The 101,568-nt window shown below is 44.4% G+C and overlaps 2 protein-coding genes and 1 long non-coding RNA gene across 5 annotated transcripts; 2 read left to right on the top strand and 1 right to left on the bottom strand.

Moving 5' to 3' along the window:
• Window positions 1–22,058: 22,058 nt before the first annotated feature.
• FZD9 (frizzled class receptor 9) lies at window positions 22,059–25,942 on the top strand (the record flags this gene model as incomplete). The annotated part of the gene is made up of 1 exon (XM_082359411.1): window positions 22,059–25,942. The coding sequence occupies one exon, from the start codon at window positions 22,059–22,061 to the stop codon at window positions 23,829–23,831; it is 1,773 nt and encodes a 590-aa protein (XP_082215537.1). The 3' UTR covers window positions 23,832–25,942.
• A 140-nt stretch (window positions 25,943–26,082) lies between these two features.
• Window positions 26,083–96,115, bottom strand: BAZ1B (bromodomain adjacent to zinc finger domain 1B). Of its 3 annotated transcripts, none has more exons than XM_082359409.1 (20): window positions 95,653–96,081; window positions 86,546–86,662; window positions 83,070–83,214; window positions 75,796–75,994; window positions 72,905–73,026; window positions 70,558–70,755; window positions 57,375–59,076; window positions 53,422–53,560; window positions 52,787–52,920; window positions 50,592–50,697; window positions 49,555–49,653; window positions 47,204–47,381; window positions 44,982–45,164; window positions 37,513–37,660; window positions 36,289–36,436; window positions 34,345–34,457; window positions 31,894–32,039; window positions 30,629–30,732; window positions 30,000–30,373; window positions 26,083–26,104 (listed from the first exon to the last, which is right to left on the bottom strand). In XM_082359409.1, the coding sequence occupies exons 1-19, from the start codon at window positions 95,757–95,759 to the stop codon at window positions 30,016–30,018; spliced, it is 4,446 nt and encodes a 1,481-aa protein (XP_082215535.1). In that variant the 5' UTR covers window positions 95,760–96,081; the 3' UTR covers window positions 26,083–26,104; window positions 30,000–30,015. The 3 variants fall into 3 exon arrangements, with proteins under 3 accessions (XP_082215535.1, XP_082215534.1, XP_082215536.1); XM_082359408.1 differs by lacking the exon at window positions 26,083–26,104 and adding an exon at window positions 28,204–29,493; XM_082359410.1 differs by lacking the exons at window positions 26,083–26,104; window positions 86,546–86,662 and adding an exon at window positions 28,204–29,493 and having other exon boundaries at window positions 96,003–96,115.
• A 92-nt stretch (window positions 96,116–96,207) lies between these two features.
• LOC309613025 lies at window positions 96,208–99,223 on the top strand. The gene is made up of 2 exons (XR_014235466.1): window positions 96,208–96,388; window positions 97,130–99,223. It is a non-coding gene; the product is annotated as an uncharacterized lncRNA (long non-coding RNA).
• The last annotated feature ends 2,345 nt before the right edge of the window (window positions 99,224–101,568 follow it).

Genomic DNA, 101,568 nt, shown 5'->3' with positions numbered 1-101,568 from the left:
TGGTTAGGACACGGCGCTTTCACGGCCGTGGCCCGGGTTCAGTCCCTGGTCAGGGAACTAACATCCCGCAAGCCACACAGCACGGCCAAAAAAAAAAAAAAAGAACTCTAAAAACTCAGCAATAACTAAACCAACAACCCAATTAAAAATAGGCAAAGGATGGGGACTTCCCTGGTGGTCCAGTAGGTAAGACTCCATGCTCCCAATGCAGGGGTACCGGGTTTGATCCCTGGTCGGGGAGCTAGATCCCACATGACGCAACTAAGAGTTCGCATGCTGCAACAAGCCCACATGCTGCAACTAAGAAGCCTGCATGCTGCAACTAAAAAGATCCCTCATGCCTTGATCCCGCAAGTAAAGATCCCGCATGCCGCAACAAAGATCCCACGTGCTGCAACTAAGACCCGGCACAGCCAAAATAATTACATAAATAAATAAATAAATAAATATTTTTTTAAAATTCAAAAAAAAATAGGCAAAGGATCTAAATGGATATTTCTCCAAAGAAGACATACAAATGGCCAATAATCACGTGACAATATGCTCAACATCATTAGTCACGAGGGAAATGCAAACCAAAACCACAAAACCGCTTCATGCCAGTTAGGATGGCTATGATTTTTTTTTTTAAAGAAAGAAAGAAAATAATAATAAAAGGCTGTGGAGAAATTGGACCCTCATACATGGCTGTATGGGAATGTAAAATGGGGCAGCTTCTGTGGTAACAGTTAAATGTAGAGTTACCCTGTGATCTGGAAATTCCACTCTTAGGTGTATTACCAAGAGAATTGAAAACATGTTCACACAAAAATGTGTACAGAAATATTTATAGCAACATTATTCATAATAGCCAAAAATTAGAGGCAAACTGATGCCTGAAGAAATAGAAAGGCTCAATAGACCTATAATAATGAAATAAATTGAACTGGTAGTTTCGCAGCTTCAAAAATAGAACACTAGGTTTAGGTGACTCTTTAGGTGAGTTCTTACAGATATTCAAGGAACGTAAAATACAAATCATGAACAAAATATTCTGGAGAAGAGAAAAAGATGGGATGCTTACTGACTCTTTTTATAAGGCTGTTATATTATTGAACTTAAGTGAAAGCCTTTCTCTGTTCATTTTTCTTCATTCTTTTTTTATCTCTGTTCTTCAGACTGCGTAATCTCTAATCTATCTTCAACTTCACTAATTCTCCTTACAGAGCAAATCTACTGTTGTGCTTCTCTACTGAATTTTTCATTTTAGGTATGGTACTTTTCAACTTCGGAATTTCCATTTAGTTCTTTTTATAATTTCTATCTCTTTATTGATATTCTCTATTTGATGCAGCTTTCCCATCATAGCTTCCTTTACTTCTTTTATCATGGTTTCCTTTAGTTCTTTGAACATATTTATAATGGCTACTTTGAAGTTTTGTCTCTTAAATCCAACGTCTGGTCATTCTCATAGGCAGTTTCCATTACTTGCCTTTTTCCTGTGTATGAGTCATACTTTCCCATTTCTTGGATGTCTCATATTTTTTGTTGGAAACTGGACATTTTAGATAATATATTGTAGCAACTCAGTATGGTGCCCCTCCCCTGGGGCATTGTTGTTATCTGCTTATTTATTGGTTTAGTGACTTGGTGGATTATTGAGTAAAGTCTATTCTACCCTCTCCCCTTAATGTGTAGCCTCTTGACGTCGCCTCTCGGAGAGCGCAGGCTTGGTGGTTGTGGCCACAGTCACCCTGGAATGACAGTGGTTTTGGCAGGGCTGTCTTTGACTCTCTCTTTCCCTGACCAAACACATCTGTTAAGCGCCACTAATTGCTAGTTAGTTGCACCACTGTTTTCATCACCGCCCTGTGGCATATATTGTTCCCAGACTAATCCAATCAAATCTGGACTCCTTTGAAGGGATAGTTCCTGAGGTCAGTGTTTGAGATTTGTTTTGACCCCAGAAGGGCTCGTTACAGTTGTCTCTTTCCCTGGTTCTCGCTGACTAACTAGCCTACATCTCCAGTGAATCTAGCAATCTCCTCCCAACTGCCTTCCACCACAGCCTCCAGTGTTTCTGAGGGCACCTCTGGGCTTGAACTTCTCCACACTTTGTTGCAAATGAAGTGGATTCCTTTGAGAAGAGATTGGGAGCTCTCTGTTCTACAACCTGCCTCTCCCTCTGGGCAGAATCCCTGTGCCATGACTCTGGAGCTGGGACTAGGGACAAGGGTGTGCTTCTCTCTGAATGGCACCCCTGCTTTAGGAGCTGAGTGCTCAGTGGAGGAGAAAGGCTATAGCCTCAGGCCTTGTTGGCTTGCCTCTCGCAGGATGGAACCTCTTCCTAGAAAGCCAGGGCAAAGGGATTGGGGCCCAATGTTCTGAGTGGTGCCACGCCCCTGGTAGAGTGGGTGCTGGGCAGAAGAGGGAGCCCCCATTTCTCGGCAACACTTGCCCAGAACAATGCCTCAGCAGCAAGCAGCTGGGGGCAGGCTGACAAATGCTGATTTCCTGCCTGTTCTGGGAAGATGACCCCTGCCTTGGAGCTGAAGGGAAGGGACCTCTGTGTGCTGGGCTGCAGCAGCCTAGAGGGGAATTTCCATCCTGCTGAGCTGGGGGTGGGGATGGGGCAGGATCTTGTTCAAATACCACGGACTCTGTTCTTAGCAAGTTTTAGTAGAGTTTCTTGTATGTTTCTTCATTTGTTCTAAGCCTTCAGGACCATTTCCAAAGGGTGCCTGAGTGCTGTGACGAGCAAAGGCCTCCTCCCACCCACAGTGGTCCGGTAGCACAAGGGAGACGTATTCCTTTACTGTGTTAAGCCACTGAGCGCAGGGAGTTTTTGTTACCACAGCAGATCTAGCTTAGTGGTTCTCAAGTTTGGGCATGCGTTAGAATCCCCCAGAGGGCTTGTTAAAATACCGAGTGCTGGGCCTCATGCCCTGAGTTTCTGATTCAGCAAATCTGGGTTGGTGCCAGAGAATTCACACGTCTAATAAGTTCCCAGGTAAAGGTGAAGCTGCTGATACGGGGACCATACTTTGAGAACTACTGCTCCAGCCATCCTTTCTGATCTCTGGGGATAAATAATAGCACAGCAGTGTTTACCTCGCTACAGAGTTGGTAAGGATCATTGCATTAACATCCGTAAAGCATTTAGAATAGTGTCTGGCATCCAAACAGCCTTAGCATTATTATTAATATGTCCCAAGGTTTTTTTCCGATATAAGGATATTCTCAGGTGTTAAAAATTTTAATACTATTTGGCCTTTTACTGGAATAACCCAGATGACTAGACTTTCCAGCATTTTCAGCTGTCTCCTTTTATTACTTCTTGATCCGCTTGTAGCTCAGACCAATTGCTGAGGAAAGATAGTCATCCAGGCTGGATTGTTAACTAGGCCCCATAATCTTGCCTGCTTTTCTAAATCGGTGTGCCGGCCCCTGCAGATCTGAAGGCAGCTCTGTTCCTCTCCCGGCACAAAGGTGCTGGGCTTTGTGGCTGCAGTTACCCTCTGTTCCCATCAGGGCTAGACTAGGGGTGGGCCAGTAGCACCCACTACAAGACCCCAAACTAAACCAAGTCAGGAAGGAGGGGAGGTCAGTGTTTCTGCTGCTTCTTCCATGCCCCTTTCCAGTTGCATAAGGAATCAGGAGGCTATCTGTTGTCTAGGAGGCTGTGGCCCAAGAGGAAAGGGCACGGGCAGGTACCTTTGAACTCATAAGAGGGAAAGAACGCTGGGGCTGCCATAGGACAAATTATGATACTTCATACTTTGATGCATAATGTCTTGCCATAATCCTCTCAATGTTCCCTGTGAGGACCTCGGGTCAGGCGCTGACAGTGACAGCAGCCAACAGCCTGTGCCATGTGCCATTAGCTCATTTAATCCTCCCAAGAGCAAAGCAGGTATCATTATTACCCTCACTTTACAGATGGGGAAGCTACAGCACAGAGCGGCTAAGTATTTTGTCCAGGGTCATACAGCTAGTTGAGAGTCAGAGCCAGAATTTGAACCCGGGTGCTTCTAGAGTTTCCGCTCTTAACCCTGTTGCTGCGGCACTGTGATATTCCCTGGGATGTAAGTGCCATGTGGACAGGATCTTGGCCTGTCATGCCCCCTGCTGTACCCTAGCCCTGGAAGTGTGCCTTCCCCGTAAGAGGTGCTCCATCAACACTGGTAGAGTGAATGAGAGAATTCCCGATTTGGAGCTGGTCAGTGGAGACTGTCTGATGGATATGGGCTCATCAAGCATTTGTTGCACGGCGAGGCTCAGAGAAGAGGAACTCCTCCGAGGTCTCCTGGGGCGCCGTGTGGCCGGAACCACTGCCCTGGTCTAATTAGACGAATTAAGTGCCTGCAGTCTCTGCCAGAGTGAGAGCCTTTCCCCTCAGCCCCCAGGGCATGGCTAGGTCCTGCTGGGCAGAGGCTGCTGCCCAGGAAGAAGGGCGGGGCTCCAGGGAGGCAGGGCCCAGTGAGGGTGGGGGGAGGGTACCCGGCCACCACCCTGGTCTGGTCGAGGCCAGTCGCCCACATCTTGGACATCCCAGAAGAGAGACGCTGAAGGTAGCTCTGTGGCAATACTCAGCTTGGACACAGGAAAGAATTTGGGGTTTTCCCCTGTGACCTAGACCATGGGCTGTGGTGAGAGAGACCCCAGTTCAAATCTCAGCTTCTGCTTCCTCCTGTGTGAAAACAGTGGTAATAACCTGCAGGGAAGCTTCTTTGTGCAAATTGATGGACATGATCACAAACAGCACTCGGCAGGTCCTTCCCCCATCTGGCTCCTCCCAGACCTGGGCCCAGGCCTCAGCCCTGAGAAGGCAGCCTTTCCCGACCCCCAGCCCAGCGGGAGTGGATTTCCCAGAGAGAGGCTGGGAGGCTGGGAGGGTGTGATCGTGCCTCAGATAGGTCACTTTTGCGGGAAAACTGGCTTGCCGACGACGCAGGAGCGGTGGTGGGGGGCAGCGGGGAGAGGGCCCCACCCCGTGTCGTGCCTCCCAACCCCCAGGGCTCCAGTCTAGTGGTGGGGGGCGCATCGGAGCGGGGCGGCCTGGGCTTAAGGCAGGGGCAGTGGGCCTCAGAACTGCGGGGTCTTGTTTAAAAATGCAGTGTCCCCGCCCCCCCCAACACACACACAGAGTCCATGCCCGGGAGTCTCCACCGTAAGGAGCTCCACCAATTGCTCTGATGCAGACCTCAGACTGCCCTTTGCGGTGCACTGGCTGAGGGGTCTCCCCCGACGTCCAGCCCTGCTTCAGGGTTGCCCTGAGTCCCTCCTTCCCCTTCTGCCTGTTTCATCTGGTGTCAGGTAGTGGAAGGCCTCATGGTGATCTCGGATGCTTATTTGGGGTCTTCAGCCTAAGTCCCCCGCCCCCTGGCCCCAAGCCTTATTCCTCACCCACTGCTGGGCTGTGACCCTTTCCCCACCTTGACCTGGCCAAGGATGTGTGCTGTCCCCTCTGTGGCTAGCCTGAGTCAGCAGTCTTGGCCTGGTGGACAGAGCTTCGGGGGGCCTACCGGGCAGACCCTCCATCTGGGGCATCCCCTCTGTGGAGATGAGGGGCCAGCGGCAAGCCTGGTGCCCGGTGGGGAGGAGGAGGTGGAAACTTTGTCCCAATGACCAGAGGGCGGAGGGCTTGGCCGGGCCAGCTCTGTTCCATGCACAAGCATGTGCCGGATGCCGTGGGGCTATTTTTACTCCTGTCAAGGAGACGGTGTGATTTATGGGAAGCCTGGTCCCCTTCAGGGCTGTGTTATAAATACACCTGGCCCCACGCTCTCGTTCACTTGGAGGGGAAACTCAGGCCCCGTCCTCTCTCCTGCCTCCCTCCCTGCCTCACTGGGCCGTGTCCATACGTGGCCTTCTTGGGGGCGTCCTTCCCCTACGCAGCTGTCCCCCTGTGGTGGCCCAGCTCTCCTCAGTCACCAGGGCCTCAGCGTGAGTGAGTTTTTCAGATGCTTTTAGGAGTGATGGTTATCTGTGAACTGCCTTTGATGAAGGGAAGAGGAGAGAGGCTTCAAATCTGGGGTTCACACTTCCTTCAAGGGCCGGAAATAGGTAGTAGGAAGGGGAAAGGGGCACAGGTAGGAGGCTTAAGAAAAACTCTGCCTCTCTCCCAAGATGTACCCATCTGCCCAGAGTCCCCTCCTGGAAGGTGGCAGGCCAGCTGGAGAGGGGCCCCTCTGGGCCCAGGACTGGTCCCTGCCCACCCCCTTCCTTCAGCTGCAGAAGGGCAGACAGCCCTGGCGTGGGAAACGGGGGCTGGGCTGGTCTACTTACCAGCTGTGTGGTCTTCCGCAAGTCCTTTAACTTCTCTGACCCTCAAGTTTTTCTTCTGGAAATGGACGCAAAGATGCCTGCCTTCTGGATTGATGTGTGTGAAATGCAGGCCAGGCTGGGCTGACAAGGGAGATATTCAGGCAGGCAGCCCAGCCCGTGTCCAACATCATCCCCTTCCTCTGAGGAATCCTGGTCCCTCATCTGCAGGGGCACAAGGGCAACACTGATCAGAGAACCCCCCTCCTCTGTCCTGCCTGGAGGAGGGGGAAGAGGTAGGGCTGCTTCTCCATGAGCCCCTGGGGCTCAGTTCCTTCACTCTTGGGAGGCAGGGATCATTCAGTGCAACATCCAGTCCAGACAAGTGGATGTTCAAACCTGGCCAGGATTGGTCCTCTTGTAGAGGCTAAGAGCTATAAGGGGCCTCGGAGTTCATCTAACAGTACCAGTCAGATGTCAGATATTGCCCCAATAATGCTGCGGAACAAACCACTCAAGTGTTTACTTGCTTATGCTTCTGCCGGGCAGCTGGGCTTGGCTGTAAGCCCAGTTGGGTCCCGCATTCTCCATGGATCTCTCACCCTCCTAGGACCGGTGGGCTGCCCAGGGCATGTGCTTCCTAGGGCTAAGACAGGAAGCCCAGGGGGGCAAGCACTTCTCAAACCTCCTGTTCACCTCGTGTCTGCCTACCTCGCATTGGCCAAATCAAGTCACGTGGCCAAGCCCAACCTAAATGGGGTGGGGACACACTGCTCCCCTGGAGGGGCGTCAGAGGGGAGGGAGTGCCTACTGCTGACTGATACTCTAATGAGCTGACTTTCCAGCTCTGCACTGCATGACGATCAGGGGTTTCTGGACGTACTTTGGGGCAGGGAGAGGGAGAAGGAGCAGCTTGGGTGCAACATCTCCCACCCGGCTCCATCCGGAGCTGTGAAGAGCCTTGCAGGTGGGAAGTGGGGGGAGACGCTTAGTTATTCATGTGCTTCATTCACTCTTGTGCATTTCTGAGTCACGTCCTTTGGTCAGCCTTGGGGAGGCCGGGATTTGTTACGGAGACAAAGAGAAAGAGGGAACACAGGGGCCCCTCTGACGTTCAAACATACAATCTTGCCGTCTTGAAAATGAGTGAACTTAACGCCAGTGTCTCCCACTGTAACTTACCAAGGTCCAGGCTTGGTGAACCATTCGTTTTCTGTAGAGATTATCATGAGGATAATGGTCCCATCGAGAAGAAGGGGAGGGGTCTTCCACTTCCTGGACCCTGGGAGTCATGGGAGAGGAAGTGACGGGATTAGGCGTCCCGGTTTGGGGGTCCCCACCTGGGCTTCTGCCTGGAGGGGCAGTTGCGAGGGATAAACGGAGAGGGGCGCCACGGGCAGGGCTGTCTTGCGCTGCCACCCGTGGGGACTCAGCCACGTCAAAGCAGACACGGTGGCCGGCGTGGTCGGGCCAGGGAAGCCCAGGACGCAGAGCTCTCCGAGGCCTTCACGTGGGTCCTACAGGAGAAGCCCCTGGGTTAAAAGCCAGCGGGTCAGCCGCAGGGGCAGCTCACAGGCACCAGCAGGCGCCAGCCCAGGTCGTGGGCAAGCAGGAAGCTGGACCCTTCGCCCTTTCCCCGTATCCAGGCCACCCTCTTTGTTACCCTCTTTGTTACCCTCTTTGTTACAGAGAAGAGGCGTGTGGAAAGTGTGGCTCTCGGAGAGACAGGGTTTGTTCTAATCTATGAGAGACTAAGAGCCACTTAAATGGGCTTCACAGAGCAGACATACAGGATTCCTGCCCAGCCTCCAGCCCCCTGCCCATCACCGTAATGCAGCCCCACAGAGTAATCCTGCTGGCATCAGCCTCCCCCGACATGAGTCTGAGCAGCCTTCACTCTCTTGCTTAACACGTGTGCCCATCCCCTTGCCCACAGGGCTGAGACCCACTCCGGGCAGCCCTCCAGGCTGGCAGCCCCTCCTGAGCCCTTGCTGCAGTTGGTGGCGTACTTCCTTCCCCAGGTCAGCCCTTCGAGGTGGCACAGCTGGAACGGGAGCCCAGGGAACTGCCATCCACCCCAGAGCCCTTTCCGCCGTCAGCTGCTGTCTCCCCTGCCCGGGAATCCCTGCCGGGGGTCCCTGGCTCCTGGGCTTCTTCTCTGGGGGCAGCCCCTGGCTGAGGGCGGGCACTGGAGGCACGGAGCAGCCCAAACCCTCTGGGGTCCTGCGCCCCCGGGGGTCAGCAAAGCTCAGCGGGTGAGGCCTCGGCCTCCCCGTCCCACGCTCGCGGCTCCACGCCACCTGTGGCCATGGGGCTGGGGTGCGGGGAGCAGTACCCCGGTACCCTGCTTTCTGCCCCCGGCCCCAGCTTCTCCGTATCTGTTTATTTACCTTGGAAAAGGCCCTGTGGCCCAGGCAGGAAACGGGCCAATTCCAGGAGGCTCGGCCGCGCTGGGGAACAAGGAGCCACATTGTGCTCCGTGCCTGGCCACTCCCCACCCTGCGCCTGCGAAGAGCCCGGAGAGGGGGACCAGCTGGGGGCCTGGCAGGAAGGAGGCGTGGGGGCTGAGGGCTGCCAGCGCGCCAAGCCCGCCCGCCCGTGAAAGGGCTTCTGTGCAGGGGTAGGACGGGGGGCTGCCGAGTCCCCACCCTGCCAGTGAGCGGATGAGGCAGGGATGCTGGGCGGCGGCCCCTCGTCACGGCCTAGGGCCCACCCGGCACCGACCTGCCGGCCACCGACCTGCCAGCCCAGGGCAGAGGGAAGAGACCTGGAGCCGGCTGGCCCTGGTCCCCCTGGCTTCTCTTGGGCAGACGCCACCCCTCAGTGGAGGGACGTCCTGCCCTCAGCCTCCCCTCCCCTGTCCCAACTCCTGCCAGGCAGCTGGTCCGACCTCAGGCCTCCCTGCCCGGCAGAAGCTGGAGGCGGGAGAGTCCTGCGGTCAGAGCCTGGCCCTGGCTGACGAGGCCAAGGCTGGTGTGCAGCTTGATGTCGTCATGGGGGCACTTGGGAGGGCTGACCCCTCCCCAACCCTGCATTCTTCCTCACTGACCGGCTGGTGTCCGTACAGGGTGATCTTCCATTCATCCATCCATCCGTTCATTCATTCAACACGGGGCTCCCTTCCTCTCTCTTCCTATCGCCCTAACTTGCAGTGACAGCGTCCTCCAAGCCCCCTTCCCCGGTTCCCAGCGCGCTGTTTGAGAAATGTAGATCTGATTACGTCACTCCTGTCTCTCAAGGTCTTCAGGACTTCCTACTTGTTTCTGGGCAAAGAGGTTCACATAGGCCCTTTGAGCTCAGCCCCACCTGTCCCTCAGGCCCAGGGCGGGCGGGGGGGGGGGGGGCGCGGACGGGACGGGACTTGAGGGGGTCAGAGGTGAGATGGATTTCTCCCACCCAGCATTGGGCGTGCGGGGAGGGGCTCTGGGTGGGCATGTCCTTCCAGTTGGAAGGGAGTCCGAGGGACCTCAGAATGGGGATGAAGACCTGGGACAAGAAATGTGCACGGCTGTCACCAGGCCAATGCCTCCGCGTCCTTCTAGGACAGCCCCTCCCAGCTGAATTGCCACCTCCCACCCCCACTCAAGGCACCACTCTCTGCCCCCAGCCCTGCTGTCCTCGCAGCCGACATCACTCCAGGTATGTGTTCATCTCCAGATGGGCAGGCTCGATGTTGTAAAGATGCCAGTTCCCCCCAAAGTAATCTATAAACTTCCATAAATCAATCTCTAAATCCAGTAAGATTATTTCTGGGACTAGATGACAGAGTTCATCTAGAAGAGAAAATGAGGAGAAAGAGCCAAGACAATCATCAAAATAAAGAACAAAGGCAGGGAGCCTGCCCTTCCCCGGAGAAAAGTAAACTGCACGTTTACAATAATGAGAAAGAGTGTTTCCTGCACATTTACTGCTGTTACAGCCAACGCTGTCGCGCTCTCCTTACCTGTGTCAGGCGCTGTCAGCAACAGCTTTCCCTGTATTGACCCCTGTGATCCTCGCATTCATCCCGTGGTGCAGCTAAGGAAAGTAGCTCTAGGCCAGCCTGCTCTGCCCCAGGCCCTGTTCTAAGCACTTTGCATCCAGGATGTCATTCAATTCTCACAGCACCCCCTGAGGTAGGTATCATACCTCCAGCTATGATATATTAATGCTATAGAGAAGATGGCCCATTGAGCTTCAGATGGGCCCAAGACCCATCAGGTGAAAAAAAGTTACAGAATGACACATGTATCATTTAAGGGAAACACAAGAAAACTCCTAACCTGTATACACTTGTGTATAGGGATGTAAGTGCATAGAGAAGTGTCTGGAAGGAAATGAAATGAAACACACGTCATTACCTCTGCAGAGGGGAGAAGGGTGGGGACATTCCCTCTTTGCCTCATGTATTTCATGGGCCTTTTCCTTCCTAAATAGTAAAATACAGGGCTTCCCTGGTGGCACAGTGGTTGAGAGTCCGCCTGCCAATGCAGGGGACACGGGTTCGAGCCCTGGTCTGGGAAGATCCCACATGCCGCGGAGCAACTAGGCCCATGCGCCACAACTGCTGAGCCTGTGCTCTAGAGCCTGCGAGCCACAACTACTGAAGCCCGCGCACCTAGAGCCCGTGCTCCACAGCAAAGAGAAGCCACTGCAACGAGAAACCCGCGCACCGCAGCAAAGAGTAGCCCCCGCTCTCCGCAACTGGAGAAAGCCCGCGCGCAGCAACGAAGACCCAACGCAGCCAAAAGTTAATTTAAAAAAATTTTTATAATAAAACAAGAACAGGATGATGTAAAAAAGGAGAAAATAGAGAACAAGAAAGGGCTCTTGCAAATTAAAAACATGATGGTTAAAAGTAAAAAGGAGCAGGAAAAGGAGAAATAATAATAATACAAGGTTGGAAGATAAAAATGAGGAAATTTCCCAGGAAGCCACTGAAAAGATAAAACAGTAGATAGACAGCAAAGAGTATCAGAGATCAATCCAGGAGGTCCAACATCCACCTAATAGGCCTTATGCATCAGGCTCAGAGGGCACCACGCCAGGCCCACAGCACTTCTAGGGGCCCACCGAAAGGCTTTCTCTTAAAAGCAGGAAAAAATAAATCAATTTTAGGTCAAAAAGTGTTTTCATAGATAATATATTCATCTTTATACTAGTGTAGCCATAAAATACAGTTTTTAAAATTTTATTTTAATGGTGGAAGGGACCCAGGAAAGCAAAAGTGCCTAAAGACCATGAAAATCAAAATATGGCCCCAGGCTTCAAGCGACAGCTTGAGACAACAGTTCACCCCAGAGTCCCCGAGAATTGAGTGGAGGATGTGTGTCTGAGGGAGGGAGTGAGAGCAGGCCGGGGTGGGGACCGGCAGTGACTGTGACACCCATTTGAGTGCAGAGCCCCAGCCCACGCTGTGCAGATCACCCAACCCTCCCAGCAGCCCTGGGACGCGGGCACCGCTGGAGTGTTCCCTTAACTGCCGGGAAAAGCGCAGCCCAGAGAGGTTGGGCAGATTAGCTAAGATGACAGCTACGGGGTATGATTTGAATCCAGGCCGCTGGATCCAGAAACCACCTCATGGCCTCCCACGGCCTGAATACCTCAAAAATATACTTGAGGTAGTCCCTGTGTGGGCGCCTGCAGAAATGTTAACACAAGCAGCAGAAAAAGACCTGCGGGCAGGGGGCTGGGGAAGGGGGGGCGCTTCTGTCCTTCACGTGGAATAACTCCCCCTGGCCTCTCCCCACCTCACACCTAGGAAAAGCCAGGAGCGGGGCAAGGACCAGGAGAAGCCAAGATGGATAGGGACACGCCCCCTGCTCATGGGAGTTTCTGGAGCAGCCCCCTGCAGAGAGACCAGCGGGTCTCTCAGACCCGCTGGCCAGGCCAGGGGAGCAAGTGGACCCGTCCGGTGGGATGACCTCAGAGCGAAGTGAGGAGGCAGGCCGCAGGCCTAGTGTCCGGAGGCCTGGGGTCCAGCTCTACCTTGCAGCCTCCCAAGGTTCAGTTTCTTCATCTGTAAAATGGGGGCAAGCAAGGTCATGGGTGTGAAAGGGCCTCGCCAGGCACAGGGACTGTTGGACGAAAGGAAGGGGAGGCAGGCTGTGTGGTGGAGAGCTAGAAGGCCCTCCCTGGGCTGGGGGCAATGTCCACACCTTTTCCTCCACACCTCCACCCCTGCCTGAGGGACCACAGGGTCTGGAGTGGTTAAAGGTCACTGGCCTCGCTGGGCTCCGCCCTCGCACCTTGAGAGGCAATGTGGCCTGAAGCCAGGGCCTGCGCTGGCTGCAGAGAGGGTTTGTGGGGGCAGAAGAAGCGTTCCAGAACACGCTAGGGACAGCCATCCCGGAGCCTCCCCCGACAGAGGTGGGGCACAGTGATGAACTGTGGCCCACTTGTCCTGGAGGCAGGTGACTTTCCTTGGGAGGAGCCACAGGGGGACCCCCAGCCAGCCAGCAGCCTCAGACAGGGTGGGGGTCCCAGACCTACCAGGCCCCCCTCTCCAGGGGCAGAATGAGGCCCACAGCTGCTGGGAGAGCCTGGGCTCCATCCGAGGCCCCTGGCTGGGCCGGGCAGGGTGGTGAGGGCCAGGCTAGGGCCTCTTTCCTCCTAGCTCGGCCGCTGAGGTTATTTTTTTCCCCTCGTTTGCTGCTGAATTTCCCTTCGAGTTGGATAAATAAGCAGCAGGTTCCAACGTCAATGGAACAGGAGCCCAAGCGGCCGCACAAAAGCAGCTTTCAGCAGCGTCAGGCACCTCTGGCCCATCCTGGCCGCAGGGTGGCCACAGCGCCCCGGCAGGGCTGTGGGGGGGCACGCGGACGCCACACCCCTTCCCAGCAGCTCCCCCCGACCCCCACCCCGCAGCCTCCGCCTCAAATGCCCTCCTCCCTCTCCAGGACTCACACGCTTGTCACCTCTTCCGGTCCCCGCCCACCCCCAGCAGAGCCCGCGCTTGTCCTTCGACTCTGACAACTCTCCGCACAGACCGTGTAAAACCCTCCCTCCCTTAAAACCTTCCGACGCAGGCTCCCCATGGCCGGAGGGTCCAGCCCGGCTTTCCAGCATCCGCTGCTGTGGGCTCCAGGAGGCTGCTTCTGTTTTCTCTCCAAAGCTTCTGCGAAGGCTGTTCCCTCTGTCTAGAACATCCCCTGTCTCCTGCCTGGCTCCCACTGGGCTAAGCAACCCTGTTCAAGTATCACTCCCTCTGATGCCCGCCCCAGCTTCTCTCTCGTCACAGACATCAGCTGCCCCCAGAGTGGTCCCGATTCATCACCTGACCATGAGCAAACAGAGGGCAGGTTCGTCTCGTGTGCACAGCGCCTGCCCGGCCGCGCTGTGTGCTCTGGGGACACAGAGGAGGCACCCGGTTAGCGTTTGCAGCTCCACATCCCCGTAACGCCACACTCACCTTGCACGTACCTGAACTAGATGCATACTAACCTGTAGCGACAGCAGTTCAGGGGCGGCCTGGGGAAGGGAAGGAGGGAACAAAAAAGCTTCGGGTGGTGAAGAATATGATGTTTTAAATTATATTTTAATTTAATTTTTTTACTGAAGTAGAGTTGATTTATACAGCGTTTTGCCAATCTCTGCTGTACAGCAAAGTGACTCAGTTATACACATAAAGACATTCTTGTTTATAATATTCTTTTCCATTATGGTTTATCACAGGATACTGAATACAGTTCCCTGTGCTATAGAGTGGGGCCTTGTTGTTTATCCATCCTACGTATAATACTTCAGATCTGCTAATCCCCCCTCCGCCCTGCCCGCACTCTCAGTCCTCCCCTCCCCCACCCCCCTCCCCCTTGGCAACCACAAGTCTGTTCTCTATGTCTGTGAGTCTGTTTCTGTTTCGTAGATAGGTTCATTTGTGCCATATTTTAGATTCCACATACAAGTGATAAAGAATATGATGGGTTTTTTAAATCTTGATGCTATCACTTGCCTGAAGCGAGTTTCTTCCATTCTTTCTAAGCCTGTTTCCTCATCTAGCATTTAGGGTAATAACCACCTCATGAGGGTGTTATGAGGATTAAATGAGATGTGAATTAATACTTAATAAATGGTAGTTTTATTAAGCTCATTTCACACTGTATTGACGATATATTAATACATATACCATTTATTAACATTTTAATGTACTACTTTTCAGTAAGAGAGTTGCATTTTAACTAGAGGATATTCATTATCTGGATCAATTGTGGTGATGATTTCCCAAGTATATCCTTATGTCAAAATGCCTCGAATTGTACACTTTAAATATGTGCAAGCTAATTGCACATCAATAGTGTACCTCAGTAATGCTGTAAAAAATTTCAAAGACCAATTGACCCAGCAAGTTCTCAGATTCTGTGCTATGGAAATAAAAGCACAAGTACACTCAGGGGTCAGCAAACGTCTCCTGCAAAGGGCCGGAGAGTAAATGTTTTCGGCTTTGCGGGCCATTTGGTCTCTATCATAACTACTCAATTCTGCCAATGTGTTATAGCTGGAAAGCAACCATAGATTCTACATAAACCAATGAGCATAGCTGTGTTCCAGTAAAACTTTATTTATAAGAACAGGCAGAGGGCCAGATTTGGACTACGGGCCACAGTTTGCAGATCCTGAATCTAGGTACATCTACCTATGTCAGGATCATAACAGAAACAACCTAAATGTCTATCCATAGGGGACTGGTTGAATCGTTTATAATAAACCCACACTGTGGAAATTAGAATGACTATTAAAAAGGATGGGTTGGATCCTGTGTGTTGACCTGTAAAGACCATTCATGGTAGATTATTTTTCAAATATTTTATTGCGAAAATGTAAAAATACACAGACTATTTAAAGTTTATAGCGAACACCTGAATGCCCACCATGAGATTCTACCATTAATATTTTACTACACTTATTTTTTATCATATGTCCATCCATCTGTGCATGATAGATTCTTAGGTGAGAAAATGAGGTGTAAAATGTACAATATGACTTCCATTTTAGTAAAAGAAAGAAAAGATCAGAAAAGACTGCACTATGTGTATTTGTGTTTGTAAAGTCTAGAAAAAAGTATCAGAAGAGATGCCTGAACTCTTTTTTTTTAAATTGTAGTTGATTTACAACGTAGTGTTAGTTTCAGGTGTACAACATAGTGATTTAGTTATATAGATATAGATATTCTTTTTCAGATTCTTTTCTACAATATCATAGGTTTTTACAAGATATTGAATATAGTTCCCTGTGCTATACAGTAGGTCTTTATTGTTTATCTGTTTCATACATAGTAGTATGTATATGTTAATTCCAAACTCCTAATTTATCCCACCGCGCCCCCCTCCCCCAGCCACCCTTTCCCCTTGGGTAACCATAAATTTGTTTTCTCTGTGAGTCTGTTTCTGTTTTGTAAATAAGTTTATTTGTATCATTTTTTTTTAGATTCCACATGTAAGTGATATCATGTATTTGTCTCTCTCTGACTTACTTCACTTAGTATGATAATCTCTAGGTCCATCCATGTTGCTGCAAATGGCATTATTTCATTCTTTTTAATGGCTGAGTAGTATTCCATTGTGTATACATCTTTTTTATCCATTCCTCTGTGGGTGGACGCTTAGGTTGCCTCCATGTCTTGGCTGTTGTAAATAGTGCCACTGTGAACAACTGGGGTGCATGTGTCTTTTCAACTCAGAGTTTTCATCTTTTCCAGATATATGCCCAGAAGTGGGATTGCTGGATCATATGGTAATTCCATTGTTTAGTTTTTTTTGTTTTTTTGTTTTTTTGTTTTAAACTTTTGGGTTTATTTAATTTATTTATTCATTTATTTATGGCTGTGTTGGATCTTCGTTTCTGTGCGAGGGCTTTCTCTAGTTGTGGCAAGTGGCGGCCACCCTTCATCGCGGTGCGCGGGCCTCTCATTATCGTGGCCTCTCTTGTTGCGGAGCACAGGCTCCAGACGCGCAGGCTCAGTAACTGTGGCTCACGGGCCTAGTTGCTCCGCGGCATGTGGGATCTTCCCAGACCAGGGCTCGAACCCGTGTCCCCTGCATTGGCAGGCAGATTCTCAACCACTGTGCCACCAGGGAAGCCCCTATTGTTTAGTTTTTTAAGGAACCTCCATACTGTTTCCCATAGTGGCTGCCCCAGTTTACATTCCCACCAACAGAGTAGTAGGGTTTTCTTTTCTCCACACCCTCTCCAGCATTTACTATTTGTAGACTTTTTGATGATGGCCATTCTGACCAGTGTGAGGCAATACCTCATTGTAGTTTTGATTTGCGTTTCTCTAATAATTCAGGATGTTGAGCGTCTTTTCATGTGCCTGTTGGCCATCTGTATGTCTTCTTTGGAGAAATGTCTGTTTAGGTCCTCCACCCATTTTTTGGTTGGGTCCTTTGGTTTTTTTTTTGATATTGAACTGTATGAGTTGTTTGTTTATTTTGGAAATTAAGCCCTTGTTGGTTGCAGGAGACGCCTGAACTCCTGATGCTGATTACCTGAGGGCAAGGGTTGCAAGGGAATTAGTTTTGAAAATTTGAAAGCCCTAATAAGAAATTTTAAAAACGCTTCTTTAGTAAGAATGAACAGTCTAGTCCAGCCCTTGACATCCCAATAAAGAGACCCTGAGGGCTTCCCTGGGGGCGCCAGGTGGTAAGAATCCGCCTGCCAATGCAGGGGACACGGGTTGGACCCCTGGGCTGGGAAGATCCCACATGCTGCGGAGCACCTAAGCCCGTGCGCCACAACTACTGAGCCTGCGCTCTAGAACCCATGAGCCACAACTACTGAGCCCGTGAGCCACCGCGTGCCACAACTACCAAGGTCCGTGCTCCTAGAGCTCGTGCTCCGCAACAAGAGAAGCCACTGCAATGAGAAGCCCGTGCACTGCAACGAAGAGTAGCCCCCGCTCGCCGCAACCAGAGAAAGCCCGCGCGCAGCAACGAAGACCCAGCGCAGCCAAAAATAAATGAATAAATTTATTTAAAAAAAAAAAAAAAAGAGACCCTGAGTCAGAACCAGAGCTCGAGCTGCGGGGAGGTGGGCCCATTCCCTGAGCCTGCCCGGTGCGTGGGCAAGTGTGTGCACACTCGGGAATAACCAGGCCCCTGCGTGTCCTTGTGTGTGTATACACACTTAACACGCCCCCAGACCCACATACACAGCATGCATATGTGCTGGCGCCCACTGCTGTCTGCCCAGGCTGCTGTGTCACTCCACAGCCACCCCTGCCCAGGAGCAGGCGTGTCAGTGTGATACCCCTTGAGTCCTTCATCACCCCCGGCAGCCCCTCCTGAGGGTTGTCCCAGGCACCTGGAGGAGGTGCAGCACGACCCTCCTCCTGGTTCCTGCTTACTCACGCGGACACCTCTGTCCCCCAGGGTCTAATCAGTACCCCTCCCCCAACCTCAGGCCCCACTTGCATGCAGCCTCTTCCAGAAGGATCTACGGCCACCTCCTCATTATGACGTTCTTTCATTCAACAAACATTTATGGGAGCCTACTCCAGGCTAGGCACCAAGACACCCAGGAGCACGGCCCGGCCCCTGACCTCCAGAAACTCCCAGGCTTATGGGGAGACAGGCGCAGTCGTGGTGGCTGCAGGGCACAGAGGCAGGCACCAGGGCCATCGGGCAGGGGGTCATCCTGGAGGAGGCAATACCAGGGTCAAGCTGCAGAAAGGTCAGCATGTGTCCTGTGGGGTGAGTGGTGGCTGCGGTCAGGGAGGACGTGGTAAGAAGGGAAGACCGGAGCGCTGGGGTTGGGGGACACGGGTCAGGAGGGTGTTCCTTCCCACTTGTGTAGGGCAGCTCATTGGCCCACAGCCAAGGGCCCCCAGGAAGGGAGTCTTCTCCCACCCCCCGCCCCGGGAGGAGGAGTTGGGAGGGGTTCCATTCCCACCTCGCCCAACTCTGGCCCTTCTGCCCAGTGAGCAGGAGTGGGGGTGGGCATTGATGGTAATCTCCCTCCTCCCGGTCCCCTCCGGTCCTCCTCCTAGTCTCCTTTTCAGTGAGTGCCTGGCGTATTGTTCCGCCTTTGTATAGAGGCAGATCGAGTGACAAAGCAGGGTGGGTGGGCAGGCAGCCCAAGAGGCCTCTTCTCTCCCAGGCAGCATCTGCATGGGGGAGGGGCTGTTCTACACCCCCCACCTCTGGCTTCCAGGAGCAGCTGTTGTCATGGTGACAAGCCTGGCATCCCATGGCTCCTGGGGCATCCTTCCCACTGTGGCTGCCGGAGGAAGGACCCCCGGACTCCTCTCCACCCTGGTTGGGGGCGGGGGCACAAAAAAACCTGGCTCCCTGGACAGTCCTAGCAGGGGGAAGCCTCCAGCCTTCTGTGCCTCCCAATCCGGCTGCCTGCACAGGGGCAGCTCCAGAGCCCCCGCCTCCTACAGACACTGTGATGTGGTGGGCTCAGGCCATGCACCTCTGTCATCCGTGCGTCTCTGCCTCCTTGGGGCAAGATACAGAGAGAAATAAAATGTCCCCTGGGTCCTTGAGCAGCTGCTGGCATTGGGGCAGAGGGAGGAGATGGATGGAAGGCTAACAGTACATGAGTGTACAAGTGGGGGACAGTGGGTGGGCAAGGACTCTGGGCCCACAGAGCAGAGCCTCCAGCCCCATCCAGGAGAGCTGGGGGGCTACCCCTAGGAGGCTGGTGTGCCCAACAGAGCAGAAGAGAAGGGCCTTCTGGGCTGGGGAGATTGGAGGCATGGCGTGGCATGGGTTTCCAAGGAGTTGGTCGTGGCAGGAAAGGAAGAGGCGGATGGGGGCTACGCCTGGAAGGGCTTCTGCTGCCGTCCCCAGGAGCATGACCTTCACCCTGGGCAATGGGAAGCTGCCACTGGCATTTCGGGAACCTCCTTGACCAGGTGGTCGAAGCCAGGTCCTTTTTTCAAAGTTACCCTATTTCTGTGCTACCTCTTTGGGAAGTTCGGGAGCTTGCCGCCGCGCCTCTCCCGGCTCAGGTGGGCCGAGTTTGTATTTCTTGCAGGGCACAGGGCTGGCTGCATCTCCATGGAGTCCCAATCTCTTGGGTCGTCTTGGAGAGCGAGAGGCTGGGTGCTTCTCCCTTCCCTGCTCCAGCACAGCTCTAAGAGGAGGTGAGCACTAATTACAGCTGCTGCCCCGACTCCTTGCTGTGCCTCCACCACATGCCAGGCTCTACAGCAGGGCAGTGTTGGCCGAGCAGGGCCAGCTGGGCAGGTGCCCTTGCTCTGGTGGTGACAGGCAGCCTCATGCAGTAGAAGAGCCTGAATGCCATCCCTGACCCTTGTGAGGTGTGTAATCCCAGGCAAGTATCTTGAGTTTTCTTTTTTTTTTTTTTTAATTTTATTTATTTTATTTATTTATTTTTGGCTGCACTGGGTCTTTGTTGCTGCGCGTGGGCTTTCTCTAGTTGTGGCGAGCGAGGGCTACTCTTCGTTGTGGTGCGCGGGCTTCTCATTGCGGTGGCTTCTCTTGTTGCAGAGCACGGGCTCTAGGCATGCGGGCTTCAGTAGTTATGGCACGTGGGCTCAGAAGTTGTGGCGCACAGGCTTAGTTGCTCTGCAGCATGTGGGATCTTCCCGGACCAGGGCTCGAACTCGTGTCCCCTGCATTGGCAGGCGGATTCTTAACCACTGTGCCACCAAGGAAGCCCCTCTTGAGTTTTCTGAGCCTCAATTTCTCATCTGTAAAATGGGCATAGAATTCCTTGCAGGGCTGTTATGAGAGTTTAAAAAGTCACTGTGTAGGGCTTCTCTGGTGGCGCCATGGTTAAGAATCTGCCTGCCAGTGCAGGGGACAAGGGTTCGAGCCCTGGTCCGGGAAGATCCCACATGCTGCGGAGCAACTAAGCCCATGCGCCACAACTACTGAGCCTGCGCTCCAGAGCCCACGAGCCACAACTCCTGAAGCCCGCGCGCCTAGAGCCCGTGCTCTGCAACAAGAGAAGCCACCGCAATGAGAAGCCTGTGCACCGCAACGAAGAGTAGCCCCCGCTCACCGCAGCTAGAGAAAGCCCGCGTGCAGCAACAAAGACCCAACTCAGCCAAAAATAAAAAAAAATAAAAAAAATAAAAAGTCACCGTGTAAAATGCCTGGCCCAGGGCCCACTTGGCTCACCGTGGGTCCTTGACCAGTTTCCGAGGCCCCCTGCAGTGCAGGTCACTCCCTCAGTCCTTCATCTGCTTGGCACCCCTGAGCAGCTGCTAGGGCTGGACCTATGCCGAGCGCTCACGCGGAAGCTGAGTCTGAGTCTTCCAGGTACCTCTAGGCCAAGGGGGTGAGGGCAGACGGGGGTGGGCCATGGAGGAGGGAGGCAGTGTCTCAGGGAGCTTCAGACCAGAGCAAGGCCCTTTGGGTGGCGTGCTGGATGGCACTCGGGTTTCACCCACAAAGCTACCCGGGAACCATGGTGGGAACCTGGCTGGGCAGAGGCGGGAGGGCGGAGGGCCTTTGGGACTCCAGGCGGCCCCGGGCAACCTCAGCCTCTCAGAAACACCTTCCCAACCTGAGGGTGGATGAGTGGGGTGGTGTCGGCAGCTCAGGGGTCGCAGTCTCAGACCTCACTCACTTATTGTCACCGGTCACCACGAGGCCAAGTCATATTCCTAGGACTGCCTTGATTCGTTCCATCTGTACAAAGGGAAAGGCAGTCCTCTCCGCTCCCCGCGGTTTCGCTGCTGCCGGTGGAAGCAGAGTGAGTAAGCTGGTTATCTTCCTGACAGCTATCTGGCTTAGGTGAGGAGGGTATGAAGTGAATTAAAATATTCCACAGGTGTCACTGTACGCGGTCCCCTGCTCTGCTGTCTGGGGGGCCTGGCGGGGGCGGGAAGGGGGTGGTGGACGTGGTTCAGGCAGAGAGCGGCAGGCTCTCTGGGCCGAGAGGAATTCACAGGGGAAAACCTGTACCAAGGGAGCGCAGAGGACAGGAGGGGAGGGGGCAGAGGGAGACGGGGTCCTCCAGCTCTGTGCGAAGCAGTTTTCAAGCGGTCCCGAGGCGTCAAGGGGCACCCTAGACAGCAGAACCTCCCGCGGATAGGGTGACACCTCCCCCGAGGCCCACCTGGGAAGGGGAGAAGGTACCATTCCTGGACTGCGGAGAGAGACAATGAGGTCAAGTGCGCAGTGTGACGGGTAAGTAGCACGTGAGCAACAAATGAATTGTTCATTTCTACAGGATTATCTGCCGGTTTTACAGAAAAGGAAACAGAGCGAAGAGCCCAAAGCCACATACAACTAGTGAAGAAGCAGAGGCTGCACTTGAACTGTCCCAGAGTACACGGTCGAGGCGTCCCACGCGTAAAAGCCTTAGAAATCGTCCCGCCTGGGGTAAAAAGAGGTGATGCGGTACGGTGGCAGGGAAATCCTCCGGCTGACTGTCTTGTCGCGGGGAGAGGTTGGGCAGCAACCCACTCAGAAGGGGAAGAACCGAGTGTGAGCGGGCAGACGAGGTCGCTTGTACACCTCGCCCCGCCAGACTGCGCCCGGGTTGGTGCCTCCCCGCGCAGCTGCGAGACGCGGCGCCTTTAAAGCCCGGCTGGGGGCGTGCCCTGCGCGCTGATGGCACGCCCATGGGCGTGTCCGCCCCGGCGCCCCGCCCCGAGGCTTGTAGCCGCGGCCCCGGGAGGCGGGGCACGCTCTGGCTCGGCGGCCGTTCGAGTGGCGGCGGTTCGGCAGCTCGGCGCCTCCTTTCCCTCCGGCGGCTTCCCCGCTCGCTGCCCAGGGCGCCCGGCCGCGCCCTGACACACGCGGCCAGCTCGGCTATGGCCCGCGCCCCGCGACGTGGCGGGCGGGCACGGGGGCGCCGGACGGCGCGGCCAGAGTGAGGCGAGGCCGCCCTCCCGCCCTCGGCCGGGGCCGCCCGGGATGGCCGTGCCGCCGCTCCGCCGGGCGCTGCTGCTGTGGCAGCTGCTGGCGGCGGGCGGCGCGGCTCTGGAGATCGGCCGCTTCGACCCGGAGCGCGGGCGCGGGCCGGCGCCGTGCCAGGCGGTGGAGATCCCCATGTGCCGCGGCATCGGCTACAACCTGACCCGCATGCCCAACCTGCTGGGCCACACGTCGCAGGGCGAGGCGGCCGCCGAGCTGGCCGAGTTCGCGCCTCTCGTGCAGTACGGCTGCCACAGCCACCTGCGCTTCTTCCTGTGCTCGCTCTACGCGCCCATGTGCACCGACCAGGTCTCGACGCCCATCCCCGCCTGCCGGCCCATGTGCGAGCAGGCGCGCCTGCGCTGCGCGCCCATCATGGAGCAGTTCAACTTCGGCTGGCCGGACTCGCTGGACTGCGCGCGGCTGCCCACGCGCAACGACCCGCACGCGCTCTGCATGGAGGCGCCCGAGAACGCCACGGCCGGCCCCGCCGAGCCCCACAAGGGGCTGGGCATGCTGCCCGTGGCGCCGCGGCCCGCGCGGCCCCCCGGCGACGCCGCCCTAGGCGCCGCCGGCGGCACCTGCGAGAACCCCGAGAAGTTCCAGTACGTGGAGAAGAGCCGCTCGTGCGCGCCGCGCTGCGGGCCGGGCGTCGAGGTGTTCTGGTCGCGGCGCGACAAGGACTTCGCGCTCGTCTGGATGGCCGTGTGGTCGGCGCTGTGCTTCTTCTCCACCGCCTTTACCGTGCTCACCTTCTTGCTGGAACCTCACCGCTTCCAGTACCCGGAGCGCCCCATCATCTTCCTTTCCATGTGCTACAACGTCTACTCGCTAGCCTTCCTCATCCGGGCTGTGGCTGGGGCCCAGAGCGTGGCTTGCGACCAGGAGGCGGGTGCGCTCTACGTGATCCAGGAGGGCCTGGAGAACACGGGCTGCACCCTCGTCTTCCTGCTGCTCTACTACTTCGGCATGGCCAGCTCGCTGTGGTGGGTGGTGCTGACCCTCACCTGGTTCCTGGCGGCTGGCAAGAAGTGGGGCCACGAGGCCATCGAGGCCCACGGCAGCTACTTCCACATGGCGGCCTGGGGGCTGCCGGCTCTCAAGACCATCGTTATCCTGACTCTGCGCAAGGTGGCAGGGGATGAGCTGACTGGGCTCTGTTACGTGGCCAGCATGGATGCCGGGGCGCTCACGGGCTTCGTGCTGGTACCCCTCTCCTGCTACCTGGTGCTGGGCACGAGCTTCCTCCTGACCGGCTTTGTGGCCCTCTTCCACATCCGCAAGATCATGAAGACAGGGGGCACCAACACAGAGAAGCTGGAGAAGCTCATGGTCAAGATTGGAGTCTTCTCCATCCTCTACACTGTGCCCGCCACCTGCGTCATTGTGTGCTACGTCTATGAACGCCTCAACATGGACTTCTGGCGCTTGCGGGCCGCAGAGCAGCCCTGCTCGGCAGCCACCACACCCGGCGGCTGGAGGGACTGCTCGCTGCAAGGGGGCTCAGTGCCCACCGTGGCTGTCTTTATGCTCAAAATCTTCATGTCGCTGGTGGTGGGCATCACCAGCGGCGTCTGGGTATGGAGCTCCAAGACTTTCCAGACCTGGCAGAGCCTGTGCCACCGCAAGATGGCAGCTGGCCGGGCGCGGGCAAAGACCTGCCGGGCCCCCGGGGGCTATGGCCGTGGCACCCACTGCCACTACAAGGCCCCTACCGTGGTCTTGCACATGACTAAGACGGATCCTTCTCTGGAGAACCCCACACACCTCTAGGGACACAGGCCTGCGTGGGGCGGCTGTTGCCCCCTCCTAGCCCCCCTCCGGAGGAGACAGCTGACTAGCAGCTGCCCAGCTGTCAAGGTCAGGCAAGTGAGTGCGAGGGGCCGAGGATCAGGGCGGGGAGACTCTCCTTCAACCCTCACGTGTCAGGACCCAGTGAGGCTCACTCCCCTGTCACCTAGTGCAAGGGGGTGGGCCTGGCTGAGTCCCCCGCAGGGCCCTGGGGGTGGGGGCATGTGGAGAGGGGGAGGGCTAGAAGGGGGTGTGGTCCAGCAGAGTTTATTTAATGATGTAATTTATTGTTGAGTTTCTCTGGAAGCTGTGACTAGAATAAACCCCCGTGTGGCACCGCTGAGTCTTCTCTGGACTGGGAAGGGGGAAGGTAGGAGGGTGAGGGCCCTGCAGGAGTCTCCCTTGTGAGCAGAGCTGGTGGCGAGTTCTGGGCTCATCCCCTGACCCCGTTTTCTGGCTCTCCATCAATGGGGAGGACATCCTGCTGTGAAACAGCTGTGTTTTGCAGGAGTCCCAGATTCTTCTCCTCTTTGCTCCTTTTGGCAACCTGCTTGCCTCTCTGAGCCCTGGGTTCCTGCTTCCCAAAGTGAGACTGGGATGCCTGCTGGGATACTCAGGGAATCCCCTGGGATGACACTGTCCCCGCCCTCTGGCCGGGGGGAGTCTAGCCTGTTTGGGGGCTGTGGGTAAGACTCTGCTTTCCTCATTTTGTATAATAAATGAGGGCATCAGCCTATCTCAAAGTTTTCCTTGGAGGCTCAGGATCTGTTCCCACTGTCTTTCTGGCCCATCCTGCTGTCCCCTCTCTGGGGCCTGAGGGCCAAGGCCCAGCTGACTGTCCTCATTGCCTCTGAAGATTGCTGATGTGATGTGGCCACTTCACTCCTTGGGGCCCTCGTCAGGGCACACCACCCTCTCGTCCCTCTGGGTGGAGATGGGGCTGGACTGTTATATGGGCATCTTGGTAGCAGACACAGGCATAGAGACAGCCCTTGAAGATAGTGGAGATTGGGTCCCCAGCTCCTAAAGGGCTGCGGAAAGGTTTGAGGTGTGAGCACAGCAGTGAGAAACGGGGCAGGTGCTGGGGCATGCACATGGCTCCCGAGGCAGCTCCCACATTCGTGTGCCGGGATAGGAAAAGGTACTGTGCCTGTCTGTGTGCCGGGGAGGCCCTGGGGCTGCCAGGACCTGCGCCACCTCCGTGTGTGGCCGTCCCGGAGACCCTGTCAGCGTGGAGTCAGACCTCAGCGCCCTATCTTAGCCTCTGCTTTGGCCACTGTGACTCCAACCAGGTGAGGGTCTTGGTTCCTGTCCCTGGGTGCATGACACGTTCAGTGTCACTGTCAGGAGGCCCCAGGGTCCAGCCCCACTGCCAGCCAAGGGGAGGCCCAAGGTCAACTGCTTCATATCACAGTAGGGCTGAGCCCCCAAACCCAGCACCTCTCCAGCCAGAGCCCTTTACCCTGCACCAACCACCAATCTCACAGCAACAAGAAAGAAACCAAATGGAGATCAAACAGGTGGCATCAGCTCCCTCAGGAGGTGAGGGGGGAGAGGGCTGTCCCTCACAAGGGACAGTACTGACCCCTAAGGGAATTTCGCAGCCCTCACACCTTTGCTGCTGGCAGGTGGAATGTGCCCCCGCCCCCCCAATCTAAATCCTTCTCTTCTCATAGACACAGGCTAAGTCCTCATGCCTTCTCTGACCAGTGAAACCAAGTGACCCTAACATGTGGCAACTCGCGGGGGAGGGTCCCTGACTGAGAAACAGAATGAGCTTAATGAAGGTGACAGGGGCCCAAGGTGGGAGTGGGAGGGGGAGTGGCTGCACCGAGCCGGGCTTAACAGGCCAGGTTTGCGGGGAGCCGACCTGAAACTGCTGAGGGCCTGCACTAGGGCAGGGGCAGCCGGAGGCAAAGGAGAGGATTCTGGAAGCGGGAGGAGAAAGGCAAGTGATGTGTATGGGCCAAGGGTGGAGGGGAGGGCGAGCATCAGGAGTGGCACCAATTCACCCAAGTCCTTGCCAGTCAGTGGGCACTTGGCTGTGTCCCACTCAGCGGAAACAAGACTGGCTTCCAGGACAACTGGGATGGCGGGGGGTGGGGGGGCGTGCAATCAGGACAGGCCCCAAGGGGGCTCTGCTTTGAGGCTGAGATGGTTCACATAGGCCAGGACCTGGGAGGGAGGGCGGGCGGGCGGGCCTTGCCAGCTAAGGCTTCTCAGCGCTGGACGACATTATGGAAAAGTCCCAGACCCTAGAGGAAAAGGAAGAAGGAAACATTATTAAAGACCTTTTACAGAAGTCCTCCATCTGATCCTCCTCTCCCCGTTTTGCAGACAAGGGAAGTGTTTGAAGGGCTCGGTTGGCTCAAGTTCACACAGCCAGGGAGACTGTGGCCTCCAGAGCCTGTGACTTCACACCATGGAGTCCACCGGGGCATGGGGTGAGAGGAACAGGGTGGGCGTTACAAAACCTAGGGCGGTTTTGTCCAGAGAAACCGGTCCCACAGTGGGACTTCCCCCCACCCCCAAAAAGGAGATTCCAGAACCCAATGGAAACACCTCAGAAGCCAACACCTGCTGGCCTGTGCGCTGTGTGCCCCCGACCCCGCCCCTTCCCTCAGGGGCCTAGAAGCCCAGCACAGGGCCCCTTAGAGCAGCACGTCTGTGCATGTGTCCACGCCAGCTGAGCCTGTCTGGGGGCTGAGCCTGTGCTTGTTCTTTAAGGAACTTCTGAGCACTGACCTCAGTCAGTATCAGTTCCAGGGAAACAATTCAAAGTTCACTGGAGTCAGCAGGGGTGATCTTGACTGAGGTCAGAGCGAGGAGAGGCCGCGCCCCCGGGGTGGGGGTCAGTAGCTGCCCTCACTCTCTGCTCAGTCCCACCCTGAAGGAGGAAGCTCCAGGACGGTCCCCGTGTGGAAAGGCCTGGGGGTCCTGGGCGGGGGTAACAGAGGAGCAGCCTTCTCCCCTTACCTGGTCTAAGTGTCTCGCTCGGTACCCTGCGGAGGGGACCCTGGCTCTCAGGCAAGTGGGAGACCTGGTTCCCTAGTGGAAGCAGCACCGCCCGAGTAGCCGCTTTGGAATCCAGTCACCAGCTCACTGCCACCCTTGATTGTGCCCCCTCCCCAGGGACAGGGTGTGAGGAGAAAGAAGAGTAGGCAGGAAGAGGGGTTGGTCTCTGTTGATTGCCAGCGTAATCCAGACCCGTCCTCAGGAAAAATTTTTCTTGTCTCCATTTGCAGTAGTCAACCCAAGTTAGGTTTCTCCTGATAGGGAGGAATGGGCTGGGATGGCTGAATAGGACCAGGATACAGAGCCTAGATGAGGTGACAAGGCCCCACAGGCGCTGGCCTGGTGTAGCCTAAGAAACCCACTCCAGGAATAGGACTTCACAGGTGTGGGTGGGCTGGGAGCCCCAAGTCCAACCGTGCCTGTGTGGAAAATGCCTGGAGGTTACACAGCTCCCTCCTCCAGAGCTTGAGGGCTGGTCAAATTCAGTTCGACCTTGGGGCAAACCACTTCCTCCCCTGCGGGACTGAAAATCCCTGAGTGCTTGGCGCAGGCCTGGCTCAAAGCCCACGCTCACCAAGGCCACGAAGGGAGTCGGTGGCAGAACCCGCACCCAGGACTTAGGTTTCTCCTCAGATTTCTTCCTATTTTACCTTATGCCATCCCTGGTGCAGCTGGTCAGGAACTGGCAGTTTCGCTTCTCAGTGAATGGGATCGTGCAGTGGCCCTACAAAATCCTGGAACTCCACAGGCAGGTTGCCAGCCAGCAGTGATCTACTCAAATTAGCCACTCTGACTTTATAAAAACTCCCAGCATAAAATATAAATGAAGGCATGAATAAAACAAGATTGGCTATGTAGTAGAACTGTTGAAGCTGAGTAGGTGGGAATTTGTTCTATTTCCACTCTTTTTGTGTATGTTTTATATTTTCCTTGAAAAGTGTTTTAAAATGTCAAGAGTTTCCCCCAAGATTAAGTCGTGAAGGACTACACAAGTTCCCATAACGAAGCCTTAAAAAATACTTTCTCCTAGTTCTTAGAAGTTTCAAATGGAATTGGGGGGAGGGGGGTGGGTGTTGAGACAAAGACAAGGCCAGGAGAGGCTTGAAGGTCACGGCTTCGATTACCCAGGGCACCAGAACTGTCTCCTGGAAGCTAAGAAATGCAGTAGATGGATCTGACCTGTGGTTAAAAAGACTAAGTCAGAGGAAGTCCTCTGCAGAAGAACAGGCTCCAAGAGTCCATGAGAAACCAGCGCTCGCTCGGGACTGCACCACCCTCCAAGAGCACAAAGAAAAATTCACCAGAATTGTTTCTTCTTTATAAACACAAGTACATAATGTTTATTTGAAATTCCGATTTATTACAAGTTTACCCTTTAATGGGGCCCTTCCTCCTTAAAGACAACTTAAAAAACAACAAAACTCAGGGGTCACTGAAGTGGGAACACGGAATTCTCACTGTTAACAAGAACAGACTGGCTCTAGGGTAAGAGGCAGGGCAGGTGTCGGCGGCTGGGATTGTGAAATTGTAACTTCAGTGCTAACTCCAAGCCTGGGGGAGCCAAGATGGTAAACCTATCCAGCAGCCCCTGGAGCAAACCCCAAGGAGGCAAGGAGGCCAGGGGATAGGACCACACCTTGAAGTTTCACTTTAAGAGGCTTTATTCTCAGGTTCTGTGAGCTGCAATCCCCTTGGTGGACTTCTTTTCCCTTACTTTAAATAGGTACAGAAGAGCTTAGGTGCTCCCATTTTTCCAAATTCAAAGCAGACAGAAAAGAAAATTAAACCCTGTTTTGCGTTTTTATCAAAATCTGCCATAAAAGGGAAAGAAGACTACAAAGTTCTGCCTAAACATAACTACTAGTGCTAGACTCACTGTAGGAAGGGGCCGCTGAGCCCCTCCTCCTGCCCTCCGCCCCCCACCCCGGCACTGAGCACTGAGAGATTCAGGTTCTTGGGGAGCCTGAGTCTGAGGCCAGAACAGCACAGCAGGGGCACTGCACACAGAGGCGGCGGAAGCAGCCACCAGGGCAGGCAGAGGGACCGCGTCCATGACCAGGTCCCCACTGCTGGCCCTGATAAGCCCCAACCCAACTTCTCTAAAGGAGAGACGATGGGCCAAGGGAGGAGACTGGGCAAAGTAAAGCAAACACGTTATCATATAAACTGTACTGTACATGTGCTAAAGCAAGATGACAGAAATATTTTTACAAGATGTTCTTTATACAATATCACTGCTGAAACAAGCAACTTTTAATAACTAGAAAAGTCAATTTAAAAAAAATTAAACATTTAAATTCTTCCTGCTTTTCTTCTGCTCCCCTAAGAGCTTGTCTGGTATGTGGGTGGGCTGGGCTCCAACACCCCTCTGGCCAGACCCATCAAAGTAAAGGTTATATGCATGGTTACAAGCAGGGCTCCAGTCTCTGAGTGAAGTGCCTTAGGGTTTTTTTCAGGGGGTGAGGTGGGGCGGGAGCGGGGAGAGAGCTGTCACAAGGAAGGGGAGGGGTACTCAGGAATGGCTACAGGACATATCCCTTTACTCTGCCAAGATCAACTCAACAGACCACAACTGTTTCATGATGCTGGTGAACACAGAATTCTGTATGGCACTCACTGATACCGTCACCTGAGAGGGAGGGAGGGAGAGACAGAGCACAGGCTTAAAGAAACAAGACTGTGTATAAATATAGATTAAAAAACCCAGTTGGCCTGATTACCCTTCATCCTTCTACGTAATACAGTAATCCCTCCCCTGGAGACCAGAGGGCTTGGCACTGTTGTGGTGGCCAAAGTGGGAGGGACCTTAGGCAAGAAGAAAGAAAAGGAATTGGGTTCACAAGAAAAGCCATACCCTGGGACTCGTCCTGGAAACTCTCGGAAAGGGGGGTTAAGGCCATCTATCCCCCACAGTATTTCTGGGCAAAGACCACCAACCCAGTATTAGGCTCTCCAAAGTGCTCTGCTTGATTAAGGCCCATGGAGAGTTTGGGAGACACGGCACAAGCTCGGATAACAGGCATTCCTGGGCTCCCCGTGACCTCCTCCCTTCCACGTCTTCTCCAGCTTCCTCTCTCGCCTCCCTCCCCCCTCCCTCGCTCTCTCCCTCGATTCCCCCAACCTCAGCTCCCTTACCAGGGCCCCTGCCTCTCTACTTCTTCTGTCTTCGTCCCCTGGACTGTCCAACGGGCTCTGGCTCACTGTCCCCTTCATCTTCAGCAAGCCGGTCGGGAAACTTCTTACGTTTCCTACGGACATATGGGTGGCCAGGAAGATGTTTATGCAACAGAGCCATCAGACACTGTTCTGTCTTCACCATGCAGTTTAGAACATGGCTGCCTCGGCAGTTGTAAAGCTCAGCGTTGGTAAACACTTGCTTCATGTCAGTAAGAAACTCCTGCACAGAGCGGTAGCTCCCACAGGAACATTTGTTCTGCACTGTCTGGAAGTCCATAGGGTGGGTGATCACGTCATAGTAGTCCTCAGCCTCGTCTCTGGTCACGGGCTCCCTGTGGAGAAGAACCGAATGGGGAAATCAGCGCAGCACTGAATCCAATGGACAGAAACCTTGTTATCAAACCACCAGCCCCAGAACGCCCCCCCTGCTGAGACCAGCCCACTGGCAGGCAGAGCAAGTGTGTTCGCTTGCACTCAGAGCGGGCTCTGCTAGTCTGGAGGCTCATTTCCCTGCCACTGAGATGTGTCCTCGGGGTTCAGCTGCAAGGTTGGCCCTACTCCCCTGCTCCTGAGGCCACGGAGCTCACCTGAAGGGCCAACTGAAGCGGTACTTCACGATCTTGTGGAGGATCTCTTCACACTTCTGCAATTCCAGGCTTTGCCTCCGGGAGCTCCGCTTGGTCTGAAGTACCTGGCGCCAAAGAAAGACGACATGTTATTACAGGTCTGAGAAAAGAAGAGTGGACAGGGCAGGAAACGCATATATCTGCTTAACACAGAAAAAAAAAAGGTCAATCATCTTCTCGGAGCAGAGACGGTCAAAATCATCTGACTTGCAGGCGGGCAGCGCTCTCAGCAGGGGGCACGAGCCCACCTGCCTCCGCCCCGGCGGACGGTGAGCGAAGCCGTGGAGGACACGCAGCAGTTGCTGTATTACAGCAGTCCTGCCAGGGGCCAGCTAGAGGGCCACTGTTGCCAGGACGCTAGCCCTCTGAGAGCAGATGGACCTGGGATTACGGTCACACTGTGGATGAGTTTAAACAAGCAACTGCAGAAAGCCAGGTGGGTTATGGGGACCACCCACAGCCGATTTTGTGGGGGTGGGGTGTCAGAGGGAAGAAAAGCAAGAGGTACAATTCCTTTCCTGGGCTCTCCCCTGCAGGCCTGCAGCAGCTCAGTGGCGAAAGAGAAAGGGGCGCGCCTCCCTTCCAGGTGGCAGGAACAGGCCGTGACTCACAGCAGTAGGGGCACAGAGTTGAAGGGGTTAGGGCCAGGCACACAGGAGGTGCCTGCAATGCCCTTTGAGCACCCTAACGGCTTGCTTTATGCCTCCAGCCCACCTCCAACTCCAATTTAATCTGTCAAAAGAAGCAAGTTTTCAAGAGCCTCTTTCTGTTCTTTAAACTTCAAGTGAAACCTAAAGTAAAACCACTAAAGTTACATTGGTTGAGGAGCAGAGGGGAGGGTAATGTCCCTCCCATGACAATTGTCAGCAGAAGACCCAAGAGTAAGTGAGGCTCCAACATTGCTGACATTCCCACAACGGAGACCCAGCCCCTCTGAGCCATGGGAGACACATGGATACTATTTTAAAATCCTTAACAAGTCACAGGCTGCCTGTTAACTAGAGGAGATGTTTGCAGGCTGCAGCAGGGGAATGCCGGACATAGCTGTTCCCGGAGGGCCTGCTGCCTCGTTTGCCTACAGGCCCATCCATCTGCCTCATCAGTCTCCAAAGTTAGGGAGGAGGGAGCGGAGGGGAGGCTCCCACCTGTTGCCTGCTGAATTCCTAATGCTGGAGTGGGGGATACGAACCAGAAACGCTAGAGAGCAGATGATAAATAATTCTTACCAGCTCATCAACCTCAGCCTCGTCTACAGGTGGTGCCTTCGGCCGAGACCTCCTGGTAGGATGCGGCTTCTTACCTGGTCGTCGGCCTGGCCTTGCTGCAGGGGGGATGACACCCTGCTTGCCCCGGACAGTCTTTCGAGGTCTCACTGAAATAAAAAATATGCATTCACAGCAGACCTGAGGATGAAGGGAGCATGCCCATGGAAGGGGTGATACTCTGGACAAGCAAAGCAATGGCTTCCTTTGGTTAGGAGGTGCTCTTGCTATCCGTCTCCTGCCGACCTCACAGGACACTTTAAGGGCAGCAGTAGCAGACGGAAGAATGGATACTTTTCATCAACTGCCAAAGACCTTTTAAGAGTCTCTTCAGAAGGCCAGTTCCTTTAGTACGTCCACTCTCTGTCCCCACCCTGTTCAGTTACTCTCAGGAATGAGGGCCTGGAAGAGATCAATTGTAAACTGACTCACTTAGGAGAAAAAGCCACTTGCTGATGGGTCTGCCTGGGGATTCCTTCAGCCCAAGCTCAGCCTGAGAATGCATGTATTTACATGTAAGATGGAATCTGAGTGTGGAACGGATCCTGTTTCATAATTCCCAGAGTTATCCTATACTCACCACCACAATCTTTTCAGAGAAAAGCTGATACTTATGTAAAGTACTTATGTGAAGTCTGCCTCATTGAATCCAGTTTAAGGCTAGCCCGGTCCTGCTTTCTGCAATTTCTAAAAACCATAGACAGTAGGCCTGGCCACTTCCACAAGAGCCCTGCCCGGGATCCCCCAAGAGAGAATAAAAACTACAAAGGCACCCGAGGCTGCCTGTTTCTCAGGTTTACAACAGGCGCTCAATGTCAGACAAACCAACATTTCTCAATAATCTTCAGGAAACAATGCTCCATCAGGATTAGCTCAAGGCTGCTCCACTAAGCAAATTTTCCCCTGGAAAATGGGGAGGGGCAATTTGGACACAGATAGGGGTATACAGAGGCACTGATACAGAGAATCAGTAAACAATGTTTTATATTCTACTTCCAGACCATGATGACCCCTCACTGACTATTTTAGGTTCTCTAAGTTGAAAGACTAGGTGAGGAAGAGAGGGTAAGGAGCTGATGCCAAGGATGAAATGCTGGATGCAGGGAACAGCCACCGGCCCAGGGCCTCGAGTTGCACTAGGGAACCACGTGCTTGGTGGCCTACAAGGCAGAGTAGACAAGAGGCTCTGAAGTACCAAACACTTCCTGGATCCTTTTGGTAGACAAGGCCCTAGAAACCTGGAGAGGGAACAAGTCCCTGGAAAGAGAGGAATAACTTGAAAGTGGAAAGCAACCATTACTTGGAAAATAAACAAAATCAGTCCATTGCTATATTTAGAATCTGTTCCCAGACAACCATGCATCCAAATCACGGCTCTGGCAGTACTCTGTGGTCTCTCTGTAATGCAGGGTTAATGGACTACTTGTCTCCTTACCCAGAGACTTGAAAAATCATGCCTTGGGAAAAACAAAAGGAGCCCTAGAGGAATGAGAGAAGTGTAGGTGTCCCAAATTAAAACCCTGCAGGATCGGAGAAGACAGTAGCAGGGGTGCAAGCCCAAAGCCCTCAGGTTTTGACAGCGCCAGTACACTAAGGACCAGGTGTGCCAAACATCCTCTCTCTCCTTCCACCAAGTACGACTGTCCAGGGAGTTATGATCTTGGGAACCGTACCTCTCTTGAAAAGCTCATCAAAATCTTATATTTGTATTAACCTACAAAGAAGGGTATATTTTGCAAAAAGGGAGCCTGTTAAAAGGCTCGACTGCAGGACTTAAGGTTTAACAAAAATGACACGACTCTCAAAGCCTCATGAAAAACGAACATGAGAGACTGAGTCAACAAGGTGAGCTTAAGTGATGAGGCCTTTTCCCCCTACTGACATCTAGAGAGAAACAGATCTGAACCTTTCTAACAACTACGCCTAAACCATGGAAAAAAGTCTTCTCTTTTCAACTAGCAAATCTACAGCCCTGCACACTACAGGGAAGAGAAGAACCACTGTAACCACAGGAAAAAACAACTTCTTTAAAAGCAACACTGCACCAGAGGCCAAAAGAACTGCAAGAGACAGCATGGGCCTAGACCCTCGTTACCCCATCCTCACACTGAGGGGCTCAGAACCAGCAGACCCGTCATAAACAGACCTGGGGCCTTGAATTCCATGAAATCTTGGACCAAGTGGATCTGCCATAGTTTGATGTTCTGAGACCAAGCCACCCAACCTCCTACTAGGAAGGTAGTTAACTGGCATCTTGAAAACCCATTTAAAACATGGCAGCAGTCGCCCCTCCACCACAACTTGTGAAAAAAAGATGGCACGATGGCCTTGTTGGGTTATCTACCGCCAACCCAGTCTTTCCAAGTCAGCTTAGAAGACTGTGAGGTTAACTATGAAAGCAAACTGAATACCTACGTCGCAAACCAGCCACCTCATAATCTTCCTCCCCCTCCTCCTCCTCCTCTTCTTCCTCTTCATTGCTCTCATCATCTTCGCTGTCCTCAGAGGCAGACTCCTCCGTATAATTCCTGTGGGGGGAAAGACACTTGTAGAGAACACGGATCTAGGCCAAAGGGGTCCTAAGAAAGGTAAAGTCCCACATAAATTGCGGCAACTTTTCCCTCTTCACAGACTAGACAGATTTCATGCTAAGGGGAGGGAACCTGAATCTAGGCCAGGACACAGGAAGCAGAATGAAAACCTAAGCTTTAACAGAGTGTCTCCTCTATCAGGCCCCAAACCCTCTGGCTACGATACTAATGGCAGCAAAAACCAAGACCAAAATGCAACCCCACCCCTCAACACACAAAACAAAACTCTGTTCCTTCTGTCTCACAAAAACAGCCAGATAATGTAACATTTCAGGTATTAAAAGTTGTCCCCAGTGCCGGGGTGGACTGAAAGGATAAACAGCCCAGACAGGTGTTACCCCACCTTGATGGCCCCCTTCCAGGAGCTGAAACAGCTTGCAGATGACCATAACATCAAAGCACTGGTAATCCCAGCTCAGAACAGCTGGTCCAAAGCCTCACCATTTCAGAGCAGCAGCCTCATCTCTCTAAGTGTAGCTGGAATGGAGTGAGAAATAACCGAGTAATGCTGTTAGGCAGGGTCAGGATCAAACAGCTCTGACCTTTCAAAGAGACACCAAGCCAGACTGCTTACAAGCTGCTCTTCTACAACCTCAAATTTCAACGTGGAAAACGTTATTAACTTTGGCAAACATTAGGCGTCTCCTCTTTACAAGGCCCTATGTTTGGCCTTACTGGGATGAGGACGAAGAACAAAGCACCATCTCTTCTCTCAGGGCAGAAACAATCTCATAGGAAGACAGCCGTGGATAAAACTGACCAAAAAGGCAAGATGCATCAAAAAACAACTTTGGACATGGAAAGCTGAATTGGAACACAGAGGAGGAACAATTAATCCTAAGGATGTTTCCAAAAAGCAGTGAAATTTTAGGTAGGCCATGGTCAGTTTAGCCAGGTGGGAGTTCTGGGGACAGGGAATATTCCCAGCTGGGAGGAAAGCACAAGAGGCAAGGATGCACAATGAACAGCCTGTAACAAGCACACAAATATGGGAACAAGGGCTCATAAAAACATCAGCTAGTATTATATAATAAGAGTCTCAAAAGTTAGGCTAGGGAGTTTGGACTTGATTCTAGAGACAAGGGGAAGATCGAAGTTTTTGAACAGGACAGTGACATAAGCAAATCTTTGTCTTATGTAAACCATTCTGGTATCACCACAAAAGCTGGATGGATAAGAGGGAGGAAGATATGAGGCAGAGTTGAGAAGCCACTGAAGGAGCCCAGATGAGAGATGGAAGAGGGCCAAATGACAGCAGGGACCACGGGGAATGGACAGCAGGACGCTGACTCATTAAGACATCTAGACACTGAATTGATAACATCTGGCAAGTGAATGAATAGGGAGACGGGGGAGAGGAAGACACCAAGTTGACATCAAAATTCTAATCATGCTAAGGAAGGAAAAGAGTAGGTACAGGTAAGGAAGGCAATGCGTTTCAGGATTTTTAGCAGTGACTGGCTGCAGAAGTCATCACAAATTAAGAAGTGGGCAAAGTGGAAGCAAAAGACAAAGGATATGTTATTTGAGAAGAACGTATGACCAAGAAGACATAAAACACGGCTGGTAATGAAAACTAGAAATGTCGACAATTAAGCTAAAATTAAATCAGAGCCCTTTGAGCCCCCACTGTAATACCTTAAATGATGGGGCTCTGCACACAAAAGACGAACTTACAGGTCCTCAGCATCATTCAGTTTGAATAACTGAAGCTCAAGTATAACAGCTATTTATTAATTTATTTGTTTTTAAAAGAAGAAATTCTCACCTGCCACGGGAGTTGCGCCTGGCAGTGGCAGGCTGGCAGGCTGGGCACTGCCATTCACCATCTGGTACTTCATAGAGGGCCGGCCTCAGACAAAACAGGTGGAAGGCTTTATTACACTCGTCACACAAGATCAGCTTGTCATCCTCACCTGCAAGGAGATGAACTTGTACAGCACTGCAGGAGTGTGGCAGTGGTCAGTGAGCTGCAAGGAAGAGCTGCTCAGCCTCGATTAACCCGATGGAAGAGCAAACATTCTAGTACACTGCTACCCCATTTTAAAAAACGCAGTCATCTTCTGAAAAGAAATGTAGCATTAACTAGACTATAGGTAATCTAGGGTTCAGGTCTTCTAACTTATATCCCAACATCTACTCCGGGCTGGAAGACGACAGTTAACATTTACTAGGAGATAGCAAAAAATCAAGCAGTAGCAGGAGATTTTTGCTGCCCCTGTCCCCCTAAGAGACGAATCTCCCATGAAGTATTACATTTTCTGCCCTTCCTCCTCCTCCCCGACCACACAAATGCTTCCCAACTCATATGGTTCCCCTAAACCATTCGGTTTCCCTACATTTGAAAATACACCAAACCAATTTAAATGATCATTTCCCCTCTCCAACCTTCATTCTACATCAGTTTTTAGAGCAACTGAATGATTTTACATAGGTCTTTTCATCCCTGTAAAGTAAATCACAAAACAGCTTTAGCCACTGAGAAGTCAACCACTGGGGGGGCTTTCAGCCATCTAGTTCCTTTTACACATAATGGGGCTCTAAAAGTTCTCAGCATTAAACAGTCCAAATGCTTCGCTCTGTAGGATTCCATGCCAGAAGGTCCAAATCCGACTATTCTTCACGATGTTCAAATACTGCCCTCTACTGGTAGCACCCACCTTACTTCATGGATGACTAAAATTCAGAGATAATAAGAGAGATTTAAAATTTTAGTTAAAACTAATTTGTTCCCTATAGAAAATCTAAGGATTGGCGATATCAACTGCTCTTATTTTATACTCAAAACTGAGGCACAAAGGGCCTGCTGTGATTTGCGAGAGTGTGACTTTAAAGACTAGCATTTTATGGACTTTCAGGAGAAGGTAAAATCTGGACCACCACCACCACATTTAAAAGTTGTGTACACAGAATTCTTGAGGGATAAAAGATCTTGGAAATGGAAGTCCTAGTGCCTAATACACTCAGATAAGCAACTCTGATTTAAATATACCTTTCTTTCGACAAACTTTGCATCTAGCATTTTCTGCTGACATATCCCATTTGATACAGGCATCAAGCATCCCAAGTAGAACATGCATTCTGGAAAAAGTCTGAGCTTCACGAATTGCTGTCTTCCATTTTTCCAGAGCAGATGCGACCTAAACAGAGACCAAACCAGGCCAGCATTACTACAATGACTTCAAAGACATGAAATGTGGATTCTTCACGTAATACTGACAGTATACACTGAGAGAGGACTGCAACTAGGTAAAGATACGAGAGCATCCCGATACGTTCACCTCCTAGAGCTCCTCCAGTCTAACCCACTTATCTTACAGAAGAAACCAAGGCTTGGAAGGGTGGAAAAAAGTTGCCAGAGGTCACACAAAGAATTCAAGGAGGGGGAAATGACTAGAAACAGGTCTCTTCTAGTGAAATTCACTTAAAGATTCAGTGTCATTTAAAAGCAGGAACACTTGTACTGTGTAAATAATGCTAGTATGCAACAATGTCATGTAGCTTGGTCAGTAAGATTATCAGTTTCTGCACTAATATGCACCATAATCCCAGATTACAGGGCCTAGAAATAGTAAATAGTATCTATAAAGCATTCTACAATCCTTAAAAGTATTAAGTACTGATATGAAATATTCTCTTGACTTTATCACCAACTTCTAACGTAAGTGAAATTTGTAAAGTCCCAGGGGTTGGCCTGATTTCATTCAGGGCAGTTACTCTCAGCATAATCCACACTGCCTCCGCTCATCATCAGAAAATGCAAATTAATTTAGAATTAGCAAAGTAAAAGAGGATGGAGAAAAATGTAATTAGGAATTTTCAACCCTCCCTCTATAAAATATACATTCTGAGGAGGAACAAAAATGCCATTTTAGGATAATTCATTTATTTGTATTGCTGTTTTATTAATTAAGAGGTGATTTTTTGGGATGTTTTCAAAGCACTAAAAAAGCCTGAACAATGAGGTGAGCATCCACGTAAACAAATGCCATTATAGGGGACCATCATTCTCAGACAGTCAGAAAGTACAACAGAGCTGGACAAGGTAAAGCTTCAGCAGTACACCAGAAGCTGAGAGACTAGGTTATCTCACTCTCATCTACCTTGTGGAGGTCATACTGCTTAACTCAGTCATGACTGAACTAAAGTTAGCCATGCTGGCTACTTTTATTATACAACCTGGCTAGCTCTAGCTAACTGACAACAGCACTGCTGGGTTTCACTGCCCTGTACTAGGCAAAAAGCCTATTTTAAGTAACAGTCTTCCTTCTATAAGAAAGGCCCGTTATCCCTGGAAGGCCACAGGCTTTGAAATAGAGCTGCCAAGGGACAAAGACAGTTGAGCTACTTCTGAAGCTGTGGTGTGAGAGTTCAGGGAGGGGACCAAAGGCTGTCCTTTCTCTTTCCTACAGAAACAGAGAACCACTGAGAGCCTTGTGTGTATAAATTTATGAATAACAAGGATAAGTAACAAACACATCGAAAAAATCTATTTAAGAGGCTGCTAAAGTTCTAATGGAAACTGACTCATTCCTTACTCCAACCTGCAGTGCAGATATTTCAACATCTGCCTTTGAAATACAATTTCCTTCCTTCCCTTTTCAGAGCTCCTCAGTAGGATGTAAGATCTACAATCACAGGTGCCTTGCGGGTCTTCTCCCCTAATGTAATGGAGAGCTGACACATGGTACCACAGATTCTCTTACTGTAATAACGCAAATCTCTTCATTCAGTGGAATATATAGTTAAGAATTTTAGGTTCGGTTCCTAAAAGAGTGTTATTAAGAACACTCAATTAGCCAGGGAATGGTTAAAATGGGCTTTGCTGTCCTCTAGTGGACAGTCAGATGCACAAAAGCATTAAAAAAATCATCAGTATACAGTACTGCTTTTTACTTATTTCCTATAAATTATAAAATCTGAGCACCCAGCACATGTGGCCTCATTAAAAGAAACAAACAAAAATCTGAAAGAGGGGCTTCCCTGGTGACGCAGGGGTTAAGAATCCGCCTGCCAATGCAGGGGACACGGGTTCGAGACCTGGCCCAGGAAGATCCCACACGCCTCAGAGCAATTAAGCCCGCCTCAGAGCAACTAAGCCCGTGCGCCACAACTACTGAGCCTGCGCGCCTAGAGCCCGTGCTCCGCAGCAGGAGAAGCCACCGCAGTGAGAAGCCCGCGCACCACAATGAAGGGTAGCCCCCACTCGCTGCAACTAGAGAAAGCCCGCACGCAGCAACGAAGACCCAACACAGCCAAAAATAAATAAATAAAATAAATTTATATATATTAAAAAAAAACTGGAAAAGATCTTGAGAATAAGCTTATTTAGCCTCATTTTAAAAACAGATTTACTGAGATATGATTTATATACTATCGATAACAAGTTCCCCCTGTAAAGTGTACAGTCAATGCCTTTTCATATACTTGCAGAGTTGTACAACTATCAACATAATCTTAATTTTAGAACATTTTCATCACCCAAAAAAGAAACCTTGTCATTCCCCATTCCCTCCCCTAACCCACCACTTCCCCGGCCCTAGGCAACCACCGTCTTCTTTTGTTTTATAGATTTACCGATTCTGACACTTCCTGTAACATGTGGCCTTTTGTGACTGGCTTCTTTTGCTGAGCATAATGCTCTCCAGCTTCATCCACATCCCAGCATATAACAGCACTTCACTCCATTTAACTGCTGAGTAATACATCCATTTTGTTTATCCATTCATCAGCTGGCAGACATTTGGATTGTTTCTGCTTTTTGACTATGCTGAATAACAAACACTGCTATGAATGTCTGTGCACATGTGTGTAATGTTCATTTATCATTTTTCATGAAAAGAAAGTTTGCCCAAGGTCTCACAGCAATTTAGGGCCAGGTCTCCCGATCCCCAATCCAACGCTCCTGGCATTATACATTAGATCCTGTTCTATCCACTGAGTTATCCATCTAGACCAGCCTCGTCTCCAGCTAGCCTCTAACTTCGAGGGTGAAAACAACAGGCACTCCGATTTTAAAGAACATCTTAACTCTCCTCCCACTGCACAAAATTCCAGTCCAGAACATTAAAAAAAAACAAAAAAAAACACCCCACCATATCGAAGACTTTTTAAAAACACAGGAACAGCAGCAAGATAAAGTTTTGACATACAACACGGTAGCATCAAGTAAATACTCTGTTTTGCAGTACTGCTGGGAAGCTGGACACACTACTCTGATGAAAAAGTCAAATTCTTTAGCATATTTAAATAAAGTTGGGACCTAGTTAGAAGTGGTAGAAGTGCGTATAACAAAATCAAGGGGAAGCCACCTTATGTGCAAGTCACCATTAATCCCTTTACCTAACAGTAAAAAGACAACATATCTTGGCAAGAATATAATGAGGCTTCAGACCATATTCTTCCATAAAAGAAAGTTTAAAATGGAAAAACAGATAATCAGGGACAAATGCATCCAAAGTAAACAGAGAGCCTAACAGAACCCAGGATTTGGCCAAATTATACAACGTCTTTCCCATTTAATGCAAGAAAATGAAATAAACATTAAATATTTGAAATAATTGACTATTACAAAAAGGGATTTGAGAGATAATCTACTTTTACAAATAAGGAAACTGAAGCACAGATTAGGGACTGATATTAGCTCATGCAACAACCTAGTGCCAGTTGAAAAAACCCTGGCCCATGCTAAGTGGAAACCTTCAAAGCAAAGGACAGTGGAAAATTTCAGAGCTGTGGCAAGGCTGACCTTCGGTGGGGAACTGCAGGGCATAATGCCATTTTAATGGAGAACATTGTTGAACTACTTAGTAGGCAGCCTAATTGATTTTCCAAGAAACTCTTCCATGTTTTCCATTTGTGTACTATGTGTCTGGGCCTCAAGGTTAAATCTGCAAAGTGCTCATATTTTCCTCCCCAATCAATCTAAGAATCATCTCATATGACAAGCTAAAAAGAGGTTACTTCGCTATGGGGTTGAATACTAAAAAAGAACTTAAATGAGAACTCTACAGCTACTAGTTCCCAATGAGAAGAAAAATGTTATGAGTCAAGAAATGGCAAGGAAAGATCACATCAAGAAGAATACTAGGACTTCCCTGGCGATTCAGTGGTTAAGAGTTCGCCTTCCAATGCAGGGGGCCTGGGTTCCATCCCTGGTTAGGGAGCTAAGATCCCACATATCTCCCTGGCCAAAAATCCAAAACATAAAACAGTCGCAATATTGTAACAAATTCAATAAAGACTTTATGTGTGTGAAATCTCAGTCTATGCCATGAATTAATAGTTAAACGTTTATCTAACTGAATCTTAGTTCTCTACTCACCTCTCACCCAAAATGTTCTTTCTTGTATCACGTATCACTCTTGGCCTCAGGAAGAAACCCAGGGGGAACATGACAACTGTGTACAACTACCGGAGGAGCTTTAGAGAGTAAACGCATTCTGTGCAAACTCAGAGGGCAAAACAAGTACCAGCTGTCAATGATGAGAAGGCAATTTCAGCTCAATCTAACAAACATTATGCCCACCCCCCCCTTCCACAACCTAATTAATTTCTACCTGTTCTTCAAAAATCCAGCTGATAGATTCTCCTCTCTGGGAAGTTCTAAGTTGCCCTGGTATCCCTCACAGGAGAGCCAAGCACTGCTCTTTCTCACCATACTTGTCACTCTACTCCAACCATCTCTCACACTCAGAGTTCCTTGAGAGCAAGGACTTCTGGCTTCTACTTATGACCAAAACCCCCAGACTTTTGCACAATGACTGGCACAGGCAAGCCTTTACCAGATGTTTGTGAAAGAAAGGAAAGGAGGGAGGGAGGGAGAGAAGTCAAAAACAAGGGAAAGTATTCCACTGGAAAATGGCTGAGACAGCTCCCTTAATGTAGTGTTTTCAAATTCTTTTCTTCACAAGTAATCTTAAGCAGAAATCGAATACACAAAAGAGAAAACAATGGAGCTGCTAATTATCCTAAAAAAGAAAAACCAGAGACAGCATAATGTTCATCAATAAGGAATTAGGATGTTAAAAAAACAAAACAACAACAACCAAAAAAACCCAAATAATACCAGGATGATCTATATGGACCGACAGAGAGAGAGGACAGATGCCTAGGATATGCTGATGAGTGAAAAACTGCAGAATATTATGCAGAGGGTTCCATTCTGTAAAAATCCAACAAAACTATCTTTGTATATACACAGAAACACGTCAAACTATTAAAGAGTGATATCCTTGTGGGGGGGGGGGTGTGTGTGGTGAAACTAAAATGGGAATTGTCTCATATTATATCTACCTCTCACATTTGATTTACTTACAATGAGCTACTTCTAAAATTAAAAAAAACCAGAAAACTGGATTTTACACATACAAAAAAATGAAGTTGGACCCTTACCTTATACTATATACAAAAATTAACTCAAAATGGATCAAAGATCTAAATGTAAAAGCTCAGACTATAAAACTTGTAGAAGAAAATACAGGGGGAAAGCTTCATGACATTGGATTTGACACCAACAGCAGAGGCAACAAAAGAAAAAATACGTAAGCTGAACTTCATCGAAGTTTAAAACTTTTTGCATCAAAAGACACCATCAACAGAATGAAAAAGCATGGAATTCCCCGGTGGTCCAGTGGTTAGGACTCCGCGTTTCCACTGCAGTGGGCACGGGTTCAATCCCTGGTCAGGGAACTAAAATCCCACGTGCTGCTCGGCACGGCTAAAAAAAAAAAAAAAAACCTGAAAAAGCAGCTCACGAAATAGGAGAATATATTTGCAAATCGTGTATCTGATAAAGGATTAATATTCAGAACATATAAGGAATCCACACATCTCCCCACCCCACCCCCACAAAAAAATTTAAAAATAGCCAAATGACTCAGAAAGACATTTCCCCCAAAAGATAAGTAGCCAATAAGCACATGAAAAGATGCTCAACATCACCAATTATTAGGGAAATGTAAATCAAAACCACAAGGTATCACTTCACACTCATTAGAACAGCTACTATAAAAGAGACAGATAATTACAAGTATTGGCAAGGATGTGGAGAAATTAAGACCCCTATACATTGCTGGTGGGAATGTAAAATGGTGCAGCTGCTATGGAAAACATTATGGCAGTTCCACAAAAAAATTAAACAGAATTACTATGTGATGCAGCAATTCTACTCCTGGGTATATACCAAAAAGAATTTGAAGTAGGAACTAGAACAGATATTTGTACACCCATGTTCACAGCAGCATTACTGGCTGGATGTGAGGGTAATCTGACTGTGATGTCTGTCATCCTACTGATCACCAGAGTTGATTCAGCTGACATGGCTGGCTAAGTGGATGTGCCCGTCCTCCCTCACTATTCCATGTGCACCCCATCCCTCCCGAACCTTCAAGCTTGGTCAAAAAGGACAACCTTCGGGACTTCCCTGGTGGTGCAGTGGTTAAGAATCCGCCTGCCAATGCAGGGGACATGGGTTCAATCCCTGGTCCAGGAAGATCCCATGTGCCGTGGAGCAACTAAGCCTGTGTGCCACAACTACTGAGCCTGCGCTCTAGAGCCCGAGAGCCACAACTACCGAGCCTGCGCGCCAACTACTGAAGCCTGCGTGCCTAGAGCCCGTGCTCTGCAACAAGAGAAGCCACCACAATGAAAAGCCAGAGCACTGCAACGAAGAGTAGCCCCTGCTCGCTGCAACTAGAGAAAGCCCACGTGCAGCAACGAAGACCCAACGCAGCCAAAAATAAATTAATTTATTAAAAAAAAAAAAAAAGGTGGAAGTGACCCAAGTGTCCACTGATGGACCAATAAACAAAATGTGGCCTATACACACAATGGAATATTACTCAGTCTTAAAAAGGAAGGAAATTCTGGCATATGCTACAATGTAGATAACTTTGAAGAAGTTAAATAAACCAGTCACAAAAGGACAAATACAGTATGATTCCACTTTATATGAGGTACCTAGAGTAGTCAAATTCATAGACACAGAAAGAAAATGATGGTTGCCAGGGATTGGGCAGGAGGGTGAAATGGGTAGTTTAGTGTTTAAAGGGCATAGTTTTGCTTTGGGAAGATAAAAAAATTCTGGAGACGGATGGTAGTAATAGTTGCAGAACAACGTGAATGTACTTAATGACATAGAAACATACATGTAAAAGTGGCTAAGTTGTTCATTATGTATATTTTACAATTCTTAAAAATTTAAAAACCACCACCTTTTAAAAAGAGGAATTAGCTCTGGTAAAGGGGGAGGGGGGACTCTGACACACTATCCAGCTCTACAGGCAGGGCTGTGCTCCACAGACCAGTTTGAAAACTACAATATTTGGAGAAAGTGATAAAGATCAAACACTGGCTAGGGAACAGTGCTTATGTAACTAAAAAGCATAGGGTTAGATAATTTCAAAACCAGATCACATACTTCTACGCAGTCATGAAACTACATCTTCATTAGCTAAATACCTTTGCTTCCTCTGCCATTTTTTTCTCTTCATCCACCTCTTCAGTCTTTGCTGAATCTTCGCTTTGGAGTTTTCTTCTCTTTTGCTTGGGAGCCATGAAGCCTTGGAGAAATTTCTTTATGACACTGGCTTGAAGGGCAATCACACACTCGCCAAAATCCTTCAGTTTCTCTAGTGAGATCACCTACAGAAAATGATTTAAAAACCAGACTGAGTAAAAAGGCCAAGAGAGAAAGATGAAAGCAGACAATCCTCGATTAAATTCAAATCAACCTAGACCCAAATTGGTCACATAACATTAATTTAACTGGGTTCCTCAGTTCAATGGATGGCTTATGCATTTGAAAGTAGCCGACTACTTGGATTTCCCTGATGAAGGGATCCATGGGAGGCTGAAACTTGCTCTACTTAAAGGAAGTTACTGAACTCATTCATACACTCAGTGACTGAGTGCCTACTACGTGCAAATGACGGTCTCAAGGCAAAGAAAAACTGAGAAGGAAAGTAAAAATTTACCAACCTAACAGCTTACAACCTATAAGCCAGATAATACATTTTACATACTTGATCTCATCTAAGCCTCACATTTATTTTACGGATGAGGAAGCATAAGCTAAATCACTTTGATCCAAATCATACTCTTAAGGACTGAAACTACCTTCTCAGTCACACAACACATGTTAATTAAAAAAATACCATTTTATAACTACAAAGAGAAACAGAGAATGATGATAATCCAACGTTAGCAAGGTGTGGGCCTGGGTTTGGCACAAAGTAGGCAATTGATAGATATTTGCTAAATAAACAAAAAAGTAACCGTAATATTTCAAACAGGCAAAATTCTTTCAGTTGAGTAATTCCTAAAAAAAATCTTTAAGAACAATAAAGATGTTTAAACCTTTTTCCCAGGGAATGTACCAAGAATTCATAACCAGACAAATGAAAAAAAGTTACATATATAAGATGCATATATAATTTGTTAATTCTAATAGCAAAGAAATAGAAATACAAAAGTCTGGCAGTAAAAGATTTACCATATCAACTCCATGCGTTATTATGTACCCCAAAGTGACATTAAAGACTAAAAGAGGGCTTCCCTGGTGGCGCAGTGGTTGAGAATCTGCCTGCTAATGCAGGGGACACGGGTTCGAGCCCTGGTCTGGGAAGATCCCACATGCCGTGGAGCAACTAGGCCCATGGGCCACAACTACTGAGCGTGCGCGTCTGGAGCCTGTGCTCCCAAGGGAGGCCGCGATAGTGAGAGGCCCGCGCACCGCGATGAAGAGTGGCCCCCACTTGCCACAACTAGAGAAAGCCCTCGCACAGAAACAAAGACCCAACGCAGCCAAAAATAAATAAATAAAAAATTAAAAAAAAAAAAAGATCATGTAGGTGACCCGAGGCCCAAATTTAGATTCTGGAAAAAAAAAAAAAAAGACTAAAAGAAATGGAAAGTATTTATAAATGAGGGAAAATTGGAGGGCGGTGGGAGGTTCAACTGCTCATAAAAATCACACAACTATTAACACACTGTTATAATGCAAATGATCAATTTGAAAAGACTCACAAATATTAATGTGTGGAGTTATGTGGACTTTATTATTTAAAATTAACAAAAAAATTTTTACAGTGATAACTCATGGACAGTGTTCTCCAATCTTTTCTCCAGCTTTGATACCTAAAATCTAATGTGGGACACGGGGTCTCTTGAACTGTTTCACCTATAACACTTAAGGGTCCTTCTGAACAGTAAGTGATAAGACTACAAAAGTGCCTTCACTGAAATGTACCTGTTTAACAGCACGAGTGCTGCCCAACACAAGTACAACTCTACTGAGCTGATCAAGTATAGAGAATGAACAAAAGCAGGATACACAAATGTTTCATACCTTATAGCACAGGCATCACATGGGAATGGATAGGTTAAATAATGTTATAATGACTAAGACTCCAGGACTAGTTTTCATTCAACTTAATAGTAAAGCTCTTTCTGAACAAAGGTTCTGAGCCAACTATTACATTTTCCTGGATACCAGCAGAATATAACAAAGGAAAAGTATCATAATGTACATAGAGAATTTAGGGTTCCACATGTGTCTTTCAAGACAAATGCAAATATGATTCCCAGGGTCATCTAGGGAAGTCAAGAACAATATCAGGGAACAATTCCAAATTGAGTTTCCATGAGTAACATTTCAAAGGGTGTTTTCCTTATATTCTTACCCGAGCTTCAAATTCTGAGGTTTCTTCCACATAACCAAGTCCTCCCTTTTGTAACCTTGTTGCAACTTCAATGAGATCACTACGAAGGAAGTTTAAAAGCTCCTGGTTGCCATCACAGGATTTTAGACCCAAATTTGGCTTCCGGGCCAGATGAATAGAATGAATAACGTCCTGGTACCTAGAAAAGTTGAGGCAAAGGGGAGGAGGAATAAAGACCATTTAAAAAACGGTCTATTAATTTCAATTACTTGAATGACATGTTTTATTTCTAGAAGACTTACTTAGATCCTTTTCATCTCTCGTTTAATAGTCTCATGTTTCTCGCACAAAATTTCAAATTTCTCTTATTCTTGATTCATTTAAAAAACACACATTTTGTTCTGTATATGGTAATTCCAGTATCTGAAGTGTGTTTCTTTACCTAGCTCTCATTCATGGTAACCGGTTTGTGTGGTTTTTTTTGGGTTTTATTGTTTTTGTTTTTGTTTTTTTACCATGAGTTTCTTGATATTTTATCTGTGGAAATTCTTTGAGGCCTGGTTTGAAGTTATGCTCCTCCAGGGAGAGTGTGCATTTGCTTATGTTAGTTGCCAGAAACTGCTACCAACTGGAGACAAACTTTAAATCGTCTGCCTGGAATTCTTCACAGAAGAAACATGAATTTGAGCTGAAAACCTACACAAGGACCTTCAGAGTTCACTTTCACACTAAAGATTAACCTTTTGAGGTCACAGTAATAAAGACTCTAATAAGACTCTCTACCCTGGATTGGCCATAAGCTTCACTGTTAGCTTCTTACACCAAAAACTAATGTTCAAGGTCATCGAAGTTAAGTACTAAGTTCCCTTTTCATTCTTAATAATAAGGAGTTTTAATATTATTTTCCTCTGACTATAACTTCACTGTGTCTCACTGGTGTTCTTATAAAGAATTCTGCTTTCATTGCCTTCTACCACATAATTTCCCCTTTATTTTCTTCTTTGATCTAAGTGTTATCAAGACAGGACGATTCTGAATACAATTTTAATTCATTTATACATTAAGCAGTGGACCAAAACCAATGATGTACCCATTATCACTCTCAAAAGTGTCTCAAAATTGCAGAGTATGTACTGAACAGTATTTTCCTTCTCTCTTCAATTAAACCTAAATTCCAGCATGAAAGCATGCAGATATTAAAGGTGGCCTTAAGGCAAAACCTATCCCAGCTTTGATAGAAACAACTGCTAGAACAGAAGGGACACTAGCAAATCTAGATGGCACTGATATTGATGCTAATTTTGTAGGCAGGTTTGCGTGGTTTCTCTTGGAGATATAATTCACATAACATTAAACTCACCATTTTAAAGCCTATACTTTCAGTGGTTTTCACATTTTAGAAGCATCAAAACTACCTAATTCCAAAACATGTTCATCACTCCATAAAGAAATCCCATACAGGTTAGCAGTCACTCTCAGTTCTCCCCATCCCTCATCCCCTGGCAACCACTAATCTATTTTCTGACTATAAATTTGCCTATTGTGGATGTCTCATATAAATGAAATCACACAATATGTGGCCTTTCTATGTCTGGCTTCTTTGACTCAGCAAAATGTTTGCCCACATTCTAGGATATTTCATCACTTTGTTCCTTTTTATGGCTGAATTTACGGATATACCACATTTTGTTTATCCATTCATCAGCTGATGAATATTTAGGTTGTTTTCATTTTTGGGGCTACTCTGGATACCAACAGAATACTTCTGAATACCAACCAATGTGGAACTGCATTTACAAGGCTGCCTAACTACAATCAGGCTCTCAGTCTGGTGTATGGCATGTTAGTCAATGAATAATCCTGCTACCCTGTATATACATGGTTTAAAAGCATACTTTTCCAAACAAGCATGAGGTGTCAAGAAAATACCAAAAAAAAAAAAAAAAAAAACAAACCCAAAAAATAAAGAAAATACCAAACAACGGGACTTCCCTGGTGATCCAGTGGGTAAGACTCCATGCTCCCAATGCAGGGGGTCCGGGTTCGATCCCTGGTCGGGGAACTAGATCCCACATGCATGCCACTTAGTTCTAAGAAGCCTGCATGCCACAACTAAAGATCCTGCATACCACAACTAAACAAGCCACAGCAAAGATCCCACGTGCTGCAACTAAGACCCCGCGCAGCCAAAATAAATAAATAAATAAATATTTTAAAAGAAAATACCAAACAACAAGAACATAAAAGAGTTATAGACTTTTAAAATTTTTACTTAAGCTTTTATGGATAAACAACAACAACAAAAAACCCTAAGATATGTATAATATCTAATGCTAAAGAGGAGATATGAGGAGCGAGATGAAAACCCTTACCTCTTCTCTAGTCTCTCTTTAAGCTGACTTTCTCTTATTCCCTGAGGGTGAAGGCAGTTTAGCAACTCATCCAGTTCCTTTTGACTATCACATAAAAACCTGTAGGGGCAAAAAACAAAAAAACCAAAAAAAAACCCGTTAACTCTGAAAAAAAAGAGAAGAATCAAACATTAAGAAAGGGATCTAGGGTTGGTGGTGGGAGTTGGGAAAGCAGAATTCCAACCTTGCTCAGAAGTAGAACAATTTACTGTTTCCATGAGACCTAATGTTAACTTTATCTTACGACACTGGAGCCAATGTTTCCTACTAAAATGTAATATGAGGGGACTTCCCTGGCGGTCCAATGGTTAAGGCTCCAGGCTTCCACTTCAGGGGGCATGGGTTCGATCCCTGGTCGGGGAACTAAGATAAGATCCCACATACCGCTCAGAGCAGGCCCAAATAAATAAATAAGCAAACAAACAAATAAATAAAAATAAAATGTAATATGAGACAAATTTTATAAAGTAAATAGGCACACTTGTCCATATCCCTTTCACAGAGTAAAGTTATATCAAAAAATAAAAGACAAAAGGTCATTAAACTAAAGGTGATCACAGCTAAAGCAGTTAATGCGATCACAAAAGTAGAAGGGACCCTCTCAAAACCTAGCTCCCTGCCTAAAAGCAGGATAGACACAAAGGAAGATTAGTGGCTATATTTACAATTCCTTATTCTTTAATAAAGATGAAAATCCTAAATACTTCTATTCCCAAGCAGACTGAAAGGCATTTCCAATGCTATGTAAGATCTACCATATAATATACAAAGTTACATTACAAGGAAAAAATAAAATTCTAAACCTTAAAGCAAACAGATATATTCTTATCAAAAAATCAAGTTTGCTTTTAAAGCAATGAGTTTACATATCCAAGAAATCAAAATCACACAAAATGCTCTTAATAGATAATCACTAACTCACTGCTTTCACTATATAAATTATTTTCTTAACATTGAAAAAGAAAAAGAAAGAGCAGCCAGATGAATGCTCACATTACCATAGATTCTGCCCCTGTTTGGGTATAGTGGTCTCTACAGCAATTTCTGTAGCTGGTCCATGTTGTGTGTTCGTGCTTACATTTTTCCCTAGGTTTGCTTTCTTACCTAAGAAAAATTTATACATTAGGCTGAATATAATACATACTCAATTCCTAGTTTCAAACCTAAGCAGTACACAGTGCAAATTCAACAACCAATAACACAGATGCTGCCTATTAAATATATCCACATGTACAACAGATGCTAATTTCTCTTAAACATCTTACATACAGCACATTATCTGAGACAGTTGCTCTCTATACAGCTGAACAGGCAAAGTTTAAGAGTATCACAAGTTATTGCAACAGAATGCAGAGAGATGACTAAATGTCTCAGAGCAAATAAATAATCTGCTCCTTGTACGTGATGTTTAGCATAAAGGCATCTGTAGTGAAGTAGACACAACTGAAATATATAAACTACTACAAACTTACCCCTGGAGGCTTCAAATGTCAAATATGATTAACTTTTTTGTAAACCAGCTCCTGTATACTAATATATGACATTACTATAGATAGATCTTAAGCCAGTATTTGAGGCCTTACCTAATTCTACAATTGGTTCTCTCCCCTGCTCCCCTTCTCTCCCCTTTAACCTGCAGCATCTTCCCTACAATACTAACACATAACCTTGTTTAGTCTTTTCAGTCAGGTAATTCTGAAGAAACTCTGCCATGCTGGAACTAGAAAACATGAAGGAACAACATCCACCAGGATGCTCTAGAAGTGAAGGGATGTAGATGCCAGTCTTCTCCCGGGAGCTGTAACTGTGTGGACCTGATTTCTGAAAACAGCCATTAAGCTTTTGAGACACATTATAAAATCACAGTCCTTCATCCCACTGGAATCTCTCTCAAGTCTGAAGATCCTAACTTCGTATTTACTGCCCTCACCTGGGTATTTACAAAGTCTACCAAAACTAGACTTTTCTACTAAGTACTACAATCTAATAAATAACGTAATTCAACAAGAAAATGCCTTAAATTTGAAGTTTTGGGCTATATACTAATTTCCTTATTTAACGATTTTGTGAGTTTAAAAGTTTGGGTTATGAGTTTCTCTAAAATGAAAGAAAACTACTTTCTGAGAAGCAATATTCATTAGGTTATATAAAGTACAGCTGGAAGGAAGTTTATGTACCATCTAACGCAATGGTTCTCAACAGAAAGCCATGCTGCCTCCTAGGGAACATCTGGCAATATCTGGTGACATTTGGTTGTCACTAATGGCATCCAGTGGGCAGAGGTCAGGGATGCTGCTAAGTCACTTACAACACATAGGACAACCCCCCACTACAAAGAATTATCTGGCCCAAAATGTCAACAACAGTGAGGCTGAGAAAACTTGATCTAACCTAACCATCTGGTATTTTTAAATTTAAAATTTTTCTTTTAATTTCTTTCTTGGGGGAAAAAAAGAGAAATATATATATATACACATATACACACACACACATACACATACACACACACACATATCTATGTATAGGTCAAGAAAGAATATATACACACATATATATATATATTTAGAAAAGTACACTTTTCTATTTCACAAACTGAACATACTCATGTAACCAGAACCCAAGTCAAGAAAAAAAACATTATCAGTGCCCCTCATGACCCTTCTCAGTCACTTATTTCTAGTTACATATTTGCTGTGTTTCTCCTCACTAGAATTTTAGTTAATTGACATTCAGGACCTTTTATGTCTTGTTTGCTATCTTGTATCACAGCACATGAAAAATTGGTTGGCAAATAAAGAGATGCTCCATAAATATTAAATAAATGAATTTTTAAAGTGGAGGAAAAAGACACATAACTGCCTTCTTGGCCCCTTACCTCAATTCCAGCCCTTGAAGTACCTACAAAGAGACTTCCAAGGAACAAAGTTTGAAAACTACTTGTATAAATCTAATACCCAAATATCCTAATATTCAAGTTCTTTATCTTTTCACACTATGCCTGGAACAAAGTCGATAATCAAATGTTAAGTTTCCTTCCTTCTGCTATGCATTTCACATCTTCCCACCTCACTCAAATAAATCTACCTAAGAAGGCAATAAAGAAATTTAGCAAGTGAAAAAAAGTGACAGAGGAAAGACAGTCTTAATACTGACCCTACTTGAGCAGGGTAAACTAACTAATAGATATACATACTACGGGGACAGTAATCCTCATCAGCAGAGTCTGCACGGTCTTTTCGGTGATGGATGAATCGGTAGTCAATGCTGTCATGTACCCAGCCTTTCTCAATGAACAAACCTGGAACTTCATCTGAGAAGAGCCAGTATCTACAAATCACAACCACATATTAATGTGTTAGTGAAAGATCATGAGCACAGGATGACTTCATTGTTGAGGAAGATGATTACAGAATATCACTGAACATTCAGCAGATACAAATCCTAAAGTAAAGCACAGAATACTAAAATTTTGGGAATTTGAGATTCACTTAATATCTGTAATTTTTATAACTTCTAATATTTCACTACTTTAGGTTCCACACAATGTATGCATTTAAAATATCTTACCATTTTTAAAGACTTCTATTAGGATTACATTTCTCCTATCACCATAATTTAAGCTTCATATCTGTGGTATCTTTGAGGACAGGGTCATGTCTTATCTAACTTCATAACCCTAGCATTTGGCTCAGTAAATATTCAAATAAATGTGTGATGAGCAACTCTGTTTCCAATATCCACGAACAGGGAAGCCTGTCTAGACTTAGTACTAACTAGCAACAATATAGCAGCCCTAAAAGATGATAAAAATTAAGTTTAACAACTCACCTATTATGGTTTCGATCTGTACCAATTGGAGTCCTACGCATGACTAGTTTTGCCTTGGCAATTCCCTCCTGGAAAGCCTTCTCAGCAGCTGCTTTGTGCTTTCGTATTCGTTCTTCTTCAGCTTCACGTTCTAGTTTCACTGTTAAAGATAAAATGAATCGATTAAGTTTTTTCCTAGTAAATTCTACTCTTACAAATTTAAATAAGATATGGAGTGAGACGTGCCTGGTATTAAGTAGAAATCTTAGTTTCCTTCTCCTAATTCTAATCTGTTATAAGAAATAATGTGTAAGGCAGCAATTTCTATCTGTTCCTTCTATGTTCTTTGAATTTTGGTGATGTCTCAGCCATCAACTCAGTGCAAAATCTTTTCTCTCCAAAATTTATTATTAGTTTAACTAATAATAATAATTATTATTATATTATTATTATTATTAGTTTAACTATTAATAATAACTTATTAGTTTTATAATAAATTAATTTTATTTTATTGATAATTAATTTTAAATGTAAAGTTAAAATAGTCCTTAAACAGAATTAACTGAAACATTTTCTGACAGGACCAGCCACAGGATCCTCAAAATGATCAGGATGAATAAAACCAAAATAGCTATTTCAAAATAAAACATATTTCAGTCCTGAGGAATTCAGAAAAAGAATTGAGAAAGCAAGGGCACGGAAGCATCAGCAGATAATAGTAATTATTGCCTCTTTAATACTATTTTTTGAGTTATTCAGCAAGTTGCTTCTGTTAATGATGAAAAAAAAGTTTTAATCAATTTATTTCTGATCATTCATTTTATAAGTTTATTCTATCCAGATAGAAATTTCCCTCAATAACGAAAGACACCCAGGAATCTTTCAAGTTTTTCCACAACTGTCACAAATTTTGATACTGTAAGTAAAGGGCACTGCTATTCACAATGTCAGCAATTTTACTGCTGGTACTCTACTGATGACAACATCCACAATGTAGCGAGAATCTGGAAAATGCATCAGTCTAAAGATGTTACTTAAAATTTTAAGACAAATTTCATCTATTTAAAACCAATATGGGGGAATTCCCTGACAGTTCAGTGGTTAGGACTCAGTGCTTTCACTGCCGTGGGCCCAGGTTCAATCCCTGGTCAGGGAACTATGATCCCGCAAGCTGCACAGTGCGGACAAAAACCAAAACAGAACGGTATGGTATTTGTTACTTTTAATAAATGGTTTTCTAGCCTGAATAGAGCTGTACATTTGCAACAATGATTACAGTAGAAATCAGTACAAAGGTAAATGACAAAAAGAGTAATGGCCAAATCACAATAAAGGAAAAGCTCCTTCTCTTGCAGGTACAAACAAACAAAAAACAATCTAGGGAAAGTCATCAAAAAAAAAGACCAAATTTAGTTCCAGAGGTTACAGCACTGAGCTAGACATCAAAAGACCTGAACTCTAATTCAAATACTGTCCTTGGCAAAGTACTGATATTTATTACATATTTTATAATTACATTACAGGGACTCCCTGGTGGTCCAGTGGTTAAGAATCCACCTTCCAATGCAGGGGACGCAGGTTCAATCGCTGGTTGGGGAACTAAGATCCCACATGCCACAGGGCAACTAAACCCGCACGCCACAACTACTGAGCCCATGCGTTCTAGAGCCCACGTGCCACAATTAGAGAAAAGCCCAAGCGCCACGACTAGAGAAGCCAGCGCGACACAACGAAGATCCCACGTACCACAACTAAGACCCGACGCAGCCAAATAAATAAATAAAATTTAAATATATATATATATAATTATATATTTATAATGTTCTGTTTGTTTCTCTATATCAATAATCAACTTATTTCTGGCTTCTCAATTCTACTCAAGACACTGTGGTATTGGTATAAAGACACACATAGCCAGAAATAAGTTGATGTGTCTATAGTCAAATTAACTCAAAATGAATCAAAGACCTAAATGTAAGAGCTAAAACTCTTAAGACTTTTAGAAGAATACATAGGAGTAAATCTTCATGACCTTGGATTTGGCAGCAGATTCTTGGATTTGACACCAAAACCACAACCAACCAAAGAAAAAAATAAATAAATTGGATGTCATCAAAATTTTAAAAATTTGTGCTTCAATGGACACTATCAAGAAAGTAAAAAGAGAACAAACACACAAAATGGGCGAAAATGTTTGTGGATCATGTATCTTAAGGGATTGGTATCTAGACTATATAAAGACCCCTTGTAATTCAATAATAAAAAGACAAATAACCCAATTTGAAAATGGGCAAAAGATCTGAATTAATATTGTCCAAGAAGATATACAAAAGACAAACAGGCACAAGAGAAGATGACATCATTAGTCATCAAGGAAATGCATATCAAAATCACAATGAGGGCTTCCCTGGTGGCTCAGTGGTTGGAAGTCCGCCTGCCAATGCAGGGGACACGGGTTCGAGCCCTGGTCCGGGAAGATCCCACATGCCACGGAGCAACTAGGCCTGTGCGCCACAACTACTGAGCCCGTGCTCTAGAGCCCATGAGCCACAACTACTGAAGCCCACGCGCCTAGAGCCCGTGCTCCACAACAAGAGAAGCCACCGCAATGAGAAGCCTGCGCACCACAGCAAAGACTGGCCCCCGCTCGCCCCAACTAGAGAAAACCCACGCGCAACGATGAAGACCCAATGCAGCCAAAAATAAATAATTAATTAATTAAAAAAAAAAAACCCACAATGAGATACCAATTCACAATCACTAGAATAGCTATAATCAGAATCATAGAATAACAAGCGTTGGCAAAGATGCAGACAAGTGGAGAAATTACAACCCTCATTTACTACTGGTAGGAATGTAAAATTGTGCAGCCACTTTGAAAAACAGTCTAGGACTTCCTCAGTTAAACAGAGCTACCATATGATCCAGCAGATCCATCCCTAGGTATATACACCCATGAGAAATGAAAACATATCTCCACACAAAAACTTGTACACCAGTGCTTGTAGCAGCATTATTCATAATAGCCAAAAATGATTGAAACAAACCAAACATTCATCAACTGATAAATGGATAAACAAAATGTGACATATCCAAACAATGGAATAATATTCAGCCATAAAAAGGAATTAAGTACTGAGACATGCTACAGCCTGAACCTTGAAAACATGGTAAGTGAAAGAAGCCAGTCACAAAAGACTACATACTTATTATACAGCTCCACTGATACGATGTATCAGAATAGGCAAATATAGAGATACAGCAGTGGACGGTGATTGCTTAGGTCTGGGGAGGATGGGTATAGCTAAAGGGCATGGGGTTTCTTTTTGAGGTGATGAAAATGTTCTAAAATTGACTATGATAAAGGCTGCACATATCTGTGAATATATTAAAAAACAATGAACTGTACAATAAACGTGGATAAATAGTATAGTATGTGAATTATTTCTTAATAAAGCTGTTTTTTAAAAAGTTCAGACTTAATGGTGCTATGAAAGCCCCAAATTTTTATTTCCTTACATCTTAATAAGGAAAAGATTAATATCTGAGTTGGCAACTGTGCTGAGGGCTTCAAATACCTTGTCATTCATTTGTTACGACAATCTTAAGCATATGAGGAAACTGAGGCATGGATAAGCAACTTGCTCAAAGAACTATAGCTAAGTCGCAGGTACCCAGGTCAGCCCATTCCCAGGTCATATGTTATCTCCACTATGTCTGTTTGTGGATTTGGTCCTTTACTAAGCCAGAAAAGATGCCAACATCACACTAATCCAAGTCAAACTATCATTAACTGCAGAATGCCAGGCTGAACACTCCTGCTAGAATCTTACATACCTAGAAGGGTCAGGTTATTACACACAGAAATAACTAAATAGTTGTGACAAACGAAGATGCTACCATTACCTCAGTAATTTCCTTCCTTCTACTATCTTCTAAAGGGCTTCCTCTTTTCTCTCAACACAAGATTTTACCTTTCATTTCTCTCTCCTGAATTTCCCGCTCCTTCTTAGCCTGAATGGCAAGCAGCCGTCTGCTCTTCACGGCACTGATCATGTCTTCAGCTTCCATATCTACCTGGGGCTCAAACTTCACGACTTCTTTTTTCCTATCAGCTTTGCCTAACCCATTCTCCTCTTTTCCATTTTCTTTATTTCTGGCTTCCATTTCTTTCCGTTTCTGTTTCTCTGCTCTCTTCTTATCATTTTCTTCCTTCAATACAGCAAGCCGTTCCTTCCATAACTCTGCAGACATCTGCTGCCTGGTTTCCATGTGGTCCTGCACTGAGTATGTCATGAGAATCCGGTGGCAGAGTGCTGTCAAGATCTGCAGTTTCTCTTCCGATGTTAGCTCAAAAAATTCAGAGGTCTCCAGCTTTTCTAGGAACTCATCTTGTACCTCATTGTCCTCAAATGGTGCTGAATCTTTGTTGTCATCCGTGTCTGAGCCCTCACTTTCTTCCTGAATGTCAGATTTGCGCAAGCAGAGCCGAACCAGCTCTGAAACAGAATGCAGAGTCAGAGGGATTTCTGACAGCTTCATTCCCAATTCACCATAGTCTTCTGCTATTTCATCTTGTAACAAGGTCTGTAAGAGGATGACCAACACTCTATTCAGGTATAAAAAGCCACCCTTTTCTGCACTCAAGGCTTCCATAAGGGACACAGCAGTAATAGGATACTGAGCATCTGGTAAGAGTAACCCAGAATAACAGCTCAAGAACTCCACCACCATGGCCACATCCCCAAAGAGTGTATTGGGCAGCCCTTCAGGGGTATCCACCAATTTAAACGTTGGAAGGTTTTTGCCAGTTAACTCTTGGTCCTCGTACCGCTTCTGTTTCTCTAGTTTCTCGAGCATTTCTTTCTCTCTCCGTTCCTTGGCTTTCTCCTTCAACTTTTCTTTCAGTTCCTCTCGTTTCTTTTTCAAATATTCTTTGCGCTGCTCTTCAGACATAGAAGCCCATCTCTTTTTGTGCTCTAGAAGCTCAAAGCGTTTTTGAACAATACTTCGCAATTCTTCTGGGAGACGAGCTCTATCCTCACTAGAGAGGAGACGAGCTGTTTTGGAGATAACACAGGACAGGGCGCTCTTCTTGTCCTCCCTGTCTTTGTTTTCTTTGTAGTAGGCGATAAGGTGGAGGGCAGCAGGAGGCAGATGTTTATGAGGTTTACTAGAGGACCTAGGTGTGCCCCCAGAATTCCTCGGGGCTCGTGTCACCTTCTGAGTGCCTTTGGCCATGTCCAACAAAGTCATCTGCTTCATTTTGGTTTTAGGAGTCTTCAAGCCCTTTTTGGGAGATTTGGAATTCCCTGTGGATTTCTGTCCATTCAGGATGCCTTTGCTTCTGCCCTTTGCTTTCAAAGGTTTGTCACTATGCTTCCCTGATTTCTTGCCAGGTGGGCCTTTCTTAGGAATGTGAAAGTTAGCATGTAGCTTGTTGGGCGACATCATCTTCATCACTTCTTCCAGATGCTCTTCTGGAGATTTGGAATTCTTTGAGTTCTTCACTTTGAGTGGTGAGCCATTCAAGGATTTCTTCAAGTGTACATGACACCATAACTTAGGATTTAGTGGTGAACTGAGAGAAGAGTTGTCTGTCTTGGATTTCTTTGAGGGCTTCCTGTCTGGAGATCCAGTATTCTTCCTCTTAGTAGAGGGGTTGAGAGTCATGTACTAGAATTTAAGAACAGGAGCAAAAATAATTTTAAAAACTAATTTAAAGAAGCAATATTTAAGCATCCTAAAGGCCCTCTTCCCCATCTATTCAGGTAAAGCTACATATTCATTTCTCTTCATAGACACTCTGTCCCTGAAAAAAACAAAGCCATGAATGTTAGCTAATGTTTTAGCCATATCAACACAAAATTCTCTTGATACTCAGACTTAAAAATCTATACTCCGGGACTTCCCTGGCGGTCCAGTGGTTATGACTCCATGCTTCCACTGCAGGGGGCATGGGTTCAATCCCTGGTCAGGGAACTAAGATCCCGCATGTCGTGCGATGTGGCGAAAAAAAACATCTATACTCTGATATTACGCGTTTTCTGCTATATAACTAGTTTTCTGCTTATATATAGATTAGCAGTTCTTAAATACCTTAATGAAATCTATAAACTCTTTCCCCAGAAACATACAAAAATCATGCATACAATTTCAGAGTCCATGGGTCCCAGACTAAGGATACTTGATCTAGATAATATCAACATCTGAGGAATTTTAAAATTATTGCTTTTGAGACAGGATTGTATTTTTATCCTTTAAACCTTTGGTACAACTAGGGGTATTCTATGTTTAGAATGGTAGAAAGCATACCACTTAAGTATTTTTGTTTAAACTCAGAAGCATATTTTCTTATTAAGAGTATCAGTAAGTATACTAACGACAACAAAACTCTGCTCACAAATAAGGAGCCCTCCTGATCCTGGCTCCTTAACCTCCTCTTTGTCCTCACCCCACCCCTCAAGAACTCTTTCCCACAAATACATTACTAACTACAAGCCCCATGGGACTTCCCTGGTGGCGCAGTGGTTAAGAATCCGCTTGCCAATGCAGGGGACATGGGTGCGAGCCCTGATCCAGGAAGATCCCACATGCCGCAAAGCAACTAAGCCTATGCGCCACAACTACTGAGCCTGGGCTCTAGAGCCCGCGAGCCACAACTACTGAGCCCACGCGCCACAACTACTAAAACCCACGTGCCTAGAGCCCGCGTTCCACACCAAGAGAAGCCACTGCAATGAGAAGCCCGTACACTGCAATGAAGAGTAGCCCCCGTTCGGTGCAACTAGAGAAAGCCCGCGCGCAGCAATGAAGACCCAACGCAGCCAAAAATAAATAAATAAATAAATTTATTTATTTAAAAAAAAAAAAACTACAAGCCCTGGAAGTTCTCAAACTCACACAATTCTCTCTTGATCATCCCCTCACATCTTTCAAATCCACTCCCTTTAGTACCCCAACTCTGCAATCCTTCAATCCCAGCAGGACCCTTAAATCAGTTAATTCTATCACATTTTCACCAATCTCACTTCTTTGTCCTTCTTAACTCAGGTTAAGTTCCACAGTCAGTCATTCCAATCAATCTTGCATAAACCTACGGTTCCCTTGTCTCTCTTGCTCTATTATATCAAGTTACTCCTAGCCTGCACTTGTTCAGCTTAAACATGACTAGAATAAAAGACAATGACAGTGTGTGGACTTATTTTAAATTCATAATCAGGTACCTCAAATGGATCCTGAATGCCACTCAGTAATCACAATACATTCCCTTAGTCCATTTACCTTCTCACTCTCCTGGATATACATCTTTTCCTATCTCCTAAAATCTCCACCTTATCCCCATTATACAGAATTAGTTAATAGGTTAGAACCCATCAGCCTGCCATTGTTTCTGTTTAAATGTGCATTAAAACAAAACCAAAAACACTGCTGATTTTGATGCTTTAAAATATAATTACAAAGAAAAAAAGCCTGGCAGTTAAAACACATACTACATGAAATAATAGCCAAGCAATGAAAAAGTATAGCCAATTCAAAAAAAAAACTTTTGTTTCAAGTGATCAGGAGAAAGACTAGATAACCCCTAGAATACTTGACTTCTATTACCAAAAGCAGCTAAGCACATAAAAGGCACTCAGAGACTACTGAGTTTAAGTTTCTGAGTGGAAAGGACTAACTTGTAAAGAAGCAGTCTGGAGGCAGTGGATAAGACAGGCTAGTGTGAGATGAGACTACAGGCCAGGAAACAGCTGAAGACTATCGAATATGAAATTAGGACCCCTTTAAAAAGGCAACAGAGAAACGGTTATGGTGAAATAAATCTCAGAGATGCTGCAGAAGAACACCTATGCTCCTGTTGAAGTAAACAAAACAGGTACAGTAAAATTTAATAAGTTGTACTACAATGCCAAATAAGATTTAAACATTAAGGATATAATCATCAGATAAACAAACTCATAGAACCTAAGCAGCACAAGAGGTAGAAATATGGTCTGCAATGAATGAGTGGCTATACTTAACAAATCCTTCTTCTGGCTAAGTTCTCTAACTTTAAAGGCCAATCTGCCTTTTAAGAACTATAGGCAATTGCAGGTTACTGTTCCTCCAGCTGGCTGTTTTTGTTCCCTGACCAAAACTGGATGTTTTGTTCCCCAATTATCATCCTCAGTATGGGCTGACAAAGAGGTTTCATAGTTTATGGAACATAAACATTATCTGTGACTCAGGGGACACTTTCCCCAGAGGCAAGAATTTCTCAGTTCTAGTTGCCCAGAACTGTATTTTAAAATGTTAAAAAGATAAGCAAAGATAACTTATGTATGATTCCATTCTTCTTGTTGGCAGTAATATTACCAAAACTCCAGAGAGAACAATATTTCAGAGACCACCCTACAAATCACGAATAAGACCCAAAACTACCCTGGCAGGAATTAAAGACAAATATGTGCCTTCCAAAAGTTAATCATCCACTTCAGCTACCCTTGGAAAATCTTCAGAGTACAGACATAATAGATTGATACTCTTTCTAGTGAGCAGGATAAGAGATTATCTCTAAAGTCATTCTAAAATAAAATTTATCACTAAAAAGGAGCTTAGTGTGAGACTATGTTTCATTTTTACCATTTTAAATAAATATCTAATAGGGTCTATTATAGGGTCTATTATAATTGGGCCACTTCTTAATTTACTGATTATATTTCTATTTAAAAAGTCACTCAAATTTAGCATAAATTTCTTCTACTTAGAAGCACTCTATTATGCAGAAATAATGCAAGAAAGAGCTGGGATGGCTTAGCCATGAGATGGTCCAGCAGCCCATTTTTATCTATAAGGTGTGTTTTTTTGCCAAGCCACACCACATAATATTTTTTTCTTAAAAATGAAAGAAATTAACTCACCCAACCCCCTCCCAAAAGGCCGGCTCCCCGCGTGAGCAGTCCTTCAGTAACTGGATCATCTCAGCATAGGGCATGCTGGGCAGTCTCAGCCAATGGGAGCCGGCATGGCTGGACTCAGGGGGAATCTGAAAAAGTATAAAACCACTTATGTGCTAAGGGTCTCCCCTGTCCCCCATTCAACATAAGTAATCTACCAGAGTAGTGCACAGAGAAGGAGAAAAGAATGGGCATCTGGATTAGCAGCATTATAGTTTTTTGGAAAAGGCCCTTCTTAACTGCTAAACAGGGAAAAACATTTACGTATGTATCAGCAACATGCGAGGCTATAAGAAAAATAGTGTATACAATTCCATACTTGTTCCCCGTCACCTGGAACGAACCACCACCACAAATAAGGAAATCTAATAAATAAGATAAAAATGAAGAAACTTAATATTTACAGCAGCTCATTCAGATGCTAAATTTAACTTAATAGTAAGCAGTCAGAACCCTAAATTAGAAAACTTTGGCGATCTATATTCTGATTCTTATTTCACTCTTCTCATTCACCCCAGAAACGATGTTAGGAGTTTCAAGGCAACATTCAAATAGTGCGCTTGTCTCAATCTCTAGATGCCTTTATCAGCAAATCTGTGAAATGTATTACTATAGAATATTTTTAAGTGCTTTGAAATTAATGTAATTTATTTTTAAAAGTACTACTGCTCTACGGGACTTCCCTGGTGGTCCAGTGGTAAAGAATCCACCTTACAGTGCAGGGAATGCGAGTTCAAGCCCTGATCAGGGAACTAAGATCCCACATGTCATGGGGCAACTAAGCTCGTGTGCCTCAACTACTGAGCTTGCGTGCCTCAACTAGAGCCCAAGCACTCTGGAACCCATGCACCACAACTAGAGAAGAGAAAAAACCTGCACGCCACAACTAGAGAGAAGCCCACACACCACAATGAAGAACCCGCGCCACAACAAAAGATCCCGTATGCCTCAACGAAGATGCTGCGTGCTGCAACTAAGACCCGACACAAGCAAAAAAAAATTAATAATAAAATAAATAAATAATTTTTTTGGAAAAAGTACTGTTGCTCTAGTGTCTAATTCATAAACAAACTTGAAGCACCAAAATTTATTCAAAGAAAAGTCTTAAGACTATAAACACTTACTTGAAACATCAGTTATTAGGAGAGATAAGAAACATCTTTTAAAATGTATAATAATTAGTACCACTAGCAATGAGACAAAATTAAACCATGTGCCTTCTGATATGATTCACTGAGAATACAACATCAGTTCTGTGGTATTACTAAGCATGAGGAAATAAACTTAAATTGAGGAGCATTATACTAAATAATTGGTTTGTATTCTTAAAATTACCAAGGTTTTTAAAAGACAAAGGAAAACTGAGGGACTAATCCAGATTAGAGAAGACTACAGAGACATAACAAGTAAATGCAATCAATACATGATACTACCCTGGATCCTATTAGGGCCAAAACAAAATATGTTTGGCTAAAAGGATGTTAATGGGACAACTGGCAAAATTTGAGTAAAAACTGTAAATCACTTCTTTCCACATCGACAGTGCTCTCGCATACATGGTAACCATTTCTAAAACCTGCTGGACTTTCTGTAATTAGTGTCGCAAACCTGCCCACAAAGTGATCCAGTACAAGAAGCGCAAGGATTCTCTGTATATTCTCCAAGGAAAGGAACATTATGACAGGAAGGAGAGTGGCTATGGTGGACAGACTAAGCTGGTTTTCCAGAAAAAGGCTAAATAAAACCACAAAGATGATTTTGCTGAGGCTTGAATGCATTGAGCCAACTGCAGATCTAAGAGAATGCTGGCTATTAAGAGAAGCAAGCATTTTGAGCTGGGAGGATGTAAGAAGAGAAAGAGCCGAGTGATCCAGTTCTAAGCTTCATATTTTGTTTTATTATGAAGATAATAAAATCTTGAGATTATGTTTACTTTAAAAAAAAACTATAGATCAGATAACAATATCATTTTCATGTTAATTTCTTGATTTTGGTCACTGTACTATAGTTATTATAGAAAATATCCTTGTCTTTTAGGAAACACATATTCAAGTATTTTGTAAAAGGGCATCCTGTCTTATAACCTACTACCATCAGCTCAGAAAAAAATAATGTGTATAAAGAGAAAAAAATAATAGGGACTCCCCTGGTGGTCCAGTGGTTAAGAATCTGCCTTCCAATTCAGGGGACGTGGGATTGATCTCTGGTCGGGGAACTAAGATCCCACATGCCGTAGGGCAACTAAGCCTGCGCCACAATTAGAGAGCTTGCATGCCACAACTACTGAGCTCACACACCGCAACTAGAGAACCCTGTGCACTGTAACTACTGGGCCTGCGCTCTGGAGCTCACACACCACAACTAGAGAGAAGCCCGCACACCACAACAAAGAGCCCACACGCCTCAACAAAAGATCCCACATACCGCAACAAAGATCCCCCAACTAAGACCCAACGCAGCCAAATTAATTAATTAATTAATTTTTTAAAAAATCATCTGCTCAATAGCTCCTAATCCAGAACTTGGAGGGCAGTAAATAATAAATTGAAATGACCAAAGAGTCAAATCAAAACAAGTTAAAAAAAAAAAAAAAAACAGAAAAAATAAAACATATGTGGTAAATGTTAAAATTTGAGGAATCTACTTAAAGAGTACAGAGAAATTCTTTATAGTATTTGTCACCTTTTCTATATGAAATTATTTCAAAATAAAACGTTTTTAAAATGTATTCATAATCATATTAAATCAATCCAAATGTCTTAAAAAGTGTTATTTTTCTTGTTACGTCTCTAACCAAATGCTTCCTTACTAGGATATACCACTCCAAAATAAGAGTTCAAAACATGGACAGGGAATTCCCTAGCAGTCCAGTGGTTAGGACTCTGAGCTTCCAGTGCTGGGGGCATGGGTTCGATCCCTGACTGGGGAACTAAGATCCTGCATGCCACGCAGCACAGCTACAAAAAAAAAAAAAAAAAAAAAAAAAGGAAAAACATTATGGACAGACTAACAAAACACTAGAGCTGCAATGTATTAGAATACGGAAACGAGCTAAGATGGCTGATTTCATCTTAGATGACAGTTATTTTATCATCCAAGTGCCTTGTAAATCATTCCTCCAAGTCATTAGGCCTATAAAATATTTACCCCTAAACTCAACTGTCAGTTGCATTTTTCTCCTCAATGAACAGAATGGAACTTCTTAACGAAATGAATTCACTAGCCATGTACATATTATACCTATGCTAAACATCACAGGATATAAAATGAGTAAGTAGCTTTTAATCTCAAGTCATTTATATTCTAAGGCTTTACAAGACCACAAGCACACCCCCAGCATCACACTAGGCCCTACTCAGATAACACTCCAAAATTCTACATTTCTAGATAATTTTCCTCTTTCCCACCTAAGCTCTCCCAGTTGGTCCTTTCCTAAAACTATTACTCACAACTTGCTTCCTCTCTCCAGACCTCATCTCTCTCTATAGTAGTTGCATTCAGCAGCCTAGCAGAACGTTAAATTCTACAAAAACCAAAGAAAAAAATTTTAACCTATTGCTTTTGGTTCCCATTTCAATGTACCTGCTGCCAAAGTAAGCTCAAAACCACTGCCTCTGGGACGGGCAGATCACATGTGATCAACTTTGATGTTCAATGCATTATTTTATTTTATTTATCTTTTTTAAGATTTTTTTTTTTTGATGCGGACCATTTTTAAAGTCTTTATTGAATTTGTTACAATATTGCTTCTGCTATATGTTTCGGTTTTTTGGCTCTGAGGCATGTGGGATCTTAGCCCCCTGACTAGGGATTGAACCTGCACCCCCTGCACTGGAAGGCGAAGTCTTAACCCAGTGGACCGCCAGGAAGTCCCCACTGCATTATTTTAAATTTCCTTTAGATCAGGAAAGAATCCAAAGCACTCTTTTATGGCCTACTTATCCGTACCTTTACTATATTCTGTCCTGGCTGAGATGCCAAAAGTTCTTTGAGAAAACCAATTTTATAAAAAGGAAAAATAAACATACATAAACTCAAAAGATAAAATCAGTGAAATGTCAAATAGTATTGGGCAATAAGAAATTATTGTTTAAGGTATGCAAAATACATTAAAAGATAAGTATATGCTCTGAATTTATAGACTGGTATCTTACATGACTCAATTTCTCTCACTAAGCAGAATTTCTCTCACTGCTGCCTTCTTACAGCAGTTTAGTGTAAACAAGCTTGCACTTCTAGTCTCAATCAGAATTACAGCCAAAATTCATTAAGTTAATATTTTAAGCCCTCATTAGAAAATTTCAGAGTAGCCAATTTCTTCAGAAATTGCTTTTCAAGATATAATAAATTCCTAAAACAAAACAAACAAACAAAAAAGATATAAATTCCTGGAATTCTAAGTCTCTGGCTCCTACAAAAAGTGTGGATCAGCTTTTTTGTTCTAATAAAACCCAAAGACCTTTTACCCATAAATTATACTCAGTCTTTCTTTCATGTTATTCACATATTTGAATCACTGAACTAAAATACATAAAAGACAACTGTAAAATTTAAAAAGAAGAAAATATTTAGGACTCAAATGATCCAAGAGTCTAAAACCCATTTAGAGATGATTTTATATACAATTTTCATACAGTAAAGATAGTAAGCTCCTGGGCTTCCCTGGTGGCGCAGTGGTTGAGAGTCTGCCTGCCAATGCAGGGGACACGGGTTTGAGTCCTGGTCTGGGAAGATCCCACATGCCGCGGAGCGGCTAGGCCCGTGAGCCACAGCTACTGAGCCTGCGCGTCTGGAGCCTGTGCTCCGCAACAAGAGAGGCCGCAATAGTGAGAGGCCCGCGCACCGCGATGAAGAGTGGTCCCCGCTTGCCGCAACTAGAGAAAGCCCTCGCACAGAAACGAAGACCCAACATAGTAATCAATCAATAAATAAATCTTTAAAAAAAAAAAAAAAAAGATAGTAAGCTCCTGTTATAACCACCGAAAGCTGTATCACAGTTCCAAAACTCTACAGCAATGAAATGAAAACAAATTAAAATTTCCGCTCAGTATATAAAAATATTTAAGAAAAAGTTTAGGGCTTCCCTGGTGGCGCAGTGGTTGAGAGTCTGCCTGCCAATGCAGGGCACACGGGTTCGAGCCCTGGTCTGGGAAGATCCCACATGCCGCGGAGCGGCTGGGCCCGTGAGCCACAATTACTGAGCCTGCGCGTCTGGAGCCTGTGCTCCGCAACAAGAGAGGCCGCGATGGTGAGAGGCCCGCGCACCGCGATGAAGAGTGGCCCCCGCTTGCCACAACTAGGGAGGGCCCTCGCACAGAAACGAAGACCCAACACAGCCAAAAATAAATAAATAAATAAAGTAAACAATGCTTTAAAAAAAAAAAGAAAAAGTTTAGGTTTACTAAATAGTGTTCTATGGAAATTTTAGTCCTGATCTAGAAAAAGTCAACTAATCCCTAAATTTTTCTTTTTACACAAATGATAAAAATTTAAAGAGCCTAATGGAAGATAACGCTGTAACATAAATCACAGCAAGATCTTTTTTGACCCACCTCCTAGAGTAATGAAAATAAAAACAAAACCAAAAATAAACAAATGGGACCTAATTAAACTTAAAAGCTTTTGCACAGCAAAGGAAACCATAAACAAGATGAAAAGACAACCCTCAGAATGGGAGAAAATACTTGCAAACGAAGCAACGGACAAAGGATTAATCTCCAAAATATACAAACAGCTCATGGAGCTCAATATCCAAAAAACAAACAACCCAATTAAAAAATGGGTGGAAGACCTAAATAGACATTTCACCAAAGAAGACATACAGATGGCAAAGAGGCACATGAAAAGATGCTCAACATCACTGACTATTAGAGAAATGCGAATCAAAACTACAATGCGGGGCTTCCCTGGTGGCACAGTGGTTGAGAATCTGCCTGCCAATGCAGGGGACACGGGTGCGAGCCCTGGTCTGGGAAGATCCCACATGCCGTGGAGCAACTAGGCCCATGAGCCACAACTACTGAGCCTGCGCGTCTGGAGCCTGTGCTCCGCAACAAGAGAGGCCACGATAGTGAGAGGCCCGCGCACTGCGATGAAGAGTGGCCCCCACTTGCCGCTACTAGAGAAAGCCCTCACACAGAAACGAAGACCCAACACAACCATAAATAAATAAAATAAAATAAAATAAAAACCAAAAAAGTTTAAAAAAAAAAACAAAACTACAATGAGGTATCACTTCACACTAGTCACAATGGCCATCACCAAAAAATCTACGAACAATAAACGTTGGAGAGGGTGTGGAGAAAACGGAACACTTTTGCACTGTTGGTGGAAATGTAAATTGATACAGCCACTGTGGAAAACAGTATGGAGGTTCCTTAAAAAAACTAAAAACAGAACTACCATATGACCCAGCAATCCCACTACTGGGCATATACCCTGAGAAAACCATAATTCAAAAGGACACATGGGGCTTCCCTGGTGGCGCAGTGGTTGAGAGTCTGCCTGCCGATGCAGGGGAGACGGGCTCGAGCCCTGGTCTGGGAGGATCCCGCGTGCCGCGGAGCGACTGGGCCCGTGGGCCACAGCTGCTGAGCCTGCGCGTCTGGAGCCTGTGCTCCGAAACAGGAGAGGCTGCGATGGTGAGAGGCCCGCGCACCGCGATGAAGAGTGGCCCCGCTTGCCAGAACTAGAGAAAGCCCTCGCACAGAAACGAAGACCCAACACAGCCAGAAATGAATAAATAAATAAATAAATTAAAAAAAAAAAAAAAAGACACATGTACCCCAATGTTCATTACAGCACTATTTACAATAGCCAGGACATGGGAACAACCTAAATGTCCAACAACAGATGAATGGATACAGAAGACGTGGGTACATATATACAATGGAATATTACTCAGCCATAAAAAGGAACGAAATTGGGTCATTTGTAGAGATGTGGATGGACCTAGAGTCTGTCATACAGAGTGAAGTAAGCCAGAAAGAGAAAAACAAATATTGTATACTAACGTATATATGTGGAATCTAGAAAAATTCTAGGTTCATCTACAGATGAACCTACTTGCAGGGCAGGAATAGAGATGTAGACGTAGAGAATGGACATGTGGACACGGGGGGAAGAGGAGGGTGGGATGAACTGGGAGATTAGGTTTGACATAAATACTCTACCGTGTGTAAAATAGCTAGTGGGAACCTGCTGTATATAGCACAGGGAGCTCAGCCTGGTACTCTGTGACAACCTAGATGGGTGGGATGGCGGGTGGCAGGAAGGTCCAAGAGGGAAGGGATATAGGTATACATATAGCTGATTCACTTCATTGTACAGCAGAAACTAACAAAACACTGTAAAGCAATTATACGCCAATGAAAAAAATAATAATAAAAAGAAAAAGTTTAGGTTTACTAAATAGTGTTCCATGGAAATTTTAGTCCTGATCTAGAAAAAGTCAACTAATCCCTAAATTTTTCTTTTTACACAAATGTTAAAAATTTAAAGAGCATAATGGAAGATAATGCTTGATCGTGCTGGTCTAGAATAAGAAAACATGCTAATGCTAAACTACGATTGGAGGTCTTTACCAATGTTTGAAGAAATAAAATTATTTCTCAATATACTTTTGTTAACAATATCAACGTAAGATAATTGAAGTAATTTAGTTGTATAACTCAGTTGTAAGATAGCCTTAGTTTTTCATAATTACAAGAAAGATGAAAATTAATGTATATATACCATACAACTTTATAAGAATATTCTGAAAATCAAATGAGATAACTAAAGGAAAAATAATAGAAGTGCTAGATTTTCTACTAATCTGTCATACAAAGCAATACCTAGTCCTTTTCAAGGCTGGCAGTATATTTAATCTTCTTATCTGACATACAAAATCAGTTTTCATTTTTAGGACTCAATTTGCAAAAATAATTTTTTTTAATACCATACCTCATTCCAAGAAAGATCTGAGACAAAAAAGCACATGCATGTAATTTGTTTCTTTGTTTTAATCATGCAACCATAGTAATATAAGTCAAATTAGAAGAGGAGATATTCAGTGTGGCCTCTTCCCTACCAACCCCATAATCACAACCTACATGAAATAGATATACGTGAAAAATTTGAATTATCTGAAGTTACAGTTCAAAATCTACTGTAACCATCAGAGAAAATAAATTCATTCAATAGTGTTCCATCCTGCTGTCCAAAAATTAAGTGACCTTACCTTGTATGGATCAAGTAGAAAGTCACTGAACTTGCTAGGCAGGGAATACTTCTTCACTAATTCATCTTCTACCACCCAAGGTGCATTTTCACCAGTACCAGCCCGTAATGCGTTATGCCGTATAAAGTATCGAAGTATCTCCTTATTTGGTGGGCGTTCTGTACGAATCAAGCTGTCTGCTGGCACATTACTGATGATCTATGTTAACAAATAAAAATAACTCACTACTGGGGTAAAAAGCAATTAACCAATGAGAACAAAGATTTATATTCTCTCCGGAAAACTCATCATTACACCTATAAAATAGCTTATATACTAGATAGAAGGAGAATAATTTTCAGAGACAGAATGTTAAAGATATCTGTAGGCAATGTGTCAATATGTATCAAAGTCCTAAAAATGGGTATATCTGTTGAACCAACAGTTCCTCTTGTTAAGAATTTAGAAGTAAATGGAGGGACTTTCCTGGTGGTCTAGCAGTTAAGACTCCATGCTGACAATGCAGGGGGCTCAGGTTTGATCCCTGGTCAGGGAACTAGATCCTGCCTGCTGTAACTAAGAGCCTGCATGCCGCAGCTAAAGATCCCACATGAGGCAACGAAGATCCTGCATGCTGCAACTAAGACCCGGTGCAGCTAAATAAGTAAATAAATAAATATTTTTTTTTAAAAAAAGAAGTAAATGGAAAGTCATCATCAATTGTTTATAAAAGGAGGGGGGAAAAGGAAGGGAATACTACATAAAGGTACATCAATAAGGGATTCATTTTTCTTTTATTTATTTATTTGTTGTTTATTTTTGGCTGCACTGGGTCTTCTTTGCTGCGCGCGGGCTTTCTCTAGTTGCGGCGAGCGGGGTCTACTCTTCATTGCAGTGCGCGGGCTTCTCGTTGCGGTGGCTTCTCTTGCGGAGTACAGGCTCTAGGCGCGGAGGCTTCAGTAGTTGTGGCTTGCAGGCTCTAGAGTGCAGGCTCAGCAGTTGTGACGCACGGGCTTAGCTGCTCTGCGGCATGTGGGATCTTCCCGTACCAGGGCTCAAACCTGTGTCCCCTGCCATTGGCAGGTGGATTCTTAACCACTGCGCCACCAAGGAGATCTCAGCAATAATGTTTTAACTAGCCACCTTGCTGAACGGGAGCTAAGAAACTTAGTGAAAAACTGTATTTAACACCCAATTTTCAAATATAAAGAAATCCTAACGATCCAGTAATGTCTTCAGGTCACTAACTATAAAACAAATGAGACAAAATGAAATAAAACTTGTCAGCATTCTGACGTGGGAAAGAAACAACACTCTAAAGAGGCAAGAGATCCAGGTTATAATCCTTCTTAATCTCATTTACTAAATTAGGAACTTTGATAGAATTATTTAATTTCTCAGGCCATAGCTGTTTCTTCTATAAAACAGTTAGACATGAAGACAAATGTGCAGCTGCCTTCCACACCTAGCCACCCTCCCGCTTCTTTCTAATGATGAGATTTTACACATACAGGAATAAGAGTACCCAAAAGCAACATGGCATATTTCATGAAATCTAAGATGGTATTAATGAAAGACACATTATGTACCACAAAGAAAAGAATTCTTGCCAATTGATATTGAGATATATCCTGATTCCAGTAGATACAAACTACTATATATAAAATAGATAAACAACAAGATCCTACTGTATAAAAAAGGGAATTATATTCAATATCTTGTAATAAACTATAATGGAAATGAATATGAAAAAGAATATACATATATATATGTATAACTGAATCACTCTGCTGTACACCAGAAACTAACACAACATTGTAAATCAACTATGCTTCAATTTAAAAAAAAAAGATACATATCCTGATTCTGGAAATGTAAAAATATGAAAGTTGAACATCTTAGAATCAATAAAACATAGTACTAAGTTATTTAAAGGGTATTTACCATTTTAGATTATTCAGATTCCTTGAAAAAGCACTGGTTAGAGTTAACTCACTTTCTGAGTTTAATTATATTACAAATTGCTCTGCTTTTAACTGGGAAGAGCTATTTCCTCAGGAAGTCCATAACCACTGGAAACAGAGTCTTATTTTTTCAAATAACTAAGTTTGAAGCTCAAATGTAAACTATTCTTACACCCTAATAATTCCTATTAAAAAGGAAAAAGCATGCTATCTCCTAGGAAAGACAATACAATTTAGTTTAAAGTCATAATTACAAAGACCAGAAAACCACTCAGAGTTTGTTGTAGAAACATATTTATTTACATTTTTCTTTAGCACATTTTCTACGAGAAAACTAGACCTTTGATATTTTCTTAAACAACATCTACCACATGTAAGAGGTTTAATATGAACTGCCAACTAACCTTATCTTCATTTTGTAGTTTCACATCATATTTGTGAGGCAGAAATTTTGGAGGTGCCCATTTCCTCTCTCCTTTCTTTAATGAAGTAGGAAGTTTTCGTGGAGATCTACGTGCTCTGTCATCTAGTCAAATCAATAGAAAATTAGTGAAAAAAATAATTCTTTTAATTTTATCCACTCAGTAATCTTACTGAACACCTACTCTGCAACCAAGCACTGAGTGATGGGGCCCAAAGGTAAATCATAAAGTCCTTGCCTCAAGTAGCTAAAGTCTATGGGAGGAGTCAACAATAATTACAATACAATGTGGTAAATACTATAATAGAGGTTGGTATAGAAAAATACTAGATTAGAGAGAAAAATACTCAAAAAGAGAGAAGCAATGTCTAATTTAGTCTGGAAGATAGGCAGGGAAGACCAAGAAAGAATATGACTTATTCAGAGACTGCAAATAATGAGATACAGGTGAATATGATCTACAGTACAATTAAAAAAATCAGACTACAGAGGTAAGTAGGGGCTTATAAATTATAACGAACCTTGTATACCATTCATATAGGCTGGAATTTGTCTTATGGACACTAGGGAAACAAAGGATTTTTGATCTAACTAGATGTACATTTTGGAAAGAGCACTAGTGTGAAAAAATGAAGAAAAAGAAAAAGCACTTTCAGCAGTTAGAAAATGAATAAAATGGGAAGGTGAGACTGAAGAAAGGGAATCAGAAGATATAATCTTAAACATCTGGATTAATGTATCAGAATGGTGAAGGAAACAGTCAAGAAGACAGACTTGGTAACCAACTAGATGTGGGAATGTTAAAGGTTTCCAAGTTTTCTGCCTTAGAAATCAAGTAGATGATGATGTATTGAAAAATAAAAAGGCAGAACAAAACCATATGAAAAAAATCTAAGGAATGGCAGTGGGGGAAAAGGAAATAAAAAAAGAAAAGTAGTTAGAGAAATAGGAGACTGTGGTTATCAAATAAACTAAAAGATCTGAGAGTGACCAACAGTGTTAAATGTAAAAGAAAAGTAAAATGGACTAAGAAGAAATCAGTGGATTTGGCAATTAGGGGTCACCCATAACCTTATTAGGAACAGTTTTAGGAGTAAAGAGGCAGAAGTTAGACTATAATAGCATAAGGAATAAACTGATGGTCAGAAAGTGGAGACAACATTCTCAAGAACTTTGGCTTGAATGAGTAAGACAGAAATAGAACAACAGGATCAAGGGAGGGTATGTTTTTGTTTTTAGAAAATGGGACTTTGTTTATAAGTTGAGAAGAACCATTAGAGAGAAGGTTAAAAACACTGTAGAGTAGAATAATAACAGTTAACCCAATCCTTGAGAAAGCAGGAAGGAATGGAATTCAAAGCACAAGTATCTTGACCAAGAGGAAGGACAGACAGCTCTCTTCTGAGATGAAGGAAGAACACAGACATTCGTAACAGTGAGGTTAAAAACACAAAACTGTAAAGTTCCTGCCTAATACATTTTTCCCCCCATAAAGCAGAAGGAAGGTTACCTTGTGAGAAAACATTTTGTATACTGGAATCTGTCTCTCATATTTCTATGGAAATTCTAATCAGTTTTCCCCCTGAAAACATTCAGAGTACATCATAACATTCTTTAGCCTGCCTACCATTCTTTCCACATACTAGCAATAACATTATATCCCAAAATTAAAACCTAAACTAAGGCATATAACACCCTAAAAAAGAAGCCAAAGCCTAAAACTAGGGGTTCCTAGTACACAATGTTTAAGGCATAAAACTAACAACTGTAACACATCATTGGTATTCCAATGATCTGATTCTAGAAGAAGTGTTAGAAGACATATCATCAGTCAACACCTAACCAAAACACTTATCAACCTCAAGTCTTGGGAATTGTAAGTAATATACATGTTAGAAAACTTCAGTATCAAAAAGAAGGAAAAGAGAAACTGAAAAACATAGACATTAGCATTCAAAATGCAGAGTGGAAAACAAAACTGAAGCATCAACAACTGGGGCAGACGAGTCTCAGAAGTTTCCTCGGGACTAGATAAGAACATTCCTTTAAAACCATCTGCACATATCCAAAACATCTGGAGAGACAAAGAATAGAATGGAAGACATACAGCATAACATTCTAATGAAATGTTCTAATTCAAACTTTGTAATAGTTAAATAATGAGGTAAAATTTGATCCTCTAACAATCTTGGGGAGGGGGATCAATATACATGAACCCTTTGAGTACTCATATTTTTGGAGACAGAAGATATCTATCCCAGTCAAATTCCTTATTGACACAGATTTAAAAAAAAAAAAGACGACCTCAGAGGACAATTTATTTTTCCAATGGGCAATGTCTCAGTTCTTCAACTTTCAAAACATTACGTTAGGTCTCCAGGTCCCTAAAAATTACTTGCAGATATCATAGTGTTTCAGAATTCTGGCAGCTCCCATCTGAGAGGAATTTGAGTTACGGAATATAGATAAAAGGAAGTATCTCAAAACCGTCACACTGGCTTGCAAAGTGAAGAGAAACAGGGATTAGAATTTATCCCTCCTACTCTGATCACCCCCTTCCACACATATACATAATTCCAACTTAAAGAGAAAAGGAAGGCAAACTTTCTTTCCCATCTTGAGTAGCTAGGTATGTGCACATAGATTTCCAAGCAACTAGAGGAAATGACTTCCCAACTGTCTTAATTGTGTAGGGAGATTTAAATCTTGATTCACTTTGTAGGTATTTTAGTTGTTTTCTGAATCATAAATAGACAAAATCATGTCTATATATCAACAAAACCCAATTACAAATTTAATTGCTAGAGAACTCAAAAAGATTTGCACATAATATGAGTTGCATAACTCATTAAGGAAAGCTACTATCATACATACTAATACTCTCTCTCCTTCCTTCATCCTCTTTCACAATTGCCTCCTTCTGATGGTCCTGAGCGATTTGGCTAGAATTCTCTTTGTCACTTGAGGGAGAATCACAGGCACCATCAGATTTCTTCTCAGTGGCCTCTTCATCCACTTTCTCCAAAGGATGAATCTTCACAATTCTCACCTTTAGCATTTTTTCCTTCCCAACCTATAAGGGAGATAGGAGAAAGAATCAAAGATAATAATTAAGGGGACTTCCCCGGTGATCCAGTGGCTAAGACTCCACGCTCCCAATGCAGGGGGCCTAGGTTCAACCCCTGGTCAGGGAACTAGGTCCCACACGCCGCAACTAAAGATCCTGCACGCCACAACTAAGACCCAGCGCAGCCAAATAAATAAATAAATATTAAGGAAAAAAAAGATATTAAGAACTAGAAACCTAAAGGTAACATTTAGAATATATTATCCAATACACATTCCACCTCACCTGACAAAAGTCACTAAAACTCTAAAGTAGTCAAGCACAGTGATTTTTTCCAACTTTATTTCTCAGATCTCCAGGTTGAAATATGACATCTTAAAAAATAAAATGATCACAATCTAGTTCATAATTCACGTACCAATGTACTAATGCCAAAGGGCAACTACTGCACAAACCCGAGAAATGTGTAAATAAAGTTCAAGAATTTCCATTTTCTAAAAAAATAAATTATATATATGGATATCCAATTCTCCAGAACCATCTGTTGAAAAGACTATCTTTTCTTCACTTAATTACCTTTCCACCTCTATCAAAAATCAGCAGAGAGAGAGAGTGAGTGTGTGTGTGTGTGTGTGTGTGTGTGTGCGCTCACATCTATTTCCGGATGCTATTCTGTTCCACTGATCTACTGGTCTATCTTTATACCAATTTCACACCGTCTTAATACTTTACAATAAGGCTCAAAATCAGATAGCGTTAGGACTCTAACTTTGCTGTTCTTTTTCAAAGTTGTTCTGGCTAGGTTTTTTGCATTACAATCAGCTTGGCAATCCCTACAAACAAGCTGCTGGGATTTTACTATTGTGTTGAATCTATACGTCTATTTGGGAAGAACTGACATCTTAACAATATTTAGTTTTCTGACCAATGAACAAAGTCTACCTCTCCATCATTTAAGGCCTTCTTTAACTTCCCTAAGCAATGTTTTATAGTTTTGTGTATAGGTCTTACACATCTTTTGTCAGATTTACTCCCAGAGTATTCCATATTTCTTGATGTTACTATAAATGGTATTGAATTTTTAAATTTCGATTTCCAACTGTTTGCTGCTAACACATAGAAATACAAATTGGTTTTTTGTATAGTGGGCCCTTCATTTCCACGGGTTCCACATCTGTGGATTTAACCAACCGTGTATCGAAAACATTAAAAACAAAAAAAAAAAAAGAAAAAAGAAAGAAAGAAAAGAAAAAGAAATTCCAAAAAGCGAAATATGAACTTGCTGCACACTGGCAACTATTTACACAGCATTTATATGTATATTAGGTATTATAAGTAATCTACAGGTGATTTAAAGTATACTGCAGGATGTGCATAGGTTAAATGCAAACACTACACCACTTTATATAAGGGCCTTGAGCATCTGCAGATTTTGGTATCCATAGGGTCCTGGAACCAATCCTCCATAGATACCAAGGGATGACTGTATTTATCTTGTATCCTGCTACCTTGCTAAACTCACTTATTAGTTCTAGTACCTTATATGGTAGATTCCATGAGATTTTCTACATAGACAATCGTGTTGTCTGCAATTTTACTTCTTCCTTTCCAATTTGGATGCCTTTTACTTCTTTTTCTGACTAGAACCCCCAGTACAATATTAAATAGAGTAGGAAAGCAGACATTCAGTCTTTTATCATTAGGTATGATGTTAGCTGTAGGTTGTTATTCTGTAAATATTATCAGGTTGAAGAAGTTTCTTTCTATTTGCAGTTTTCTGGGAGTTTTTATTAGGAATTTGGATTTTGTCCAATGCATTTTGTGTGTAAATGGAGATGATCATATGGTTTATCAGTAAGGAGAACTAGAAATTTAAAACCTTGCATTCTTAGGATAAACCCCACTTAGCCATGATGTATTATCCTTTTAACATAATGCTGGATTTCACTTGCTAAAATTTTTATTAGCACTTTTACATCTAGGTTCACAAGACAGCTTTGTGAACATACTTTTTTTCTTAGTCTGTGGCTTTTTCTTGTGCTTATAGGGTTTTCGTATCAGGGTGATGCTGACCTCATAAAATGATTTGTGAAGAATTCCCTCCTCTTCTATTTTCTGAAATAACATCTAGAATTGGTATTATTTCTTCCTTAAATGTTTGGTAGAATTCACCAGTGACTAACATCTGGGCCTGAAGTTTTCTTTGTGGGATGATTTTAATGACAAATTCAATTTATTTAATAGATACAGGGCCATTAAAGGTTTCTATTTCTTCTTCAGTCGGTTTTGGTAGTTTGTGTCTTTCAAGGAATGTTTTCATTTAAGTTGTAAGATTTATTGGCATAAAGGTGTTAATAATTTCCCTTATTATTCTGTCAATATCTGTAGGCTCTGTTGGGATATTACCTAATTCTTCATATTGGTTAATTCGTGTCGTCTCTCTTTTTTACCTGAGTTTGCCTACAGGTTTATTAACTTTATTGATCTTCTCAAATTACCAACTTTTGGTTTCACTGATTTCCTCTGTGGTTTTCCTGTTTTCTATTTTATTGATTTTGCTCTGATTTTTACTAATTCCTTTCTTCTTCTGTTTCCTTTGGGTTCTTTTTCTTATTTCTCAAGGTAAAAGCCAAGGTCAATGATTTGAGACCTTTCTTTTTTTTCTAACAGATATTTAGTGCTATACATTTCTCCTAAACACTACTGTAAGCAGTACTGCACAAATTCTAATATACTGTATTTTCATTTTCATTCAGTTTAAAATATTATCTAATTTCCCTTTTGATTTCTTCTTTAATCTCTGAGTAAGTTAAAGGTGTGTTCTTTAGTTTCCAATCATTTGCAGAGTTTCCAGATATCTGTTATTGATTTCTAATTTAATTCCATTCTGGTCAGAGTATATACTTTGTATGATTTGAACCCCTGTAAGTTTACTGACTTTTTTTATGGCCCAGACTATGGTCTACCATCATAAACTATGCACTTGCAAGGAATGTGTATTCTGCAGTTATTAGGTGGAATGTTTTATAAATGACAATTAGGTCAAGTTGGTTGATAATATTATTCAGGTTTTCTATATTCTGGCTGATTTATTGTCTACTCTTTTTACCAGTTATTGAGAAAGGGGGAGGGGCCTGAAATCTCCATCTATAATTTTGACTTGTCTATTTCTTTTGGTAGTTCTATTTTTGCTTCATGTACTCTGAAGCTCTCATTAGTAAATACATAAACATTAAGGACTGCTATGTCCTCTTTTTTTTTTTTTTTTAATAAATTTATTTATTTATTTATTTATTTATGGCTGTGTTGGGCCTTCATTTCTGTGCGAGGGCTTTCTCTAGTTGCGGCAAGTGGGGGCCACTCTTCATCGCGGTGCGCAGGCCTCTCACTATTGCGGCCTCTCTTGTTGTGGAGCACAGGCTCCAGACGCGCAGGCTCAGTAATTGTGGCTCACGGGCCTAGTTGCTCCGCGGCATGTGGGATCCTCCCAGACCAGGGCTTGAACCTGTGTCCCCTGCATTGGCAGGCAGACTCTCAACCACTGCGCCACCAGGGAAGCCCTACTATGCCCTCTTAATAAACTGATTCCTCTGTCATTACAAAATGCTTCTTTATTCATGGTAAGATTCTTTGTCCTGAAACCTACTTTGTCTGATACTTATATAGCCACACCAGATTTCTTTTGACTAATGTTAGGATGGTATCTTTTTTCCACCCTTTTAATATTATTCTATTTGTATCTTTCTTATAGGCAGCAGATAGTCGCATGTTGCTTTCTTATCCAATCTGACAATCTCTACCTTTTAAGTGAAGTTTTTAGAACATTTATATTACACATAATTACAGATATGGTTAGGTACTTTCTATTTGGCTTATCAAAACTAAAAACTTGTGCTCTTCAAAAACACTGTTAAGAGAATAAAAACACAAGCACTAGATTGGGAGAAAAAGCAAAAGCACATATCTAATAAAGGATTTGTATGCAGAATATATAATAAGTCTCACAACTTAAAAACAAGAAAATAAACAATTTAAATTTAAACTAAATTTTAAAATGGACAAAGATCTGAACAGACACTTCACCAAAGAAAATACAAATAAAAGTATAGCAACAAGCACATAAGGTGCCCAACATTATTAGTTACCAAAAGAGAATACTCAGGGCTTCCCTGGTGGCGCAGTGGTTGAGAATCTGCCTGCCAATGCAGGGGACACGGGTGCGAGCCCTGGTATGGGAAGATCCCACATGCTGCGGAGCAACTAAGCCCATGTGCCACAACTACTGAGCCTGCGCGTCTGGAGCCTGTGCTCCGCAACAAGAGAGGCCGCAATAATGAGAGGCCCGTGCACCACGATGAAGAGTGGCCCCCGCTTGCCACAACTAGAGAAAGCCCTCGCACAGAAACGAAGACCCAACACAGCCATAAATAAATAAACAAACAAATAAATTTTTTTAAAAAAGAGTAAATACTCAAGAATAAAAACCCTAGTCAAAGGGCATGGTCCACTGTATTGAATAATGCCAAAGCATTTACCAAAATAGTTAGCAGTGAATGAGCAGCTCCAGATTCTTGTCAAAACTTGGCATTATTTTGACTTTTTCTTATTTACTAATCTGATGAGTATAAAATGATCTCACTATGGTTTCAATTTGATTTCCTAGATTACTAATAATTTAAACATCTTTTCATATGTTTATGGACAGGCCTATCTCCCTAATCTCTCTCTCCCTCTTCCTGGAACTCCTCCTCTTCCACCTTGCAGATGTGTGCAGAGTATCTTCCTTTTGCCACTCCATATCTGTCTCCAGTCTTCTCTGCCTTGCTCTGTGCTTAAACAGGCTGACCTTTATGAACTACATCAAAGGGCTCCCTTGCCCTCTAGATTTTGGTGAGTTCTGCCCATGGGAAGCATAAGCAGAAAATCATATGGTATATTCATTCCCCTGTCTCCCTAGCAGGTTGGTTACTTCTCACTACCAAAGTACTTTTCTACAATTACATTACTCTCTCCTAGTTCCTGTATCCACTCCATCCCCTCATTTACTTGGGGTTTAGAAGTAGTAAAGCCTCTCCACTATTGACAGCCATGAGGTACTTTAACCTTGTTAGTTTTCCTTGACCTAGATCAGACTGTTGTCTGCTGTCTGTAGTTCCTTTATTAAACTCAATTCGATTACACAATATGAATATGCCATCTGTTTCCTGCCAGGACACTGAATGATACAGTGTGTGTGATTAAAACCCAATGATGATTCCACAGACAATTACAAAATTTAAAAAAGTAGCTAGGAGATACAAGGAGTCAAAGTAAATTAAGGAAAGAACAAGGACTTTGGAATCAGATAGACACAGACTTACTGGCTATTGTTGGGTTACCTAAGCCATTCCCCTCCTCCTCTTCTCTTGCCAGCCTGTCTCTTTGAGGCTTTAAAAAAAAGGGAGTATTCACTTTCTCAGCCCCACTGCAGCTAAGGATGGTTATGTAAGCCATGGTCTAGGCAATAACATGTAAAGATAAAAGGGGACAGGAGGAATATGCTTCTGGTAAAGATTTTCTTACTGTGCTTAGATATTTGCTCACTCTGAATTGCGAGTGAGCAAACAATAGTGCTCACAGTCACAATTTCACAACCAAGAGGCAACAAAGCTAAGGACAAAACCAAACACACCAAGTAAAGCAGAGCAGAAAGGCAGAGAGACAGAGTTTAAGTCCTTGACAATATTATTCAGCCTCTATACCAAACGTGGAATTGCCTGCCTCGAAGACTTATGTGAGATAATCAAATGTCTTCATTGGTTAAGCTGATGCTACTCAAAATGTTGTCCCCAGAGTGTTTGTATCATCACATCCTGGAGCTTGTTAGAACTGCAAACTTTCAGGCCCTGTCCTAGACCTTTTGAATCAAGCTCTCAGGGGATGTGGTCCAGGAATGTACATTCAGTAATCCTCTAAGTGATTTTATTTAAGCTAAAGTTTGAGAAGTCCAGGCCACTATCAGTCAGCTATTTCATTACATACAGATGAAATCACTAGTACTAACTAGTACATTATATCAACCTGAACAAGCTACTTAAACATCTGTGCCTGTTTACCACCTCACCTTTCTGTGCAGGTTCTGTAAGACATTACGTAAAGCAACTAGCTCAGTATCCAGTACATACAGAAATTCAACAAATGTTAGTTCACTTCCGCCTGAATCTTACTTTAAGTTTTCAAAGGATTATACAGGGATTGCTTTAGTGTTACGTAAACAGTTTACCTATCTACTTTAGTAAATCCTTTAGTAATAGTAATAGCTATCCTACCTATTTACTTCAGTAATAGTTATCCTTTAGTAATGGGCTGGAAAATTTAAAAATTTAAATAGAAAAAGAAAACAGTCAACTCAATCACTGTTGTAGGGAAATGAAATCTTTTGCCTATAGATTCCATAGATTTGGACTAAAAATATCTAAAGGTCTTTTAAACAAAGTATGAAAAAAAATGACAAAACAAAAAAAGCCAATACAGCATCGAGTTATCAAAAAGGGACAAAACAGGGAAAACAAGATTGCAATGATACACAGTCTAACAATTATTGTAATAGTCAACATTCCCAATAACAAACGTGGTTCTAAAATTTGGTGATTAGGGACTTCCTTGGTGGCGCAGTGGTTGGGAATCCACCTGTCAACACAGAGGACATGGGTTCGAGCCCTAGTCTGGGAGGATCCCACACACCATGGAACAGCTGAGCCCGTGCGCCACAACTACTGAGCCTGTGCTCTAGAGCCCACGAGCCACAACTACTGAAGCCCGTGCACCTAGAGCCCATGCTCCACAGCAAGAGAAGCCACCGCAATGAGAAGCCCTCGCACCGCAATGAAGAGTAGCCCCCGCCCGCAGCAACAAAAACCCAACACATTAAAAAAAAAAAAAAAAAAAATTGGTGATTAAAATATTTGATATTAAGTAAAGTGGACTTCAAATGTAAAACAATTTTACTCACATAGAAATATATAATCTATGTTGGAAGCTCCAATCCTGACATTTGGTGTGTCAAATCACATTAAAAAAATAAATAAAAATAGGCACTCACCTCAAAATCACACTCTTCTCCCACAGCATATTTGGTCATGATCTCCAACCAAGCAGTATCTACTAACTTCTCTAAGGAGGCTGTGTTATGGTGAACCATTTCCAGAACAAGTTTCTCATACCAGGCAGGGAACTCCTCCTTCAAACTAAACAAACATGTCATCAGTTACCAAGAAAATGCAGGAGAGCCTATCCAGAGAGTTATTCAGATCAATTCAAAAAGCTCTTTAGCAAATACATACAAGGCACTGGAGAATGCAAAGATTAAAACCTATGTGGTATACAGGAAAAAGAAAGAACTTTTAAATAGCTTTGTCTGACTGACCTAGCCATGTTAATTTTCTCATCTATAAAATGAAAATAATAAGCACATCATTAGTAAGGTTGAACATTTTCCCATTCGTTTGTTTTTGCAGTTGACTTCCCTTTTCAGGTATGAATTCTTTATACATATCCTTTGCCCAATTTTTGGTTGGGAGACCATAACTTAATTATTATGTCTCAATCAATAAAAATGCATTCCTTCATTTAGTTCTCACAATACCTTGTGAGGGGTCTAGAATTTTCATTTTACGGATAAGAAAAATAAATCATGAATGGTTAATATGTTGGAACCACGATTTGAACTCCTTGCAAAGTGAAACAATGATGTACCACTTTTCATTTATTAAACTAGCAAAAAAGAACTTTAATTATCACACCCTTATAGGAGCAAGTGAATGGTGCAAAATAGCACACACACTCTGCCAAAAGCCCATGTTTCAACTCTTTTGGAAAGCAGTTTGACAACAGTTAGGAGAACTGTCATAGGTACACAAAGATATTCACTGCTGGATTCTTGATGACAGCAGAAAATGGGAAGCAACCTAAATGGAGAGTTGTTAAGATATCCAATTCTGACCAGATAGTTTAACATATGTGTTACAGGGCAAAAGGGAGGATCAGGCATGAGAACATTCATACAGATCCAAATAGTAGGTTTATTATCATACTACAATATTCTCAATCACTCTCTGTGCTGTTCATAACAAATGTTCCTCCAACTGCTAGACTTAAAAGCTCTTATCATACTCCATTCACAATTAATTAACCTACCAAGTTATCTGCTATTCCTCTCATGATCAATAACCTTCAAGTCTCCCTGCCTTTGTTAAGACTGTTACCTTTGTCCTCTCCCCACTGTCCTCCCTCCCAGCTTAATCATCCTTCCAAGATGTCCTCAGACTTCCTTAATTCCATGAGGCCTTTCCTGGCCCCTATAAATTCACTGTCTCTTTCCATTAAGCCTCCCAGTCACTCAGGCTTAAAGCTTCATTGTCTGTGGTTATTTCTGGGGAGTGAAGTTGGACAATGATGTTCAGATTCTTTACTAACTCTGTATTGTTTACATTCTTATAACAAGTATGCATTTCTTTTATAATCAGAAAAAAGTATTTCTACTTTGAATAAAAATTCTAAAACCTCACCGTCTTTTTCAACAATTTCTCCCATCACCCCTTATATTCTATTAGCTATCAAATCACATAAAACATTCCCCAAGTGTGTTCTTCACAACTTCCCTCTGTTGTAATGGGTTCTAAGGTCGAATAAGTTTAAAACCCATAAGATTAAACCAAGCTAGAGTTTCTTTACTACAGTCTTCTGAAAATCTTTAATGTGTATTATGACTTTTCAAGAACAAAGTTTGTAGTGGTTTTCCAAAATTATGACCAAACCCCCTTTTTCAGAATGTAAATCCATCTCATTCTTTCTATTCCCAATAATGCCATGATTCCGGACCCGAATACTCTTAGCTAGCCTACACAGACTTCCCACCTGCCTCTTCCCTCTCTAACTCATCTTGCACACCGCTTCCAGATTAATCTTCTCAAAGCACAACCCCAATCATCAAAACCATCATATGTGCCTCTGCTGTTCAAAAAGCATTGCTGTCCTCACATTGTTCACTGAAGTAAATACAAACGTCTCATCTTGTCCTCTGCAACTGGGCACAAACTACCCTTCAACTGTTACTGTCTTCATTAAGTCTCATGGAGTTTTCCCTAGCAACTCTAGGTTAGTCTCTCTAACCTCTAAATTCCCACTGTACTTCTCTTCTCTTCGTGTACAGGGAAGCAACTTATTTTCATGTTTTGCAAAGAGCAAACAGTAAGTGCTTATACAGTACAGAGGATTGTGCCTAGGCACTGTGACCAATTCAAGAATAAGTCAAACATGAGACCTGCCCTCAAGTTTACAGGCTACTGCAGGGGGTCAGCAACAGCCCATGAGCCAAATCCACCCTGCTCCCAGTTTTTGTAAATAAAATTTTACTGGAACCTAGTCACTCCCATTCATTTACGTATTATCACTGGCTGTTTTCACTGTACAACCTTAAAGTTGAATAGCTGAGACAGAGACCACATGGCCCACAAACCCTAAAATATTTACTAACTGGCACTTTACAGAAAAGGTAGGCCAACCCCGAGTCTAGTATACTAAACGGGGCATATACATAAATAACAATAATCCAAAACAGAACTATGTCAGTGACCCAAGCAAAGAAGAAACAGGCACCAGGTTAACAGACTTCACTAATTATTAATCAGTGATGGAGCCATTACTAGACCCCAGGTCTCAACTGAAGGTTGTGCTCTGTTACACAGGCAAAAGAGCAGAATGGTATTAATTACTAAACTGTATGCTCTCTGCTTATACACTATCAAGAGAAGTCAATGAGAAGTCCACAGAAAAAGTTTCTACTCCAAATTTCTAAAAGAGTACTGTTTTTTAATAGTAACTAGAAATGGAGTATAACCTTTAAAATTTGTGAATCACTATATTGTACTCCTGTAACATATAATACTGTATATCAAATATACTTCAATAAAAAAAAAAAAAACCACTAAAAAAAAAAAAAAAAAGAGTACTGTTTTATCATCCCTAGTTTCTACTTATCTTCTGCCTGCTTCTACTGCCTAAATTCTGAGTGTTTTCTTTGAGAGACTACCCAGACAAATAGGCCCTTTGAAAACAGACAGGATTTTTAAGACACCTCATTCAACCACCCCACTCAGATAAACTGTCTTCAAACTGTGTACTTACTTTTGATAGCTGCTTTAAATACTGTCTTAAATTTCAAATGACCACAAAATAAAGAAAACTTTCTGCTAATTTGTTGCCTCCATATTACTTCTAGATTATATCACCTTCCTTTGCTTAGAACCACATTTCCAGAGTATTTACAAGGTAAAAGTATACAGCAAGAACACTCAAAAGCCTAGTAAATACCTAAATAAGTATACACACAACTATATATTCCACACACTTTGTTACTTGCAAAACGACAATAGGCAAGACACCAGTACATTATACTAACGTAATGTATTCCAATTTATGCCCCATAAATTTAAATATAAATATTGTTTTATGGTTAATATTCCCTCTTTCCTAATAATGTGAAGATAGCGCTAGAAGGGCAGTGCTTCTACTACTTACAGTTCAGCAACTTCCTGTTCCTCCTCCCAGGCCTCTTTGTGTGTTAGCTGACTGCTTCCGGTACTCTTACACGTCCAAATGCGCTCACTGTATCTTTCCAAGCGGGCTTCATACTCTCTGTTAGCACTGGCTCAGGAACACAATATTCAAGCAACAGAGACAACTAATCCACAAAATACTTATCATATATGGGAAAAAACTATAGTATCCTTTCTATAATGTACAGCGTAAGATAAAATTGAAATCAGAGTTTTCAATTGGCAAATCCAAACAAGATGATTAACACTAAAGTATGGTTAGGACCATCTACAACTGTGCTTTCTTCAATTCACCCAAGTTTCATTTCACAAGACTCACACAGTACTAAAAATTAGTAAGAAAAAATAAAGGCAAAATAAAATACAAGACATAAGGAATAAGAATTTAAGGTATGTGAAACTGTTACACAATTCAGATGGTCAGCAAGTTTAAGAATCAGTTGCACAGTAAGATGAGATGGCTCCAGCAGTCTCACAGGCAGTTTGGAATAACCCCGTGCATACGCTAATGATCCATTTACTAACAGCCTTCCAGTCTACCTTGGAAACACTTGTTGATTCTCTAAGGTTTAAAAAATAAATTCCAAAAAGTACTAAAAATAATTCTGATATAGTAATATTTATCCAGAGTTTATGTTATCTCCAATAATACCACGTCCACAAGTTGTTCACCAGTCATTATTCCGTCTTCGTGAGGGAGGTGGAGGAAGAGATCCTATAACTAGTGCCATGTATATGGTAACTTTCCATACCATCCTAATTGTAATTCATTATCACCCAGCCATATTCAAATTCAAATGACAAGTAACTAATTTACTTTTATGCACAGCAAAAGATGCTATCCAGGAAAATAAACTTACACCACAACTAGAGAATTAGCTGCCGATCTCTGTACTTTGCAAGTGACAGTTTTTATATATAATGGTTGAAATAAAAAGTATTTAAACAGCTCCCCTTGTAATATTACCTCACAACTAAATAATTCATTTTTAATATAAAAGAGATTCTTGGTTTTCTAGGGTTAGATCAGTTAAAAGACAAATGACAGGGATAAATCCATAAATAATCCAAAACTGTAGTTTTAGTCAATAGTATAAGCACCTTCTCTCACCATATCATTCTCTGGATCTGCCAAAAACAAAGCAATATGTCTCTTTTCCTCACTGGGCTGTTGTTAATATTTAAATGATTAAACAAAATAGAGCACCAGTAAAAATCAGGAGTCAGACTTCCATAGAAAGCTATGCAAATCCAATCACTAAAAACTTATAAAATCCCATAGAAAAAAGGAAATAGCATGGTTTCCACAGGGACATTATCATAACTAATTTATCAACAAAATGGATTTGTTTTCTGTTTGCCTGTTTGCACCTGGGGAGGGGAGGTAAAATAAAGAATCAATCAGTACGTGGATTTATTTAAACATTCAAAAAGCTTAGTAAGGGCTTCCCTGATGGCGCAGTGGTTAAGAATCCACCTGCTAATGCAGGGGACACGGGTTCGAGCCCTCGTGGGGGAAGATCCCACATGCCGCGGAGCAACAAAGCCCGTGTGCCACAACTACTGAGCCTGTGCTCTGGAGCCTGCGAGCCACAACTACTGAGCCCACGTGCCACAACTACTGAACCCTGCATGCCTAGAGTCCGTGCTCCGCAACAAGAGAAGCCACCGCAATGAGAAGCCCACGCACCACAACAAAGAGTAGCCCCCGCTCGCCACAACTAGAGAAAGCTCGCGTGCAGCAATGAAGACCCAACAAAGCCAAAAATAAATAAATAAAATATAAAGTATAGAATCTTTAAAAAAAAAAAGCTTAGTAACCTTCTAATATATCATTCAGCTACACTGAAGAAATTCACTGTGTAATCAGAGAGAATGTAAGACTAACAAATATGTCCTAAAGAGAAAACATTAAGTTTTTATTATTAGTTGTTATTTTAAAAAGTAGGGGGCTTCCCTGGTGGCGCAGTGGTTGGGAGTCTGCCTGCCAACGCAGGGGACACGGGTTCGAGCCCTGGTCTGGGAAGATCCCACATGCCACAGAGCAACTAGGCCCGTGAGCCACAATTGCTGAGCCTGCGCGTCTGGAGCCTGTGCTCCGCAGCAAGAGAGGCCACGATAGTGAGAGGCCTGCGCAGCGCGATGAAGAGGGCCCCCACTTGCCGCAACTAGAGAAAGCCCTCGCACAGAAACGAAAACCCAACACAGCCATAAATAAATAAATAAATAAATAAATCCCATTTAAAAAAAAAAAAAGTAGGAATAATGTGGGAATTTCCTGGTGGTCCAGTGGCCGAGAGCGCGGGTTCAATCCCTGGTCGGGGAACTAAAATCCTGCGAGTCACGAGGCTCTGCCTGGGAAAAAAAAAAAAAAAAAAGTAGGAATAATGTGCCCAGTCCATTCTCCTTAGATCAAGACCCATATGGCCAATAACACACAAGACTGCTGTCACCTGGATGCCTCAGTAATCCCTCAAATCCAACTTCCTCTAAAACTAAACTCTCACTACTCCTCCACTCCCTCCCAAACTTGCTCTTTAACAGATACTCCCAATCTCACCGAATGGCCCTAGTGTCCAAGTCAGAAATCAGGGAATCATCCTAACCTCTGCAGTCCCTAACTGTAAACCACTTATGTGTTTCTCAATTAAGTCCTTTCTCTCCAATAAAAGAACCATTATCCAAATCCAGCTTTTGATCCTCATTTCTCATCCAGTCATAACATTTTAAAACATGTTAATTGGCCTTACTGGTGGTAATCCTCTTCTTCTCTGGTCCTTTGTGCTTCTCACACTCACAACCTTTTTTCTCAGTCTTGTTTTTAAACCCATTTCTTCTGATTTAAAAATCTCACTTGGCCTCAGGCCTCCTAAAATACAAATATGTTGTTGCAAAGGGAAAAATCCTCTGGTCCCCACAGTACTGAAAATCACTCCACCCATCAAGATTTTATTGTTTTATTTTCTATGATTTTTATTATTTTAAGGAAAAAAAAGGAGGAACCTTTTTTTTCCTACTTTTTTCAAACAATATGTATTTAAATACCTAATACTGATTGATTGAGTGTGGTTTTTCAAATAATGACAGTCTCTTCTACCCTAATACAGATCTTTCGTACCCTCTGAAAATCATTATCAGTATAGCATTCTCATTCTGGGTGACCTCATCCATGCCTGTAACTTCAACTACTATCTATATATGCTAATAACTTCTATCACCAGCTCAGTCTCCTCTCTCTGAACTCCAGGCCCATATATATACTAGCAACATATACATCTCCATTTGGATATACTCAGCAATTCAATATAAGAACCTCCATAACTAAACACTTCACTTCCTATCCGTCCCCCACCACCCTTGACAGTCAAAACAAAAGAAACACTTGATCCTCTTCCAGGTGAAACCCCACACCTCAGATTGGGACTCAAACCCAATCACATCTCAGATGGGACTTGAACCCACAATCTCCCTGCTGAAACCACACACCTGGTCTCAGGACTTAATGAAGCTCAGGTTCTTTATGCCTCAGTGCAGAAGGAATGCAGCGAGAGGCAAAGCCATAGGCAAAAAATAGATTTATTAATATAGGATGCTTGTGAAGGATGCAAGCAGTCAGGCAAGGGAGTTTTCCCCAAGACCTAAGTGGGAAAGCAGGTTTATTTAGGGAGATACACACTCCATAGACAGAGTGTGGGCCCTCTCAGAAGGTGATAGGCCCTGGAATATGGGATGGTTAGTTTTTATGGGCTGGGTAATTTCATAGGCTAAGCAATAGGAAGATTACTCCAACTTTTTTGGGGAAGGGGCAGGGATTTCCAGGAATTGGGCCACTGCCCACTTTCTGCCCTTTTATGGTTGGCCTCGAACAGTCAGGGCGCCTGCGGGTGTCATTTAGCATATTCTAATGTATCGCAAAGAGCTATAATGAGGCTCAAGGTCTACTGGAAGTAGATTCTTCCGCCAACTTGGGCCTAATCGGTTCTAACCACTTTATGTCCTCAGGGGCTATGTCATTCTTTTAAGGTTGTGCCCTGCCCCCTTCCCTCCTGTCTCACAGGGTCCTCTATATCAGAGAACACCACTAACCAAGAGATAACCAAAACATAACTCTTGATTCCTCCCCAATCACCAAACCCTGTCAAATCTACTTAATTTCAGAAATCCATCAACTGTACTTCTCTCCACCTCAAAGGCTAGTAAATTTATTCAGACCACCATTATCTATTGCCTAGATTATTTAATTATTTAATCACCATCTAGTTGCCACTAGTCTCAAGGCTGCAGATCCATTCTCAACGCTGCAGTCACAGTGATCTTCCTAACCTAAAAGCCTGCTTCTCTCCTGTTCAAATTTCTCAACAGCCTCCACTAAATTTAAGGCAAAGTCCAAACTCCTCAGCCTATCTCACAAGGACCTGTGATGCAGCCCTTTTCTGTATCTCTCATCACTGCATCTCCATTCCCACTTCTTCACTCCAGCCATATGAAACTTCTTTCAGGTTTTCAAAATCAGGAATTCCCTGGTGGTCCAGTGATTAGGACTCTCACTGCCAGGGTGCCAGGGGCCCGGGTTAGATCCCTGGTCAGGGAACTAAGATCCCACAAGCTGCCGAGGGCAGCCAAAACAAGCAAAAAAACAAACAAAAACAGCTCACTGAGATATAACTGGCAAAATAAACTAAATTCTAACCATCCTTTGGATCTCAACTTAAAAGCAACCTTCCCCAGAAAACATTCCCTTAACCCTAAAATGTGGCAGACTGTACTATTCTTTCCAAACATCCACCTCTCTTCCCTAAGAGGATTCTACACCTCCACCCACTGCCATGTGGCTTGCAATGCCTCCTGGGAAGAGGAAAGCACATCCCCTCCCCACAGATGTTGGGCCCTGCCACATAACTTGCTTTGACCAATAGATGTGATAGACGCCACTTCCAGGAAGAAGCTTAAAAAGCTGTCATGGTTTCCTCCTGATCTTTCTGCCACTAGAAAAGGACGCTGCAGACAGGGACTGCTCCTTCAGCCTGAAACTTGGAATAAGAAAAATGTGCCTTTCCTTTTTTTTCACCCGTTTCCTTTTTTTCAAATGTGGCCCTAGAAAAATTTTAATTACATGTGGCTCACATCACATTTCTGTTGGACAGCACTATAAACCTAACGATTACATCTAGGAATGAATGTCCTCTGACAACACAATTTTTAATTGACTAGTCATTCAAATTAGATTAATTTCAAAAGTCTAAAACTGAAATTTCTACAACCACCCCTAACATTAGGTAGTTTTAAGTTTATGTAACTCTGTTCTGGTTATTACTTTGACTTATGCTAAGAGAAAAGTTAAAGAAAAAATGAAAATGAAAGGAGGAAAAAAAAAGCCCATGAGAAGGATATTCAGGGACTTCCCTGGTGGCGCAGTGGTTAAGAATCCGCCTGCCAATGCAGGGGACACGGGTTCGAGCCCTGGGCTGGAAAGATCCCACAGGCCACGGAGCAACTAAGCCCATGCGCCACAACTCCTGAGCCCGCGGGCTGCAACTACTGAAGCACGCACACCTAGAGCCCGTGCTCCACAACAACAGAAGCCACTGCAATGAGAAGCCCACACACCACAACTAAGACCCAACGCAGCCCCCAAAAAATAATAATAATTAATTAATTTTTTACAAAAAGAAGGATGTTGAGTCAGCTGCCTCTAAATCCTATTTCAGATTTTAGGTTACCAAAATAAGTCACTCTCAAATAACCGCTCAAAGCAAATGACAATTGTGGTTTTTATGTTCCAGCGACTGCTACACTTATAATTGCAGACAAAATGTCAAAGCAATTCTCCAAAGGTTGTGTAAGCTATAAATGATAAGTTCAAATCCTGGACTATCTCATTATGCATCTACTTTTTCAAGAGTTCAAGAGCTACTTCCTTACCACCATATGCTGCACTTCTTTGTTCTCTTTAGCCTTGTAAGTATTGTTTCTTTCAATAAAGTACCTGATAGCCTGAAAGGAAGTGGCCCATAAAAGTATGGAGGTTAAATAAGCATAACTATAATGCTAAGAGTTCGAAGTGAGAAGACAAAGCACCAACTCAAGGTCTGCTTTTTATCCTATTTTCTCTCTTTGGACCAGTCTGTCATTAAGTTAAAAATAACTCTAATCTGATAATAACTTGTTACTTTAAAGAAATTAAATTATAAAAATCGACATAAGAGCTCAGTATTCCAACTGCCCAATAAAATCCAGTCTTGCAACTACAATTTAACCCCAGCTCTTAAAACACTCTAGGCAAATCAAGTTATTCTTGCCTAGAGCCAGAATAACTGTATATTCTAATACCCCCTCCTTACTACACCATCTAAAAGTTCTCATATTATGCTAAGGTTATGAACTAGTTTCCAGGCTTTAGAAACTAGGATAAAGCAATACAAAAAAAATATTAATCTACAGCAGGCTACTTGTAGGTTCAGTTCCTCCTTAAAATCTATCTTGACTTATAAACACAGTCAGTGTAGAATTCTATTGTCAAATAATCAATCACATCAAGAAGTGATTCCGATAAAGTTAATTTTTCCAACCAAGATCTACTGTCTTGCCTGCAGTAGTACTATCCTAGGAAGCAATGTACCACAGATTTAAAGCTACAGTACAATAAACATCAATATATAACCCAATCATTAAATGTGTGCATCATCCACAACCACTGTAAGTTTAATGAAGATGTACAATAATACCTTCAAGAACACAATGCTCACAGCTTTAAGTCAATAAAACACCATACAAATTTGCCACAGAATATACATGCAACCAAAAGGTAGGTATTCGGAGAAAATTAAAGTATGAAGTCCTATTAAAACATAATTATAACTAAAAATTAAGAACTGGAAATAACAATACTTCAAATGCAGCAGTTACCCAACCACATACTTGTTCTCCTCTATGAAATCACTAATAGCCTAATAAAGAGATATGCCAACCTGCCAACCACACAGTACAATTGTTTAAAAACCATCCTCAAAGTGCTTCCACTTGTAGAAATTACCAAGGGAGCAATTTCCCCCCAATATGCAACACAATTTAAGAACTCCTTTGTTAAAAGGGTTCTAAATACTGGTATGGGAAATTTTAAAGATGAAGAATTTTTATTAAATACATAACAGTTAAAAAGTTCCACGTATCAGTTTTCAACTGTCATCATTAAAAGAAACTCCTCATACGTATCACTGTATTTCAGTGATTTCAGTAAATGATATGAAAAAGCCGAGGCTGCCAGTTCTAAATTAGCTATCTACAGCCATTTTTTACAGAGCTCAGTACCTAGTACAGACTTAGAATCTGTCTCCTCCCTATCGCAGTTTCTGATACTCCACTAGAACCAGACCTGAAAAATCAACATCCAGTAATATTAGTGTGAATAACCATCAACTGCTCAAAAGATGACATCTGAAAAGGATATGGCAGATTCCCAAAAGTAATTTTTTACTTCACTGATGTTTTGGAATGTTATAAAAAAAAAAAAAATTGGGCACTTTTAGAATAAAGTATTTGGTAGAGCTAGAGCACTTCTCCAAAACAATCCAAAAGTCCTAACAGGACAAGAAAAAGAACCAGATTACCACTCCGACCCCTCCCTTAAATGCACCTTATCATACCACAAACTGACACAAACAGTGGACTAACATTATTAAAAGTGAAGGAATAGCATTCCATGTTCCTCTCTTGATTTTCTTTCAGGGATGAGGTATGAAGAGCACTGAATTCTACTCCTGATTCTCATCATTTACAGAGTGTGTGACCTTTAGCAAGCCAACCTCAACTGTGTGGGCCCACTTGGCATACCCAGGCAGGAGAACCCCACCATCTCCAAGATCCATTTCAGCTCTGAGATGCTCTAGCTGCACTTCTTCAAGAGCCCTCCTACAGCATGGACTCACTTGCCAAATCCCTTTGTATGTAAACACCTAACATCCACAAACTGCACTCAAACAAGAATGAGGTTATCCCATAAAGCATTACATTAAAGGGAGGATCAAAGAGAAATGAAATCAAATGATATAGCTCACACCGGCACTTCCTTCCATACTGAAGCAAGCAAACTGAAACTACTAAGAAATCAAGTCCTTCCAAAGGGAAAGGGGTGATAAAACTAAAGAATACATTACCCTTCACTCTTGAAGCTTTCTGTACACTAAAGAAAGCTTGATTCAGAAAACTTTTTTACACTTAAGCTTCAAAAAGGACGCATCTGGCATCCATAAAAAAAGTAAATAAGAGTCGTACAACTTTCAACTAAAAGACTAATAAGCTTGTGCAAGAAACCTTAAGCAATGATTAGAAGAAAGGATGCTTCTTATTTAAAACATCAGCCTCGTGTTTCTAAAATACAACATAAAAACTTTAAGCGTGTCTTTTTGAAACACTGTTAAAAGACAAATAGCGATCTCCTGTACATCGTCAAAATTCCAAATCTGTGCATGCCCAGGGAAGGAAGGGATCCGCTCCTCCAAGGTAACTTTTTTACTGCCTCTTCTCTAAGTCTGGACATTTATTCTTGGTTTTGTGCCTCACAATCCTGTCAGTTCATCACCAGCCTAAAGTCCACTCGGGAGGAGAAAAACACAAATGTCCCCGCAGAGATCCGGAAAGACGCAGTCGCGACTTGTACAACCCAGATCACGAGGCCGCTCAAGTACAATTTCCAAAACTTAAGTGGAAGGCTTAATTTAAAAAGGAAAAAGCAGCAGCAAAGGAAACCCCGCTCACCCCTCGGTACTTAGGGCCTAAAGCCAACCCCCTGGGGGGGGGGGGCGGGATAGAGGGTCGTTCATCGACAGCGAGGCCCGGTGACAAAGTGCGGGGCCGAGGACAGGATGGAGGGCGCAGGGCTCCGGGGCGGCCTGAGCCGGGCCGGCCCGCCCGCCCACCCCCCCCGGAACGGCGGGCCTGGGGCTCGGGCTCGGGGTGCTGGCCCGCCAGCGCCGGGCGCGCTGACAGCTGCCACCGGCGCGGGGCTGCGCGGCCCACCCCGCCCTACCCCACCCCGCGGGCGGCCTGGCCGGCGCGACTGGAAAAGGATACTCCCGGGTGCGGAAGGCCTCCTGAGTGTGCGCGATGGTGAAGAGCGGCTCCTCGCCGGGAAGCGGCTTCACCAGCGGGAAGGGCTTGCGGCCCAGGAGCGGCGCCATCGCGGCGGCGGCAGCGGCGGGGAAGGCGGCTGCTCCTCGGCGAGCCCGCGGCGCAACACTAGGCCCCGCGGCCCGGAGCGAGCGCCTGGCTCCCGGGGGTGGGGTGGGGGAGGGGAGGGTGAGAGGGCGGCGCGAACTCAGCTCCTTCACTGCTGGCGCCGCCGCGCTAAGGCCATGGAAAGGGACGCAAGGGCACAGAACTCCCACGCACACTGCCGCGCCGCCCCGAAGCCTCCGGCCAACCTTTGCTACGGGTCCCCGCGTTCGGCAGTCACGACTCGTCCTCAGCTGCACCGGAGGAAATTATTGAAAAATGGCGGGAGATTCCCCTCCTCCCCCCGGTCCGGCCAGCGCACACACTAACATGCTCCCCTGTGGCGCCGGTGGCGAATGCTCCAATAGGCGGAGAGCTGGTCAGCACCCAGAGTTTATTGGCTCAGAGGAGCTGCCGCTCTGTGATTAGGTCCCTCCCCCTTCCCGGGCCGCCTAGTTGGGTTGCAGCGCACTAGAGGGCAGTATGAAGAGGTGAAAGGTCACGTTATGTAAGCGCCAGTGACAGGAGCGGGCCTCCAGCGGCGGAGTTGAAAGTGGGGGACAGCGGGGGACCGAAAGGCCGGGAATTCAAAGAGGTCAGGCCAGAGAAGCCCTCTAACATATACAGACACTGCGCCATCTGTCACCGAAGGCGACACCGACATCCGGGCACCACTGTCCGTGTGGTGCGCCGGAGGGGGGAGGGGGAGCGCGCGGCCAGGGGCTTTGTCTTTTCACTTGGGCTCCGCCCCCTTCTTAAAGGCGCCGCTCTCGGCCACGCCCGGAGATGCGCGGGTGGGGCGGATGGGAGGAGGGCTTGGCGGGAAGTAACCTCCCGACCTTACCTCAGCAAAGGTTCTACGAGGGATAACTTGAGCCCCAGCCTTGGCCCCCCCCAAAGTTACCTGCTTCTAGACTAGAGCGTGGTTGAGATCTGGATATTTAGTATAATGCTTGCTTCTAGGGGTTTGCTGGAAGGGATAATACAGAAGCTTCTTTGGAAAAATATATTAAACATGTCTATTAAAAATACATACCTTCATTCAAATAGTCTTTACTAGCACCTACAATGTTCAGGGCCCTGCGTTGGGTGCTACAGGGGAAAAAATGAGACTTGAAAAAATGAGAGACAAATCATCACAGTTCTGTGTGATGAATGCTGTACAAAGTGCGCAGTAAGAAAACAGCAATAATTGTGCCTGGAGAGTGAGAACATTTGAGCTACTTTTCCAAGCACACTACACCCACATAGTCCAAAATCTGCTTGGCTATCCAGTACAGTCAGAAACACACTTATTAATCATTCATCCCTGGTTAAATTGTCTCCCTTGGTTCAGAAATCTTCAGTGCCCAGAACATACCTTCCCAGCCTGGTCTTTGACAGGGCTAGACTGCTAGATGTCCCTGAATGGCAGCATGCCAATGCCAGACCTTTTTCTCCTTTTCTTCTCACCTTGAAGTGAGAAGGATACCCCCCGGTAAAAGGTAAGTTCTAGGTGTCAACTGGAAAAAAAAAAAAAGCACAACTTAAAAGTTGAGAATTATGTTTTATTTGGCAGACAAAACCGGGGATTTAAGTCCAGGACCCAACATCTCAGATAGCTCTGAGAGACTGCTTGGAAGAGGTAGGGCAGGAGCCAGGATACACAGGAGTTTTTGCAACAAAGACCAGGTAGTAGTCAGAACATCGAAAGATTACTGTTAAAGAAAACAGGATATCTCAAGTTAAGAAATTTAGTGCTTTTCTATGTATGGGAAGACGCAAAAGTCAGGGCTCACCGAAATCATTCCTTTGATATACACCTCAGCTATCTGGGGCCAGTATCCTGTGCTTTCTCTTCCTAAGTTTGGGGGTTGGGGAGGGGGGCACTGCTAGATGGCGGGCATCCTGTTTCTATCCTGAGTTCCCTCATGGCTCAGCTGTAAGGTGATGGCTTGTTGCCTGCAACATCCTTTGTTTACTGATATGGCAGGCAACATTTTTTTTTTCCATTGATGTAGGTCAGACGCCATCTCTATGAAGCTCCTTCTGATCACCTAGCAGAGAAGGGAGCTCATCTTCCTTCAGTAGCCATTTCTTCTAAGAGGATTAGGAGAAACCTCAGAGGATGTGGCATCTGAGTTGATTGTGAAGAGGTAAGTAGCACACTCCACTAAGCAGAGGAAATGAGGGACGAACTTTCTAGGCAGAGGGAGCAGCAGAGCAGACTTGGTAAATTCAGGACAATGTGCCTAAAACAGAGGGATTTTTCAGGCAGAAAGTGTCAAGAGATGAGAGTGGCAGAGGAAGTCATCATCCTGGCCAAAGCGTGTGAGGGTTGAATTGGAGCGACCCTATAGAAGGGAACTGCAGTAGTTTGTGGCACTGGTGGCAAGGGCCTCAAATTTGTAGCAAGATCAGTGGAGGGGCTTCCCCGGTGGCGCAGTGGTTGGGAGTCCGCCTGCCAATGCAGGGGACACGGGTTTGAGCCCTGACCCGGGAGGATCCCACATGCTGCAGAGCAACTGAGCCTGTGCACCACAACTGCTGAGCCTGTGCTCTAGAGCCCGTGGGCCACAACTGCTGAGCCTGCGTGCCACAACTACTGAAGCTTGCACGCCTAGAGCCGGTGCTCCGCAACAGGAGAGGCCAGCGCAATGAGAGGCCCGCGCACCGCAGCGAGGGGTGGCCCCTGCTCACTGCAACTAGGGAAAGGCCGCACACAGCAGCGAAGACCCAATGCAGCCAAAAATAAATAAATAAAAAATTTTTTAAAAATTTAAAAAAACACTAGTGCTTAGGAAATCTAATGGAGGCAAAAGCAGTAAAGGGTAGTTAAAAAAAAAAAAAAAAAAAAAAGATCAGTGGAGACAGGTGGCCAGATTTGAGGCACAGACTAAGTGGCTAATGGGATGGACACTTGCAGAACTAGATAACTAACGGCAGACTACACACAGAATAAGAACTCCAAAAACATACAAAAAACAAATTTTGGAAACTTTTGATATTTCAAAAAATGCATCTAATTGCACATGAGAATGGTCACCGTAGTCATTTCAGTGCTTGGGGCTGCTGTGGACTGGAGTCCAGCCCTGGTGGTGGTAAAGCAGAGATTTAAAATGGGAGACTCATTGATGGGCTCAGTTTCAGCCATAAGAACCGGAGGTACCCTGGAGAGCCATCCAGAACACAGTTGGAAATCCTGCAGACCGAAGTGGAAGCTAGAGGTGGGGCTTTGTGAATACAGCCTATTAGCTGGGGTCCCAAGAAAAGGAGCTGAGAAGTGTCTCTCCAAACGAAGAATAGTGTTTACCTTGGAGAGATGGAGTTATGGTTGGTTTTATTTTCTTCGTTATCTTTTTGTATATTTTTCCATTTGTTTTTCTATAGTGATTATATTTTCATTTTAAAATAGAAAAAAGTAATAAACTTTAATGTGACTATTGCTTGATGGTTGTCCTCCATTTCTTTCTATGGCTCCAATTTACAAACAATGGAGCTAATTAACACAAGATTTTTTAACACCCCTCTTTCACTGATGCAGACTGAAACCCTTGATTAGACAGTTTCAGCTTGTCTTTTTTTTTTTTTTTTTTTTTTTTGACTGCACCATGTGGCTAGCGGGGATCTTAGTTCCCTGACCAGGGATCTAACCCTTGCCCCCTGCAGTGGAAGCATGGAGTTCTAACCGCTGGACAGCCAGGGAATTCCCTACAGTTTGTTTCTGGCTGGTATTTTTCGGCCTGTCCTGTTGGTTCCTAAACCTCAAAACATCCCAAATCTGCAGTCTATGATCTCTGTTCCCTCCATCACCTGCTCTGTGTGGGTGTTTTTTATTTCTATTAATGGCCCCACCTTCCTCACGACCTCACAGGCTCAGCCTTGACCTCTCTTGAGCTCCACAGCCATAGGGTCAATCAGATGACAGCAATTCTGCCTGCCTAAAATCGTGAACCATCCCCTTCCTGCCATCCCCACTGCATGCTACTTCAATTATTTCTGGCCAAAACTGCTACTGTAATGACTTTCTTCTTTAAAAACGTTTTAAACTACATTAAAATTATGTATTTTTTCATGGTAAAATGGACATGGTTCCAAAAAGGAAACACATAAACGGAGTTAAGAAAACAAATAGTTCTACAAAAAGCAACCCTGCAGTGCTCTCCCCCATCCACTTCCTGCTTCCCTTCCCCCAGGCATCCATTTTCAATACATTAAGCTGTTTCCTCTGGTATTTACCTCCCTATTTCTAAATAACATATATATTGCTGTTGTTTTTAGTTTTCCAGTTTTAATATTAGCTGTTGACTTTCGTCAGTGGAAGATGAGAACTTAGCCCTCTTATATCCCCCAGAAACACCATACACGTATACAAGCATATATAATTATGTTGCAATAGTTCAAATCAATAGTCAGTGTATAACTTATGATTATGAATTATTCACAAATGATCCACATGGTGAACTGATTGCATTTCCTTTCTTCTTTTGTTTCCCCTGGTTTGCCTCGTGTAATTTTACTGTTTTCCATGTACCTATCACTGTTCTATCCTCAAACTCACAGAACTCTAAGTCTCCTCTTGGTAAGTGCAAATATATCTGGATAAGGTTGGCAGGGTCCTTCCAACTTGTCCCCCTGCCTCCCTCTCTTTCCTCTCCATGGCATCTTGCTATGTCACTCCCCTGTTCTTGGCTTCTAATGGTTGGCTCCCTAAAGCCAACAGAGTAAAACCAAACTCTGACGTGACCTTCAAGGCCCTCCACAATCTGTCCTGTGTTTCTATTTCTTCCCTCAGACTCCTTCCTCTTTAGCAAAACTAGGTTTATCTAGGTTTCTAAATACTATTCCCCACTAAAAGGATCCTCTATTTGATTCTTTTCCAAAATCTGCCTGGTCATTTTTTTTGGTCTCTTGGTCATTATACTTTCAATAGCTTCCTTTGTTTAAACAAATTAAGACATACTTCATGTACCACATGATTCTAGTATCTGTGACATTAAACAGTTTTTTAGTACCTGTTAAATTTTTAAGAAAAAACCAACTAAAGATGATGAAAAAACCAACTAGAGATGACAAAAAAAAGGCAACAGAATTAACTAGGATTCTAGTTTCATCCATGACACCTGGAGCCTCTAAGAGAAATGAGAGGAATCGCTTTAGGGAATATGGAAATGAAATTTTTTTTTTAATATTTATTTGGTTGCGCCAGCTCCCTAAGTTGCGGCATGTGGGCTCTTTAGTTGTGGCATGTGAACTCTTAGCTGCGGTACGTGGGATCTAGTTCCCTGACCAGGGACCGAACCCGGGCCCCCTGCATTGGGAGCGTGGCGTCCTAACCACTGTGTCACCAGGGAAGTCCAGAATATGAAATTCTTGGAGATATAGAATGTAGAATTCTTTTCCACCATGACTCTACTGTTTTCCTTTGGAATCAGGAGCAAAAAGGAACCCATGGACAAAAAGCAGATTTATGATAGCCAGGGCCTTTGGGGGAGGGGCAAATGGGGAGTGAGGGCTTAAAGGGTATGGGTTTCTGTTTGAGGTGATGAAAATGTTTGGAGCTAGACAGAGGTGATGACTGCACAATGCTGTGAATGTACTTAGTGCCACTGAACTGTGCACTTTAAAATGGTACGTTTTATGGTTGTGTATTTTACCATAATAAAAAAAAAAGTTAAAGAACAAAAGTCAGGGCTTCCCTGGTGGTGCAGTGGTTAAGAATCTGCCTGCCAATGCACAGGACACGGGTTCGAGCCCTGGTCTGGGAAGATCCCACATGCCACGGAGCAACTAAGC

The sequence above is a fragment of the Balaenoptera borealis genome, assembly GCF_965194805.1.
Source record: "Balaenoptera borealis genome assembly, chromosome: 16".
In the NCBI taxonomy this organism is placed as follows: domain Eukaryota; kingdom Metazoa; phylum Chordata; class Mammalia; order Artiodactyla; family Balaenopteridae; genus Balaenoptera; species Balaenoptera borealis.
Note: the sequence above shows the minus strand (reverse complement) of the source record. Positions and strands in the feature narration are given on the sequence as shown.

What these genes read in the sequence shown, in the direction of transcription:
- BAZ1B (XM_082359409.1), bottom strand. Translation starts at nt 95,759, where the DNA reads ATGGCGCCGCTCCTGGGCCGCAAGCCCTTCCCGCTGGTGAAGCCGCTT. An exon ending in TCAGGAGAGAGAAATGAAAG is followed by an intron (nt 53,561 to 57,374) that starts GTAAAATCTTGT and finishes TATCTTTAACAG; the next exon opens with TGAAACTAGAACGTGAAGCT. An exon ending in ACAGATCGAAACCATAATAG is followed by an intron (nt 52,921 to 53,421) that starts GTGAGTTGTTAA and finishes TGTGATTTGTAG; the next exon opens with ATACTGGCTCTTCTCAGATG.